The 144,179-nt window shown below is 41.2% G+C and overlaps 1 protein-coding gene across 3 annotated transcripts; it reads right to left on the bottom strand.

Moving 5' to 3' along the window:
* Positions 1–60,489: 60,489 nt before the first annotated feature.
* Positions 60,490–116,581, bottom strand: PCGF3 (polycomb group ring finger 3). 3 transcript variants are annotated; one of them, XM_075726428.1, is made up of 10 exons: positions 96,668–96,704; positions 84,740–84,782; positions 77,473–77,590; positions 71,514–71,610; positions 68,329–68,384; positions 67,247–67,357; positions 66,674–66,762; positions 65,279–65,416; positions 63,160–63,240; positions 60,490–61,355 (listed from the first exon to the last, which is right to left on the bottom strand). In XM_075726428.1, exons 3-10 carry the CDS (start codon positions 77,579–77,581, stop codon positions 61,308–61,310), a joined length of 729 nt encoding a protein of 242 aa, XP_075582543.1. In that variant the 5' UTR covers positions 77,582–77,590; positions 84,740–84,782; positions 96,668–96,704; the 3' UTR covers positions 60,490–61,307. The 3 variants fall into 3 exon arrangements, with proteins under 3 accessions (XP_075582543.1, XP_075582544.1, XP_009480845.2); XM_075726429.1 differs by lacking the exons at positions 84,740–84,782; positions 96,668–96,704 and adding an exon at positions 116,550–116,581; XM_009482570.2 differs by lacking the exons at positions 84,740–84,782; positions 96,668–96,704 and having other exon boundaries at positions 77,473–77,605.
* Positions 116,582–144,179: the final 27,598 nt, after the last annotated feature.

Raw genomic sequence — 144,179 nt, 5'->3', positions numbered from 1 at the left:
CAACAGAGAAGTTCTCCAGAGAACACAACACAGCACTTCTGTTATTATTGTACCAGCTGCATATTCCCAGAAGAAGTGGATCAGATCAAACTGTGAGTGAATGCACTCCATCTTGAACTGTTATTATGCAGAAGAACATTAAGAGGCAAGAGAGTAAATTGGAAACACCATTATAAATCTATTTCAATCAGCAAGGCCTGCCTTATCTCCTATACCAGAACAGCCTTGCTCAGATTTCAAACCTTCCTGAGCTCCTTCAACAATTCAATCATATCATATCCTAGTCAAGCAATGATGATTTCAGGCCCCACCTGGCTGTTGCTGTGCTGAAGAGGATAAATTTTGGTTTACACATAGCTTCTACAAGTACAGCCTCACAGATGGTTAATATTTCATTATGTTGTTTTATAAGGGTTACATATTAACCATTCATTATAACATGTATCAATATTTTAAAAATGTCTGAGAAACAATTTATTAACAGAATTTAAATAGAATGTCCAGAAGACCCAAGAAATGCTCACCTATTTAAATATATATAAAATACATATGCATATCTTATTCCCCATGGCTGAGTACATGTTAAGTTTTGTATAGAGATGCCTGGGAGCTGAACTGCTGGCATTCATTAAGCTTATTTATCATGGAGAACAGAGTTTGAGAAACTGTCTCAAAAACCAAACCAACAACATAGAATCGTAGAAGCACAGAATAATTTACATTGGAAAAGACCCTTAAGATCATTGAGTCCAACTGTTAAACTAACGTCATGGAATCCTCGTTCAGGTTTCCTACAGTACTGCCATTTTTTATCTGCATTAAGATACAAATATCCAAGCTTCTGTGGGAAATCTGAGAAGAGCAGTTTGTCTGATAGGTGAATGCACCACAGAAGAGAAAGGACTGTGACTGACAGAAATAACATAAATAAAGGTAGGAACACCGGCTGGCTAACATAAACCACCTTGAAAAGGAGACTGTTCATTTGTTAGCATCAACAAACACCAGGGTGTCACTATGGCTGGTGTGCACAGTCTTCATACCAGAGCACCTGCACTCTGGAGCAGGGACACAAAACAGCAGCAGATGGCACAAGCTCAGCTGAAGCTGGAGTTACACAAAAGTCTGTGGCAGAACCAAAATCTCTGAAGCCCCGTTCCAGTGTTCTGGTCAGCTGTGGTGCTGTTTGAAACTGACTGGCGTATTCCCCATCTCCAGGTGTCCTCTGGTTCATATCAGCTCAGGCCCTCAGCAACTAGTAAAGACAAAACACAAATGTTGTGATACAAGACTGCAAATATAGGACCAACCTCCTAGTATTTCATACATGGCTGAAGCACCAGAACAGATGCAGAAACTGACTCGACCCATGTAGGTTTAACTACAGTTATGTTCATCTGACCTAATGATTATTCTAATTCAGACACAGTCATTCATAGTTCCTCTCATGGAGAGAACTGATTCTTTTTAAAGACCAAATCATATAGTCAGTTCTTAGACATCCACTTTAGGATGGTAACAATTCTGTCCTTACAGTGCCTGTTTCTCACTGCCCACTAGAAGTCTGGGTGGAGACACATATATCCAGTCAAACAAGTTCCAGCCAGGATCTCTCACACTACCAGGTCTGTGGGAATTGGTAGTTTGCATCACCCACTATGGCACTGGAAGGAACCTGCTTTAACTGGGGACAGTAAAGCTCTCTGAGAATTACGTAATCTATTTCTGACAAGATGCTGTTTGTATTTGGCAGTAATGACTCACCTGTTCTCCTGCATTTGGGAGCAATGGCATGGCTGCTTTCAGGGTTGAGAAGGGAAATGAAGAGAAGGATCTGGGCTGTTCTCAAGCCTGTTTGTATTTTTCAGTAGTCATACGGATGGAAACAGCTGAAGTGGGATGATGCAGAAATATAACACTAATGCACAAGTTAATCAGCTTTATTAATGAGGAATAATGATAATAAAAAAGTGAAATTAACAAAATCTGCACACTGTATGGGAGAGCTTCAGGTGCAGATGAATGCATCAACAACTCAGATGAGTTCAGGAAAAAACATGCTACAGAAATACATCACTTCAAATGGAGGTTGGCTGTCAATTCATGTAACTACCAAAACTTCTTTAAGAAAGAAACATCTCCAGAATGGAGACTTTTGACACAAACTGTGAAGGCATCTTGGAGGAAGGATCTTCCCATACTTCTGTTTCTTTGTCTAAGTGTCTGCAGCCACTGTTTGGAAGAAGATAACCAACAGACCTCCAAAATCTTTATCAGAACCCTTGCTTTCCAGGTGCAGTGTTTTTTCAGGTTTTTTTCAGGGTGTTGTGTCTGATGACGGACAGATATCTGCTGCATCCTTTCCAGGCTTCTGAAAGAACCTTTTTTATAAACCTACCAAATCAGGAGCTCTATTGAAAGACTGGAGTACAGCAAGTTCAACACTGCATGCAGGAAATGGAAAATACCCAGGCTATCATCTTGCCCATGCTCAAGCCAATAGTAAACAAGACTTCGAGCACAGTGAAGACAAGAGCACTTCTAAAGTGGAAGAAGGAACAATGCACAGTTTGTGCTTTTATCATAGATACTTCATGTCTATCTGAATTGGTGTCTTTTCTTCATCACTTATTTTCTAGAAAAAGAAAATGTGCTAGTGTTCCTTTGTCTGGATTTCTATGATGCACTGATCAGCTGCCACATATGAAACTTTTACTTAGAATGGAGAGAACAAGAATTACAAAAAGAAGCTAGAGTTCAGGAGACAACTGGCAAAAATAAAGATAAGAGCAAACAGCACCGAAAGAGTTGATGTTGAGTGATACTAAAGACCTGAAGCAATTTCAGGGAAATTTACATCCACCACACTGATGCTGCTGTGCAACACAAAGTTTCCAGAATAAACAAGTTTGTTCCATGGCTGGGAAAAGACAGTGAGGGGAGGATAAGTTTCTTGAGTGGGTTTCTGGTCTTCTAATCAAGGGTTGAGCATAAAATTTTCTTTTTTGTATTGGTAGTGACTCAAATTTTAGTCTCTTGCCTTCATCTAACTGAGACAGACATTTTGTTAAAACTTTAAAGGAATCTTTCCTTGAGACCTCTGCCCTTTTATAAACATGGCTGAAATCAGCTGTTTTATAAATTTGGCTGAAATTGGCTGACAGATTCAAAATTTTGGAAGGTAACAGAAAAACTGGTATAGTTTTTCTGCACACCCACACACATTATTCTATAGCCTTTTCCCTCTAGAAAGCCTGGTTTTAAATATTCATCTATATATAAATAATGTATTAAATTATTTATAATGTAGCACACTTATTTATAATTAAATATTAATTATAATACTAAAAAGCAGACTAAAAAGAGCATCTGAAGCACTGAAACTGTAAAGAATTAAATAAGGTTGTCACAAAGTGATGTTCTGCATTGCCACTAGATGTTCAGAGCTCCCATATATTAACACCCTCAGCCTGCAAGCCTTTTGTTTGATAGTAAATTTGGGAACTGCCTTCTCTGGAGGACAGTGCAAAAGAAGACCAGGTGAGCTGGCCTGGAGATGTTGTCTGTTGTTGTTGCTTACAACGTTGAATCTGTCTTCCTTGAAGACAGAACAAGACAAACAAATGAAGGAAAGAGGAATGCCTAAGTACAATAGAAAATACATCTTCCATGGCTTAGCACCACGTGTCCAACTTTGCAGATCCCCTGTGCTGGTGGAGGGCACAATCAGCACCTGTGCAAAGTCTCTTTGGCAGACCTGGCAAAAATTTTGCCAGTGTTGGACTACTTAATGTATTTCTCTGAAGGCATCTTTGGTCACTGACTCATGGCATCACTGCAGGAGAAACAACATAGGCCAGCTCAATCAGACTATGCTTAAACATTGGGTGAAAAGTAAGGCTGAAAAGGAAAATTGTCACATACAGGGCCAGGGGGACAGCAGGACAACGATTCTCCTGCTCCCAGGGGTGTGTAGTATCTTGTGGACTCCAGTGGAGATAAGCATGTTCTCTGGATCCTGTCCCTTTCTTTGGCTTGTTAGAAGACTTGAAGTGTCAAAATATGAGCCAGGAAATGAAGGTTTTATATAACAGTATGCAATTAATGTCCATAGTGTTTGTTTGGGGGACTTCCAACTGGAGATGGAACATCTCACATTCTTTGTAAGTTGTAAACAAAGTAAGCCTAATTTTCATGGAAATTAATTTTGTTTCCTGCTTTCCAGGACATAACTTTTCTCTCTCTCTCTTTTTCTTCACCAGCCGTTTTCTCTGCACAGTCCTCAGATGTTATCAGCGTGCATTTCTGGGATTAAATTACTCTATAGTTCGTTTTTGCTCACTTTTATAAGCAACTTTGTGTAAGACATTCAGCCTGGCTTTTGCTGCTCTGATTTATTTCAAGCATGTAAGACTGCACACTTTGGTGAAAATTAGACTCAGAACTGGTCTGAAAGAAACTAAGCCATTCCACTGGTAGAAAGCTGCATTGTTCCCTCTTTTTGTTTTCTGTGGGGTACATAATCTCACAGCAAACTTTTAATATGACCCCTTCAATACTGCAGCTGCAGTAAGAAAGAACAAAGTTATTTTAACAAACAAACTTTACATGACCACATAGGTATATCTTCGGCAATTACAGACTTTAATAACACACTATTACATAAAGGCTACTGGTTTTCTTACACTTCTGCACTCGTAAACTCTTTATCTTTTTAGCAAATATCCTGATTATACCTGGATTTGTATATGACAACATCTCCTCTGTGCTTTTCCAATAATACATATTTTTCTCTTCCAAATTCTGCACTTTTTCGTTTCAGTTATCATCACAATTGTGTGACATGTAGCGTTTTTGTATGTGACCAAGAGCCACACGTACACTCAGAAATGGTGCACAAATGAAACGATTTGGGAAATCAGTTTGAGCTGTGCCTACACATCTGAGATCACCAAGGTTGTGGGTAGCAAGCATGAAGTCTAGGGTCAAAATTCTCAATGACACAGACACAGAGACCACAATATTCATTAATTCGGAGTCTTACTTGACAGAAAGAAAATACAGGAACACAAATGTACAAGCATACTATTTAGGGTTACTTAAAAATAGTTGCTGGTAAAACAAGGTTTCTAATATGAGGCAAGAATCATCTCTTTAGTCAGTCCTTTGTTAATTTAGCAGGTCTCAGTATGATCAAACTGGCTTCATCCCCAGGAATTCCTCTGACAAAAGGGTCCTCCAGAATCTGGAAGTTTATACAGGTGCAATTTAAAGAAACTCACAGCAAGGATGGCTGACTAGAGATAGAAGTCCCTGAGATTACTGGGGGGCACAGGGTTGGGAGCAGCGGGGAGAGCGAGCTGTCAATTTTTGGATCCCCAGTGTCGGTTTTGGCCCCATTTGCTTTCCTTCCTTTCTTCTTTTCTTCTGCTTCTCTCTCTCTCTCTTTTTTCCTGTGTGCAGACCCCATATGTATATTAAAAACTTGTATTGGTTCTGATGGAGGCTTTTTAGATTTACATGAATTTTAAAAAAGGGGCTCAACTTAAAAGCTCTGTTTGGACCTGTAGGACAGAGAATTAAAGGTTGCTGTTAATCCTGGGTTGTGTCAAGGAAGTGGTAGATGGTGGCTTTGCCTGGGAGCACAAGGGAGCTTGCAGAGACTCATGACCTTGGAAATCCCATCCAGGGTAGGATCATCAAGAGCTAACTGCTCTTTCCAGCTCTCTCTAGGTACTGGGAGATGTCCACAGGAGATTGTATTGTCATATCTAGAAGGAGAAGTGAATGATCACCCTTCTGTCCTATGAGTTTCAGCCCTTGAGCTTGCACTGGGAAGTGTTGAATTGATTCAGAAGCATCTGAGAGTGACTGCCTATCAAGCCCCTTCACTCTTCTTTGTTGTTAACAGCTCCTGCCCGACTTACCCTTTAAGCAAGGCTGGGCAAACCTTACAGTTTAACCCTTGCAGCTTTGGACCTGATGTGCTGTTTCAGCCAGCATGGCTCTGAGTCAGTGGATTTCCTGGGCACAACCATAAACTCTGCATAAGATTGCTATCCTCACATGCAGTCCTAAAGATAATTAAATTAACTACAAACTTAGCTAGACACAAGCTGTGTTGATTGCACAGCCTCTGTCAAGCAGAGGACAGATATTAAACAGCATTTTGCTAGCAGATGCAAGCCCTCTGTATCTGTAGTCTGTGGGAGACGCAGAACAGCTTTTATCCAAGAGGTGTCTAATCACATGGCTGCAACCCTATGCCCAAATCAACATGATCTACAGCAGGGTACCTCATCTACAGCTTGGGTACCATTGGGAGTAAAGAGGGAAAATGGAGGTGGAGAGAAAGGTAGTGAAGCCAAGCAGCCCAAAGTAATTTCTCACATTCCCAGGTTACTAGTCCAGGGTATCTTCTCTACTGCATCCTCTGTAGTCAGAAATTATTATTTTAGTGCAAGGAAAAAAAAAGGAGAGGAAAAAAGAGAAAACCCTGATTGTCTTTCTTCTGCTGAAAGATCAGGCTCCTAAAACCAAATTCTGTAACCTTGGAGATTCAGCAGTTGCCCTGGTTCAGTAAGATAACCAGAGGACCTCATTGTCCAGGTGAGGAGAAGGGTACTCTACTCAACTAAAATGTTTCATCAGTTTGGTAAAATATTTTGGCAAGGTTGAAACTGCCTGTATCATGGAAATCAAATGGTGCAAGAAGTACCTGTATTGTTTTTCGAACAACTGACAACATGCTCAGATACAGAGGAAGCAGACGTCTAGGAAGAAGGCTTTCAGCTTCACCTAGAAACTTAATTTCTCTTCCTGGTCTACTCTTCTACTCTCTTGGTGTAGTATTCTCTCTCATCTCACAATCCCTCTCCTGTCCTGTTCCTTTTCAGAAGTGGAACCAGTTTTTAATCCAGCTCAATGGAATCTTCTTCTTAATAGGAACTCTTAGGAACTTGCAAAAAGCCAATAATTAATAAATAATGATTATGCACACAGCACAGAACCATGGTGGCAAGGTTCACATTAGCATTTCCTGTCTTTCAAGTGCCCACCGATACAACATTTATACCCTTTTTAACACAGGTTTTCTGGGGGACTTTGAAATTCTTTGTGAAGCACTTTGCACATGAAAAGCCTCTGTTTAAATGACACGTATTTATTATTAATAGTAATAATGCAGGTGCAGCAGCAGGCAAGTGCAATTGCCTTTTTGAGGATCACAAATGCTTCCCACCAATAAGAACAAAAAAAGCATTTCAAGTTCTAGCTCCAACAGAAATATACATAACCCCTCTGGTATCAAATTCTTGACTCAACACTAAATAAAGCATGAGGAAGCTGGAGTGGCATGGGGAACAGTTGGAGGGGAAGATGTTGGCTAATGTCCTGTACATTTGGGATACTCAGTGACCCATGATAAAGAAAGATTCCTAGCACTTAAATGGGAAGAAGAGTTTCTAGGTCCCCGTGCACTGTGAAATAAAAGAGACACTAGGATGTATGTTATTTCAGCTGGCACAAGTAAAAGCAGCAAAAAAGCAGCAGCAAAAGAGTCTGTATCACAAGCTAACAAGCAGCATGTGAGTCCCCTGCCTGCTAATCCAGTCAACATTGCCACTTCTTCCCTTCATCCCAGGAAGCAATACGTGAGAAGCACCTATATTAGAGACATGTCCACCAGGTCTCCCTCCTCTTATCCTGCTGAAGAGGGAAAATTGTGTAATCTCCTACACCTTTGTCCTGTCTTTCCCCACAGCCCCTACCAGCTGCTGACAAGCAGACAGAGAAGAGCCCAGGTATCTATACACCTCTTCACCCCATGCTGGTCCAGTGAAGGGCAAGATTGGCTTCTGCTCCCCTTCCCAGTCTTTATAACACACCTGAGCCGCCTCAGGAAAAATAACACAAAGACAGCAGATGTCCTCAGTACTTGATGGCTAGTGACATAAATCCCTCCTCTGAAGAGTCTGAAGGGAAACAAGCAGGGGCCACCATGTGCCACACAGCTGCTGCAGTGGCAGGCCAGCTGAGAGGTTATGGCTCAGGGCTAGGACTGGACCATGGGATTGCTCAGCTAGCCATATTACTGGTCAGCTGGCAGCTGATAGCCTCCTCCCCTTCCACAGGGCTAGAGATGAAATCTTTGACTTAATGGGTTCATTTAGCAAGCCACTGCTAGACAAGCTCTGAGAGACTAGAGGAGAGTTTGTTTTATCAAGTCTCATTTTAGTTTCAAGCCCTGTTCTGTCCTGGCACACTACCCTCCTTCAGAAATTGCTCCCACAAAAGCTCTTATTCCACACTCCAGTCACAGAGAGCATGTGGGTAGTTTGTGAAGACAATGGAATGAAAATTAAACAGTGTTTGTCCCCAGGTTACTGATTAGTTTCCTACACCTGTGCTTGTCTAAATTAGTCTTCAAATTAGAAGCAGATATTCACACTTTCCTGCCTTTCCCTCCCCTGGATATCTAAATTCAGACTCATGGGCAGATCCCTCCTCCTCTCTGCATGGGTAAAGGTGCCAGTGTGACCACTGGCTGATTGATGGCAACTTGCATAGTGCATCCACACCTGCCTGAAGCCAAAAATTACCAGCAGTATTTGCTATGGCTCCAGACTGTTCTGGGGCTGCCAAGTTAAAAAATGAGGCTGCCAAGTTAAAAAAAGACTGGCATCTGTAAAAAAATGCACGACAAAACTCCTTCCAGGACTTTGGATAACAACTTCTGTTGGTGCGCTGGCAAGAAAAGCAAGCCAACAACCACACTTGAGGAGAGTGGCACTCAGAGAAGGAATGTAGACTGAGTTGTGCATCATCTCCCACCTGCTCCCCACTCTGAAGCTCCGTGGGGATGCAAGGGAGTAAAAAAACTTCAGGTCCAACACTGTTCCCACAACCAGATGGGTACAGGAGGTGCTGGCAAAGCTACAGCACTGTTCACTTACTCCTACTTTACCAAAGACTAACAGAAAGCTGTGACTGGAAAAAATGAGAAAGAACAGCTCTCCTCCCATTTCAAGAAGGCCACATCTCCACCTCACCCTAGAGAGCCTGAACATGCTCTGTCTGAAGAGTGAAACATCTTTGCCAATTGATCACATCCCCATTTAACACCAGTCATGATTTTGTAAAGACGAGGTATGGTTTGAACAGCACATAACCTGTTCTGACAGATACCTCAGAACAAATCACAGATAACAACATCCATCCTCAAAGACAAACAAACCTTGCAAACTTGCTCATGTTACATCTCTACTATATAATGCACCATTGAAAAAAATACCTGACCTTTCCTCTCACAAACCATCTCCAGAATTTTGATCAGCTGAGCAGCACCAGGCTAGTCTCACCAAACCCCAAAGTATATAGTTGTACTATTTTTAGTGCCAAGGCTCTAACGGAAAGATACAAGGATATCCCTGCCCAGATTAGAGCTAGCACAGGTAGCTCAAGGTAATCCTTGTCCCTCTCTTGTGAGGGATAGGGATAAGTATCCTTTATCTGTGAAGGAGATGGGACATTCAGACAAACCTGCACATGGCTCCTCACTCATGTAAGTAAAAATCAGGACTCTGCAGAAATATTGGAATAAGATCATTCTTCCCCAATCTTGAGTGCCCTCAGAGACTTCTTGTTGATATCCACTATTACCTACTGAAAAGCCAGTAGGATGGGATGCTTTTGCCTGCTTAAGCAGTTTTATACAAATACCTGCGCTATTTGCTATCTATTCCTGTTTCATTATCTCTGCAATCATTACAGTTGAGTGGGAGAAAACATACTCTCTAATTCACAGTAACCCTCTCCAGTTGCAACAGCCATACACAGGATCCATTCTACCATAGTGGCCTTACATTCTACCACATTAGCCATAAACACAAATGGTAGCTGTTTGGCAGCTAGATTGTAAGCTGCTCATAAAGATTTACATTTACCAAGGTGCATAAAACTTCACAGGCATGTGAAACAATGACACTGAACACGGACATGGGAAATAAAGTCACTATGAAGCCTGTAAAGCTCTAATAATGTTTAAAGAGAGCAAAACAGATTTGATGGGGGAAATCAGACAGGAACAATTCTGATATTTGGAATGGTGAAAGACCATCAGGCCACTGACACTTTCCCTATGAGGCAACCTGTCTGGAATCTCATCTCCAAGTTGTACCCAAAGAGACCACAGACTTTACCAAAAGTTGCTTAGGTTTGTTCATACAACTGAGTTTGAGCCCATGAAACCCTACCTCTCTCCTATTAGCAGTCTAGTGTCTGGCTGCAGAACAGATCTTCAAGCATACACAAAGAAACCCTCAGCATCAGTCTTCCACCCTTAGTGAAATCCAGCCTAGTCTTTGCAAAGTAAATCCCAACCCACTAGAGTCAAAAGCTGTTGTCAGTTCAGTTTGAGCCAAATAAGCTGGCAGAAGATACATGAACACTTACAGGCCTGTATTGATTACTTGTGTAGGATCCAGAGCCTCACTGGGGAACAATCATTGATCACCGCAACCATTAATGACAGAAAAGCATTAGAGGTCTGAACCACAAAGACTCCAACCCCAAACCTGTAGAAGTCAGACAGACTTTTTCTAATGACTGTCACACACTCTGAAATTTGAAACAATAAACCATTCTGATCACTGTTTTGCTAACAGAGTTAGCTAGTGCTAACTATGTAACAGCTATATAGGTAAATACAAATAGCTAACCCAGTAATAGCTATATAGCTACTATTTGAATCTATACCAGCTGTTAGTTACAAGCCCCAATGTATTCTCTGTATAGGTGGACTTAAGAGATGAAGCTTCTTCCTGGTTTTGGAACCAAAATCTGTAATTATCGTACTCAAGAATGCTAATGATCATCTTAATTGTGAACACTGTTGCATGAATTTCAGCAGTATGAAGGGATTTAGCATACAAAGGATGGTGTTAAACAGCAGTGAATTAAGTCAGGTGGCAATATTTGTCAAAAGAACCAGGCTGTAGGTCAGACATCTTCCAGCATTTTATTAATGAGCTAGGAGATGAAAGCCAACAGCGTGCTAGTTAAATTCACAGAACCACTAAATTTGGAAGTGCTATTACCATTATTGGGGTCTCAGAAGTGGTATGAAGCACAGACAGGAAAAAGAAATGCATGGTTCACTTGGAAAATACCACATTCCTGCACGTGAGAAAAAGATTCAGCTCTTCTGTGGGGAGAGGACCTTTCCTTGGGGGCACACAACTAATACGTAATAGTTTGTCTTCTTCACAAATGGAGCTTTGGTGGGGTTTGAACATAATTACTGTGGTTAATTTGCACCTTGAGAAACAGGGGGTTTATGTCTTTGGTTTGGGGTTTTTTGTTTTTGGGTTTTTTTTTTAAATTTTACTTTGTTTTGCTTTTAAAGCTGTAACTAACCTTTCTTACAACAGCCAAAATCCAGGTCACATTCCTTGTTAGTGGGAGAACAATCCAGAGCTTGGTGAATTCTGCCTCACACTGAAAAAAAGAGCAGACACAAAGATGAAAAAAACAATTTTAAAATTAAAATTTTGAATTTTGTGTCATTATAAACATTTGGCCTTCCTGTCATCCCTGTGGTAACTTTTGTGACACATCCTGCTTACTAAACAAGAAGTTGGAAGTATTGTAAGGCTCTTCTTTCACAAAAAATCTGAAAATCAAGATCAAGTGAGCTTTTGCCCTTCTGCTCCACTGGAGATTTCCATCTTCCCTGGACTCACCCTGAGAGACTGCATTTTGGTTTGACAAGTATACTGCTCTAGTGTGACTCCCCACCTGACACTGTCCCCTGGCATTTGGAGCCATAAGTCCTGTACTACTGTGGGTCATACATTCATGTAAGTTGAGTGGCCTGGCAGGGAACAAGCTAGAGCAATCATTGCTTGTGTTGTCAATAGTTATCTGGGCCATTCTTTAAAGTATAAGCAAACTAAAACAGAGGTGACAGAGAAGCTCGGTTACCTTTTGGAGTCCTATCTTCCCTGGCCTGCTCTCCTGGAATTATTTGGGGAATTGCTGCAGAGCAGATCTGCCAGTACATCATGCAAAATGACATCCCTCAAAGGTCTGGTGTCACATCACAGCAGAGCCATTATGGACAAAATAGACCAGGGTAGCCTTCTCCCATCTTTCGTGAACTCTCAGGAGGTCAGCCCAGCATGCACAGCTAATGGTAACCTTTGGCAGAAGACACAGTAAAGACTTTTCCTTTGCTTTCCAAGACTGCTGCAAGCATTCTTGGATGGACAGCCAGGACCTTGCTAGCCCCTTCCACCAGAGATTTGCCTTCAGGGTCTTCAGACCTGTTACCCTGCAGGAGAATTCCTCATATGTCTCTGCCATGCTGCAGTCTCCACAGGCCTCTTTGACCTTCAGCCATAGCTTCCCAAGAGCAGGGCATGGAAACAGACAATGTCCATATGCCCTGCACAGCTCTTTCTCTCAGCAAAACCCTTCTTGCTGCAGCAGCCCCATTCTCTCACTCTGCTTTCATTTCTTCTTCTACTCACTGCATCAAAAATGGTTTTCTCTTCCTCCTTTGGCACTCAGACATGTTCTCCAGTCCTAGACACAGTTCACTCTGTTCCACAGGACTCTCCCAGTGCTCCTCATTCACATTTTCCTAGTATCAGGCTCCTCCACAACTTGGCTTGCCCTCCAGTACTCTCATACAATTTAGTTCCTACCAGATAGGCTTTGCCTCCAGGCAGTTTTCATGAAGTCTCCATCAACCTCTTCCTTTTCCAGCCTAGGGATCTCCTCTCATACCCTGTCTCCTGGTTCCTCCAACTGCCTTCACTTCTCTGCATTCTTCCTCCAGGTTCTTTTTTCTGCAAGTGTCTGTCTGTTCCTAGTCCTCCTCCTGACACTGAAGAACTCCTTCACACATCCTGATCCCACCTCCCTTATGTCACTCCTGCCTAGGCAGAAAGTTCACTCTGGTGTTGCACATCCTGCATCAGAAACATGCCGTGCGCTCAACAGCATGCACGTATGTACCATATGAAACAAGTCACTTGTATAAATGGGCCACAACGCTAAAGGTGTGCTGCCAAAAGGAAAGGGAATTGAGGCCAGGTGGAAAAGAGACAGCATTATCTGCTGCTGGTATGCAAAGCAGGAATTTACAAGTCCAAGGCTGAGAGGGTAGAAAAGAGGCACTCCATAGTAAGATGAAAAACATAGCAGCAGAATATGTAGATGTTGGTGGACACGGTTTTCAAAAAGCCAGTCCAGGAAGCAGACAGTTCTCCCAATCTACCTGTTACAACTGCCCTAAGCAGAGCTCAGCAAAATGGGCCTGACTGAAAACCAGGACAGAGACAAAAAGACATTGTGCAGGCATCAGACATCTGAGGCAATGCTCTCTGCAAAAACCTGTGCTAGATTCTGTCCACTTCCTTCTATCAGAAGAGGATCCACTTGCAGAACTCTCTGCAGACAGAGATCTTGCTTGGTCCCTTTGGAGAAATAAATTCACCACTCGGAGTGAGCCAGCTCTCTTTTCTGAGAGCAAAAAAGCTAAATGCAGATTTTCATTACTCAGTTCAGCCCTGAGCTATCTTCAGGCTCAGAACAGATTTCAGAAAAAAGACAGAGTTCATCTGTTCCCCAGCTCTTGCTTATCTCTTCTCCTCTGTTCAAAACTGTCTCTTCTCTTTGTTACCCAAACCAGGGACCTGTCATTTTCAAGGCTTGGGTACCCCTTATGGTCTAGGTACAGAACTGTCACTTGCCCTCAGCGTTGTCTATTGAGTGACTTGCTCAGTAGCTGTTCGTGCCTGTCATCTTCCTGAGCAGATTGAACACTGCACACCCATTCCAACTTGTCTACTGTCACAATTTCCCACTTTCTTTAAATGTAGGATGAAGAATAGATACGTTAAGAGAAAGGGCTCGCCCAGGTCAGCACTAAGTCAGAAGAAAGCCTTGAGTCCTGACTCCCAGCCCCTCTCTCAGCTGCTTGCATCCGAAGTGCTCATATTACAGGTGCAAAGTGAATACAGAGTTCAATTAGCGTGCATTAAATAGTTTCATGCAGATCACCTCCCTTTGGATTCATAACGTACAGAGTTGTTCTGTGTTCTTGTCATGGTTTAACCCCAGTTGGCAACTAAGCACCACACAGCCGCTTGCTCATACCCTCCTCACCTCCGGTGGGATGCGGGAGAGAATTGGGAAAAAAAAAGTAAAACTCAAGGGTTTAGACAAAGGCAGTTTAATAGGACAGCAGACAAACAGAAAATAATAATAATAATAATAATAATAATAATAATAATAATAATAATAATAATAATAATGATGATGATGATGATGATAAAAGAATATACAAAACAAGTGATGCACAATGCAATTGCTCACCACCCACTCATTGATGCCCAGCCAGTCCCCATGCCCCCTAACCAACTCCCCCCATTTTATATACTGACCATGACGTCACGTGGTATGGAATAGCCCTTTGGTCAGTTTGGAATAGCTGTCTTGGCTGTGCCTCCTCCCGGCTTCTTGTGCACCTGGCAGAGCATGAGAAGCTGAAAAAGTCCTTGACTAATGGAAGCACTACTTAGTAACAACTGAAACATCAGTGTGTTATCGGCATTCTTCTCATCCTAAATCCAAAACACAGCACTATACCAGCTACTAGAAAGAAAATTAACTCTATCCCAGCTGAAACCAGGACAGTTCTTTAAAGTTTTGTTTGTTTTCCCATCAATGTCTTAAAAGCATTCAGAAATTTTCACCTGCCCTCTCATTTTTCACTCTGTTCCTTATTTTTCAGTTCATCCAGAGCCTTTGCTCTTGCATACCTGTTTGCAATCATGACCACTTCACTGTCACATTTCCACTTCAGTGTAATATCCACATCATTATTGAAACCACCTACAGCTCACTGAGACATTGTACCATTTATTCCAGGAAAGGAAATGATCAGCACAAGAGTATTATTAGTCCCTCTGTATTTTCAGTCATAGCAGATTTATGATTTATGATGGCCTCTTTATAGTTTTGTGTGCTGTTTGTTCCGCAGCATGGTCAACCTGAAGTCAGCAAAGGGAAATATGAGTAAAGATTTAGAAAAGCAGAATTGTTCAATGGAATCTACACTTCAATCAAAATAAACTGGTTTTGTAGAGCACTGAATTAAACAAAGGAAGTATAATCTGATTCTTATCTCATCTCCTCTCTCTGCAATAAGTTTATTGGGTTTACCTTTTTCCATTCTCATTAGTTTCCTAAGAAGTAACATTTATAGTGGAGATTAGTGGGTCTGAAAGGGAGTTGATATCAAAATGAATTGAAGCAAGTCAAGCTACTAAAATTCTGATCAGGACTGGTCCCTGGCTACTCAAACTTGTCTGCACTAGAGTCATTAAAATGGGATAATTAGAACACTCTCCATCCATGTGTAAGAAATGTCCTGTGTTCTAGGAGAGGTTTCTCCCACAAGCAGTTACACCTGATAATTCTGGTTTGGATAGAAAAACTTTTTACTAAGGTCACCCAAGCCACCCTGGGTGTACTGTCAGGCTTGAAATTTCTCCCAACATGCCCATGTTACAGGACTGCAGCTGCAAATATAAAAGATGAGTACCCAAAGGGGAAATAAGAATGACTGTAGGCAAGAGTACCAAACCAAACAATGCTGATCTGCATGTTTGTGTCCAGAAGGTGGTAAAGAAGATCTGCTCTCCAGGATCAGCTAAAGTTTCATCACTTAGCATTTGCTTTTGGCTTCTCACAAGTGAAATTAATGCAAATCTTGGGAACACAAGTCCTTTGACAGCATAGCATCTTGCCTAGACTGCAAATGGTCACCACCAGGGAGTCATACTTTAAAACTAATGATGCCCTCCCTTTCTAAAGGCTGGCTGTAGTTTCTTTACTGGGATACACTCACCCACTGCAGATAAACCCTTGTCTCCCCCAGGCATGCCCTGACCTAGAAGCTACATCTCCATGATCTCTATTCCACTTTGGTCCATTGAAACTGTGGTCCTCCCTGCCATCCCTTCTCCACCCAGAATGCCCTGAAGGCAGAGAGACAGCGCATACACCAGAAATAGAAGCTTCCTCTCCAGTCCTTACAGGCATAAGGCTTGATGAGGGTGTGGGCAAAGTGGGGATCCTGAAGAAAGATGCAAACCTAGACAATATTTCTGGAAGAAAAGGAGGAAGAGGAAAGGAAAACGGAGAAAATAATTAAAAGAAAAGGACCAAAGGCAGCAGCAGAGACCTTATCCTTCACTGAGCCAAGTGCACAACAGGTTACTCTGCATGCTCAAGAAACACATCCACCCTAACACATCAGGGAAACCATCTCCCAAGGCAAACCACAGTCATGGCATGCTGGTGACACCTTTAAGTCCTCCAGAAGTCCTACTGAATTCTGGAGTAAATAGCTGTTGGCAGCTCCAAACTTTAGAGAGATAAGCTGCCGATGATAAGCACAAGTCTTTCCCTGTATGTGAGCTCTGGCACAAGAATAAGTGCGACAAGCACTTTATAGCAGTCAAATAGCTCAAAGTGGGAATAGGAAATGAGTTTAAGTCACTGCTTACTTTAATGTATTTCTGCAGTCTGTCAGTGAAATTTCAAGTTCTCTGGATCTTTTTCTATTAAAAATCATGGTTTTGTTATCAACACTCAGTGAGCAAAAGATAGGATTTTTCAATCCCTCACTATAAAACACAAAGAAAATTTAAAGGTGTTTGAAAGTAAATTATTGGGAGAAGTAGGTCTGCACTGCCTGCCACTTTTCAGACTAGCTTCTCAAATCAACAACGTAGCCTAGAGAACTGTATTTCATCTCATTATTATTCAAAAGAGTTCAAATCAAATGACACTATCAGAAATTACAGTGGGTTCCCCATATTAAAATTATCAGTCAAGTGTTAAATTTTAGTGCTTGATTACATTGTATAATCATTTCACATTGCCCAACTGATGCAATACAAAGTGACAGAATTGGTGAAATGCCAAGAATAACACATTACCTGAGAACAGGTTCCAGGCTCTGAATGCAAACTAGCTGTAACCAAGAGCTGCAGCTGTGGATCTGTCATTTGGTGGAGAGGTTTCCACAGGTCACACAGTAATTTGAATCAAATCTCTTTCAACAACAAATACAAATGCAAATTCCCTCAAATCCTACTAATTCTTCATCTGATTTTAAGCCAAGAGATTTGAGGCCTGGTCTGATTTTCTCTGGTGTGCTTTTTCCACTGATTTATTTATATACTACTTCTCCTCAGGTCTTCAGATTGGCAGTTCAACAAATCAGGCAGCGCCTGCTGATAACAAGATGATTTAGATACATCAGTCAACCAGGTGGTAAAGTGAAAACAAATGCCTACTTTCTTCTTATTCCCAAATATGCAGCTTTTCCAGACAGTCTTACACACCAGTTGTTCTCTGAATTTACTGGTGATTTCATAAATATGAAAGTATTTATTTTATTAACCCAAGAGAGCAGATGTACAATGTATCAACACTTGATTAACATTCAAAAACAAAGTTGGTCACTGTAGAGGTCTATTTTCCCCTTTCCAGCCCAATTTGTTTTTCACAGCTCTGCCAGTGGCATTGCCCCAGCTATAAACTGAGAAAGTTTTATGTATGAAGAAAACTTCCTGATGCAGTACTGTAACAAGACCATAATGATGAAGGCACACATAATGTGTACTCTGAAACTAATTAGGACAATGGGATAATTATATTCTGAAAGAAAAGGCACTGCTTCCACAACACACAGCTAAAACCAATGGCAGAGACTTCCCAGACAGCAGGCAGTGATGCAAGGTGTGCTGTATAGCATGGAGAATACTGGACTTCATGCAGAGAGAGAAGACGACTGATGTGGTCTTGGGAATCTATCCTTCCTTCCAGTCTATCTCAGCTAAGTGCATCACTTTTCCCCATTCAACAATGAGGTATCAGGTAGTATCTGGGGTACCAGTTACTCCTACAGCCTTCCCTGACTGTACACTCCTGTAGGACCAGATATAGGCTGGAGATTATTTGGTCCTGGCCTGGCAGAATCAGCTCTTAAGAGTCACATTTCCTCCTGTCTCGCTGTCCTCTCTCATCTGTTACAAAGCCAAAGCTTGGGGTTTCCTCCTATTTCCAGTGGCTCAGATCCAGAACTACCTCCTTTTAATTTACCATCTCCACCTCCTGTCTAAGGCATTTCTTACACTTTTTACATACCCTTATCAGGCTAGAGTTAAGCTAGAAGCCATAATGTACATGCAGAGGAGAAATCCCTGTACTAAAATCTCGGTCCCTGAAATTGGATATGGGCCTCAGGGCCCAGATATGTCTGAAGAAGCTGTGGTAAAATGCAGGTGCAGGCCACAGTAAGGTCCAGGGCCAGCATGCCTTGAGGTGCTTTTTGAAAAGAAAAGAGTTGGCAGTGCTGAGCTGCCCTGCACTTCACAACTCCAGACAGAGTCCTTCAATCTTTGTCACCCCCACAACAGTTCTTCCTATTCACTCCCCAGTCAGCCAGCAACATTGGTAAGAGGGGACTGCTCCAAATGACACTGCAGAAACTTTGGCACCTTTAAAGGCTCCAAATCATATTGTCTAGTCAAGAGAGATCCGGAACTATATTAAACCTCTAGAGGACTTCACACACAGGGCAAAAGCTAGGAGGTGTCCTGCCATGCTCCTCCTGTCCAGTCCCTTCCTGGGGACTCTGCTCAGTGTTCAAGACAGTTTCTGGAGGTCAGTGGCTATGACTTTGTCTCTGCTGTCTGGAGAAGACAACCACCGCAATAACCTGGTGCCTCAGTGCCAGATGACCCCACCATGGTGCACAATCAGAAAGCCAAGGAATATCAGTATGAAACTCTCACTGGGGCTGGGACCCTGATTCACTTTGAGAATCATAACATAAGGTCATCTAGCAGGTCAGACACACAGACCTGTAATATTTCTGACTGCAGTGCCTTGCTTGAGTTACTTTACATGCAAAACATTCTTATCTGAGAACAGTAATAAATTTCCCTTTGCTAGGATGCTGCAGGGAAATAAGAAAGTCCATTTATTCCATGAAAATCTTCTCTGCTGGACCTTTTAAATTCAAGTTGTCCAAGTCTAAACTGGGAATAATTCCACAGCTCACCATTTCTCTGATGTACTGTGACAACTGTGTACTCCAAGACAAGTCCAAAAAGTCTGCTGCATTGACGGTAAAGATTGCCATCTGTACAGTATGTTCACTGCCAGCAAAATAAGAATGACCAGTCAGTGGCATCATCTGAGATTCTAAAATGAATTATTATTAGAGACATTTCCAATTACCATTTTTATTAATTATGTAGAAGAAAGGCATCAACTTTTTCTTACATTCACAGATGATATTTCTGACCACCAGGTGAACGGACTTTCCTCTCCAGGCTGGCAGGACCAAGGCAAGGATGAACACACAGTGCAGGGGGAACAGCCTGCCAAGGAGCAGAGGAGCTCTTTCTCTGAAAGAGGGGGAGGCAGAGGGAGACGGTGACTTCCAGAAGCATCAGGAGTACCAACATGCAGCCGTTAGCCACTAACAACTGGGGCCCACAAAGCCCAAAACAAACCAACCTGTGGTTAGGAGACTACTCTAAATTTTCATACAATGGAGCACAGTGCACAGTCAGTGCACCTCTGGGCAGATGACAGTGGTAACCACGGAACATCTCTACACTGCTCCCATAGGACACCCCCAAAAGCACACACTCCATTTTCTCTCATTGCTGGCAGTCAGTGACAGAAAATCCAGAAGGATCCATTTAGAGTTTAAAGTAATGAACTGTGACAAGGTTATAGCACAAGTGAACAAGGACTACGGTGCTCTACAACACATATCTAAAGTACTAATTACCTCTTAGGAAGGGGAAAGTATTCAGAGCAGCACAAAGAAATGGAAAAAAAAAAAGGAAAGAAATGGTCCAGGGAAAGATTCAGGGTATTATTAGGAACTTAACCTTGTTAGTACTAAGTCTGAGATTCAATTTTAATTACAAGTGGGAAAGACTGCACAGAGACATCAGACACACCAATAAATTGGACCCTGGAAATTCAGCACAATTAACTGTTATGCCTTAAGCAAGCAGAGAAATAGAAGATTAACTCCTCACATCTTACATGTACAGTCCTTGTCATGCTTGAGCCTTTGCTGTCTGTTAGATCACCAAGAGAAATCCACCGACCTTTGGCAGGTAGTAGCCATGCTTCCTTTAGCAGGAAGCTACTCAATGCAGCAAATGCTTCCCCCAAAAAAACTCTTGTTCCAACTTTTTTGAGAGCTTTTGCAAGGAAGGGTGAGCTGACCTCTTAGATAATAGTACTTGCTGGATCTTGCAGGGAGTTTCTCATCAAACTTTTTTTTGGATGCAATTCAAGCACAAACACAGCAGGAACTTGACTCACAAGGCATTGCCAAGACCACCTCAGAATGAGAAGACCAGATCACATAAGTCCTTCAATAACCTTCTTTTTCACTTTGGCATCAGCAAGAAAAAGACACTTTAAAATAAAATAATAAGAAACCTAAATACCTAAAAGGTTTATTATAAGAAATAAGTAAAGAAACAAATACATATCAAATTGTTTTAATAACAAGAAATGCCTAAATACCTAAATACCTCTGAAGGCAAACTGAAATTAGAATCTCAGCCCATTAGACATTGCCTACTTGTAACTCTTAATTCAGCACCCCAGAGCAGAAAGTGGGGCTCTCCATCTCTCCCATACACCATCTAACCTGTAGTGCTTGTATCATACAACTGAGTTGGCTGCTGTCTCCAGGTGACCTAAGGGTGTGGGACCAAAACTACTATAGTACACACAGGAATGCAAAGCAAGTTTCTGATAACCTGAAAAAGCAGTCACCTACTCCATGATGTGAATTTGCCAGAAGCCTCCTTTAATTGATGTATTGCACATAACAGGCATTTGACCCCATACACTGGCAGGTGTAAGGAAATCCTATAGACAGACATGACTGGAATTGCTAAACTGCAGCCACAGCAACTAGCATGTTCCCACTGAAACACAACAGGCTTGGGACTGGCCCCAGTGGGAGAGGGTGGCTTTCTCCAAGAAACTTGCCTCATCCTTTGGCTGGCAGCCACATGAGCACTTCTGAGACATACTCAGCTTTATTTAAAAGGCAAAGACATGTTTCTGACCAATTGGGACTTTTTTTTTTTTCCTCGGCATGGTCGGCAGGTCTCAGAGGATCTTCTCTTCAAGAGAGAGACACCTCCTCTGAATGACATCTACACAATAAGTAAAAAAACACCAAAACCCTCTGATAAGGATCCCTTTGTCTTAACCCTGGTAGCTTAGCAAAGGAGGGAGGCCTGTGAGTTGATTGCTACCTCCCAACTCATTAGAAAAGATCCTTAACTCAGGCAGGAGAGAATCCTGGTCTGGGACCACAGCACACTCTGTCCCAAATGTGCCAGGACTCCCATTACAAGACTTTATCCACATGCTAGGAAGGGCTCACAGACCTGCACCAGAAAAAATCTGTGCTGCAGAACATGCTGGGGGGCTCCAGGTCATTCACAAGGTGGAGGAAGAGCATACAGCTACCTTGGCTCTGTCAGTCAGAGTGAGGGCGCTGGAGGGAGAAGACCAGACCCACAACAGGACTAGAAAAACCACAGTAGCCTCCCACCATGAGGACTAACAGCTTGGGGTCTACCTCTAGCTTAGCATTTCCATCACCCCATCCTCCTGAGAGAAACTATCTGATTGGGTGACCCTAAAAGGCTCAGCAATATCCCTGAAGCTAGATGAACCAGAGAAAAAAATGTCATCTTTGGAAAAGAGTTTTCTTCTTTCCCTGCTCCCCCTGCCCCTGTCTACTTAGAAATCTGCTTTGTAATTTCAGCCAGACAAAGTGCTATGAATCACCACTTGTTGCCAACTAATTTCTGAGGTGTGGAAAACGGACACTTCCTGTGAGCTGAGCAATTAGGAAATCCTCAGTCCCTTTGCCAGTCAAAGCACAGAGCTCTTGACTCAGGATGTAGTGAACAGTGTTCCTTAAGTGCACTTTGTATTTTCAGAAGCTAAGGAAAAAAGCAAAGGTTGGAACTAGAATGCATTATGGCTGCCCTCAGTATTTTTATTTAGATCATGATCCAAACACAAAGGGAAAGACTTGTCCTTAATGCAAACTGTCCCCTGAACAGACAGATGAGTTCTTTCCTCTTCCTAAGCTTTTCAAAGACTGTGGTTTTGTTTGACCCAACCAGCAACAAGAGAATAGCACCACCAGAACCCATTTTGTAAATCCCAAGGCTACAACAGAGGCATCCTTCTCTTGGCATAGGATGGTGATTAAGATAGCACAAGGGAAAGTTATAAAAGAACTGTATTAAAATAACAATTAAAAAGTACGCAATATCTCTGGCAAGTGATATCACAATGAACAAGACCACTGGCAAAAGCAGAATACCTCAGTCCCTGGGAACAAAGGACTCAAGTGTTAGCACTTTTCTTGTTTCTGCTTTCAATGCCATTCCATGCATAAACACACAAGCTTAAAAGCACTCAAATAGGCATAACCTGATGCTCAGTGAAATAACAAAGTTATATAGAACGCCACTGCTGGAGGGGATGTTTTGGTGGTTCTGACAATAGATTAACTTCCACCTAAGAATCAACAATCATTTCTCTGGCTGCTGTGCAGGCCTTTGGACAAGCGCTTCTCTTCCATTCAGAGGAGAAGTATTCTTCTCCTCCTCTTACAGAGCTGATATGATAAGGCCCACTGGGCTTGTTAGTTATTTCTTTGCATTTAAGAAAAAACTGTCTTTCATCTGCTTCCAAACACAGCTAAGTTTCTACATCTTTCAAAGAAAACATGCATGTTCTTTATCAAAACCTCTTGCAACTACCAACCACAGGGCAAAGGGAATCTTTCAGGGTATTCTTCTCCCAAAATGAAACTGTTTCCCAAACACATGCTGAAGAAACTGTCTCACAGAGCAGGTGCAGAGGAGACCAAAGACATCTTGGTACACCAGCACATAAACTGTGGATCAGGCTACTTGAGAATCAAGGACTGAGTTAATCAGTGAATCACAGAACAATTAAAGTTGGAAGACACCTCTGGAGGTCTATAATCCACCTCTCTTTCCAAATCAGGCTCAATTTCAAAGCTAGATCAAGTTGCCCAAGGGCTTTATCTAGATGAAGGTTGATCTCCCCTGCCTCTCCAGACCCTGTCCCATTACTGCACCATTCTTATGGGGAAGCAGTTTTTACTTACACCCAAACAGAATTTATCTTTTTGCAACTTGTGCTTTTTGCCTCTTTTCCTTTCACTGCAAAGAGTTAGACTCTGTCATCTCTGTAGGTCACTGTTGGTAGTGGAAGACACAGTTAGATCCTCTTGTGCTTTCTCTTCTTCAGGCTAAATAAACACCTTTCCCTCAGTTTCTTCTTGAACATCAAGTGCTCAAGCTCTGTAGCCATTTGATGACAGATGGTACTGGTCTCATTCTATTTTTCCAATAAGAGAGCCCAAACCTGGACACATTGCTCCAAATGCAGCCTCACAAGTGCTTAATAGAGGGAAATATTCATCTGCCTCAATCACCTGCTTATACTTCACTAATGCAGCCCACCACAGGATGGGCCTTCATTGCAGTAAGGATATACTGCTGACTTGTGCACTGTCAGTAACTGGAGCTCCAAAGAAGACTCACAGGTAAGACCTGCGCAGCTGAGCAAAAGGAAAACACATTTTTTGTGAACAGGAAACCTGGGACTTAGGTTAAAAGCAGGCTGGAGTTTTTCCACCCTCAGAAACACATATTTTGTGAATCACTCAGACAAAGTGCTTTATTGCATTATAAAAGCACTTGCTGCCCACGTATGGGAGGACCACCAGCAAACATCTCATGGCAGCTATATTTCAGCAAGATTTCCTGCTAGGTTTATTCTTACTGAAGTCCACAAGACCTATGCAGCCTGTGCCTGTAGACCAGACACAGGTAAACCTGTGCTGCTGCTTCTCCAAAAGCAAAAAAAAAAAAAGCCACTTTCTTTACAGTCACTTCACCTAAGAATCAGGTGCAGGAGAAGAAGGAGGAGGCACATTGAGACCTCACCTCTGCTGCATGGTGATGCACAGCCTACAACAGGCTCAGAATAACCATTTCCATGTGACTTTCCGTTCTGAACTAGGAAAAGAATGAATTCCAACACCAGACCAGACCAAATGAGCAAAGGTTCTCAATTCTTGATCATCAAGGGAGAACCAAACATGTTTCACAAGCAGAGGAAATCAAACTAGCCAAAGAGAAATCTTCTTGGAGCCAAATACAAAACATTCCCCATGTTTATACTCATCATTGGGCAAATAGCCATTCTTGGAGAAGAGAGAGCATCTGTCCTAATGCCAGAGAGGGACCTCAAAATAAAGACTACCTTACAAAGGAATATTCTTTAAGGGTCCACTTCTCCAGTCTGCTGTTGTTATCTGTGACCTCAAGAAAACAAAAACTTATTCTGCTCACCACTGATACACATAACACCAACTGGATGGCCACTCTGAACAGGTTTCTTCATTTGGCCAGGCAGGAATAATCTGTGTTACTGATCTAACACCTGAGTAGCGAGTATAATGACCACATGTATGTCCCTCACATATCTGCAAAGGTGTAAGAAGCCAAAAGAAAACCCCAGAAAACACTAGGGTTTTGTCTCATTGACTGTGATGCATCCAGGAAAGGTTAGCAAGACCACATGCATGGAGAAAAAGTAGAGAAAGATTCCCACACAATTCCATAGTCCCCTTAAGACACAAGGGTCTTATGTGCAAACATAGTAAGTTTGCACAGTTCCACAAGCCCACTCAAACATCTCATAATAAATTTACTTATTCCCAGGAGACACAAGATAAGTCTTGTTTCCCCCTTTTTCATTAATTGGAAAGTTCTAGTTAAAGGTCTCTGAGGCTATGCTTGGTTCCTGCAAAGACCTGCCCTTCATTGACCTAACAGCTCTGGCCAACTTATTAAGACTCGTGTATCCTTCTGTTTATTACTTTTCCTACCTCTTGAATTTGTCTCTTATGCTGAATAGCCCCTAAACAGATATCACTCTAAACCAGATATCCTTATGTTCCACACATGTTATTTAGAGTGCTGTGAGCCGATAATGCTGTTGTAACGCTGTGAATCATGCAGATAATCCTGCAAACCTTTGGAAGGTGGAAATCTTTTTACTTTAAGGTAAATGTCTGGATGACAAAACTGTACCTAATATTCTGGTTTTCAGCTTATATAGCTTAATCTATAAACAGAAAAATCCTGTTCTGAGTCAACCACCCAGCCTTCTTTGGCTGGGGGGAGGTGAGGAGAGTGTAAGTTTGATTTATTGTGTAGGTTTTATTTCTTGTTTATGTGACCATGTGTTTTAGAACAGCATTTCATTTCCATGGTGAATTAGATAAAATAGGAAGAATAAGATAAAATCGGAAGGATATATATTTATGAGGGCATTAAAAATAACAAAGACATTTTACCAGATGAAAATAATATTTTGCAAATTGGCAGGCCCACCTCCTGCTCTTCATGTTAATGGATTTAATTACACAATGCAAGGCTTGATCCTGCGTAGAAAAATCAAGAAAAAGCAGAACTGATGCACCAGAACTGCTGAATAAGATACAGTTTCAGTTATGTAAAGCCAATGACAAATAGGTGCAGCAAGCTGGTAGGGTGACACAGATATAAATGTCTAATCCACAGCCTGGAGCTTTGGTCAGCTGGCCGTGGAAAGACTGCCATCACCCAGCTTGCTGAACTTCTTCATATGAGTATCTGGACTCACAGAGAGCCACAGAAAATAATGACTGATGGATGTGCTCCATCCCAAGTCAATGCAGAGACATATATTTTTTGACAGCATATTTCCTAACTAAGGATTCAGCTTTCTGCTGCCCATACTAACAATATCTAGGATGCTGTCCTGCAGTGAGCCAGACGTACCATCCAAATGCTCATGTTTCCAAATGGCTCCCATCATTGATTACTTCCCACAAATTGCTGCAAATTACGGCAAAGCAACTTTACCTGACCTACCACAAAGATGGTTTTGACATTAAGTTGGGTAGGTTGTGTAGGTTGTCCATAGTTCATAGTTGTAGGTGGGTTATCTCAGATGTTCCTGTAGGACCCTTCTCTCCATTCATCAACTCCCAATCCCCAAAGCATATCTTGTACCCATGGCAAGAAGCAAAATTCTGTCAACTGAGGTTGGCAGTTCACTTGAGGATAACAGATACAATAGCATGGCAACTGGCTTCTATTCATGAGCATTTCCCCAGGATCACTGCTATGAAAACAGCCCAAACTGCCAGAAGGCTTCTGAAGACAAAGCTTTTTGCTAGTAACAGCTCTGTATTGATGCAGAGCCAGATTTTCTCTGCTTCTTCCATCTTAATTCATAATTTCATTATACAAAGTTACAAAAAATTAAATACATCCAATTACAGAATTTCAAAATGCATCCAGAAATAGGAAAGGAGCAAGCCCACAATTAGCACAGTCCTTAATGCAGTTTCATAAAGCCTATAGCAATTAATTTGCACAATACCATAATTTACATAAACAAACAAAAATGTGGGTGGGTATAGAAATGTTTGCTTCAGAAACAAAATAGATGTCACAAACAGCTCTAATGCAAGACTACAAAAAGTTACAGCATGGATAACATTGCTCAGTGATTCTGGCTGCTGCCTGCACAGAGTCAACTTCCTTCCAGATGGGACAGCATTTGAGAAAGAGAGGCTGGAAAAGGATGGACTGTTTCTTGATAGAAACAGGAGGTTCCCACTCCAGGCACAACAGCTAAAATATGCCAAGAGCTATGGGACAGCTAAGAAAAATCTCTTCCACATCAGTGTCTGGCCCCAGAAATAGCACCAAAGAAACCAGATGCAAAATGGGAACACCACCCCCACATTTTAAGTGACAACCTGTGACTACACCCCTGAAACTTCAGCAGAAATGTTAAAAATCACAGCATTTACACACTTTTCTGGACAGCAAATGACTACAATGAAAGGGTGCTCATAGGAGTCCTACAAATGCCAGCCCTCCCCACTACCCACCACCATGGTAAGAGGTGTCTGGGCCCCATAAGAAGAGAGAAGCATTACTCTTCACTCTTTGAAGCCCTCTTTGAGGAATAACAGGCCTTAACTTCATTGGGAAAAGCTACTCTGCACCCTCATCAAATATCCTGTCAGCAACCCGATCAGTTTTGTGGCTGCTCAAGACAATAGGACTAGTTAGTCTCAAAGCTCCCTCACAGCCTTTGGGTTATGTTGTCTAATTTGAGTGCGCAGGGGTCAGTCCTGGTCCCAATGGACAAAGTTTTCCTATGAACGACTGGTCTTTCAGGAGCTAGAAAGAATATGCCAGTCCTCCAGGCTGTTTTTGCAGCTAACTGGCTGACAGGCAGGGGCTCTGAGGCTTCCAGCTTACTTCAGGCAGGCTGCTGAAAACTAGGAGAAACTTGCCTCAAAAGTATATTCATAGGCTGCAAGAGAAACGTGTCATTTCCCCTTTGCTTAAGAGTGAAAAATACGTGGAAATGTCACAATATCCCCACAGGAGAGAAATCCCAGTTTTCACCAGCTCACGGCTGAAATTTGTCAGCATTCTGGTGCACTTGCTGACACTCCAGACAAAACAAGCACAGCTCATCTTTCCCATCTGTGCACGCAAGCCACAACTGCTAAGGCTGGAGAGAGACATTCCAAAGTGATTCCATCTCCTATCTCTTCAGCCTCCTCTCATTAAAGCTTTAGCAGATCACAGAAAGAGTACAATATCATCTATGACAAGGAAGGTTTTTACTGGTGAAAAGTGTGAATATTGGCATTTAATAGTAAATGGCCTTTAGAAGAATTAAATTCCCCAACAATTTCACAGCTTAAAAACTGGAACAAATTCAGTTCTTTTAAAGTTCTGTAAATGTCACATCAGCAATTTCAAAAATGTTTTCCAGCTGTTTTCCTCACAGAACTGCAAATATGCTACATTTTCAGTAATATCAAGGCCCGAAACACTTGCAGATGTCATGCTTCCCCAGAAGAGTCAACATATTCCAGGGAAATGGTTTAATTATTTTTAAGTCCTGTATAACCTCTCAACAGTTTTCAAAAACATGCATTGTGAATGGGGAATGACACAAGACGTGCCTGACCAGCTTCCCTATTCTGCTGGTGCCATCATTGCATCCTCAACCAAACCAAAGACAAAACAACTTTCTCCCCACTTCAGGTAACAGCTAGTTGTGCAGTTCAGCTGCTATTACATGCCAGAGGACCATCCAAGGAGACCTTAGCCAGTAAATCTCTACACAGGCAAAACTTCCCCTACCTGGGATCACCACAGCATGTTCAATATGTTCCCATTTGCTCTGTATTTGTTAGCCATGGTCACTGTCCAGGGAGACAGCATAGGTGTTGTCTCTATGCTCTGAGTTGTCAGGCTAAGGGTCTGAGTGGTGCCTGTCCTCCAGGGGTGTATCTGGCCATCACTGTCCTGACTGCATGGCTCCCACAGCAGCCTTTGCATTCCCTGGGAGGTGTCCACCACAGTGCATTCACAACTCATTCCTCTTAAGTCTGAGGAGCAACATGGGGGTCCCACTGCCAAATCTTATTGGGAATACCCGAGAGCTGGTCCCAAAGCAGAGTTTTCCTGGTAGCTCACTTCTCTGGAAGACAGCTGGCACTAAGAAAGTTAGAAGCCATTAGGGATCTGGCTGCAGCTGGCTCCCTCTCTCTTCACACATCGACACCTGCATAGATCCTCTCAGAGAAGCAGTTGGGTCCTGGCTGACATTAACAGGCACAAATTTCCATCCTGTTCCTGGCACTGCCATCTGCTAAGTAGAAGTACCACGCCAGCACATACCAACCCACCTCAACCAAAACCAGAGTGCCTCTATGGGTCTTATAAATCCTTTGAATTGTTTTCTTCTCTTCCCCCTGTGCACTGGATGGAAGTTATTGTAAAAATTTAATGCTCTGAAATGCTAGGGAAGGTCAAAATAATTTAAAAGTAATTAACAGACTTGGAAGAATACAAAGCCCCTCTGCTCATGGGATGACACCTCTGGCAGGAAGCAGTTATGGAACTCACAGTTGTACTGGCCATGGCAACAAGTGATGACTAAAACAAGTATTTGGGACCTTTATCTTCAAAACACTTCACTAGCATTAAAACAGTCAGAAAAGCAGGCCTGTATCTCCTTACTGCATAGTCACTGCAAATCCAGTGGCAGAAGAACTGACCTCCTCCCTGATAGCAGGCTCCTCATGAGAGGTAGAATTCCAGCCAACTTAAGCGGTGGATGGATATTGCTGTAGGATTTGATTTGCCACTGGCATGGATTGAGTAAATTTTCTTATCCACTACAATGTTTAAGCAGTTCTACTGAGGCAGTTATATTTGAGCCTGTATCTCCCTCCTGCACGATTTCACACATTTGCTGAGTGTGGCAGCTTGAAAGACATCCCACAGCACCTCCTATCAACAAATCAGCTGGATTCACACTAGATGCCTATGGACCTTCCCTCGTCAGTGTGGATTAGAAATTTTTCACCTAGACTTACTAGGCTTGAGAAGATTCATGGCCCTCAAAGGACTGAGTATCTACAATTTCAAATCTGGCCTCCTTGGCATTGCAGTAATTTCAGGTAGTTACCTACCTGCTAGTAAGCTTCCTATTTATGGAAAATTTTCTTGGGCATAAATTACGTAAGAGGCTACTCAGCCTTTCACAATCTTTAAAAGCATGGTTACAGATGAATGTAGGAGTTCATACAGTCTAGCCCTCCTACTGTAGTGGTTAATTTGAGTTATTTGGGAATTTTGTTTTTCATTTAACCACAGGACTTGGGATTGTACAATGTTGTATTTCAACTGCTAGTACCACATGCTGGTTTGATTGGATTTTTTAAACTTCTCAGATTTATGTATTTCATTTTGGGCTGAAATTTTCTGTGACTCATTTCATTCTCAAGGTGGTCTGAGAAAACAAATTTGATCGTGGCTGTTTCAGAATTCTGCTTCCATATAAGCTATATCATTTCTTCACATCTCAACTGTAAACTGGTAACTCAATAGCTAAAACATTGCACGCTGTTTACTTTTTAGTTCTTGCTGAGGACCAAGCTGAGAGCACTCCACTAAACATTGGAGATTATACAAAGGGAATTCATATAATGAATATGCTTTTCACTATTTGTGATTGGCTGAACAGAAAGTTTGCTAAAGTGCCCTGCTGTCACCTACATACAGTGTCTGGCTCCAGTAACACCACCTCCCTATGAAAACGCTGAGGTCTGTGTTGCTTTTTAACCCCCAGCTCCCTCTGACTGCAGATTTGATGGTCCTTAGGATACACTGGAAAGTTTGTAACAGCTCAAATGGGAGAAGCTGGGGACTTAGAGCTCCATGGGTATGAGAAGCCGTGGCTATGAACACTTATGCTTCACCAGCTGAGGAAGCAGAGACTTTACAGGCTCCTGTTTCTATTCCTTTTAGGGAATTTCTATCCAAACCTCTTCTCTGAATTACTTTGTTAAATCCAGAGTTAAAAATCAGGAAATACATCATTAGATGAGAAAGATTTGGATTAAATCAACACATCTACAACTGTCTTTATTCACTGCCTCAAAATTTGACAAAAGCCTTCAGAAAACAGACACAGAGAAGGATTCACAGCCCTGAGGCTGGTGGGTTAAACAAAAAATCTCTTCTGATGTCTTTGAAACAGAAACTGTGCCTTCACGCATAATAAAAGACCAATGAAGAGCAAAGCCACAAGCCAAAGCTTTTTTTTTCCACTCCAGTGTACTTTTGGATAAAATGAAATCAATAGTAGCTGTGAGATTCACATCAGAAATATCAGCTTATTTAGGTATGAGCACAGCTATCCAACACCCTGAGGATGTCTGTGCTGTCCCTAGCAGCAGGTCAGCCCAGCCCAAGGGCAATAAACCCCACCATAGAGTACTCAGCAGTGACACAAGGCTTTGATCTCTGATAAATTGAAGACTTGGTGGAAGCAGGGGAAAGGGATGCAGATAGTTTTGCTATTCGCTATAGCTGAGGAACCTGTTTTCAAATTCCTTTCCATGCAGCAAAACTCAGAGAAGATTTCCTTTTTTTCTAGCTTTCTTTGTTCTGCAAAATTAATTTTTCTGCTCAAGAGACTTTTCCTCCTCACAGTAGAATGAGGATATCTTCCTTAGGAACAATGTCTCGGTGTATTTATATACACCAAGCAATATACAGTATAATTATATTTACCAAGGTACTCTAACTTGCTGAATGACACATATTTGGATTTCTGTCCCTCACTAGAAGTCCCAAAGCAGAGGCCAGACCTTTGCAACAAACACAGGCAGCTTTAGCATTGTTCTGCAAGGCACCTGCTGACATGTGGATCTCACTGTTGGCCTGCTACCACAGCACCTACAGAGAAGCCCACAGATAAACTCTCAGGCTGAGGCTGGGAACCAGGAGAGGACATGAGCTACCAGACTTTGAGAAGATACCCTGTTCTTCACAAGACTGCACTAAATTGCAGAGAGGTAAGGAAGTGGGGGACAGCTTGCTCAACTGTTCATGAGAGAGAGAGACACAAATACTGGTCATATAATGCATACAAACTAGGACCATCCTTTCTCAAAGATCTGACTGCTTTAGAAGAATGTTTTACATTATAGAGCCAGACTCTCATCTTCACTCACTTTACTGGTGCAAGCATTGGCAAGTGCTAGCAGCTCTTCCTTGTCATATTTCTGGATTAGGAAAAATGCCAATTCACTTCAAAAATCTATTTTCAGATCCAAACTTATTATGAATCTAAGCTCAACTCCATCTCTGATCCACAGATATCAAATGCTGTCTAAGATACTTGGCACACAAAACGAGAAGACTGAACTGGAGGAGAACTGAGAGATCTTCCTGTCTTCCAGACTGCCTGAATTTTCTTTCAGAAAAGGAAATAATTCCATGTTTATAATGGAATCACTCATGACAGAGACTGTGAAACAGAAACACGTGGGCAGGCCTTTGAACAGACTACACAGAGCCACTAATATTAGTTACTTTTTCCTCCCTTCAGTTTCCAGAGTTCTCTCCCTGAATGAATGGTGCACATCCCCGAAGATGCTCTCTCCATGACCACTTTAGCTGTGACAGCAGTGTTGTTTCTGACATGCTTTGCTACGTTTTATTTGGAAATTTATGGGCTGCATCTCACAGACTGTAAAGTTATGACCACAATCACTGACACAAATTTTGTTGTATTATAAAACAGATTGAGTAAGAAGTGAACAGAAGTTTAAATACCAGATAGTACTGAGACACTCACACCAGCATTAAAGCACACTAGCTGCATTGGTAAACACTGTAATAAGCAATAAACAGTATAATTATGTTTACCAAGGTACTCTAAATTGCTGAAGTCTTCCCTGGCTGTCCATAAAATGTTGCAGCCTTTGCTTCAGGTTGTAGCAAATCTCATCTAAAAGGAACCAACTGAGACCATTCAGTTTCATAAACCACCTGTGGCAAAGCAGGCAGAACACCATTTTTCCATTCCCTTATTTCTAGGAATCAAAGATGACTATTTGCAGAAGCACAGGTTTTTTTCAAATGTTCCTTAACAGAAAAATTGCAAGACAAGAGAAACATCCCTTACCAAGTAGATAACAAATGGATTTAGAAAATCACATGTTGTTCACCTGCTCCTGTATAAAATTTGACCTGCTGGGGTGCCAGAAAAGTCCTCAGTCCTAAGTGTATGTCTACACTTAGATATCTATACAATAGATATTCTCTGCCAAATACCAAACTCCAGAACAAACTCCAGAACAACTGAATGGGAATGGGACAACTTTACACATGTTATAACCTCCCTCTAATGCCTTAAAATCCTGGAGGCTCTGGAGAAAACATTACCAGAATGATACACAAATTCCCTGGGGAAATCTCTGTACAACCCCTTACAGGTCTTCTATGCTTTTTTTGAATGTTGTATGTGATGAAAGACAGACCAGGTGTTCACAGGTGCTGTCTTCTCTCAGCATATATCTAACAGGTAAAATGAAATATTTTTAAAAATAAAGTGAGAGAAGAACGTACAATTTAGGGTTAGGAAGGACCACTTGCTGGCAGAGATCTTAGTCCTTTGATAAGTTGTAAGGGAGTTAAGCCAGGAGGGACAGAGTTTATTGGTGAAGGTTTTACTGGTAAAGGCAGGAATTGCTTCACCAGTGTAAGGTGACTCAAAAATCTAAATGTGGAAACAGGGACCATATAACTGAATGTAATGCCTCTCTCAGAGCTTCGTACCTCAAGGTCATCTGCTCGTTTAAGGGGGCACCGCAGAGGAAACCTATTATACGGATCCTCTGCTAACAGTAGTGGAAAACTGTCACAGAGCTTCCTGAAGACGATGCCTCACTGTGGTGTGAACAGCCGATGTGGAGGCTCGACTCCACTCAGCAAGAGGCAGTCAGCTGGAAAACTTAACACAAAGGGGCATGCACCTCACCTATGCAACTTACATCCAGTCTCTCACAACAGTCTCAACACCTTTGAAATTCTCATTTGGGAATCACCACTGGGCCAGTGCAATGAGAAATGAGGAGAGTCCTGGTGATGCTGCAAGCTCTCTAGGAAAAGGAACTTGGATAAGAAAAGCAGACAAATGAAAATAAAACAGGTTGTGTGTCCCCAGGAAAACAGCATGGAAGAGACGGCTGGGAAAGGCGGTAGTGCCTGCCCCTGTCTGCACACACACATGGCAGACCCTTCCAAAACATAAAATTCAGGGAAAAAGTAAAAAACAAATGATTGCCAGTGATGAGGGTGAGGGGGAATCTCCTCAGATCCTGATGAGGAAATTGGTGCAAGTCTCAAGGAAGACCATGTACAATTGCATCACAAGCCAAAGGGTAAGTACTAAAGAACTAGTCCCATGGGATCAGTCAGCTAAACACAAGGGTTGGAATGAACAATGGATCCCAGAGAAGGAAAAATGCACCCAAAAAAAGTCATCAGCCTGCAGCCTGTAGTAAAAGCTCCATTTCTGCCAGTGGTCCCCATAAAAACTTTTTAAGATAACAGGAGGTTTATCATTTTCTTTGTTTTAAAAATGTATGTAACTCAATTTTGGTACCAAATTCACTTCTCCTTTTGACATGTGTGTGTGCATAGGCTGATGGTTTCTTTTTTTCTATTTTCTGTCCACAGTTTATTTTTTAGACCTAACCTTTTGTTCTGAGCCAGGAGGGAAAAAAAATAAAGCAGTGAAAATTCCCACAAGGCAGGAAAAAAAAAAAGAGGCGTTGCAGAACACCAGTTCTCGAGGAAGACCCACAGTGACCTCAGCCCTTCCTCAAGCCCCCATAAGATGATCTCTCAAACTTTGCCTGTGCCATTATTTCAACACCCTCTCCTTCCCCACAGACTGCTATAGCCCTGCCCTTTAGAAGCCTTCCTCCCTGACCACATCATACGCTATTTCTATCTGTTCCCAAGATCACTGCATGTTGTTGCAATGTGCAAAAGCCCCATAGCAGACATGCCAGCTCAAACTTTGCCTATCTAAAATCACCACCATTGCATAGATCAGTGGAGACTGACACAGTACATTAGAAAATTTGATTGTTTAGAAAACACTGTAATCTTGAAACATCCCTTAGTGACATAGAGAAAGGGGGAAATATTTCACAGAAAGAACACCAAATAAAGAAATCTGCTTTACACAAAACCCACTTAAGCACTTCTGTGCACAACTGATGTCAGTGCTGACAAGTTAAGCTATTTATATTACAAGGGCAAAAAAAGAGAACAGGTTTTCATTTGCAGCTGGAGTTTAGCTTGATTCCAGGATAATATCAGGGACACAAGAAGTTTCTCATTTTTGCTTCCTTAGTCTCTAATTTCAAAAAACATTTTTCACAAGGAGACTGATCCCGCTTCGTTTACAGTGCAACAGGCACTTACAAATTTTGCGGGACAACAGATGCTGGAATTAGAAAGCTAGACGTTGGGTTGTGTCAAAATCTGAATATGCATAACTGCTCTAAATCACAACCTGCTTTGGCCTTCCAGGTTCTCTTCAAACCCAGAAACTGCATCAAGAGCCACTTATTGCCACATGGTTAAGAAACTCAATTGTCTCTGAAGTGCTTACCCAGCATGGTTTGAAAGCAGCAACATTGGCTAGGGATGGACAAGAGCTCGCACCACACGTGGACTGTATTACCCAAGTCCTTCCACTTGGACTAATAGGAACTTTCACAGTCTCAGCTGTTTCACAAAGATACTGCCCAGATAATAAGGTCAGCCAACTCATTTGCTGCTTTGCACATGCTGACTTAAAGCCTTTATAACTACAGGGGTTTGGCAGTGCAGTAAATGCTGGTTGCTAAGCTGCATGTGTTCCCTCTAACACACTAACTGGAAACAGTTGCATATGCAGAGCAACCCATTGCTCTCCCTCCTCTCCAAAAGATCACACACAGTCCTCGCAGGCAACCAGCATGGGAAGCTACCCTCTCAAGGGCAGCTCCCATGGAATGCAGTATTGCAGGCCATAATGCAATCCTAAAAGAGCAAAAACCTGAAGAGAAGCAGCATTCTTTTGCTTGCTAGTGAGCACCCTAAGATGCCAAGTTGCACTGCTGTGCTACCAGAACGGAAAAACAATCAACTAAGTCATCTTCTAACTGAGGAAAATTCTGCCAGCGGAGAAAGACTGCAGAAAAGTATTTGCAAACATTGTTTTTCTATAGCAGAGGGACATCTATTTCTCCAGCCATATTCCCAACCACTTTCAGTGGCTTCCCAACCTGAAAGAGTTCCACAGGGTCTCCAGAAAAGTCTGTCTTTGTCCCTCACCTTCTTAAGGTTGTCCAGTTTCCTCTATCTGATGCACACTGGAAATCGGCAGTCAAGTGGAGCCAATGGAAGAGGCTAGAAGCATTTTTTTTCCTGAGTATTAGATGGTGCATCTTTGAAAGGACTTCATAATCCTCTTCTTCCATTGCTGGTGCATACACCAGAGCAGTTTTTCTTTATAATCTCTTTTCACCTCCGCAGCATTTGCCCTTTTCTTTGTGGCACAACAACGCACAGACACTGCTCTATGCTGCTCATGTGAGCACGGCAAGAAGAAGAGCAATAAGGCCATTCTGAATTACATGTCTGCTAATTCAAACCAACACTAGAGCACACTACAACACAGTTCTTAAAACAAGGGAGATGAAGAGGCGTGCCAAATCAAGTGCACTTCTACATCTGTTTCCAGGATGTCACAGGGCCTTGTCATGAGGGAATAATGGAAACTGTGAATCTGACTACCATCGTAGAGGTGCCTATGAAGAACTGTCGTTAGCTTATTAATTCTCAGAGGCTTTGGAATCGCAAAAGAGCAGATGCTGTCACAAAAAGACTATGACTGTGAAGTCATCATAGCAGCACCACTACCCATCCAACATCTTTAGAGAAAGCCAACTCTACAGAGAAAGAACAAATTTTTGGTACCTATATTGGTATTCCTATGTTGAGCCCTAAGTATGACTTTTGGAGGAGAGGGAGAAATCTTAATATACATGTACAAGTGCACTGGTCATTCAATGAATATACAGATGAAAGATTTATGGTACTGTTACAGCTCTTTTTCAGTCACCTAAAGGAAAATGCCTTTGTTACTATTAGACCAGTGCTGCTGAAAACTGAGCAGAAAATTATGGAATCAGTGCAACAGCTTTGGAGGGGGGCAGAATTCACAGCATTACATTTTAGAACTTTGGAAACCTTTATGATCTGGAGACAAGGTTACCATTTTGCTATTATATCAACACAGAAATGATCACAAGGTGTTGAACAGTAAATGCATCTCTAGGCCATAAGCTTTTCAAAGTAGCAATCATTAAGTTTTCCTGTCTGTATAGCCTCCAGTATAATGAAGCCTTCACTCTATTAGTCACACCTAAAATGGTAACTTTCTGCTATTACTACTAATGATTGCACTAGGCTTTTGGCCAAGTTCTGTACTATGAGAGAAGTTTAATGTCTTATTCTTGGTGCAAGAATGGAAGGTTTCACACAAGATGTTTCCTGAGCAGCAGCTGCTGGAAGCAGCCCAGGAGGGCAAGAACAACTGAGGCAGTCTTAGGGCAGATGGGATGAGCAGTCATGATGGGCAAAGGTGAATGTAAAAACTACTCTTGATGCAACTCTGTAATTAACAGCCAAGTCACATCTCCCAAGTTTGCTCATGCACAGGGAGAGAATTAGCTACAAAAACACAAGCTTGCACCGCCATGGGTCATTTTTTCTATCTGCCAGAGTAGTTTTGCACCTATCAAACACCACCACAACTGGGGATAAATATCCTTACCACTATGAGTCTATCACCAATTTTCCTCTGCCGAAGCAACTGACTTTGATTTGAGACTTTACAAACATAACCTGGCTGCTTACTTTCATGCTCCTGCTTTTCTTATTTATGAATCATTAACAAGGAGGTGGAAATTCTCTTAATTTCTCCACTTTCTGCATTAGTTTAGCCAAGTGTTAGACTAGGGGTACCTGTGTGCCCTTCCCAAAAAGCAGCATTCTGTCACTAGTTCTCCCATTATCTCTAAACATCTTTTTGTTCCTCACCTAAGTCCCTCCATGCAACCTTTGTCTTTACTCTTCTGCCACTCATAGCAGAGAGCTGAAAGCTCCTCTGTTCCTTTTTACCCAAAGCTCTAAAGGACAATGAAGAGCCTATGTGGCTGCTTCTCCCTCTGTTTTTTCTTTCCAGCATGTGCCCAGATAAATCTATATTTATCTGACCTGGTTAACATGTCCAGACTCTGCTGCTGACTGGGAACCTCTCTAGAGACCACTAGGTCACCAACAGCCAGAGCCATGAGACTGGGGAGCCACAGCATCCTGTCTGTATCAGGCAAATTAGCAGAAAGTCTTCTAGTGATCAGAGCTGGTAGGCACAGGGATAAATCAGAGCTATTGAGGATGGGTCATAGTGGTGTTTGTGACGGAAAGCTGTGCCTTACAAACCTATTGATGTTCTTGAGGTGGTTAGGCAAACATGCCAGCTTGAAACAGTTTTGATGGCTTTCAACACAGCCCTCAAGAGACAATCTACCATGGGATAACAGGCTAAAGTCCTCATACAGACTTAAACAAATGGTAAAAAGAGAAGAGATAAAGAGTAGAAGAAAGGACTAGTTTTTACCAACAGACGCAAATCTCCAGAGGAATGTGCATTAGTGACATTTACTGTACGACACAATCTCAAATAAGATGTAAAAGGTCAGGAGAGAAGTAGGGAGGCCAGAGACTTCAATGGCCTTATCACAGTCATCCAGAGAAGAGCCAGCTTTGCATAAGTATCTGGTAATACTGAGTGATTAGGCAATAAAACAGCAGATTAAATTGCATGTAGGTAAGCATATAGTGATGCACATGGGTGGGAAAAAATGACATTGATTTCATGTATAAAGTGATGGTGCCTGAGCTAATCATAACCACACAGAAATGAGATCTTAGGTGATGATAACATCAAAAACACCAGCTCTGTGCTCAGCAGTAGTGAGAAACAACACATTCAGAATTACTACAAAAGGGCCATAAGACACAAGAGTACATCATCATTATCTTCCTGCATAAGTGAATAAAACTTGAATGCTCTGTACAATTTTTTTTTCTGACACCCCATAAAGTATATAATGAATTTACAAAAGGTGCCAAGATGGCAAGAGGGATGATCAGATGTCTGAGACAGCTTCTGCCTAAGGAATATCCCCCCAAAATGGTCGGAACAGAGGGAGGGGCTTATGACATTGGCTGCAGAGTGTTATGATACAGAACCAAGAAAGGGAGAGCTACATGAAATGACAAGATGCTCAGAGAGAGTGACCAGGAAACACTCGTTCAGTTGTCTCCTTTGGTAAAAATCCGGGGACATCAGATGAATCTATCTGTCATAAGTTCAAAACAAATGAAAGGAAGTGACTTTTGAAACAACATGTAGTTCATCTATGTGACTCCCCACTAGAGGATGCTAGAGGTTTACACAAGTTTGAAAGGAAACCTGGAGAAATTCACTAATAAAAGTCAGTCCAGGGCAGGTAACTTAGATCTGCCGTCTGCAAGAGTACAGGAGAGAGTGCAGGGAAAGAATCATGCTTGACCCATTCTTACACATGTCTCTTGCCATCAGCTGCTGACCAGGATACTGGGCCGGGGCCAGATCTTTAGTCTAATTTAGGTCAGTTGAACTTACCTTCTTAGGCTCTTACGCTGACAAAACTGTAAAGCTATGAGGAGGAAAGCACTACCATCCTAAGCAACAGATTGAGGGTATTGGACCTGCCAGAGGCTGTTAGCAAGTTCCAAATGATTCTCTCTCTTCTTATGTCTTATCTGAAGCTGAAGTTGAAATTGTTTTAACTGGTGGATAAGCACAAGATATGGTTGGACTCGAAGATCTTAAAGGTCTTTTCCAACCTAAACAATTCTATGGTTCTATGATTCTATGTTGCAGTGATAACTCACTACAGCTACAGACCTATAGTTAGATAAGTATATAACTATATAACCATAGTCTAACTATAGACTCTAATTTGTTTCCCTGTCCTGTTAAATGTTGTCATTGCATTTATTCCTTATGCATCAGCATAGCACAGTATATTAGAGAAGGGGTTATGGAACATGAAAGGAGTAGAGCAAATAGCTGGAGGAAGGAGGAGATTACAGGGTTAAATAACCTCAGTAACACTGATGTCATTCTTTGCAGCATGTTTTCTAGGCCGTGTGCAAACCTACCTAATTATAGATTATAATTATAAAGCCTATCATGCAGGAATACTAGCACCTGCCAAAATCAATAACGTCAAAAGGTGGACATAATTAAAAACAATATAATTGTAATCCTGCCAAGAATCAGCTCTGTAACAAACAACTTGGAACAGAGCTGTTCCAGTGGGTTCATCAACATCCTAACTAAGCTACGTGCATTTTCTAAGGTTTGTAATTACTGCAATCAAGTAATGCCATTTTCTTCTTATTCGCTCTTTCCTCTAAAGAAAAAGGTGCTCAATTCCATTTAACTTCAAAGTGCACAGGTTTCATGTCTTATGAATAATTTCTGGCTGTAGTCTGACCACAAGTCAAACTGTCTTCTCCCTTGCTATGCACTCCATTCCTACTATAAGTTTCAAAGTCTTCCACTTCGATTGTTTCAGCTTGTGTCAGAGACAGGCTTAAAGTAGAAGTGGATGCTGTGAGCAGCTGAGGTCTTTAGCAGTCTCTCCATATCTTGTATTTCTATTTTCAGGTTTATGTTAGTAGTGATGGAGTGATCATAGCATATGTTATCATGAGGGATACGTCTTCTAGCTTATCCTGGTTTCAGCTGGGATAGAGTTAATTTTCTTCCTAGTAGCTGGTATAGTGCTCTGTTTTGGATTTAGGACGAGAATAATGTTGATAACACACTGATGTTTTAGTTGTTGCTGAGCAGTGCTTACACTAAGTCAAGGACTGTTCAGCTTCTCATACTGCCTTGCTAGCGAGGAAGCTGGAGGTGCACAAGAAGCTGGGGGGAACGCAGCCAGGAAAGCTGACCCACACTGGCCAAAGGCATATTCTATACTATATGACATGTTGAACAAAAAAACTGGGGGGTGTTGGCCGGGGGGGTGGGGCTGCCGCTCAGGAACTGGCTGGGCAGCGGTGAGCAATTGCATTGTACATCACTTGTTTTGTATATTTTTTTACCATTATTACTATTTTCCCTTCCTTTTCTGTTCTATTAAATTGTCTTTATCTCAGCCCATGAGTTTTACCTTTTTTCTGATTCTCTCCCCAATCCCACTGCGGGGGGAGTGAGCATACAGCTCTGTGGTGGTGTTTAGCTGCCTGCCGGGTTAAACCACAACATAGCTGAATCAGGACAATTTCCTTTTCTCCCTCCCAGAGTTTCTACCTTCCAGAGATGGGAGGGAAGCACATTCAAGCAGATCTCATCAGCATGGTGAGAAATGAAATTCACTTACCAGACAGAAGAATCACAAACCTGCACAGGCCAAATGATGAGATCTCTTCTGAAGACCCCCTGCAGAGTTAGCAGTGAAATGTGTAGTTATTTGCCCTCATCCATAATGCTGCCCTGCACACATACATTTTGCCATTAATCTGAGGGATCAGACTGCTACATTGGGATCCTTGTCAGGGAGGGGAAAATGTTTGCTTCATTTTGCTTATTAAAGTTCTTCCCTGTTGATATGGCTATCATGATTTCCAAGTAGCCTTCTGTCTGCCTCCCTTTGTCCAGTTCCAGGAGAGCCATCCCAGACAGCCCTCTCCAACTTCTTGGTCTCAGGAGCCTTACACATGCAGAACAGAGCTGCCGGTGACTAACCAAAATGTTTGCAATAGGGAGCATACAGCTTGTGGCTCCAACTCTTAGGCTGCATACCAAGCATCATCCCAGGTTACATTGCTATGAACTCTTCTTTTGGGCTGCCATGTAAACCATTGCCCATTGAGGCAGAGAAGCCGGCAGGCAGGGCCTTGCGACAGCTTCCTCAGAAACCTGTTCCTGGCCTCTGGATCCAAGGCTGGACCTGCAGACCTGAAGAACACCAATGGCAACCATGTCTCCATAAGGTGGAAAGGGCTGCTTTTGTAGAATATGTTAATTAACATCTTACAACATCATCAGCATGGCAGGCAGAGGGAGTGGAGGGGAAAGTGAAATTTAAAGCCAGTCAGAGCTTAGTGAAGTGTTATTGTCCGACCCTTTGTCCTCCAGCCTGGAGACCTTGGAAGGATTTCATTCTGTACTAGCCCAAAGGGTCACAGTTTGCTTACTGTGTGTGACAAAGCTTCTGTGGATTCAGAGCAAAGAAGCAACTTGTGTTTTAGCACAGCTGGACTCAAAGGATATTCTTCCCCAGCCCTCCCCAAGTCTTTTCCATCCCCACTGGAGTCAACTTCCCTAGCCAGAGCTTGTGATACCGAGCCATTCCTGCAGCAAGGCTTCTCTGTAATGTGAAAACAACCTTGCTGTCTTTCTGGAGATGTAATAAGAGGATGATGGCATGCCCCACTGCAGAGTGCTGCAGGTTTGGTCACGCTGCTCAGCCAAGATTGACATCACTGAATTGCTCTTTTAGCCAAAAGCCATGTCAGGATTTCAGATGCTCCAAGTCAAGGATCCATCTAGCAACAGCCAAAGAAGTGTGAAATACAGTATTTCACTCAGAGCCAGCCCACACGATTAGACCCATCTGTAAAATTCATGCTCTGTTCAAGGGAACTCACATGCAGATGTGTGACAGGGATATCACTTCCCCATAACTTTTAAATTTAGTCTGTCATAATGGTGCTCTCTCTCTCTCTCTTTCTTCCCCCAGCAGAGAGCTGTCAACAGCTCAAACACTTGTCCTCCATTAATCCTCACTGTGACCAATCTTTCTACTCATTTCGCTGGTGAGGAAACAGGGGTCCAAGCAAAAGCATTCAAAACTCTTCACCAATACTTACTGAGTTTGAAAGCTTAATGGTTATTTCAGCCACAAATCAGTCTGATGGTCAAAGTCAGAAAAGACTTGTCCTTCCCACTGTGAGCTTCTTTCTTTGCCTCATGTCCAGGCTGAGATGCAGACAAGCTCCACAGACAACATGAGGATCCTCATACACTCTCCTGCAAATTCCATACAAGAACATAGAACAGAAGACAAACACTATTCCTAGCCAGAGAAAAACATTTTATTGGTAAGTCTACAAACAGTATACTTTAGTTCAAAGTCTAGTCTAACTTTTCATAAAAAACGGGTATTTCTGTTCATTTTCTATAGCTTGGCAGTACATTAAAAATTATCTATTCTGACACTCAATTTTTCTAAGGCATATAACAGTAATAAATCATAGAGAAATAGGAAAATTAAAATATGTAGTGGTACTTCCCCCTGTACAAAATCATCTGCATGACTTCCTTGGTCTCAATAGGCTAAAAAGGTTAATTAAAGAAGAACACACTTATCAGACCACTTCCAGAAAACTCATTTTAGCATGAGTTTCCAGGTAGAATCTGGCTCTCATGCGGCAACTGTAATTCACTTTTTTGACCTGACTTCTGGAAGCAGACTAGGCAAAGCAAAGGTATAAAGGAGCTACCCTAAAGAAGACAGCTGGGAAATGTGCAGTGACGTTCTCTGCATTAATAAAGCAATGAGACAAGGACTTGCACTCTCAAAAAAGGTAAATACACAAGTTTTCAGGAAAATAAATTAAATCTAGAGTACTAAACTGCATTGAATTAACAGGTATTTTAGTACATTCCATAACATTACACAGAACAGACGTTTTCTGAATATTTATAAGGGATTTTGGGTTGGGGTTTTTTTGTGTTTTTTTTTTATTATCCACCCAAATGACATTACTGCAGTTTGACTTTAAGGCTGTGGTCTGCAAAATTAAGTAATTAAATTTAAGTGAGGAATAAAATCACTGATCGATGCTGAGGTAGTTTCACTAATGTACTTTGGGTAATTTTGCCAGCTCGACTGGTTCTTAGTATAAATCAAAGGTAACCGAAGGCAGCTTGCTGCCCTCGCAGAAGGCACGCGAATAAAGCCCTGCGAAAGAAGAATCAAAGGCTTACAGCGTAAGCAGATTATCGGCGGGCAGGCTTGCTGACTTGGGCCGCTGACGCCGCCAGCCGCGCACTGTGCCGTCACGCCGGGCAGCGCGGCGGCGGGCAGCGCGCGAGCGCCCCCGGGCGGCGCGAGAGGCCGGCGGCACCGCCCACCCCGCGGCCGCCCCCCGCGGCAAGGTCGGGGAAGCAGGCGGCGGGAGGAGGGGGTCTCCTGCGTTTCCCTTTCAAAAAGCGTTCGCTTCCCCTTTCTCGGTCGGAAGGGGCTGGTTTGGGGTGTTAGAACGCAAAGGAAGCACCGCGATTTTGTCAAAGGTGAATTTTACGGCCAGCCGGTGTGGTTGCTTAGGGCGGGGGCCGTAACGCAGATGGATAAGGAGGAGTCCTGTGAGCAAGTCTGAGGGGGAAGCCCGAGACTGCAGGGCTTCCCCAGAAATGGATAAGGTAGTTCCTGTATAACAACATTGCCAGGATCTTAAATGCTTTGTGCGCTGAAAATGCACCATCCAAAGTACATTGTATGGGAGTGAAAAGTTGTGTGAGTCACTGCACTACCATTATACACGTATTTAATCGAATTCACTACTCTCCCAAGAGGAGGTATGAGGATTCTCATGAGAACTATAAGGGATGGATATGTAGTAAGATTTTGAAGTAACCAAACGCTAAATAAATAATGAAAAGCTAAATGATTAACTTTCTTTTTTGGATCAGCTTTTTGGTTAACAAAATGTGTTTTATTTAATAAAGAGAAGGATCATTTTTTGAAGACTCAATACATCACTCAGAAATGCTTATATCATTTGCTTTGTCTTAATTTAAAAAACAGCTATAGGCTGCCAGAAGAAATACATGTTTACTACTGCAGCTGAGCTAGGAAATTCCCAGTAGCAGTTAATATTAGCAGGTCAGGGAATGCAGGAGAAATACTAACACTGAAACTGTTTGGGCGGTGAGCTATCAGTTTCAGCTGCCTTTCTAAAAGCAATCTAACACAAATTTTTTGTTTAAATAATGTTCAAATATTTTGACACATACTACAGCAGATCTGAATGAATGAAATGGCCTAGAAACCAAGATCAGAAAAGATGCTTATTCCAATGATACACCAGAGTCATTAGGACTCATTTACCTGTCTACCTCGACGCACTTTGGAGAGCAATGCTAACCAGTGTGCATGAGGACATGGGAGACATCTATCAGCAATGCCAGTACACATACAAACCTGCTGGGTTACCTCTGTTAGAGACTCTGACTGAGGCACCTTAAGTCTCTGCAGCCACAGTCTGAAAAACACAGACAGTCTGTGTGGAATGAAGAAGATGCAAATCTGTAATGACAGAGGAGGAGTTTTACTCAGCCTTCCAACCAGCCTGCATCTGCCTGCTGGCCAGGCCCGGGAGCTCTCTGCACAGGGGCTGATGGCACCAAGCTGCAGGGCAACTGCACAGACACTCAAGTCAAAGGCCTGTTTTCTTCTGAAAATCTAAAGTAGCCACATGTCAGTCGGTTTATCAAAGCACAGCATTGCCTAGGTCATAGTTGTTTAAAAGACAAGGCAAAGGGAGGAAAGGAAAAAAGGACAGCTCCTTCTGCAATTTAGCAAACTTTGGTTACTTCAAAAAAATGCTGCTCTAAGTGGCTTCAGAGTCACTAAGAAATACAGCAGGTGACTCCACAGTTCAAAAGCTATGCTATGGCCAACATACTGGTGCCTTCCCTCTAGCAGGCACCTATTGTCTGATGCCTTGCAGACTTTGCAGTGCTGTGTTGCGCCTCATGTGTAGTAGTACTGGACACCACCATCAGATCACTGTGCAAAGCATGAGACACATCTTAATTTTGCAGGTGTCAGTCCCTCATGAGCATTCCTGGCAGTTCTGATTTTTTTTCAAAGATGAGAAGGCTTTCTAGAAGATCTGAGGCCTTAAGAGAAAAACCTGGGATGTTCATATGCCATCTCTGTGTTATGGCTTCTGAAACAGGAAGAGCCTTTCAAAGGCACTGCAGGAAGGAACCTGCTGAATTTTCTGTACTCTGGGGGAGGTTCTGAAGGGCAAGAAGTGGAAGAAACCAGTGATTCTTTCTTTCTGCCATTACATGCCTTTTGCTAAAGCTTGAACAGAAGTGACACCCCCAGAGCATTCTGGTTCAGAATTCATGTAGTGACACATAAAGGTAACTCACAGCAGTGGCGATTAGGACATATGCTTCACCCCACTGTCCCATCAGATTATCTGTCTGTTTGTGAATTTGCCTTTATGGGGGCTGCACAGCAGACTTGACTTCTCATTGCTTTCAAACAGTGCCACTTCCTGGTTTAATTGAACCACTGCACTTCTTCAACTACTGATTTGTAAGAGAAGCTGGGATGTGGACTAGACATGTTGTCCTAGGCAGGAATCAGTCCAGGAACCCAGCTTGCACTACTGTAAGGGGCTAAAGTCCTAGGTCTGAAAGTGCCGGTGCTTGAACCAGGACAAAGTCTGATATTCTCATTTCAAAGTTTGTTCATATCCTGAGGAAAGTTTCAGTAACTGTTTTGGAAGCACCCCAACCAGTCCCAAATCCTCCATTTACTCTTCCTGACTAAATCTGCTAAACAGCCACCAAGCTACCACATGCTTCAAATGCCCCCAGCTAGCTCCCCAGGACAGATGGGAAAATCTCTACTCATTACAAAGCTAATGTATTACTAGGTTAGCCTCCTGAATTTTCCACACTTCTACTATCTTCTCATGACTTAAAATATTCCTCCGGAACGTTAAATAAAATTCACAACTATGAAATACCCAGGAATTGCTGCTGGCTTCCCATAGCTGAGTGCATTGCAGACATCTAAACTGAATGTTTCCTAGGGCCAACAGTTAATTTACTGCAGATATTAGCTGTGAAATCTCACAGAACCCTGCAGTCCTCCAGTGTCTCTCTAAGGTAGGCAATGGTCAGCTGCAGGCTTAAAAAAGAAATAGTTGAATGTGAAGGAACACCATGATTATTTAATCACTTGCATGCATTACTTCTTAGGGTACTACAAATATTTGGACAACACCATCTCTGTCTTTCTCCAAATGTAAGATAGACAGTGGTAATGAAACTGCAGTGAGTGGGTATTAAAAATACCTTCCTGCCGAGATTTTTAGATGCAGTTTATGTGACTTCCACGCAGTTTCCTTTAGTACTGTTTATCACCAGCTCAGCCATCTGAGGTGCCCTTGAAATATTTCACTACATCGGCATGTAGCATTCTGCATACACTGCTGGTTCCCTCAGGCACAAAGCAGTTAAAAGACGTCCTCCTGCAAAGACTGCATATTTTTCAGCTTTAGGTTATGTTCCAGAAAGCCCATGAAAGCCTGGAAGGAGCTCCAAAATGATCCAGAGCTCCAGGACTAACCTGACTTAGACCCACAATCAGTTTCTATTGCAGAGTTGGAAAAGCTCAGTTTCACTTAACTACCTCCAAGCCTACTGCCAAGCAGCAGATCATGAGAGCTGTGCTTGTTCTGTCCTCAGCCTCATTCATTCTGTCCAATACTGTAATCAGTGAGCCAAGCCTGTTGAAGTACCTTCATGCCCACAGGCTGCACAAAAAGAGCATGGCTGGATGAGGGAAGTTTTACAAATTGATAAGAATAATGCAAGAGTGACCAGGTTGAAGGGAAGACATCAAACATCACATTAAACTGAGCTCAGCTTTTGTTGCACTCCCTGGACTAGGATGTGTTCCACTGAACCCACAATTAGCTCAAGAAAATTCGCTTTTGAGAGTATTAATAGGGACAGCCCCAGAACGGAAACCAGGAGGAGGTATAGCATAAAACCAGCCATTAGTTTGAGTGCTCTGCAAATGACAACCCTCCCTTCTGCCACACAACACAAACAGTCTACCCCTGACTGTGACCCCACTTCCAGGCTGTCTAAAAAGCCTGTCACTGTGAAAAGCCATCAGGTAGCTTCCACACTGCTGTTAGTGCACTCAGAACCTGTGGGCAGCTCAGCATGTACTTACTTTGTCAGCTATAATTCATTATTCTTGCCCTAGAGAAATAGATTCCATCCCCAGCAAAGCTGAACGCATGAGGAGAGGAATCTGTGCAAAGCATTTATCAAACCTCAGGATGATCATCTATAGAGGCTTTCCAGAAAATATTGCTCTTCCAGCAGAGGTGAGCACCACCACCACATTACAGAGAATTCAGCCAGCACAGTATATGACGCTGGTGCACCTGTATCACCCGACTTTACCATATATCCTCCCAGCAAGGGACTTGCCACCACCCCACTTATCTTCATAGTGAATTCCTTTCTAAGTCCTTCCTGGGTGAGGGGCTCTGTTCTGTGTGCAGGTGTGTCTGTGGGGGCCTGAGTGCCAGTAACTGCAGTCAGACCATGGGTTGGAGGGCCTGGGCTGCCAGCAGCGGCAGCGAGTGTGGCTGTGTGAGTGACTGTGTGAGCACTATAGTGAAGGTCAAGCTGGACAAGACAATGAATAGGTGATGTGGCCTGGGAACAAGGGGTTGAGTGGGCCTGCAAGGGCCAGCTTTGGGTGTAAGAGTGCCTGTGTGGCTCTAGGAGCAAGAGCACAGGGGTGTCATCTATGGGACCAGGGGAGTCCTGGCCAGCTGTATGTGTGTGATGGTTTGTACCAGCAACTGGAGTAGACCTGTGGCCTCGAAGGCATGTATGTCCAAGTGACAGCAACTGGGGAGACTGGGATCCAGGGGCCAGCTAGTGGGCAGACTAAGGGTCTGAGTCCCACTGCTGGAGGGATCCACCTTTTACCAATTAAATTTTTCCTGTGAATGACTACATGTGAAGTTTAGAGGCCCAAGCACACACAGACATACACAGGCATGTGCAGTCTGCACGTTTTGTTACTGATGCCATTTCCGAGCTTTTGTTTCATCTTTAGCTTCTAGATAGAAGAGCCCATGTTTCTCAAAATTTTGCTCTTCCCTAGATCCCTAAAGACCAAGACCATCAATCTGTTCTTTGATTAGAAAATAAACTAAAATCTGTTATTTCATCCACTTTGTGCTCTGTCAAGCATATACATCTCACTTCATGCTGTCAGAGCACAACCTCTTCCACTTGGCACCAAGCTCTAGGATTTGAGCACAGCTTTGTATGCTGGACTGCACTGATCAATTTAGGGGCAGATTAAAAAAGATGAGGATAAACAGTAACTAACCCCAACAGCAGGACTGCATAAGTTAAAGAACTGCAGCTAAAGAGAGCTTTTCTCCAGTATTAACAGACAGAGGACGCTGACAGTATTCAACAAGCTTTGCTGAGCCTGAAATCTGGCTGTGCTACATGGAAGCAACACTGAAAACAAACACACTTTTGTGAACAGAGTGCTGTTCAGCACCTGGTTCTTCTACTGCATAGCATGGATGTCTTGCTGTTCTAAAGCAAGCTGCAGATGGATCACTAGCTGGCAAGGAACACAGTTTTGGAATAGAAACCCTTTGCACAGTAAGACAAAAAACAGATGCATGAACCTCAAGGAAAGACAAGAGCTCATATAGCTCAGCCTTCACTCCCATTAAGCAAGAAGCTAGGCTTAAGCAAGGTGGAGGACAAAATCAAGAGGCTTCCTGAATTACAGTTCTTAACGGTGCAAAAGATGTGTTAGCATAAAATCCAGTATACATGTGATAAAATTAACTGTCACTAGTGTGCATCGGATTATGTGCAGCCACCACCTACCCAATCCACTTCTCTGCAGATGTCTGGACCCTGTAGTTATAAGGAAATTTTTAATTGCTTCTGTGCTGCAGTTCAGAGTATGGATCCACCATGCCTTGGCCCAACTGCTTGTACGCAGGGTGGGCTTTTTTTTTGTCAGCTGAGCAGTTCAACACTGTCCTGTTAGCATCAATAATCCCTGAATGAACCAGACAAAAAAAAACTTGGAAAGGAGCTGCCATTGTGTGACACAAGATTCCCTGAAGCAAAACAGAAGGAGATAAGGGAAAGCCAACCAAAGTGTTCTTTGATAGATAAAGAAAAAAAAAGTGCAGCTAAGTCTTGAAAATCCAGTTCTAAAATAAGCAGATCCATTTCTGGAGTTGAAGACCAAGAAGACTTGCAAAAGGTGGAAGGAGCAAGGAACCTGAACATGGTATAAATCTATGAGCACTTTGAGTGCAGGAGCTGAGCCTGCTTTCATGTTGAAATCTGGCAGCCCTGTGCTCCCAGGAGTCCCATGAGTCCCTGCCAGCAGAAGGGTAGGATCTAGCTAACAGTGGCTCTGGATCAGTGCTAAGTGTAGAATAGTTGCATGCATCTCTAATAAAACTGATCTGTCAGAGGGCAGATGAATAGATGGACCGTTGACTTCTCAGTTACTGACTGCACCCTATCTGTCACTTTGTTGATGTGGCATGCCCATTCTCTGAAAGATAAGGCCTCTCTGCCCTGATGCTGTCTGGCCAGTGGCCATCCATCAAGCTATGAGTTGTCCCCGTCACTGGATGCCCTTCTTGTAGCTTCCAGGGCTTGCCTCTCCCACTGTTTTTTTTCATCACTGCAGAGGTGCTCCAATGATCCTGAACACCCCAGGACACAGGTTCTTCCCCACCAGCTGTGATTTGCCACCTCAGTTTCTAACCAAGGATCTGACTCCCTCACAGCCACATGATTCAATACTGGACTTCTTGCACTAGCTTCTTCATTAGGGCAGTTGGGTCACCAGAATATTTGCAGTTACGCACACTCAGCACCCAGCAAGGTGCAAGGGAAAACTCCTCATGGGAGGGAACTCCTCATGTACTGCAACAGGCATTTCCCTACTAGTCTCTCTCTTCTATTGTGCCCTTTTCCAATTAGCTAATTAATTTACACACATACAATGCACAGACTTCTCGGTCATCCCAAGCACCCCCTGTGAACCCTGTGCTTTTTATGTTGCCCAAGCACAGCCTTCAATGTTTCCCAGTAACTTAACCAAGGCACTGTTAAACACTGAGCAGTCAAACTCAGCTTTTTCAGCAGCTGCTGTTGTTTCCTTGGCTGTGCCATTTTGCCTAGCATGACAAAGTTTGAAAGAGCCTGCCCTGCTCCCAGTTGATGCTCCTGTATGTGCCCAAGTTCAATGGTAAGCCAGGAACACACAGCAGCTTTGCTAACAGTTGCAACCTGTTTTCCTGAACACAGAAAGACTTTGTTCACCGCTGTGCCTGCCTTCAGACCATGCCAGTTCCAGGGCAAAGCACAGCTCTTAATGCTCCAAAGACAATGCAGAGAGCATACCAGTCAGAGATTTCCAGATACAGTCACCAACTGTAAGAAAGATCAAGCACATGTGCAAAACATGCTGCAGGACTCATGTTCACCTCGTCTGTTAGCCTTATTAGTAATTTCAGTTTCATTCATTTAACCAGGTAACTAGCTCCTTTTACTCTCACCCTGTCTCCTCCCTTCCCCTCTTCTTATTTCATGGTTGTATCATCACAACAGATCTCCAGCCAGGCCTGCTTTGCATCCATCTCTCACATGCTGTGTGCTCAATGCCATCCTGTGAATCATAACCACCAAGGAGGTGAATCTGTATTTGCAAAACTACATCACCATGCCCAGTGTGGGGGAGCACTGGAGTAGCAACTCGTACAGCTTTCCTCACCCCAACGCAGCATCAAGAGCTCTGGCACACATTTGGTTTGGTCTGGCAGAGGAGCTTGCTGGTCTCAACCCCTAACCCTACCACTCCTTTGACAAAGAGGAGGACAAATTCAGGTATGGTTGGCATCTTGCCTCCTTCCAAACCTCACCAGGATGCACAGGTCAGATGCTCACACAGCTTGTGGGATGCTTGTGTATACACTTAGAGCTGGACTTGTCTTCTCCCAGGAGCAGGAAGCAGATAGCATAAGAACAGTTTCCTTTCCCCTTCCTCTAGGTGAAGTGAGTGAAGCAGCAGGAAGTCAGGTATAGGACCAGTTACGGCTCACTAGAGCTTCCTGCACAAGGCAGCCTTGAAGGCAAGAGCCCGGTGAGAGGGAAGACCCTGCAGAAGCAGGAAGTGGGTCATGCTTTTCTGTCTCCCTGGCTGCAGCTTGGGTCTACGATACTGCCAAGGTGATGAGCTGAAGCTCAGCAGGTGCCTCAGCTGGCACTAAGAGGCATAGGGGCAGGTGGAACCAGCACAGAAAGAGGTTTCCCTACAGTTGTAGTGAATTTTTCACACTCAGAGCCTGAACAAGCAGCTGCCTGAGGAAAAGAGCAGAAGGGCACATTGCTGTTGCACCCCACAATGAGGGAGAGAGACTCCAGTCCCAAGACCCCCAACCCAAATGGGCTGCTTATAAGAGCTTCTCATGTGCTGTGACATTCAAGAAGCCTGAAAAAGTCAGATAGATGAATTCACTTGGCAGTACGCAGCAGAAATGCTGGTCAGTCTGTGATTGGAGCCAGAACAGCTCCACCAGAAGAGTGTCACCTCTGAATAAATATGCATGTGCTGAGACTGCAACATCAAAGAGACTATGGATCAGGGTAAGTGACCAGGCAAAGAAGAAGAAAGTTGATGAGCCTCCTCATATCCAGCAAGAAATGCTCCTGCACTACAGAGACAAAGCCAGTCAACCCATCAAAGGTTGCCTCAAGGCAAGCTGAAAGCACACTTTGCTAAGGAGGACCCCCAGAGATCAGACGCATGATACCGAGATGCCAGTCAGCTATGGAAAATACAGAAATTGCTTGTTTCCTAGGGAAAGGAAAGAGGACACTGCTTCTCCAGAATGAGAAGCGAGTTGTCTCTCAAGTCAGGACACACAAGACCTACTGAAGGTGCCAATGGTAGAGGGTCCAGAAACAACTACTCAATATCTTTGTTTCAAATCAGCATTATCACCATTTTCAAGCAATGCCCACTGCTGCAATAAAATCCAGAGACAGCCTCAAAGCTGAGCAGAGGAAACAGCTGAAATCATCAGGTCTCAGATATTGCAGCTGTAGACTGTAAGACTGAAATGAAATAGAGAAAGGAATCTTTTCCAGAGGATGTGAAACAGGACCAGAGGATACATTCTGTTTGACATCCAGGTTCACCACTATACCATCAGTCTCCTTCCAGGCACTCTCAGAAATCAGCAAAACACATTTAAAACAATAATCCAAATAATGATGTCACAATCCATTGCAGCTGGTTACAAAGACATTGCTTAGGTGGGAAAACAAAGCATTTAGAGAATATATTGTATTATGAAATAAACCAAAGCACAAACTTTGCTCTGCAGCCTGCTGAGAACTAGCAGAACAGCCCAGAAGCAGAGACACTATTTGCTGCATCAGCAGTCAGCATTTTTCACAACAGCAATGACGACCTTCACATGGTGCAGCCTTAGAGCATCCAGAAGCAAAGGCTTTGTGTTCTCTTGAAGTCAAAATTCAGGCAAGCTTTACTTCAAATGAGGGGGGAAAAAAACCCCCAAGACTTCCGTGAAAATGAAGCTTCCCTTCCCTCAGGTGTGCGAAGGAACGATTACATGCTACATGCAGAGGCAGAAAACAAGAGGCAAGGCTGTAAGGGTAAGGGTAGCACCCCCTTATGGAAACCACCCAGTCAGCATTCCTATTGAAGCCAGTGGATTTTTGTTCTGTTCTTATTTTCATGGATATGGTATATATTATTGATATGTTAACATACAATCCTTACACACAACATATGAAGCACTGGCATATCTAATTCAAACCCATCAATGCAATGTCTCTGTGTAGTGACAGTGCAAGTCCAAGAATATTGTCATGTAAAAGACTAGACATGTTTAGATAGATGTGGCCCACATCTTGCTCTTGGTAGGGGAATCTCTCAGAGTACTCTCTCCTCTTTAAGGCCAGGGCACTGCTTGGATTTCTCACAGAAAAGCTAATCAAAAGGAAGCTTAAAAAAAAAAAAAAAACAAGAAAAGAAAAAGCTGAATGAGGTCCATGTTAGAAGCTAAAGACATGCAGGGACTTTTTACATAAAGGTGCATAGAGAGTTGCATTGCATTATACCTCTATTCAGACACTTACTCAGATGTGGTACTGGATTAACCTTAACTGAGCTGAGATCAATTTAATCCTGAGTGACTATGTCTACACCAGGGTTTAAACAGCTAAATTAATCGGTCTTAAGTTCACATATTCAATTAATATGGATTATTTTTTCTGACTGCTCCAATCTCAAGGAAACCTCGAGGAAGTTATTGCACAGAGATATTCCACTTGTAAGTACTGATTTTTATAGCAGAATATTCAATCAGTGGAATAAGAAAATATCAGTTATATATATAAAATAAGAAATACCAGTTAGAGCTTTCTCACTTTGAATTACCTCTGGGGAAAAAAATCCAGTTGCCTGCTATTGGCTGCAGTGAAAGTTTATGCTTTCAGGGCTGGCTAACATGACTATTAACACAATTTCTTGTTGTGATGTTTGGGAATTTCAACCAAACTGGAATTGTTTTTACTCTTACTTACTAGATTAGCACCATGTTCAGATAATGAGGGGAGTTTGTTCGGTTCCATCATGTATTGCTGTTGTTTACGTTTTCCACAATGTTTTGCAGTCAGTTTTAAGTGACTCATTTCAAACCAACACAAAGTAATGGTAATAAAAGATAAAACATCAAAGTTGTTATTTGATTTCTGTCCAAATCAAAGCCAGAGAACAGTCTGAATTTCTGCAAGTGTATTTTACATAGGACAATACAAAACATTGACTTAGAAAAGTATTTTCACCACAACCATTTCAAAGATCACATTCACAATAGATGCTGATGGTGGTGCTTTAACCATTCCCGAAGTGAGGTATACCTGTAAGTCATTCCTCCTGCAAACCTGAGCAATTTCTTCACTACATATGTGCCAATTAAAGAGACCACAACTTGTGTACAGCACTAAGTGACTATGTACTTCTGCTTGCATAGAAGAAACCTGTCATCTCTTAACTACTCCAGCATTTACAGAGGTCAGAAAATCTGTAATCACAGTCCCACAAAACAGAACCCCTCTGTTTGAGCACATCTTCTCTAGACTCCTGTAATAGTTGCTGAAAATGCAAGAAGGAAAGAAGCAGGCCTATCGCTAGTTACTTCACAGATAGATGGAAGCAACCAGTAGCACAAAGTTCCTGGAAGTGTTAGAACCACTAATAATGACAGCATGCAAGATTTACAAAATGTAACACTTGCTCAATTAGTGCTAACATTTATTCACTTTTAAGTCCCTGTAGACAGGCCAAGGGACCTTTCTGCAGTAAGTCTCTCATGCTGATATTTAAATGAAGCTAGTAAGTGGCAGCAAGTGCCTAATTTCCTCAGGACAGTTATATACTGGTACTACCACTGCAAATAAGAAATATGTGCATGAATAAACCCCTGACTTCAAACCAGCCCATAGTTGTTGGCAGACTCCTAACAAGCCAACAGCAGGAATAGAAGCCCTTCCTGCCACGTCAGTATGTATAGCGCAGTTCACAAAGCTATAAATTTGCATTACTGCATGTAGATACTGCAAGAAATTCAACTAGTGTAGCATCTGCTTTGCAGCTTTACTGTATTATCTTGACTATTCAATTAATTTTACCTAAAAATTCCCCCATACCTTCTATCTGTTCAGGTATTAAAATAAATGTCAAGGATCTTGACAGAAAACAGCTCTTGAAGTTACAGAAAGGGCAAGCACCAATGTTTGCCAAATACCACAACAGACCAATTTTTTCAAAGGCAAAACATACTCAGTTCATTAATCAAAGCTTCCTATAAGTAAGAGAGCTTTTTTACCCCTAGCAGCTCACCAAAGTAAAATAAAATAAAATCAGAATGTGTGTGGATATGCTTTTCAATTTGGCATGTGTGTAAGAACATCTGTGTTCCAGAACACTGCAGTTGGCCCTGGCGCATCAGCATCACCAGGTAAGGGTAAGATTGAAAGCAACACATGCATGTCAGGTAAGTACCTTTCTATCCACAGGTACATAAAGACATCCAGGCAACTGTGTTTCTCCTCTTTGTAGCTGAAACCATTTTGTTTCCTAACTGGCAATTTCTTGCCACACACTTGTCACAGACATACTGCTATTCTGTGCAGTAAAGTAATACTTTGGGCCTTTTGCGTAAAAGGCTGACTATGGCAATGCAATGCCACATGACCATTGTTTCAGTCATGCTGTCTTTGTTTAGTGCTATGATATTATGACAGCTAGTTCCTTATGTTCTTGGGGAACAATGGGACAATAACTTCCAGCCTGACAGTATTTCAGTTAGTTTCTCTGCTTTTATTAACAAGCATATAATATTAATTGGCAAAACACTGGATACAAGCTTCACTATCATAAAATCAAAACATTAAGCAATAATCCCAAAAGGCTTATTCAGACAAAACTAGCCACCAATAGTACAAAAATTACACAGCAACACAAAGCATAAAAAATTGTAAACTTTCAAATGAAGCTAAGCCAAAAATATGGTTTTACACCGTGACAGTTCTAGAATCTTTATTATGCCACATATGAGGATAAAGGCTTAGTGGTTGCACTGGCTTATTGTCCCTTAACTGTAAAATAATCTTGTTGCAGAATGAAATCACAAACTTTCCCTTTGTCCAGATAAGCCACTTGGATTCAAGATTCCATTAAACCAATGCTTTGAGTTTCAAATAAAAATTAAAAAAAAAAAAAGAAAAAAGGAACATCAGTATTCAAAAATCAGGGATCCTTCCTTCAGCCACGCCTAACCATTCGCATGAATGATCCCACTGGGTTTTGTGGAACCATTCAGGTTATTAGCAAAGTTACCAATATAAGTGTTCATAGAATTGGACATTTAGTTCCTGCCCTACTACTAGGATGTGGACAGGTCATTGTGGCTTTGACAGATTTCCAAGAAGCCCTAAGGATGATCAAACATGGATCAAATGGCAGGCCCAGAGCTTTAATTTGTATATAAATAAACCAAAACTCCACAGTAAAACATTCCTGTTGACTTGCCACAAGATGCAAGTTCCTAGAAAGTATTTGTACTGATCGCAAGATTTGATTAAAGCAGAGACTGAAGCATTGTTCCATGTTCCTTAATGTTCTCTCTGCAACTTTTTACTTCAACAACAGCTCTCAAGACCTTAGTTACAGTTAATTATATCTTATGTAGAGATTCTAGTGTATGGGACAATTTTTTGCCCTGTTATCAACCTTAGGCAGACTAACTGAACTGTAGGTTGCATTGACATTTCCAATGAAACATCCAAACTGAAGTGACTACCTGAGGAAATACAGAAACTTTATTTTTCTGTACAGTCAAGCATTCTGTACAAAATGCATTTTAAGTACTTATTAAGATTCATCTCGCTGATGTACAGACTGGTTGGCTTTTTCCTATTATATGTAGCTCAATGCTAAGATACATAATGCTGTAAAATAGGCTAGTTGTATGGTTATATTTATCATCCAGTAGAAAAAAACTCAATGAATCTCCTAGGACTAACTATGTTGTTATAAAGACAGTAAGAGCCAGATAAGCATTCAAAGGCTCATAGCCTATTGGAAAAAAATAGCACCATCATAGTTGTAGTCTGATATTTGTTTATGGTCCCATATCCCCAGAGGTGATAGTGTTGTGTATACTATTGCACAACCAATAAAAACAAATATTCCCAGGTTTGATGGTACACAAATATACCAGACATAAAAATGGCACAAAACATTTTCAGATAGGCTGCAAGTCTTGCCAATTGCTTCCACAATTCACATTAAGGTTTCTTGCAAGATCATTTATTTTAAAATATTGCTGACAGACAGTTCTTGTACTTACACAAATTTAAATCCCACACTTCACTCTTAAAATAAAAAAGAACAAATCAAAAAACAATGCCCCCAAGTAATAGCCCCAAAATAAAACCCCATTTGAACAAGTGAGAAAAGCCATCTACATTCCTTTTAAATTTAATGGTAAGTAGATGCTACATTTACAATTTAAACATATGCCTAATAAATGCGTGTTTCAAGCCTATTGCACAAAAGCATAAGTAATGCTCTTTATCCATACAAAACAAAAACATACAAATAAAAGCTACTCAAACTCAATGTAAAAGGAAGAAGCTTGTAAAAACATCTTACAATTTCATTTTATATGCCCGTAAATAAAGCTGGACCACTGAAACTAAAAATACTTGATGGTAAAATAAGACAGAAGGCTTAAAATAGAATAAATAATTTTATAAAGTTAAAATTTAAAACCCCAAATCTTATTTAAATTCAATATTATATATTCTATCTGAATTTCCTATTTTTCATGAAACTATATTTAATGAGACTCTGAGCCTGGGTAAGTCATCAGTCTCATTGGTGGTGAGGATAATGCAACAAGGTACTTCTTTACTGCAATTATTTACCAGCGTAAGCAATTGTGAAAACTACTTCACAGTAATGGCATCTTCACAAAAGCCAAAATAAACTAACACAATCTCACTAGGACTAAGAGATATCTACGCTGAGTCCAACTTTTAGTCCAACTTTGAACAGTATCAGGGTTACTTTACTGAGTATAATCTTGATATAAATTAACTATTTCTTAAGCTTCACAGAAGTGAGCAGACCTCCCTCTGACCTCAATTCAATTGCATTGTAGTCTTTTAGTAAGGCTAAAGGAAATAAACATATGGTCCTGACAGAGCCACACCCCGCCTGAGGGAAAGAGTTTCTGTAGCGAGTATGTTGTGACGTGATTTAGAAAAATAACTGGGTGGTTTTGTATGTGTTTTTGTTTTCTTTTTACTGGTGAGGTTTTATCAGATTAAACGCATTGCAAAAGCAGTTACACACAATCATGAGAAAAAAACCCCAGCTGTAGGTATTAATATTGGCTTGAATTTATGTATCCATCTAGGTAAAAACAGAGTTTTCAATATATTGATAGCACCATAACATATGCAAGTGATTCTAAAGATGGTAATAAACTTCTATGTTCTGTACTGTAGATTGTTATAGCAAGAGAAAGATTTGAAAGGCTTCTGAATTTGTGTGTTTGTAACTAATTTCTCAGTTGCACAAGTACACAGGGAAATACTAAAATCCCAATGTACTTTAACAGCACTGCATCAATATCTAGTCGTACAAAAAGTTTCTGCAGTACACACATTCTGAGGTAGGCAGATCTCACACATACATATATGTATTTGTTTTTATGTATATATACATCCTGATTAAGGTGGTTAGTCAGAATGCTTTCTGGCAGCTTTCATTCTATTTCTACATCAGGTACAGCCAGTGCCTGTATACTCAGGATGCACAGAGGGTGGACACTCACAGCCCTGTTCGTACTCTCAGTGCCTCACCGGCTAAAGCCAGTCCCTTATTTACACTAGGACAGTAACAACCGCATAAACAGCTCCAGAAAGGCCCAGTATGTCAGTTTGTGTACACATCCATACCACCTGCATTCACTGTTTCATGAAAACATTATAAAAATGGTAGACACATGATCTCATTTGTTCTCTTCTGCCAGTTCAAGACAGAAAAAAAAAGCTAAAATACATATATCTAAGTCCACAAACAGTAAGATAAAAACCAGAGCCAAGTTTGATTCCATTGCTCATATGCATACACACGCACAGCCCACACACAAACCCAGCCACCCAGCCCGGATGTGGAGCTCTGCCTAGCCCATTCAAATGCAGCTATCCTATACCCTCATCTGCAAGGACAGCAGCACTTTTCGGCCTTTGTGTGGCTCTCCTTTCCATCTCCACAGTTCAGTAGGCTCCCTTTCACTCTCTGCTCACATACTTTTTGATTTCCTTCCCATTTACATCTGTGACTAATTAAAAATGAGGAATCCTGTTTTCAAAGGTAAACACAAGTTGGAGCATCCCTTCCACAGCAGCAGAGCTGAGAAAAGAGGACTGAAGACTCGAAAGAAGGAAATTACGGGACACATGCTGAGGAACGTAGTGCTTTTAAAACTGAAGAAGAGGAAGAGGATTTAAAATGCTTGGATAAACCTCTCGCAGTGTCAGCTTCCTGTTATCGAGTAACAAGTACTACTTTCTAGCAGAAGAGGGAAAGGAGCACAGCTAGAGGAAGCAGGGCAGTTACAGGCAAACCTGTTTTCTTATCTAAAGACAATTTATCAAAAAATAATAGAGTTTAATAATAGGAATAGCAAATAGCATTTTCAGCTGACTGGAAAACTCTTCCAAAAATTAGAAGGTTAACTATTTCCAGCTGCCAATAATATGGCATAGCCTGTTTTCAGTGACTTGATACCTGTGCCAGACAAATACTCTCACAATCATACTATATATACTATACTGTACACAGCTTGCAGAAATCATGTTCAACTATTGTTTGTGAAAAGCCAACTATTTCAAAAAGCCTTACAAACAGTGCAGTGAACCCTGCTAAGTGCTATTGAGGGTGCATTCTACAGCATAGTTATACGTGTGTATAGATGCATGAACACATATATACATGCATGTATATTACCTTGCATCCATTAGGGCTGATGCAAGCAAAATTACCAGTTAAGGCCAGAAGGTGCTAAAATAATCTTGTCTGACACCACCCCCCAAGACAGCTCGGAATTGTGCTAAAGAAAATGCTATGGTTTCACAAGAAAACAAGTAAAGGAAATATAAAGCTGCTTATAATGATCTGAGGAATTTTTAATCAGTCAAGTGAAAGCTGTGCAGTATCATTCAAAGCTGCCCAAGAGCCAGTGTTTCAACAGCTAGTGAGAGCAAATTCTCTCTAAATTAAAAACTGATTTCTGCAAGCCACAACTACATAAGAAATGTTTATTTTTTAAAATGTTCACAAATCTAGCACTTTTGAGTATTTGTCATTATGTGGTGCAATGTATGCCACAGCAAAATATCAGGGCACATTAAAATCAACTGAAATGGTTTCTATTAATCTTACCAAATCAACATGCATGGGGGAGTATCAAAACTTTACTAAAAGTGAGGGAGAGCAATAACTGGGCAAAAATTACAAACTTATTCATTCCCCAGATTTTCAGAGGTTTTCAATGCAGCATAATAAATTATCACCAGTCACTACATCATTCGGCAGGTTCAATGCTCTATGGAACAACTTGAATGAAGCCAATGCAATCAGGCATACTATATAAGACAGTAACACTTTGCAAAAATATAGTTTTTAAAGATTCAGAATGTGAAAAGTAACTAAATACAACTTGGTGTTAAAAGCAACATTTTTAAAATCACCCCACAACATTCTAACTTATTTCTGTGTAACTGTAAGAGATAAATCAGGCTGAGCTACATGGGACTGTGAAGTGTTTTCAGTATCTGTAAACTTAGTGCTGGTAGTGTCTTGTTGAGTTGCAACTTCTTTCTTCCGTACAAAAAAAAGTATAAATATTTTCTGTCCAGAAATCTAGGTTAACACATCCCTAGAAGAAATATTCAGAAGGACAGTCCGCTATGAAAGCACTACAGTCTTCCAAAATTATTCAGCTGGTTTGTGTCATGTGATTAGTGATGCACTAAGAAGGTGCCAGATGATCGTCTCTGCAAAAAACTCTGTCCAGAAGGACAATAAAGTTCTCTTACAGCAAGTCCATTTTGGGTCTGTAATGTAGCAGTAGAGGTGCTTTCTGCAAGACAGAAATACCAGGTAAGTTAAGAAACAAAACCAGAACTAATCTGTTCAGTAGGCAAAACTTTTGCTTCATAAACTAAAGCTTAAATGAACTATCAGAGTAGATGCCTGACCTGTCAAAATTTCACCAAGACAAAGACAAGATGCAATTTCATCTGCTGAAGCTCAAACAAGAGATGAAGAATCCTTCCCCTTTTGTCTCAGGAGCTGATCACCTTAAGATCAGTTCTACCAGGTCTAACTTGTTTAACTTGGAAAACCCTTCACAGTAAGGGAAAAATGCAGATGTCCAGAAAGCAACATAAGAGCATGTGGTACTTCATATTTAACAGCTCTCACTTCATTCCTCTTCTGTGAATGTATCCATTGCTTTTTTACAAAGAGGTAAACTTCTAACATCCACAACATCCTACACCAAGGAGTTCTGTGTCTCATGTAAAGAACTGCTGCTTCTTGTTTGTTCTGGACCTCCCACCTCCCAGTTTCATTTTAAATCCCCCACCTTTTTCACCTGAGAAGGCAGATTACAGTTCCCTTTTCCACATGACTCACAATTGCACAGACTTCCATGATAAAAGTGAACAGTAGATTTGTACAGATGCACATCAATTTGATGTTCTTGTTTGGTTCCCTCCTCCACCTCCGAAATCCCTAGCATTTGCTTTGTATCCTTTCAGATTTACCTACATTGAACTTAAGGTGCTCATTAATCACCTGTCACTCAGAACTATAAAGGCTTGCTTCAATCCTTTGTCATCAACCTGTCTTCACTATCCTAAATAACCACAATGTTGTCAGTGCACTGTTACTGCACTACACATATCCCTTTCCAGGTCATTCAGGAATATCACACAAAACAGAGTCCAGTAGGATTCCACTCGTGACCTCTCTACATTTCAAAGACTGACCATTGACTTCTGTCCTCTGACTCTTATGCAAGTCAATTATTTTTCTATACAAAGACAGAAAAATGCTTCCTTACTCCCACCTGCACATCTTCTAGATAGAACCACTTGATGGCTTTGGATTCGTATCTCAGCATACACTGTGTAGGTTGTCCATTATGAATACTAACTCCTAGTTCAAATATCCCCAAATACACACACACTGATTCTGTAGGTGTGACTTGCCTCCTAAGTGTTCAATTTTGCAATTCATTCTTACACTCATTTCACTTGAGTTGCCATTATTAATGTGATAATTAATACTCAGAATGAATGCCCCACTATTTACTATTCAGTTTCAAGGAAGTTGTTTAAAGAAACCACAATAAGCAAGCCAAAGATGTACTCAGACATTTTTAGCTAGCCTTGTTTATGCCTAAACGCTGCTAGAAGTTTCCATAACTAAGGCAATCTGCAATTGCCAAGTATTGCAATTACTGCCTCTCCTTTAGAAGTAAAACAGCCTTCTTGAGCTACAGAAAAGAAATGTGTTGAAAATTTCTGCCTTTTCTGCATCACAATCAATTTCCCCACCTACATGGATTAAAACCAGTTTTAGATGAAATAGGTAAAAATAATACTTTCTTGTGGATTCCACTTCCTTTGCCAGACTTGGTAACAGTTTGACAGTTGATGCAGTGTTGTCTTTTCCCTTACAATTGATACTTAATTCCCCTTTCCTTCATTTTTTGGAAACAAAATTAATACTTGGTGTTTGAGGATGCTGCATTAGATATTTATTAAAGTATCTTTTTATCGAGTTTGCAGTTACTGGAGTACAGTTCCAAATGATGCCTATTTTATAAACATTTTATTTGGCCACTTCATGATTTACTTGGAATCACTGTGTCATACCTTAAATCTCCATCTAGTAACAACTACAAACTTGAGTGTGTGGTCCTTGCCAAGAATCTCTTCATTGCATAATATGTCCAGCTGACAAAACAAAGATGACAGTTAATTCATTGGGACACAGTACATGAAGCAACATATTTCAGATAACACTACAAATGTTTGACAAGAATTTTTTTCTCTGAAGACACTGGAATTGTTCATCTTGCAACTGTTCTGCAGACAAAAATAGTACCAGGAAAGAAAACAGAACATCTTTTCTCAACAAAAAGTGCTGAAAGACTATGTCTGTGCCTACCTAGGAAATACTACGTGAACTGGACTTGACTATTTGATTTAGCTTCCCAAGCAGTACTAATGCCCTTTCCTGAAAGCTTTACATGCTCTTAAAAAGGCCAAATAAAATGATCAAGGAGACAGAAGTCACAAGTCTCAAAGACAGCTCTGTTGTTTAACATACTATAAAAATTTTTTACCTAACACCAGCCAGGTGGCTTTCTGCTACAAGGATACATTAAAAAAAAAACCAACAAAACCAACTGTCTGCCACCCCCCTCATATACTGTATTTATAGGGTTTCTGCAGATACTCCATAGCTATTTTTACTTTTCTATCTCAGTGTTGAAAGTTCCTGATATTAGAAACACTGAGGGTATAAACATAAAAACGTGAGGATCATATGACTACTAATCAGCTGAACTACAATAGCTGAACACGAACTAAAACAGGAACATGCATGAAAACAGTAAGTTCCACCAAGGTGGCTTACGTTAACACCACTTTACCACACAATCCAGAAAGGGATGAACGTGCATGCAGTCCACTGAAATGGCTTATGTAATTGGCAATAACTCAAACCTGCAATAGTCTACAGCAATCAACCAAGTACCCACAAGCTTAAATCCTTCTACTATGTACCCATTACTTGGTACTGGTACACTGATTACACCACAATTTATGTACTCTTTAAGAAGGTAGGGAGAGATGGCAAAGGAATAAACAGTACTCCTGAAAGTTTATTCCTTCAGTAAAAGCCAAGCAGGTTGTTAAACCACAGACTGGCACAGTGGAATGGAGGGCTTAAAAACACACACACACACACAAAAAATCCCCTTTTGAACAGTGATGGTAGCTATGTCGCTGCTGGGCTACAGCCAGGAGTCAACCACTTCCAAGCCAGCTGAGGACAAGATAGGAGATACAGTTTTGTTTCAGGAAGACTAGCAGAGTTTGGGGACATACTCCACCCATAAGACAGTGTTGGTTTGAAGCATACAGAAGCTAGGAAGGAATAGTGATACAGATGCAAAATTGACTGTTGAAAAGTTTGAGCAGAAAGGTGTTGACACATTGGACTGGAAAGCAGATGATTTGATTTGAATGGTAAGTCTTAATGAAATTCAGTGAATCAGTGACATTACGCGGCGTTGTGAGATGTCAAGCTGAGATCAATTGAGATGTCTAGAGACTGTGACCAAGACCCAGCAAAGTGGTAAACAGAGGCTGTATTCATGTTTGCCACTGTTAATTTCAAATCTGAACTAGGAGAAGTGCAAAGTTCCTTTCTTTCTGTACCTTTCACCATAAGTTCTTCCCATGATTCTAAGTATTCCCTGCAAAGGAAGGGAAAATAGGTATCTGATAACACTCTGCTCGTGGGAGGCAGCAACTTTGGGCTTCACTGAGAGCACAGAAAAGAACAAAATATTTGTGCTGCTTTCTCTTAAGCTGGACTTCAGTAGTGTTGAAGTGTTTGTTAATCTCTGTCCCCTGCACTGAGTGTGAAATATGTGAAAGGTGTGGTGTGCCTGACTACAAGCTGTCAAACAAAGCATGTTGCCAGAGTCCATTTCAACACATGGAAGCACATAACCAAGCTCTTTAGCTCAACTATTTATACATTGACGTGAAAAGACACACTGCAAACTAAGTGGCAAGACCTGCATAGACCCAAGAAAAGACAAGAAAATGGCTACATAACATATAATTCAAGAAATGGTGTATGCTTCTGTTTTCTGAAAATAAAATCAGACTAAAAGACATTCCTTTGGAAAGGAACAATCCCACAGTTTTCATAAGGTTTTTATATCTGCAAAATAATTTTAAAAAATTAAAATATTACCTCATTAAAAGAAGAAAGGTTAAGTTTTTTGGCAATGAACTTCTTTAGATGCAAGACTGTTGCTTGTGCTGAGCAGCGAATCCATTTCCGTTTCAATCCACGCAATTTGCTGCTATTGCATTCCAAGCAGATGCTTACCTTCAGGAAAAAGCAAACAGTCAGGGTTGTCTGGAACAATTTTCTGCAGTCCTCATTATGTATGCCATATGCAGTTTTTATTAATACAACAAAGTGAAAAAGTACGGTACTAGTTTTCCTTAAACTGAAATGCTTTTAGTTGTATTAAAGAAAACATTTTCTAACATCTTGTCAGTTTACTGATGAGCACTACTGCAACCAAAATGAATCAAGACAAAAAAGTTCAAGAAAGAATTTTTGATGTTGGAACAGGGCTGCTCCAGTCCAAATTCATTGGCAGCCAATAGCTCAAGAGGACCCTATGTCAAAAGTGACAGTAAGATAAAGAGTAAGAACACCCCTGCCAATTTTTAATGATTGCTTCTAATGTAACTTTTTGCTTTTAATGCAACTGCTAAATCCAGTTTAAAACGGAATTTTAACATGTTTAAAAGAGAATTTAAAGTTTAAAAAGAATGGATAAAAATGACATAACAAATTTTTAAAATTCTAAAGATTATCCCCCCAGAAAGTCTCTCTATCTTCTATGTTTCAGTTCTCACTTCTTTTCTCATCCAGCTATTCATTATTTAGTCGAAGCTTTTTGTGATGATTTACTTTATGGACTAAGAGGATCTAGTACTAGGTGCAATCCCTTTGAAATTCCCTTACATTATAATTGAAAACAAAATTAATCCAAATTTAATTTACTCTGGACACACATAACAGGAAAACACGAAAGGCATGGCTTGATTATCCCAAACAGAGATATCACTTTCAGACATGTTTTGTGTTTAAAACTTAAGGTGAACTTCCCATCTTTCATACTATTTTTATCGTACAGGGCTAACACTGTCTCAGTATTAGAGGTTTAAAACAAAGTAAATAGTAAGTTAGTAAAAGTGCAAAAGGTTTTATTCATAATTATTGGTACATGTTCAGCCTACTGTGTCACAATAATACTGGGATACACTGCTTCAGGAAGGGGACCCAAATAACCTGAATTTGTTTTGAAAACAAATAAATACTTTGGAAACTCATCAACAAACAGTCAGAACTATCAAATCTTAATGCAAATGTCTTTAACATATTTTCCATTCCTGCTAAAAGCCCAAGATGAAAGTCATGCTTACACAAAAGCATTGGGCAACACTGCATCTTGTTTGTATCAGAGGACAGAAAATCTAGCTTGAAATAGTTCCTTTTCTTCTCTGTTAGCTTACCAAAGTACTAAAGCTAAAATACAAGGTAAAACTAAAACATGCCCTATGAGCTCACCTGTTCGTCACTTCGGTGGTAGTCGTTATCTTCTTCCTGTTTTTCCTCAGAAGTTTCTTTGTTTGAATTTTCATCTGCTTTAGTTTCACCTTGGATAAGAAACCAGATATATGGGATAACACTCAGCACCAACTTGTAATGCTAATGTGATTAAAACAGCACAGCTCGGGACTGCAATATAGAATAAAGTTTGCTTTCCCCCAATTGTGCTTATCTGCTTAGGCAACACTAGCTGCCAACAGCCCCACGCACGAAAAAGGAATACATACAGAGCACAACCTTTGGTTCAACTGTTAGCAGTGCAGAAGCTGGGCAATTTCAGAGAGTCCCCATGTAGGCACTACAATGGAGATCTCCTTCACCAAGAGTAATATGCTATGACCAGCTAAAAAAAAAAAAAGATTCTGTGCACAAATAAGGCACAAAGCAACAATCCTACACTCACTGTATTGTGCAGTGTTATGAAACAATTGTGACTGTAATAAGCCAACAAGGCACATACCTCCAACAGGTCTGTTCATCAATTTACTAGCCGTCACCCGCCCAAGACAGAATAAATAAAGGACCATTTACCATTTCGATGGGAATCTAGGTGCTGTTTTGTAGAACATGTCTCCCCTTTGATGTCCCCTGGAACTTCCATGCCCAGTTTGTGATAAAACTCCCTTTGCTTTTTCATTTCCGCTGTTTAAAATTGTAAATATTAATCCCTGTAATAAAGTTCTAATGCAATATTTATGAAGTTATTCCAAATCCCTTCCCTCTGAAGTGAAACAGCCTTGCCAACAAGTAATGGTATTGCCAATATTTACTACTTTTTTTATCTTAGGTATTGCATCAAGTCATGCCTGTAGTATTCTAACTCTGAAAAATACAAAGTCATCTGTATAGATACTATTATAGCATTCCTATTACAATGAGATAGTATTTAAAATACTATACCTTATTTTAAATCCCCTCCACAATATTTCAGTCAAACCATTGTTTTTGAATATTTATTTATAGTTCTGAGTTTCAATATGCTAGAAGTAATTTTAAAATAATCTATTTAATCTTACTGATGTTTGAGAATGTTCTGGTTTTGCAGCTTATATGGATTAAAATTATGTATTTAAATGAAAGTTGTAACATACATTAAGACAAAAAACTACTGAGCAGTTACTATAAAGTACTTCTTTAGTTGAACAGATTCAGTCTCAAAGAAGATTATGAAAACACAAATTGAAAGTTACCTGCTAGGAAAGGACTCATACAGTAGCAGAAACTTCACTGAAACTAAAAGCTGTTCTGCATTACATTCTACCTCTGAGAATTCTAGAAAGCTGGCACAACAGGTTTAAGTACACAGTTTAACAAGAACAAATGAGAGTTACAGTGTGCCAACATTCAAAAGCTGAACCACTATCCTGCTTTACATAATACTACTTTTTGAAGAAATATCCCATTTTTCCTCCCACCACCACCTCCCCCAATTGCTGCTCCTACATGTATAAAATTAAATTAATCACTAGAAATGACACAAATGAAGGAATACAGTTTTCCATTGTATTTTTCCTCAGTTCCTGCCCCTGCATTTTCATCACCTGAAACTTTTTTTTAAGTGTTAAAGAAATATGCCCAAAACAACCTCTAAAAAAGGTCTTACCACAACTTACCTTCTTGGAGGCCTGGCACAAGTTTATAAACAATGTCTTGCATTGTTCTGTCATGACTAGCAAGAAAAAAAACAAAATCAAAAGTTTAAGTTAACCATCTTGATTCAAAACATTTAGCTTAAAAAAGTTCCAGTACTAAATTGATGTAAAATCTCTAAATTCACCTAAGAAGAATTTCAATCCTTGAACCAGCATTTGTATCGAACAAGAGAGGATAGTAACATGAAACAAATTATGAAAAAGTACAGGCTGAGACAGAAACCCAACAGAAGTTTGAGGAAAAATAGTCTTTGACACGTGGAAGATGACACCCCATGGAACAGGGCCTCTTGCATCAAGGCAAGTATGTCACTAATAAACTCAAAATTCTTTGCCAACTTTGAGATAAACTCATTTTTAATACAAAAGAATCAAGGATAGTCTGTTTCCTACCCCTACAGACTCATCTTTAACATTTCTAGATTACTTAGTTATCTTTACTAGGCTTTTCCAAAAATGCAAGAAAACAGCTCAGAGAAAAAGACCACAACAATAAAATTTTACTTTGCTCTTAAAAGCCAATATTTTAACTGTGGGCAATATTATGTAGCTCAGAACCCTGTATAGATAGTGTGGCTCAAATAAGAGAAAGGTAATAATCCCACTGGAACTGGAAGCCAGCAGGACTGGTTAAGATTCTAAAATTTAATTCCCAGCTCACCTAGACAAAATTCTGTTTTAGCCTAAAGTAAGTCACTGTCTGAAAGAAATAAAATATTACCCTAAATTCCAATTGCTAAATAAAATCAGAAACATTTCAAATGTCTGTCTCAGCCGCTGGAAGGTCATTACCCCAATAGAACTTGGAATAACAAATCCTGTATCTAACTTAAATTTAAGAGGCTTATAAGAGTAGTCTCAAGCTTCTCATCACCCGATGTGAGCACTTCACAGCAGTGGAGACCAGTGAACAAGTACAGAAATGGTGACAAAACAAGAGATTTACAATTGACCATTACAATCTTTTAAGTGGCTGTCCTGGTTTTGGCTGGGATAGAGTTAATTTTCTTCCTAGTAGCTGGCATAGTGCTGTGTTTTGGATTTAGCATGAGAATAGCATGGATAACACACTGATGTTTTAGTTGTTGGTAAGCAGGCTTCCATTAGTCAAGGACTTTTCAGATTCTCATGCCCTGCCAGCTGGCAGGGGGCACAGCCAGGACAGCTGACCCAAACTGGCCAAAGGGATATTCCATACCATATGATTTCATGCTCAGTATATAAACTGTGGAGAGTTGGCCAGGGGGGAACCATTGCTTGGCAGGTGGTGAGCAATTGCATCATGCATCACTTGCTTTGTATATTACTATGACTACTATTACTATTTTACTTTATTTCAATTATTAAACTGTTCTTATGTCAACCCACAGGTTTTCTCACTTCTACTCTTCTGATTCCCCCATCCCACGGCAGGGGGAGGGAGTGAGAAAGTGGCTGTGTGGTGCTTAGTTGCTGGCTAAGGTTAAACCACAACAGTAGCACTACAAGAAGAGTCAAAATATCATTAATTCAAAAATTAATGTCATTTCAACCAGTAGCAATCCCATTTGCATGGGCTGGGATTTTCAAGTGTCACATATGGATTGCAGGAACATCTCCAAAAATATTCCAACATGAATGATGAGTAAATCATCCATCACTATTAGATCAGAGGTGAGGATTTAACAGCATTCAGAAATGTGAAACAGGAGACAAATTTTAGTTTACCTATTTTCCAGATAAAGGGAGATGAACAGGAGTGCCAATCTACATTCTAAGACATATTGTGAAACTCCTTAGTGTCAATTCTTTATTAAAAAAAAAATATATATATCTCTCTCCAAAAGTAGGCTGGGCAAAGGCTGTTTCAGTCTTGAAGGGGCAGTATTTTATACCTAGTTCAGGCAAAATACTTCCTTTGAAGTGTATTCAATGACCAAAACCAAGTAGGACATTTCTAGCTGTTCTCAGTTTGATGCTGTTACCTGGCCCCTTTTGACACAGAAAACAAGTTTCTGAACCAAGCCACTGGCGTATTCCTGTAGCTTTACAGAAGACAAACATGCTGTCTTGAGTGTCATTTATTTGTTCTTGCCTATTGGCATCTACTTGTCCCTTCAAAGCAAACACTCATAAAGGGTATTACCAGTGTATGATATGACATATTATCAGTGTACACTATTATTCTTCAAATGGAGAAATGGCATAACTAGTTTCAGGCTCCTGAATCAGGATCAGCTTGAGAAATGTAAGTATGTATAAAACATCAACAGTTTTCTTTAAAAGTGAAGAGAAATCAGACTATTTTTTTTATAAGCATTGCTTCAGAAGTTGTTATAGAACTGAGAAAGGCACATTGAAAACTGCCACAAACTAAACCAAACTCCTTATAAAAGTAGGCAAAACACTACTTGATATGCAACAGCTAGTGCAAACACACTGTCACAACAGATTTTCATCAGCAAAAGTTACTACAGTTCAGTAAAATGAAAGGGAAGCACTGAAGGAAAAGAAAGCGAATGTCTTTTCTGAAAACAAAAGAAAAAAACCTGAAAATACTTAGTAAAAAGAGGAAACCAATGAACAATACCACATTTGTTTTAGGTCAGAAAGTGAGAGCACTCTGTGTAGGGATCAAAACAGAACGAAGGGCAAATTGTTCCATTCCAGAGATTAAAGCCACCGGTCTAATATTTTTGCTGCCATATTCTTACCTGTTCCTATGAACGAAACAGACCTTTGAAAGATTAACTGAACAATAAAGCTGACAATTATTTCTCTCATTACTCTATCAGGCACTGAAAAGCACTGTTCAAATGAGACTAATTATTTTGAGTATTTTGTAAAAGTATAATTTCTACAACTGTTTCATTTATGTAATTTTTACTACACAAGCATACAAAATGAAGAATGATTAAATCCCATTAAAACTCACCAGAAATTAAACAGTAAAGTGCATATTTTGCTTGCTTTTAAGTCTGGAAGAAGCTAACAGATGTCAAGGAGTTGCAAATTCATAGCATCACATACCTCCTCAAACACCTTCAACCTTCCTTTGTTTAACATGCCGATAAGCAAGTAAGAAAATTTAGGAAAAAGCTGTGCTGTATTGAAGAGGCTGAAACAGCCTAGAGTGAAGCTAGTTGCACTTTTGCTTTCATACTTACCCAATATACTGTAACGGGTGGCTCTGATGTATAACAATTCTACAGGTTGGACAGGTGTTGTTTTCCTCCAAATATTTCACTAGGCAGCTTCTACAGACTGATAACGAGGACATTCATAATTAAAAAGAAATTAAAAGAAGCATAATGAAAAAAAAAAGGTTGTTTTCATACAGTCACAGAAATGCACCTTACTGAAATTTACACAAAATTCATTTTTTATGTCATGTAAGCATGATGTCTAATCATGCAGAATACAGTTTCCAATAACTTTCATTAATGTTCTTGATACAAGGAAGTGATGCACTGGAATTAAAGCATCTGTACCTAGCCAGTCTTCCTAATAAAGCATGCAACACACAGTCCCACTCCAGAATTTACTAGAGCAGCAGTTTCTAGCAGGTCAACATCATACCATTTGCACCATTCAGTTGCACAGATGATATTACAGGAATTGTATGCCAATAAGATACTAAACCTATTTGCTTTAACCATGGCCACATACAGAAATGAAGCATACAGTGGCAATCAACCCAACACAAAAAAATTATTCCAAAGTTGGATATTTTTTAAAAGAACAGACAACTTTCAAAAAGTGGATATCCAGGTGCTATTTTAATTCTAACTTTCAGAGGGTACACTACAGTTAAACTTCCACCAGAAAAAAAATTACATGAAATGTAGGGAAAAAAAGGCGGGGGGGGGTGGGGAGGGAGGCGGCAGGGGAAAGCTTTTTCTTAAACAGCAGCAGTTCATTTAATCTTGGTATTAACGCACTAGTTCTTAACACATAAAAGAATTTCTGTAACTACCATCTACCAATTTCTGTCATCTACCTCTCAGACAACATGATAGTACAATTAAATAAACACGTGTTAACACCAAAAAAATTACGCAGCAGCAAATGAAGCGTAGGAAGTTTGCATTCTGTGTTGTATTTACACAGTTAGGGTGACAGTACTGTTGCTGGTAGAGGTTATGGTTAGAACAAGCCTCATAGTTTTGCACACCAAGCACAGATCTTGCACAGCAGTCTGTTCCAGTGGAACACCAGAGCAGTAGATCCATTTGCAAAAGTGAAGCCAAACCCCAGTCTTACCGAGTCAATGAAAGAAGAACCTGACAGTGGAAGCAGGGACTGGTATCCTGGGAAGAATAAGGGACATTGCCTGGTTGTGTAGGGTTGGTGTCAGGAAGGCCAAGGCGCAGCTGGAGCTGAACTTAGCAGGGGATGCATAGAATAATAAGGGCTTCTATAGGTACGTCAGCCAGAAAAGGTCAAAGAAAGCGTACACCCCCAATGAACAAAACTGGCAAACTGGTAACAACAGACAAAGAAAAGGTTGAGGTACTCAACAACTTTTTTGCCTCAGTCTTCACTGAAAATCTCTCTTCCCACACCTCTTGAGTGGATGAACCTCAAGGCAGGGACTGGGGGAGCAAAGTCTCTCCCACTGTAACAGAAGATCGGGTTCATGAACACCTGAGGAACCTGAACATATGTAAGTCTATGGGACCTGATGAGATGCATCACAGAGTCCTGAGGGAACTGGCTGACATAGTTGCCAAGCCACTCTCCACAATAGTCATGGCAGTCAGGTGAAGTCCCTGGTGACTGGAAAACGGGAAACATTGCACCCATTTTTATAAAGAATAGAAAGGAGGACCCTGGGAACTACCAACCTGTCAGGCTCACCTCTGTGCCTGGGAAGATCAGAGAATAGATCCTCATAGAAGCTATGCTAAGGCACATGGAGGACAGGGAAGTGATTCAAGACAGCCAGCATGGATTCACCAAGGGCAAATCTTGCCTCACCAGCCAAGTGGCCTTCTACGATGGAGCGACTGCATCAGTGGACAAGGGAAGAGCTACTGATGTCATCTGTCTGGACTTCTGTAAGGCCTTTGACATGGCCCCCCAGAACATCCTTCTCTCTAAATTGGAGAGATATGGATTTGATGGACGGACTATTCAGTGGATAAGGAATTGGCTGGATGGTCACAGCCAGAGAATAGTGGTCAACAGCTCAATGTCTGGATGGAGATCAGTGACAAGTGGTGTCCCTCAGGGGTCCATACTGGGACCAGTACTGTTTAGTACCTTCATCAGTGACATAGACAGTGGGATCACGTGCACCCTCAGCAAGTTTGCAGGTGACACCAAGCTGTCTGGTGCAGTTGTCACCAAGCTGTCTGGTGCAGTTGTCATGCCTGAGGGACAGGATGCCATCCAGAGGGACCTGGACAAGCTCAAGAAGTGGGCCTGTGTGAAATCTCATGAGGTTCAACAAGGCCAAGTGCAAGGTCCTACACCTGGGTTGGGGCAACCCCCAGTATCAATACAGGCTGGGGGATGAAGGGATTGAGAACAGCCCTGCAGAAAAGGACTTGGGGGTACTGGTGGATGAAAAGTTGGACATGAGCCAACAATGTGCACCTGCAATCTAGAAAGCCAACCATATCCTGGGCTGCATAAAAGGAAACGTAGACAGCAGATCAAGGGAAGTGATTCTGCCCTTCTATTCTGCTCTGGTCAGACCCCCTGAAGTACTGCATTCAGTTCTGGCGTCCTCAGTACAAGAAAGACATGGACCAGTTAGAGCAGGTCCAGAGGAGGGCCACAAAAATGATCAGAGGGATGGAACACCTCTCCTGTGAAGAAGGGCTGAAAGAGTTGGGGTTCTTTGGCCTGGAGAAGAGACATCTCTGGTAGTCCCCATTGTGGCGTTTCAATACTGAAATGGGGCTTATAAGAAAGATGGGGACAGACTTTTTAACAGGCCCTGTAGCGACAGGACAAGGGGTAATGGTCTTAAACTAAGAGAGGGTAGATTCAGACTAGATAGAAGGAAGAAACCTTTCACAATGAGGGTGGTGAAACACTGGTACCTTCCAACCCAAACCATTCTATGATACCTTCTAAAACAATCTCCTATTTCAGTACAACTTCCAGTTTGGACTAAGTATACATGAACTCCTCCTAAACTGAACTCATCACAAGGTGGCTCAGGTTCTGGCAGGTTTATTAGTCTAAGCACAGCATCCAATTAAATGTAACTAGATAGCTTATGGAGGGTGCTGCATTATTCTAGATTGGTTCTTTTTTCACAGGGTCAGGTTGGGATTAGTAAACTCTCCTAAAACTGTAAGTCCTAGGAATATGGGGCAGCCAATATGGGAACCATTCTAGGGTCTGAAACAATAGCATTACTAGAGTTTTCCCATTAGCTGGGATTTCCAAAGTCTCTAATCTCCATTTATCCAGATACTTGGGCACTGACTGTATGTCTGAACTGAGCTGTACATTTTCCAGTTACTTTTACAGTACACTTAAACCATATCAGAGAACTTTCATTAGAGAAAGAATAAGCAAGATTAATCCTCACTCACTTCCCTCCTTTCCTCCCCCCCCCAGTTTCATGCCTCTTGACTTTTTAATTTCCATGTCTAGTTCTGGAAATACAGTTGCCCTTTCATTGTCCTCATGAACCCACAAAATAATACCTTTCATAACATATGAGGCTTTCCCTTTCATAACATACGAGGACAGCTTTCACACATAAACACTAATGAAAATCAAATTACGAATGTAAAGGTTTAACAAGACCTGCATGTATCTGCTAACCTAGAATTCTAATCAAGAAACAGATGTAAACTAAGAAAGACTTAACACTGAGTTACTACTAATCAAGTTTTTATCTATAGGCCTGACTGTCACCAACAAACTAAAGATATGGCAGAGAAACAAGTAGGAAAGGGAGAAAAATGCTTGTTTTTTTGAATTCCGTTTTACAAATGAAGTTGGCCCTATCCCTCCAAAGGACTGGCCTTGGTCCTCCAAATGTCCCTCACCGAAGGACTCAAGAATTACATTTACTACTGAAGTGAAGAGTCTCCAAGTGTCTGAAGGACAGGAAATTAGAGAAAAATGAAAAAGATATGAAAACTGTGCAGTTCTGAGTAGAAACAGAAAGAACATTTCAAGATGGTGTAATTCAGCAGAGAATTCTCTATCTCAGACAGGGCACTTTCAGGATAGATTTTGCAAGGATGCTTTTCCAGGAATGTATATTATTAGCATTAACATATAGAATACAAATAATGCCAACATGCATAAAGTTTTTTAAAAAGAAAGGACTATGTGCTTCTTGTCAGAAAACTAATTCTACAGGACACACATTGAAGTAGTATTCTGAAAATATAAAACAGCCAAAATAAGGGAGGGACAAGCCACAAGGGGCAGGCGGAGGGGAGCTTCTGAAGCACGCACTGAAGCACTGTGGATTAATCTAAACATTTCCTCCATACACAAATGTAAGAAATGGTGGACATGATGTCTGCTGAAGGGTTTTTGTGGGTATGAGGTTTGGTTTGTTTTTTTTTTTAAGAACAAAAAAAATGACGCCCTAGTTCTATGTCAGCCACGTTAACTCGTTATAATACTGTTTTGTATATAATCTTGTTTAATAGCAGCAGTAAAGAATTTGGGGCAAAACTAGGTAGAAGCCTAGCTTAAGGATCTCTACACTTCAGAAAGAACACTGTGGAAATTAAAATGTGAAACAGATGCAGAAGGGACATGAGAATAACCAAAGTGACATGGAAGCATGACAAGAACAACAAACTCATTAAAGCTGATGAACAGAACTTCTAAGTGAAATACAATGGAAAATGTAATCTCTGATAAATCATGAGCATTGTATTTCCCCTTCATAAGACATTTTAGGTGACGAATAAATCTGCTGAAACTTTCATTTTGTGGAGATGAAGCCACTGCCACCAAGAAATTACCCTCCAACAAAGTTCAGGACTGTGGGTCATTAAGCTATTCAAACAACATAGTAGCTTTATCAGAAAAAGAGTAAATACTGTGACAAAAGCATTTGAAAACATCAAATGTTTGAAGTTGCATGGCAAATACTATTTAATAGATTAATACAGGTGCATATAAAGAAAACAAATTATATTCTAAGCTCTGAACAGATAAAACTGGACAAATGGAAACTCCTGGATGACAAGGACGTGTTGGTAAATTGTAGGGATTCTGAAGACACAGCTAGAAAAAAGTACTTTTGGTAAAACCCTGTAATGTAAGGTGTAAAGCCATCAACGCGGCTGCTACAGAGGCTATTTAAACGTCGCCACAGCAGGCCTTCGGGACTGAAGGTTAATTCCTCAGCTTATACCTACCTTGGCAAAGGAAACTGAGGATCAGAACAGACTCAAGACAGAGAATAGTTTTGGAGTTACCACTTTGTACTATAAGGGTGCTCCTCCTCAGAAGGAATCTTTCCAGATCTTTAGTTGGAACCATGCTAATATGCAAGGTTTCATCAGAATATTGCAAAACCTAGCACTCCTATATCCCATGATGTCAACAACAAAGATGCTGGGGTGGACTTACACCTTGAGCTTTCTTGAAACCTAAGGCTTTGCAAGGTACTAGGGCATACTTCAAATTTAGAAGTACTTAGAAATTCACAAAGTAACATAACAACAAACAACTGCCTCATCACAATATTTTGGAACAAAAGCTTATTTCTAGGGTGCGATACAATATACTTATTTTTTATCAATAAACTATGGCTGCTTTCTGCAGCAGAAGAGAGCAAGAGACATTTGGAAGGCTCCAGGTGGAGAGCATATGCTCTGTCAGCTGTCACAGAAGAGAGAACTAGGCATTCCACATTCCTTTAGCAGGAAGACAGACTGCATTCTTGAATGCATATGTTACCACTAATTGTATATGGCTTCAAGTTTGTGCAGTACAGCTTTAATGTTCTCTTCATTTGCTTTGTTAAAAAGCAAATCATCTGTTAAAAAAAGCAGTGTCTAGTGAAGCATGCATTATTTTGGCTGATGCCAAATTTCAACTAAAAACCATTAAAACATGCTGTACATCAAGTTAAAGAAAAAAACAAAACAAAAAGGATTTCTTTAACTTAATTATACTTCTACTTACAAGTATGTAAGCATTCTGTTACAGTAGTAGCATCAATCAGGTATCCATTGCACAGACGACAGGTTATATGGGCATTAATGTCCCAAAGCTTAATCTTTCTCGTTAGCATCTTTGGCGTCTGCAGAAAAGACATATCATAAAGTAACACAGCTGTAGTGATCAGATAAAAGTCATTTGGGAATAAATGATTAACTAGAATTAACTCTAAAGACATGTTTATACAGCTTTAGGCTCTCATATATTTATATGTATAAATACATACTCTCATGCTGTATATGTATGTGCACACATAGACACACAATGATAGTGCTAACTTTTAAGGGACTTCACAGAAGTGAAACAATGTAAACCCCACCTATCTTGCAAGTCAAAATTTCAACAGAACAGCAGTCTTTCTAGCATGCTACTAGTAAGTTCCTTTACCAACCAAGGGACTTGGATTTAAGGTAAAACCCTACTACTCTACTGATCTGTCATCACATTCAGTCTAATAATGGGGAAAAACTCACAAAAATTTGGAGAGAGAAAATCCTTAAAGCAATTTGAGAATTGAAAGCATTTTGATAATTGAACAGTCAAAATAACAGGGTCTGATTTGGCACAGTGTGGTTTAACCACACTTTTAAGTGTTTGCCTTGTGCCAGTATGGTTAAAGTATAATTTTGAAGCTGTGTCTCAATAATGGAGCTGAAAAGTAAACCTTCTGAAATCCCATTTTATTTAAACTCAGGTTAATTAAAGAACACATTACAAACTCAAATAGTCTCATTGGCAGAGCTGAAGTTTGTTGTACTGAGAAACGTGAACTAGAAAGTTTTTCTCTCTTCAGAGCATGGGATAGCATAACCACCATTAAAAGGAAGACAAATCATAAATTAAAAATGAAATTCATTTAACTTTTTCTGCAGCAGTCCCAATTGCTTTTACAGAAAACATCACACAAAGCCCATGCCTGAACTGTTACATTTTAAATATAGCTATATTTTATTTTTCAAAATATATTGAAAAAGAAAATTGTACTGTTCCCATAAGTTGACAGCATTAGAGTTAATTAACAGAGAAGACTAAACTGGCTTACAACGTATTGGATTTGGTTCCACACTGCAGAAGTCACTGAATTACACTGTTTTCCATTGAAGTGACTTCACTGTCCCTGGTTCACAAATACTAGTTTTCATCTAGCTTAGTTTGGAATACATTTCAGAATTTGAATGGTGACATATGTTCCCCAAATTTCACACAGAAATATCGTTACAAGGTTGTCTGATCCTTAATTTAATTTGTCATATTCTTTTTCTATGTTTAATGAACTGCCACTAAGCAAAAACAACTATCAAAAGGCAAACTTTCACACTAATCTGAACTATACCAGCACTGAGTAAGTACTTTATACCCATTATAACCTATGGAAAAGCACATCCAACACCTAACCATTAAAATCTGCATTGTCATATATAAAAACAGCTAGGAAGACTTCCAGTTTTCATAGCTAAGAAGTAAACGACACAAAAATCAAACGTATTTTATTGTATCCGGGATTTCTTATTTAAGCTAGTGACTAGCCATTACAGAAGAATGAAAGCACAACTGGGTTTTGCAGTACGCAAGATAGGTCAGAATCTATGCTAGGAAACTGAATTACTTTTCTAAGTTGTATTTGACACATTTATTTCTAACCAACTGAAAACCAGCCACATACTAAATCCTTGGAAGTTAGAGCATAACACCTCCAGTTAAAGAAGCTACTGTATGAAGTAAGTACATTTCTATGGCACAGGGGAAGAACTATTCAACATCACTTTTTAAGAAGAGTTCAGGAGATGACTTAAAACCACCAGTTAAGTAGAAAGCCAGCACGTTGGAAAAAATAATTCATGACAGACAAAAAAGAAATTAAGCTACAAGGACACTTTGAAAGGCATTATCAATACAACTCTAGTTACTTGCCTAGGCAGGAATTCAGAAAAAGGTGTTCAGGATCACCACAGACTGAATGCAAGCACTAAAGAGGCAGAAGAGCCAAAGATATTATGGTGAAAACTGAAGCAAAGAAATTACTTATTTTCTAGGAAAAGCATGACAATTTTTCCCCACTACAGTAGAGACAAGCACTGCCACTAGAACAAAAACCTGCAACAAACAAAAAACAGTTCAGATAGGGTATAATATTACGAGAACAATGAATGAACCATACAACGAAGAAGGTAAAAATACTACAAAATGGTAATAAAGGCCATCGTGCCAGAAAAAGAGGACAGCAAACATAATACATACTTCACTGACTGAATGGGAAACAAAATCATACACTTTTTGGCAATGGAAAAATACATGTCTTTTAGAATACCCAGAGCAAGTCTGGCAAATCAACCATATGAAAATTTTATAGATCTTTCAAGAATGGTGCAAAAACGCTCTCATTAGACATTTAAAGAACAGAAACCAGGAACTATTGGAAGCAGCAGAATGGGTACAGGTTTTTCCAGGGTATTAGACACCTCAGTTTCAAAACAAGACGAAACCTGCAGTAGAAGATTTCTCCAGAATGCCTGGCCCACACTGCTGTCTTGCAGCTGCTAAAACAAGAGAATGATCTCTTCTCTGCCTATGAAGAGGCCCACACGTGGTAGCTTCAACACAGCTCACATCTCCAATAAGCAATGCAACTTTTAACATCTGTAAGCAAGCTGTCAGTGTCAGACTCCACTTTAGACTGCATCTTGTGCAATTGAGACCTGCGTCCTTTAGTCTCAGGGAAAACAAGAAAATTGGAATGCTTCTCCTATTTTTCAAAAAGTTAATGTGAAACAATAGGAAGCCTTATTAAAAAGAAAAAAAAAAAAAAAAGAAAAAAAAAAAAGAAAAAAAAAAAAAGGCCAGACCAGGACATACCTATTTAGAAAGAAAAGGAGGAGCTAGCAGCCAAATGGTGTATTACCAAGATGCCAGTTCAGTTAGACAACATATTTAAAAACTAAGACTTTGAAGACAACTGGAATTGCTACCCAGAAGGAAAGAGGGGAAAAAAAAAGAAAAAAAATTACCAAAACTACTGACATATATATAGAAGAAACAGAAGGACTAATGTTACAGCTTCATATAAGAAATTAAATTAATTAACAGCAGCAACAAATTAAAAATGTAAAGTAATTGCACATTCATCACCTGTCTGTTCTGTTTCACATCAGAGGAAAGTAAATAACATAATTGCAAATTTCACCATCAACTACATTTTTATCATTAATGTATTTGAAAAGGATACACAGACATAATACAAAATACTAAGCTAAGCTACCGTTCACAATACTTAGGAAGAAACTCTCCATGTGGGTAGATGGCTAACATAGGATGTCTTCCATGTTCCTATCTGCTGTATGTTAACAACTATCAACTCAGAAGAGGTATTAGTCTATCTGAACCATACATCTGCTCTTGGGAAGGACTCCCAAGATTCCCATGTTCCTACAGCCTACTGCCAACAAAAGTTAAAAGTCACTTTCATCATATAAGACAGCCAAGTTCTTACCACCCCACCAAAAAAACCTGCACCAAGCATACTTTTCAAGTAACCATATATACACTGAAGTACCCTGCTGTAAGGAAAAAAACGTGGATTAGATCTGAAGATTAGAAGCAAACAGAAGGTACAAAAAATCTCCAAGACATTAATGCTGACAAGCATATAATAAATAAATCCCCAAGCCCTATTTCTACATCATCTGAACTCCACCTTAATTATTATAAAGACTACCCGTTATTCCAACATTACAAGTACAGTAATGAACTAAAAATCTATTAAAAATATAAGATTTTGCATCACTCTAATCAGCTTGCAAATTTCAGATGAAATATTATTTGAGTTTACCAACCAGGCAACTGAAAACCTAGTTAATTTTTTTTAACTGCTGGGCTGCCATGAAAGCAAGATGACGTCTATCTTGAGAAAATCTCAGTATCCTTCAGAATTCTCAGCATCTATTTTTGCTATTTACGTAGCACTTCCAAAGAGCTACGTTTACCATATTAACATGTCGTAACATAAAGGAAGGAGGAAAAGCATGTTTACCAGCTGCTGGATTTCTCCAAACAATCCTGAATGAAGTGACATCCTTCTGCTTAGACTACTGACACTTTCTGCACATACAATTAGTCCATGTTAGTAATCTCATACAAACTGGAACTAAACAGCAAGACTACCCAATGTCCAAAAACATTAAGTTTCACTAAGAACCACCAAGATTAGCCAGCTGGCTTTAACCAACCTATTTTTCTATTTTCTAGGCAAATCCAGGTTTCCCTTTAATACCTTCCCTTTGAAAAAGGGAATGAGATTTTTCCAAATCTGAACTCTAGATGGTATCTTCCACAAATCTCATCTTCCCATCTCTCAGACAGCGATATGTTGAAAAGAAAGCTAAAAGTGAATTCAGAAACTTCCAAAACAAGTAATTTAACCTTAAAAAGAAAACCAACAAAAGTCCAAAACCATCTCCAAATACACATTCCCAAACAAGCTTGCAGCTTAAGAGCGTGGAAATGTTCAGACAACTGGATAAAGCACTGAGCAACCTGGTCTGACCTCATAGCCTACTCTGCTTAGAGCAGTTGGATTACATGATCTCTTGGTGTCTTTTCCAACCTGAATTATCCTATGATCCTATGAATTTACCACACTATTACACTACCTTTGCCTATCCATGCAAGCTGAATTTCTTACTGTTTTGACTGCTTTCAGGCTGCTCATTGAGTACTTCAAGCAACTGTTATCCAGTCATAATCACACAGACATCAACTCAATGAAGTTAGCATGAGCTCAGCTTCTAAAATTGGCTGCCTTATAAAGAAAACTGGCAGAATCAGGTTGAGGTTAAAGTCACACATGCCAGCTTGAAGTAATAATAAGATGGGATGATAAGTTTACCTTTCCAAAGCACCACCTAGGCTGATACCTTCTTGCATAAAATTTTAAAAATCAAAACAAAATTAAAACACATCTCTAAATTGAGATGTCTTTGTTACAGAGACTTTATAAACTCACTAGACTGTGCAGGAGTTATTAAGAAAAGTAAACCTCTACAATAAATTGAAACGACTTGAATTGGCCTTATTTTGTAATTTACCAATCAGTCACTGCATAGAAGATGCATGCTCAAGAGCTTCTGAATCTTTCACAGGACCGCAGCCACATTCAGAAGCAGAAGTCTCAAAAAAGGTTATCCTATATAAAAGCAGGCAATTTCACAGGACAGACCAGAATCTGAACATTTACATGTCATTTTCAAAACCTAGTAGCCCCTTTTTCACAGTTGAACACTGCAAACCTTACTCTCCCATCAAATCTCTATGGCAGTTAGCAGCTGACAACAGAAATATCATACCTTAATTTAGTCTTTAGAAAGCCAAAGCCAAGCAAGACAAATCTGTAGGACACAGAGGTTCATTAGTTATCCTACAAAGAGTTACCTGCTTAAATAGTAACCTATGACAGCACGTAATCTCAAAAAAACTGTAAGAACTGTACATAACTTTCCAAGACTCTCAATCCACTGACTGAACATTTGATAAAAACTCGAACTTTTTCACTCTTTAGCTAGCCAAAAAGTGAACACTAGAGCCAAAGCATGATCATTCTCCCTCAAAACCATGTTGCTGGAATACGAGCAAATTACCCTAACTCCTCAGTTCTGTAATCACAAAACACTTCTCCAAAAAGATGCTTCTTTTTTTTTTTAAAAAAAAACACCAAACCAACCAAAAAAAAACCCCACAAGACAAGACACCAACCCCAGCCTCACTGTTTTTACTGGAAATGTAAAGTGCAAAAAAAGTGACCCCTCAGCAGGTTATTATATAGATTCATAGGGTAACACAGATTGGAAGTAACCTCCACACTGCTCTAATCCAACCCTGCACTAGAAGTAGGCCCACTTAAATTGAGTTGCTGTGGGCCTATTCCTGCTGCATTCAGAAAACCTTCAAGAATGGAGATTCCATAGCCTCTCTAGGCAACCTGTTCCAGGGTCTGACCACCTTCACTGGCAAAAAGTGCTCCTACTGTCTCATCGGAATGTCCTGTGTTGCAACTTCTGTGCAATGCCTCTCATCCTACAAGTGTGCACCTCCAAGGATAGTGCAGCATCATCTACTTGATTTCTGTCCACAGGTGTGCTGAAAGTAGCAATAATGTATCCCCTTATTCTTAGTACAATTTTCTTTAGGACCTTTGTAACCACAGCATAAAAACCAGCAACATTAGAATCTCAGTCAATAGCTGAAGAGCCACTTCTAACCCAAGTTGTTAGTACTTTACACTGGGAATTATTTTTGAGTCAGAACAAAACAAATCAGCCCTGTACTGCATTAGAGAAATAGGAAACCTTCTAAAGTTTCAGAGACCTGAATCATGCCTAAAAAAGAATTAAGAGGTCCTGTTTTAAAAAAATTAAAACGAGAGCTCTGAAAAGACTGGGTTAGGCCAATCTTTTTCTTGGAAAGACAAACAAAGCCTACTTTTCTGCTACTTTTCTGTCACTAATGAATCCTGAAATAGCTGGAAGACAAACAGAAGAGCTATCCAACTCAATTTTGAAGAGATTGCTTTCCTAACAGCTGTAAAGCAACTACTCAGAAACAACTAACAACAATAGAGAGAGAAGAGGCAGTCTCCTTCAGTGCTGGAACATGAAACTCCAAACAAACACACAAAATGTTCCAAACATCCATGTAATATGCAAAAATGATCACTTGCACAAAGGTTAGTATTCCTTCATCTTGTTTCCAACTGACATTATTTTATACCACACTGCTGGCATGGTGTCAGCCTCTTACTGTCTGGTAAGTCTTACATCACACCAGGAGGAAATGAGTGAGGACAACTACAAAGTCATCTGGACTATATTCCCCAATTAAAAAACAAGCAAACAAAACGCTCCACACACAGTCAGGAGAGGCTGGCAGGGAATATGCACGTCAGACAGTCACTGGTTTTGTCCATGCTATACTTCATCCACTAAGGCAGTGTTCTGTTAAGATGATCACGCAGAAAGGTAAGTAGTGTATTACACATCTCTCTACTAAAACTATGTCACCAATAAGACAAGCCTAAATGTCTCTGTAGAAGCTTTCACCTGTCAGAGATATTTCAGCACTGAAAACTATTATTCATGCAAGCTTACAGAAAGGATCAGCAGAGGGACTCCTTAGTTAGAAGTATGGCCTTATCATTTATACATACACTAGTCAGGAATATTTTGGCCTACTTGAGGCATACCTCTTAAAACAGCATTTCTTTTCAGAGTCTGCCATCCAGAGACCTGAAAAGACAGAAAAATAGCCTGAAAGTTAACATCCAAAAGTCCTCAAAATCCAGCTGCTACAAAGAAATACTTAGCTCACTAAATTCACCTAAAAGCATCCAAGTATCTATATTCATTTCAGATAACAGCAGGGCGGAAGCACTTCTGAGTAAGAAAAAGAAAGGGGGAAAAGACTGTCAGAATTAGATCCTCAGGGGAAAAAAAATAAGAAAAAAAAAAAGATGTAATACAGCCTCCTATGAAAGGACACACACAGGCTAGGAAAATTACTCAAAAATCCAAGTAGTCCTGTCACCACGTGATGGAGAAACGAATTTAATTATCTTCACAAATATCAGCAAAAATAACCAAATAAATAAGCAGAAACCTTGAACCGCAACCTGTGGAGTAGATAGTGATCAGTCTGTAAGAAAAGAAAAGATTTTGGATTGAAGATCCACAGATGAGTATTATTCTCAGTTTTCAAGCTGTATTTGCTAGTAAGCTGCAGTTTGTGTTTTAAGTTTCCAAAAATACTTTTGAGGAAATAATTCATATTTCCAGAATCTCTAGATATTTTCCAAAATAAAATTATATTAAAAAAAAAAAAAAGACCTTGCATCGCCTTTAGCCAGAGGATAATCTCACATGAACAGATTAGCTTGACAGAAGGTGGCAATTTTTCTTACTGATTCCCACAGAAAATACTCAGATGTTTCAGGGACAGGTGAAGAGTATCACTACTTCTGCCTTCCTGCTCAAAAAAAATCAATGGCATAGCCTGTAGTTACTGATTTTACTGTTCTATTGTGAAGGTAATTATAAATACAGTGATACAAGAAGATATTAATGATAGCACAAGGTGAGAACTTCAGCACAATGCAAATAAAAATCTCTTAGCAATTCCACTGCAAACTTCTTTGACTGCATTCAGAGAAAAAAATTACTATTAACTGAAACCATGCAGAGTTGCATGAGATGCTCTTTTGTCGGAACCCACAAAAAAAAGTCCTCACCAAGGATGGAAAGCCCCTCATATTGACAGGAAAAGAAACTCCAGGAGGCATTTGCCACAAATCTATTTCTGCAGCAAAATGTGGAGAACAGAGCAGTCAATGACACTGCTTCTGAAGAAAACGAGTCAGAAGCTTATCACCATTCCAAGAGCACACCACAACATAAACTTCTGAGTAACAGTCTTTCAGAAGGAATTGTCATGCAACTTCCCTCACTGCTACCGGAAGAGAACCAGGTAACACTTTGGTTCAGCTGGAAGAAGAAAGTGGCACTCAACTTGTGAGGAAAAAGCCAACAACCAAGTCAGTCCATATTCTTCATGTTCTGGTTACAGGAAGATAGTGATGCACTATAAAAGCTAAAGACAGGGAAATTCAGTTCATGTTTATATATCCAGACAGTTGTTGGAGACTGGGCAAGCGGATCGCTCTACTGATCCTGCACACTAAGTCAGAAGCGAGTGCTACTATTCCAGAACAGATTTTCTTTAAAGGACTGTTCAACTGCTGTGACTACTCTTGATAACTTGACAGATTATCAAACTGTAATTCTCATTTGTACCACCTAGATTGGTAAAGCAAAACAGGAAGTTACTTTTGCCAGGTACAAATCCAGAACTGAATTGAATGCCTGAAGGATTTACAAACCATTACAACTTTGCTCTATTTTAAAAGGATAAACACATATATTTTTCTTTTGTTGAAATACAGCATAACAATGTTACTTCATTAAAAAGTAGAAGTGCTTACAGTGGAGACATCCTGAGGAAAAAAGCTGTATGTGGCAGATGCTAGTAATTTTGCTGAATAACTACTGAAAGATACTAAGGTTATACAGCACTGAAAGCTGAATGACATTAATAGAAGCAGGAGGTATACCTCAATTCACAAGAACAGTGTCATTAAAGTGAAAGTCACAGCTCTAAGAACAAAACATACAACAATGAAACTTTACTCAGACCCAAATCTTAGTGTGGGAAAGAAAATTTTCAAATCTGATGCTTGTAACTGCTTGGATTATGCCAGGCATAAGCCTCGCACACTTTTGTTAGTAGCTACCATGCAGATGAAACCCAGTAGACAAACCTAGGTCTACAATGAGCTGAATTAAACTGTAGAAAAAAAAACCAGTCCTTGCTATGGCAGCCAGTTTAATTACTCTCAAAGACATCCAATAAATATTGTTTAATTAACTAATTAAATATTAATTTAAATATTAATATTAAATCCATAAATGCTATTAAATATTTTCAATTTTAACAGCTGTTTCCGTCTAATTCCACAATCTACAGTAGCTAGGCAGGCCTGCAGGTTCCAAAAAAGTCTCCTGACACTGTGTACCTAAACCTGTAACTAGAGTACTAATGCCTCATTAAAAGGAAGTCTAATTCACACTTTCAGCACAATGCAACTGAAGGCAGTGTTGTGCGGTCATGAAGTCAGAGATTATGACGAAATACAAGTACAGAATTTGTGCCTCTTCAACTAGCTGGATTAAAACATAAAACATACCCTGTTATTGTAACTATTTGCAACAGAAGATTGCAAGTTGTTAATGGCTGAACCGACAGACCTCTGTTCCATGAGGAAATTTATTTAGCAATAACTAAAATAACATCATGCTGACCTGCAACAGATCAAAAGAATTATGGCTAAATGAAATGAATTTAAAAAACCCACCAGCTTAATATAAAGTACCTTGCACTTCTGCAGATCTTTCCATCACAGGACAAGATACTTACGAGTCAGAAATTTATTTCAAGAGAACTGGAGAAGCAGTCATAGTCCTACTTTCATTGCTAACAAGGTCAATACAAGCTATACATTACTCTAGTCAATGATGAGGCTATTACCTCAGGTAAACAACTTAAGATGCAGGACACTTTTTTTAAGAGATGGAATGATAAAGAAAACGGAATATTTGTGGTTGCTTTGGCTTCAGATATCGAAGTTGTTTATTTCAACTGCTGTCAGGTTTATGCTGTTGAATTTTTACTTTCAAACTTAAGGTATCAGTCACAAAAAAAAAAAAAAAAGAGAACAGTAGCTTCAAACATACTAGCAGTGAGAAAGTTGTGCTGGTTTAGCAAAATGCAGAAGAAAATTTTTCTTCCAAATTGAGTTTTAAAATATTGTAAAACAAAACATTGCTTCTTCTGCTAGAAGCTTCCTCTATGTCCAAAAGAGCCAATGCCAGCAAATTTGCAGTTTAATAGAAGAAGCTACTAGAAACAAATCTTTTTGTTGAGCAGAAAAAAAATAGTTAAAGATTTAAATTTGCTTTAGCAAGACAAATTACAATTAACAGCCCTTTCACGACTTATTTCATCCACATAATTACATGTTAAAGCAGCAAATGTATCCATGTACCTTTTTTACTACCATGCCAGCATTTTCTCACATCTCAGTGGAACTCCTTACAAGTCGTTTTTCCGATTTCTGGGAATGTATTACCACCACCAGATGGCACCAGTGCCCTAACGTCAATAAAGCATGTATACTGCTTAAACTCAACACAGAAAAAGGAGGACCCCCGCCAAACAGAAAACAAATTAAAAACAACCTTTATGCGTTTGTTATCTCTGTCTTCTTAAAACAAAGATCTACTAAGCACAAACGCAGCATGCAGTTAATTTGAAACAGTACATAGTATTTTGACATTATTGTGAAACCAGCACTACCTCCAGAATACAGACAGCAGCATGGTTTCCTGATGCATTTGTTCAGGCCAGTTTGTTATTTTAAGTTTACCTTCTGTTGAGTGGAATACTGCATTTCAGTCTGTACCCATTTCATGGGTGGGCTGAACAATTTGCAGAGATCACATCACAGGCAAACTAACTGACAGGTCAGGTTTCTCCAGTTCCAGTGGAAATTAAGGTATTAATCTTTAATATCTCAGAAAAAATAGAGATGGCCTGCAAGAATAGTACACTACTTTTTTCTGCGTATTTGCCTCACTATTACATTGCTAAAACACTACTAAAAACTGATATGAATTGGTCCCAAAGAAGGATTTAAAATCATTTAATATTACTTGGAGAAATGAGTGCCATACTCTATTACATACTCTTGCAAGGAAAGCCACTTGCCTTCCAGCCTAGTTATAGTAGTTGTTGTTCTCCTCTGAAAAGACTGAAGAGTGATAATCAATTTCTCCACTGGTGAAACGCGCAGTGCCAAAGGAGACTTAAGGAAAAATCAGGCTGCACCTGGCAGCCCAAAAGAGGCAATCCTGCATCAGCTCCAAGCCCCCAGATACAACTTGTAGTGAGGCTGAGCACATATTCCCAATAGGCACATGCACACAAGAGAGCACATGTACACAACACATATCCACAACAGCCAGTGACAGCAGATCAACCAAGACATACACACACAGCATGCACATGAACACAAACAGCACCAACAGCCTCACCCTGCTCCCCTCTCCACCTGAGCAGAATGGAGGTCCACTACTAAGAACATATACACATACGTGCAAGGTGGACCTCCCCAGCAGTCGGACTCAGACCCCTGGTCTTCCCAGTAGCTGTCCCCTGGATCCCAGTCTCCAGAGTTGCTGTCACCTTAGACATAAATGTCTTTGAGGCCACTGCCCCACTCCAGTTGCTGGTACAGACCATCTGGGGTCTGGTTGCTAGTACACACACACACACATGCAACGCACACACAGAGGTCACCAGGACTTTCCTGCTCCCCCAGTAGTTCATCCCTCCACTCCCCACCACGGTCTCACACCCCCAAAGCCACAGAGGCACATATACACACAGATGGCTAAGACTCCACTGGTCTCCCAGCAGCCAACCCCCTGTGGTCTTGCCCTTAAAGACACACATTCACCAGCAGTCTCACCCTTACAGATCCCCAGATCCTAGGGTCTCCCTGGCAGCCAGCCGGACTCACTTGGTCACGCCAACAGCCAGCTCATCCTCCTCTGTTCTCCACCTCAGAGACACACACGCCTGGCCACTTCACTCACACACAGGCTAACCTGGCTTGCTCTTCACTCATGCTCGCTCACTCACTGTAATTGCTGGTACTATAATCACATGCTTTTCTGACCTCTGGTCCCACCCCAGCATCTGGCACTTGGTTTCACTCACTCCAGTCTCTCCAGCCGCTGGCACTCAGGCACACAGTCCCTCTGGCCTGCAGTCCCACTCCAGCTGCGGTGCCCAGACCCTCACTTACTCCTGTTCCTAGCACCATGGACGCACAGGCCCCAGTGGCCTTGAGGTCCCACACCTGTCGCTGGCACTTACGTCCACTCACACCAGTCTCTCCAGCTGCTGGCACCCTGGGCCCTCCAGCCCATGGCTTGACTGCAGTTGCTGGCACGCAGGCCCCCACAGACACACCTGCACACAGAACAGAGCCCCTCACCCAGGAAGGAGTCAGAAAGGAATTTAAGAAGGCAAGACAGACTGTACTGATCACACACAGGGCATGGCGTGACACATGTACTGACCTGCCAACAATTTACACATGCCTGGCTTTCTAAATCCCATTGCCCCTCTTTTCCTATGTTTGTTCCTCACCAAATCACCTAAATGACTCCCTTCCCCGGCCTTTGGCTCCTCCCCAAAACATCCCGTAAATCCTTTGCAATCCCAAAATGCTCTTCCCCTGCACCCTACATGTCCCATACCCTTTGCAGTAACACCTCCAGCCCCCAGTCCAAAAGGTGCCCTAGCATTGACTCACGGTCATGCATGGCATGTCTGGACAATGGGGCTCATGGCTGTTCAGGGACAGGCCTGGTTAGGTTACACACCTGAAGGGGTGTGCCCTCTTCCGAGTCCTTAGTTCAGGTTCCCTGCCTGCCATTGTGCCCCTGTGCTCCTCTGGGCTTGAGAAGATGTGCCTTTGACAAGCTGATGGCTCTTGTGATGGGCCTGGAAGTAGTCAGGCAGGGTACAAGTATCCCATCTACCCTGCCATGTCTTTGTGCTCCTTTGTGGGTGTGCAGATGAGCTTTACCATGTAACCTAATACATCTCTCTAAACATGTTTACAGAAGCACATTCCAACTAAATTGGAGTTAGATGGGTTTGACGGATGGACTGTTAGATGGATAAGGAATTGGCTGGATGGCCATATCTGAAGAGTTACAGTCAATGGCTCAATGTCCAAGTGCAAACCACTAATGAGTGGTGTCCCTCAAGGGTCTGTATTGGGACCAGTACTCTTTACTATCTTCACCACTGACATAGTGGGGTTGAGTGCACTCTCAGCAAGTTTATGGATGACACCAAGATGAGTGGTGTAGTTGATACACTTGAGGGAAGGGATGTCATCCAGAGGGACCCTGACACGTTTGAGGAGTGGGCCAATGTGAACCATGTCAATTTCAACAAGGCCAAGTGCAAGGTCCTGAACCTGGGTCAGGGCAACCCCCAGTATCAATAGAGGCTGGGGGATGAAGGGATTGAAAGCAGCACTGCAGAGAGGGACTTGGGGGTACTGGTGGATGAAAAACTGAACATGAGCTGGCAATGTGCACTTGCAGCCCAGAAAGTCAACTGTATCCTGGGCTGCATAAAAAGAAGTGTGGACAACAGATCAAGGGAGGTGTTCTCCCCCTCTACTCTCTACTTACTACTACTCTCATGACACCCCACCTGGAGTACTGCGTACAAATCACAGAGTACAGCTCTGTGTACCACAGTACAAGAAAGACATGGGCCTGTGTTGTGGTTTAACCCCAGCCAGCAACTACACACAACACAGCCGCTCGCTCAGTCCCCCTGCCCTGGTGAGATGGGGGAGAGAATCCGAGGAGTAAGAGTGAGAAAACTCCTCGGTTGAGATAAGAACAGTTTAATAATTGAAATAAAATAAAGTAAAACAGTAGTGATAATAATATCAATATAATAATAGACAAAGCAAGTGATGCACAATGCAATTGCTCACGACCTGCCGACCGACACCCAGACAGTTCCTGAGCAGCGACTGCTGCCCCCTGGCCAACTCCCCGCAGCTTATATACTGAGCATGACATCATATGGCATGGAATAGCCCTTTGGTCAGTTTGGATCAACTATCCTGGCTGTGCCCCACCTCCTCACCCCCAGTTTCTTGTGCATCGGGTAGAGCATGGGAAGCTGAAAAGTCCTTGACTAATGGAAGCGCTACTTAGCAACAACTAAAACATCAGCGTGTTATCAGCATTATTCTCATACTAAATCCAAAACACAGCACTATGCCTGCTACTAGGAAGAAAATTAACTCTCTCCCAGCCAAAACCAGGACAACCTGTTAGAGCAGGTCCAGAGGAGGGCCACAAAAATGATCAGAGGGATGGAACACCTCTCCTATGAAGAAGGGCTGAAAGAGTTGGGGTTGTTTAGCCTGGAGAAGAGACATCTCTGGGGAGATCTCATTGTGGCCTTTCAATACTGAAATGGGGCTTGTGAGAAAGATGGAGAGAGATTTATTACCAGGGCCTGTAGTGACAGGACATGGGCCAACTGTTTTAAACTGAACGATGGTAGCTTTATATTGGATATAGGGAAGAAAGTTTTTATGACAAGGGGGGGTGAGACACTGGAACAGGTTGTCCAGAGAAGCTTTGGATGCCCCATCCCTGGAAGTGTTCAGGGTCAGGGGCTTTGAGCAACCAGATCTAGTGAAAGATGCCCCTGCCCATGGCAGAGTGGTTGGTGTAGATTACCTTTGAAGATCCCTTCCAACCGAAACCACTCTACAGTTCTATGATTCTAAGCAAAGGTAAATGTAAGCTGTGCTTCAGTCCTGCAAAAGGGAAATACTTAAACAGAGTGTGCAGAACACAGGATGGATTCTCACAAAGCACAGTTCTTCCAAGAAGTTGTTTCTCAGCTGGCCAACGAGCAAGTATTATTTTCTCTGTACCAGACCTATCAGAATAGGGCATTCTGCTGTGTGCTTAGAAATAGTTATTCCTCTTTAGTCTCTCACACCAATGCTTGTGGAGCATATGAATGCCAAACCAGAGTAAGCTGCTGACTATTAGATAGATACTGCAGCTGCAGCTCAGAAAAGGAGACAGACACACATGCATGAGCAAGTAGTGTGACTTTACTTTCATGTGCTCAGGTCTAAGATAGTGCAGATGGTCCCTTAAGGAAATCCACTGGAAAATCTGCTAAATGAACATTTTGTGAAGTCCCCTTTATATTTACAGTTTATCCCAATTAGAAAACCACAATAGTCATCAAGCCTGGAAGTCATCACGTATGGTTTTGAAATCCAGTTAAAGCTAGACCAAAGACTATTTCCCTCCTCTTCCAAATCCAGGATCGTCTACCAAATCTACTTAAGCATAGGGCGAACCTCCAGGGACTTTAACTCAGACATGACATCTTTTACTCTGTGCATGGGAAACTGGAAACATGTAGGAAGAATACAGCCTCACAAAGTTCATGTTATCTTAAAATATGACATATAGACTAAAGAGCCTTAGTTTAGTATTACATCTAAAATACTAGCTGCCTTTACCACTAGAAAAATGGGCTTAACCACCTAACCATTCCAATTACACAGCACAGAGTGCAGATAATTATTCAGATAAGCCTCTACCCCAATGTTTCTTTTAGGGACTTGCCTGCCTACCACAACTAAGTGTAGGTTAACAGCCTGAGTCTTACAACCAACATAACATTCTCCACTATTTGAGCTTCTAGCCAATTACAACCCAATCTCAGTTTCTTCATAATCGCTATTTCAAAACACAGGTTTTGAAACAGTTAATTTCACTAAAGATAAAAACTAGGATACTACAAGGCCTGTATAAAAGATGTGTTATCAGAATGTACTTACCTTTCATGAAGGAATTAGAAAGTCACCATGCCTTCCTAACGCAAGCGTCAATACCTATTTTGTTTTTACATATTCCAATACTTTGGATTTTTTGAGGGGGAGAAGGAAGGGAGGTGTGGGGGGTGGGAGTGCTGAGACATTTCATTGTTCCCTAATGAATAGGAGCTTTCTTTAGAAGGTGTAATTTTATAAGCTGCAGGCAAGTTATTGATTTCTTCACAGTATCTTGAGTTATCAGAGGTTTGTGTCAGAGGTGCTGCCTCCTGGCATCAAGAATACCTTGCCTACAAAAGACATTCACAAAGCCAGAGTCACACAACTAAGAGAAAGGGAAGGTGAAAAGAGAAAGACAAGTGGAACAGTACCTAAAGCTCTAGACTGCTATCACATTTTTCTCTCTAAAATATTCCCTAAGTCTAAGTCTATTTGTTTTAAGCACTGTTTTGAATAACTAGCAAAAAAGAACAACAAAAAACCCTCACCTTATTTTGTGGAAAACAAGTAAAAGCCCCTTCAAGACAGGTGTCTAAAATTTTTTTAATTAATAAAAGAGTATTACTGTCCCCACAAGAATACTGGAGAAAGTTTTAAAAAAAACCCACAAAGCTTATGATCCCAGTTTTAAACGGACTATGTGAGTTTGTAACTGAAATGGTTGTTTCGGGATTTGGTTTGTTTTTTTTTTTTAATCACCAGTCTTGTTTCCGTACCTAGACAAATGAGTGAGATGTTTTTTCTCTCCCTCCCTGCAACCACCTGGCAACCAAAATAAGCTCTGCCTGAATACTTCTGTAGTAAAATTGTCTCTACATAGTAAGTATAACTCAATCTTCAATATTACTCCCCAAGAGACTGCTTCAGTGACGGGTTTTACACTAGTCAGGTTTTTAAGTCAGAAATTCTTACTATTCATTAGTCACTACACATTACTCTTTAAGTTTTTAACAATTTATTTGTGATCAAAAGTCAAAGAGTAATAGATGACTAGACAAGCAAAGTATGAATAATGTGATCTTTAGCCAACTTAGTTGAAGTGAAGTCTGTCATGTTATTTTAGAGAGTTTAGATCATGATTAATGGTAACATCAGCCATCAGGTGATAAAAAACAATGAAGATACTCTAATATCACATCACTTTCATGAAAATGTCCTCTGAAAATGACCATGTACTACTCATTTCTTTGATCTATTATGCTCAACAGTCCTGTGGTCTTTTTTGAGAAGACTTGACTAACAGGTTAAAGAAAAACTACTTGGGGTGTAGTCACACCATTACTAATAGTTGCACTAGGGTGACTTAAAAAATGTCCACCCCAAAGCAAAACAGATTCACTTTTACACAGGTCTCACTTATTTCAATGCAAAGTAGAAGACACCACTGTTAATAAATGACATGTAAAAAGTGACACAAATGTTTGAGATAAAGTAGAAGTAATAGTCAGGACACACTGCATTAAATCTACCCATTTAATCTTTATTCACCCCACATACTTACCTTTTATGGCACAATAAGAGACTGAGCTATCTGATACTTTTCCATAAAACACCTGTTCCTGTCTACACAAAATAAATTATGCCCTGCAGTAAGGTGTCAAAACAGCAAAGATGACTGTTCAAAATTTCTGTCTTGCATGTTATTAGTAAAAGACATAATGAGGAAAAAAAGGACTTCAGTAAGGCAGGAGAAATAGCAATGCAGTTGAAGACAACCGAGTGACCCAAAACTGGGTCCTATGCCCCTTCACACAAATCTTGGTAACTTATTTTCCATAATTTCACTTTGCAGAGAGGAATGAGGAACAAACACCACCTCCTCCCAATTGTTACAGGAATTAACCTTCTTAGAAAAGTCACAAAATATATGTACTATCAAAATTTTAAATGTATTTCAAAAAAACCCAGAGCCATTCAGTCTCAGTTTGGCATCTAATCATAAAAAGCTCAAAGTTACTAGACACATGTTTAACACCAGGGCTGGACATCAAGACATCTTAATATAAGGTTGTATTTAAATATTTTCTCTTATACATTGCTTAGATTTGGAGTCTGTATTAAAACTGACTGCATTAGAGTCCTGAACAGCCAAATAACTACTACCTACTTACCAAATTTTAGCTAAAAATGGTCACATAACTGATCTCTCAAAGTGTCTGCATCCAAAGAGATAAACAAATACCCAAATTATGGAAGTTAGTTCTTTTCTTCAACTTCTCACCTGACAACAGATGCCAAATTAAACATCTAAAGCACTGAATTAGGGAAGACACTTTGAAAATCAAGTAAATAATTAACTGTTATTCCTTTAATAAAATGAACTAAATACAATAAATACCAGTTTGTCAGTAAAAAGCAAAAGACTAGAGAGTTGCTATACACAGCATTTTACTGCACCTTAAAAACTCATCTACAACTTTGTCTACCCATTAGCATAATGGAACACTGCAAAGAAGAATGACAACATCCCCGCATTGAGACTTGTATTTAATTTTTGGTAAATGTTGAGTTTTACTAAATTCATAGTAGATCTGAATTCACAGTCCCTGTGACTTAGTAATATAAAATCCTCCATATACAGTGCCTGTCATCCAAAACATGTGAAAGCACAAGTTTCAAACATTAGCAATATTTACTGCAGCCATAATCAGAGGTATATTAACCCAGAATGTCTCATAGGTCAATTTCAATAGCTACAGCCCGCTGTTAGTGCAATTTTGTAAGCTACTGGTGAAACACCTTCTGAAATAACATTCAATTCTAGTAGAACACATTAAGAAAAAATGGCATGAAACTGGACCAAGTACCAGGAAGGGTTATCACATTAGGAAAACAGAGTATGAACAAAAAAGACCTCTGTCTTTCCTATACTCACCTATCACATCCTGGTCTGAGAGGGCAGTATGACTGCTACTTTGAAGATAAGGAGAAAGCAGAAACAGTTAAGCTAAAAATGTATGATGGAAAGAAAACACATACATAAACTATCTAAGAGTTAAGTTTAGGAGGACTTTAGAAAAATGTTCCCAAATATCTGTAATAGTCTTACACTTCAGTTAATGTAGGGCATCAGGAACCTTGTTTACTTACCTAAAGACAATGGGAGATGATGGAGACATTAGCAAAGTTAACTAAATGATCCAGACAGTATTTCAGGCTTTTATTGTTTCTCTAAGATGGAGTCCCTGATAGAGCAAGGTCACAGCAAACTCAGGCAGATGACAATAAACATGTGTTTTTCCTTCTCAGCACGCCAGCTGCAGATCAACAAACACAAACTACATCATACCTTAACTCCTTTATTTGCAGTGCACCCATTATTAATCCCCTCTTGTAAAGACTACCTGTAACCTCTTTAAATCTTTCTTGTAGAAGCCCATTACAGAGTTTTGTTGCAGGAGTATATGTAAGGAAAGAAAATGAAAGTGCATTTAAAATGTACAAATGGGAATTCAAAAGAGCACAGAAATTAAGCAGCCTGCTTCTCTCAAGCTGGAGCCAGATTTTGGCATTAGATCCCTTCGGCTCTGAAGGTGAAAGCAAACACAGTGCAAAGAAACACAAGACTAAGGTTTTCCTGACTTCAAGCACTGATGATCGAAAATTGCCTTATATGAATATGCATAAAGCATTAATACTAAATCGGAGCTGGCATTTTAAAAGGTTCTGTTTAGGAAGGGGAGCAGTAAGAGTAAAAAGTAAGAGAACACCAGATTTTTAAAGTAAGCAAAATGTGTATACATACGAAATGCAACCTGGCCTACTTACTTGATTGCTTCCCACCTACCATCAAAACTGTCAGCCCCAGTGTGTTATTCCCCATATCCTTCCTCCTCCACTCTTTCCACTGCCTCAACTCTTCTTACAGAGTCAGGCAAGGGATAAATATGTATTACATCCACCCAGGACGCATTGGCAAGTGTAATTATGGAAGAGATCTAATTCTCATAATTCAGCAATAGGAGGCTTTTCAAGTGGCAACAGATGGCAGGCATCTCTTATCAGAAATAAAACAGGATCAGGAACATAAAAGAATACATGATAGGACAATTTTTTTATAGATACTTTCAATTTTCTTTCAATCAGAGTATTAACTTAAAAAGCTACCATAAGTGCAGTTACAGTGACCTACCTGGAGCTTATAGATTTCATGACAGATTTCATGGTAAAACGATGTGTTATCTTAAAATCAATACACAGAAGTCATTGGAACTAATCCAAAAGACTGCTGCTATATTAACAGAAGAAAGGGGGTGGGTGGGTGGTGCACGCATGTAAAATTTTATAAAAATGTTAAAAAAAACCACAACAGCTGACCACTGAAAAAAGCACTCATCCCAGAGAAAGAAACGTTAATTACAAAAATCATACATTCATGTAACTAGCCAAAAATTTACGAAACACAAAATTAATCCAATTCTGAGAATACTTGAAGAGTGGCTAAAAATAATTTTCTGTTCTTTTCTTGAAGTGTGTTAAGATATTACAGGGGTTTTTTTGTTTATACAGTGGTTTGGTTTTTTCCCTCAAATAAAGTAGCTATCTCAAAAGCAGCATACTACAATCAGGGTTCCTAAATTGTATTGGTCTCGTGTATTAATATCATAAAGCCAGCTTGTAAACCTCACAAAGAAAAAAAGTATTGATTAAACTTGGCTAGGTTTCTTGAATGGACATTTAAAATGACAGTGAACATCCTAAAAACAAAAATACAGGGACACTTAGTATTGTGAATTTCTAGAATTTAAGACAGGACAGAGTTACTTGACTTTTCCACACCAGTCTCTAGGAGGCACCTAGCTAGCCAGTCAAATTTCAGAGGTAAGTCACTAGCACCAGAATCCAACCACCGGGATCAGAACTCCAAACTTTAGAACCAGTACTGAAGTTCTTCATCTTTGGAGGAAAGGTGTCTTTGGCAAAAGATCTGCAATGAGGAGCAGTGTCTCTGGAGAATCGCACACTGAGAGCAGATGAGGTGGCCCTACTGCAACAGCATGAAAATTTCAAGTTTCATTGTACCTGCAGCACCAGCTGTTAAGGAAAACAGGATCCTCTCATCTTCAACCCCAGCCTTCCCAATCACTCACTCCTCTCAACCTCTGAGGCAAGTAACGTAGTGGGCAGAGTAGGAGCCAGCAGCAGAAAAGCAGAGGGAAGGGAAAGGGCAAGACAAAAAGGTTTTGGAAACACCAAAACTCTTTTAAAACTGTCTTGCATTGGTTTTGGTTGCTCTGCTTGTACTCGACATCACTGAACTTGGAGATGTAGTACTTAACTACAATGTCAGTTATTACAACAATATTAAGCCTATTTAGAGAAAGTTAGGATGAAACTTTATTACCAAGGATTTTATGCCCTCCATTTACACACCGCAATAGACTGAGTACCATCTCAGGAAAAAAAAAAGACATTAAACAGAAAGAATCATAGGACAAGTAAGTATCTTTCATAACTTTTGCACTCATCTGTTAATGGGGACGGCAGAATTTTTAAAACTCACTTGACTGTCATGTGCAAACCTCTACAGGTTTGTATTTAAGCTCAGCCAGTCCCTTACCCTCCACAGAAACCATTTTCACACAGTTGCCTTCTCTGGTTTTGAGAGTTGCAGAAGTATGCAACCAGTGAGTAGCAGCAAGCATTCAACATATCTATCAATACTTTAAAATTGTGTTATGGTGATGTAAGCCATTTTCACTTCATTCTGGAAATGGCGGCTGCAGCGTAAGCAGAGAATAAGTAAGATGGGAAAATGAGAAAATACACTGTCTCAAAGCGGATGTTTCATTTAATAGTAGATAACCTAAAGAAATCTTCCCATTTGTAATACAACCCAATCAGAAAAGGTGGTTTAGTGGTCTCAAAGCTCTAAATATCAACACAATTATTTCTACTTTTTTATTTCAATGGATCTTTTTTAGTCAGATGTAATCAGATGCTTACTACTGTATTTGTGTTTCTTGTACAATACTTGTATGTGCACAAAGTTTTTTCATGTAGACTGGTAAGGCATATGATTACAATAAAGTTTAGTTAATGAAACTTTTGTTTAGAAAAGCTTTTTATAGATTACATCATCAGTAAACTTTCTTGCAACAAAAAATTCTGTTGCCATTTTGAAGCAGAAAACATTTTTCCTTATCTGGCATCTAGCTGTCTTGATTAGTAGAATTTTAAAATTTCATCACTTGTTCAAAGCAGCTCTTAAATAGAGTCTCATTGAAACAGCATCTTCCATACAGGTAGTGCTGTTTCAAGGCTTACGGATGCTTTGGGAAAGACTCATAAATCTGTGGATAGTCTTCTGCTGGAGTGATAAATTCATTTATTCACAGAAGGGTTAAAGGAGAACTTGGGAATGCTCAAGGGAAGAGGATGCACTGCACAGTGAAAACTGAATTTTATTTGGCAGCAGCAAGCCATTCGGTGAAACCACATCCTTCAAAACTTCTAAGTAAGTGCATTCCAGACACCTCTTCCAATTAAAACATGCTTAGTTGTTCAGATCATGAGTTGTTCATGGTAGGGCCTTGACACAGTCCTAAAAGCAGAGAAATAAATATTGGGATGCAGAGTATCTATGCAATGAAAGTTAGAATTTTCTGCAGGATAGCCTGGATAAAAACAATGTCTGACTGGCCAGATTTGATCCCACTAAACCAATTTTCCATATCTGACAAAGAATCACTAGTTTTAATTACATTCAAATTACCTTTACATTCTGCTATTTCCTTTGTTGAGTGTACAAGATAATTTCTGATCAACATGGATTACAATCACTGCTAAAACTGGGAAGAAGTCGTAAAGTGTCCAAGTTTTTGAAGTCTTTAAAAATACTTTAAAAACACAGCATTATCTCAGAAGTGACCTTCATTTAATTAATGAATACCACTACAGTGTTCTCTAAATAAAATCTGGCTCATACCAGAAATCAAAATCACTGCTAGAGGCAGGAGGCTTTTGAAGAAAAGACTACTCTTAACCTGAGTACCATCCCAGATTAAGTCTTGACAAAATGTTAGACACATTTGTCATACACTGGAAGAATATGTTCCAACATCCTCCTCGTTGAGAATTTAGAGACAGAAACTACATTAAAAAGGCACTTTGTTTCAATTCAGTACACATAGATCAGAAGGAGACAAAGAGATTCTTGACTTTCAGTCAAGGTTAAAAGTCAGTGAAAACCAGCCTTGAATCTCATGAGGAACAAAGTCTTTTTAAATCCAAACCTTCAGTGAGATTCTACTATCTGAACCCACATCACTTTTTTGAATGTTTAATATCCATGCACTTCAAAGAAAGTAATTTAGGACTTAACTACAGCTGAAACAGATTGTAATCTTCATTGCTATGTCCTCTGCAGAACAGATGAGCAACTCAAAATACCAAGTGACTTTTGGTTGTCATTTGAACTAATGGTGTACATCTGCACTGATTGCCATATGACTCCATGCAAGATAACAAGGGCTTGGAAAGTTCACTATGGAGAAGCAAGAAGCCTTATGGATCTGTGCCATCAACTCCTAAAAAACTTTAGGTTTTGGTGATCTTTCCCTTCCTCCTTCCCCTTACACGCATATGTTTTAACTTCCATTACTGAAAAATCCTAATCCTAGGTACAATGAAAACATCTAGTTACATAAAATGTCATGTGTAATTCTACAACCCCAGAAACCAACCACTTATTAACAAAGACAAGGAAAAGATGTACCCCTAGTAATTATATGGTAACCCGAGTACTAGGATTTTTATACCTTTTATCTGAAGCGGTTACAGATCTCTATCAGAAATGACAATTTTACCACTCTCATGTAAATATTACCTATTTTTGAAAAAGAGAGGATAAAGAATCTTCATATAGGAACCAAAAGACAGTTCCTTTTGGTATTTAGCAAAAGGCCTTTAAAAATTCAGGTTTGCAATCACCTGACTCCACTTACTGTTCCAGCCACAGTGGCAGCCCAGTAAAACAGTAGCTGTCAAAATGCAAATCTGTAGCGAGAACACAGAAGCTACAGGCAGGTAAGAATTAGGAAGGTGCTACAATTCAACTGAATGCACATTTTACCAGGAATCACTTTTCCTTTTAACATCTCCACATAGTTTAAACCTAGATTACAGTACTTGATGGTTAATTAATCCAAACGAAACTTAAAGATTTGAAAGGATCTGAAAAATTACATATCCATACCTTTGGTTAAAAAATGTCAGTGATCAAAGCTTTCAACTTTAGTGATCCATCCAGCAATTGCCTCTGTGATGCTATCACAGAAGATGAGTAAATATTGCTAGAATTGCCCGATAGCTTGCAAATGGTTAGTAGGTATTCCATATTCCTTCTGGATTCAAATGTACACACAGTAACTTACATAAAGTTAGCTACCCATGAACCATATAATTCAAATGAAAAGGAGCCTTGCAAATTCTTTTTTCTTTTGTTCTGGAAACCCTAGGAGGGCTTTAAAATGCACTAGGCTCACACTCCTCCAATTGTTCTAATGTTCATTTCTTTCAGATATAAATTGAAGCAACTCTTGCTGCAGCAGCTTTCTTACCCCAGACACAATCCTAGTCTTTCAATTGACTGCAAATGTGAAAACAAAACTCATAGTTAGCACTGTTTATTTATTTTTAAATTATATAGCAGGATTTTAATCAATAGAGCAGAAAAGATCTTTTCTTTCCACCAAACACTGTTGAGTCCTTCATATCTTCCAGTATTTGTTTGCCTCAATTCTTACCTTGAAGTCTTGAAACTTCAGTTTTGAAAACATTTTCCCTCTTTTTTCCCTTTTTTCTCTCTCAAAACAAATATAATTGTTAAAGTGAAAACACTGAGAAAGGGACAGAAGAATGCAATACAAAATCTGGACCATCTGAGCTGGGACTTGCAGGTGTTAAAATAGAGCAAAAGCAACAGATGCTTGTATGTGTACTTCCAAAGACTACAAGATTTCTCCTTGTTAAAAATATGTAGAATGCACTATTAAAAGCTTCCTTTTTCTTAACAAGGAGACATACAAATCTTTTCAATAATACATCCACCCATTAACAGCTGGAATAAAGCTACACTTGTCAATCACCGCCAGCACGAAAAATACTCATAACCTCTGAAGTTTACTCCAATAGCTCGTAATTCTTTGTCAATATACCTGCAAAGGGCTGGATTCATCATCTAAAAATTTACTACTTTATTTATCTAGTGTGGCATGTTTTTCAAGTATCCAAGCAATCTCCCCTCATTATCTTTAAGAACATTTCACTTTGTTCAACATAAAGGAGTTTGCACTGCTAGACACTGTGAACTTAAGAGAAACAGTTAGCTTTGAGCCTTCACTAGTATAAATCCAACTGATTCTAAAAATAAAAACTGTACAGGTTTTAAGCACTGTATCAAATTTAGACACCACTGCTAATTTTACAGTAGACAGTATTCTGCGATTACTTTAGAAGATATAAAGTACAGTGAGTATAAACAGCACAGAACTCTGGCTTTTATTATGCAAGGCATAGAACAACTTTCTTTCAACTAGATGTTAATGCAAATGAAATAGAATCTGTTTTCAGTGACCATTTTCAAAGTTTTATAGGAAACACATGTTCCAACTACTCATCATTGCTTTAAGACCTCAAATACAATAGGAGAGCAGAGAGGGAGATCACCTGCACTGATGCCATTTATGACAAAGGCTGAGCAATACCAAATAGCACTGTAAAGCAGAACCAGTTTTCTTGACAAGTCCTCATTAACTTTTGGATTTCCAACATTGCTCAGCTCAGCATAATGTGAAGAATCTGATGGTGCCAAAACAAGTTGTGAAGTCTACTGTACCTACACCTTGAGCTCCACTAGCTTAACCAAGGACTCAGACAACGGGCTGTGACAATCCAGTTCTAGCCTCCTGTGTTTCTGTTCCGCAGTTCTCTCTCTGCTATGCGCATCTACCCCTTTCCTCGAACAAACACACCAGTCCGAGCACACACTCAGCCTGTTCAAAGAGCTGACTCAGTCCAAAACTAAGCTAAGATACAACTACATATTTGCCCAGATGCTCCAAAGTACAGAAAACCTCATCAGATGATAAAAACCCACACCAGTACACTTTTACTTCTCATTGATAAAACTGACTGTACAAGTCAAGACAACCTCATCAAATTCAACACCATTTTGCCTGCAAAAGCCTTGACTATTTTTTAACAAGCAGGAACACAACAGTCCTAATATTTAGAGACAACACAGTAACATCTGACTTTTCTGTTATAAGGACTTACTATTTTCTTCACTAAATACCTAGGACTATGGGGTTTTTTTTTCAAGTTTTGAGCGAGACAAGAATTCTCATTTCCACTTCTTTGACAAGTAGAATCTTTAGAATAAATGAAATACTAGGAACTTAAGTATTTTTAAAACAAAATGAATCTTTAGCTCAGTATGTTTATGACAGTAGAGAGTAGTATCTGAAGAAGGCAATTCTATCTTTTCAGATGCTTTTAGGATTCAGTTTTAATGCCTTACAAGATAAGCATATTGTGAAAAACTATTCTGATCACAACAGTAGCATGGAACTTTTCAAATCCTACCATGAAGCTCCTAGCCCAAATTATGTCCCCTAACTTTAAGTCAAGCTACACTGCCACTTGTTTGCTGTCTTCCTCTCCTCCTCCCCTTCCACCAGTGATAGCCATACTAAAATACCAGGAGAAAATCATCACTAGACAGGGTGTGCTTCTCATGAAGCAGCATCGTCTCCTGTTCTAGCAGACCCTTCTTTAGTGTCAGCCCTATAGGCCTCGTGCAGCACACGTATTTCTCCTGGCAAGTCTTTCATTCAAGTATCATCCGTTACACATGACAAACTTCCCTTGAAAGACAGTGGACAGCCAGCCACAACGCTGAAGGCCCAAAAGGCATTTCCAGCAACCAGCAACAGAGCAGCTGAATTGTCAAGACACCCTGAGGCCCTCTATTCCACAGCTGCGCAAAAACCCTCAGGGCCATTTGCCCTCTGCAGAGTCAAGGGCGATGAATAAGCACTTATCAATCCTACAAAGGCAGGGAAAAACCAGCAACCTGGACATAGCAAGCATGCCCAGCAGAACTCTCCTTTTCTCCTGTTGTACCCATGTAAATTCCACTCAAACCAACTGAGAAAGAGGCTTCAATATAAACAGCACTTAAAATGAAGACTGGCATTAGAGTGACAAAAGCACATATGCTTGTAGTAGAGAATTAAGAGTTGAGAGGAATTGGGAAAGAAATGGCAACATTCAACAGGTAATAGGGAAGTGAAAAACAGTAGTTTGAACAAAGGAGGAAGGAAAGGGAAGTTATTCTCCTGGAAGAAAGAGAAAATTAAACACTGAAATGTAATCTAGTTTACTGTGTGGGTTTTTTAATTCTTTCCCATTTATAATGAAATAAGACAGGGAAAAAACCTGCACTCGTGCAATAAGCACAACACCCATTCCTCCAATACCATATTCTAGCTTGTTCAGCTCTTGGCTTATTTTGACATGCTGACCATACCACCTTTACCACACTGAAACAGAACAAGAACATAAAGAGCAGCCGTAAACTACTGATATTCTAAGCCAGCCATTTTAACAGTTACCCTTACCGCTTTTCATCAATTAAGTGCAGTAACTTTATCCATTAGAAGCAGCAGACAACACAGAGGTTTGGAAGTATCTTTTACCAAACCACAGAAGGCATTCATAACTACATTTCATCAGCCATGTTTCTCATAGGCCGTATGTTCTGAACTCATCTTAAGATGTTTGTATTGGGGATCTGTCACATTGCATAAAGGCAAGATTCCACCTCATACTTTTGGCAGGCTTAATGAAATCCTTACAGCGACCTGAGCCTGATATCTCTGAAATTTCCCGAAATTGCTATGTCTGCTCATGTAAAACAAGTACTACATTTTCAAGTCAGAGTGCAGAAGCCAAGCATTCTCAAGTACCTATCTAACTGGTCACAGACATTTTTTTTAGAGGGTTTTTTTCTGGGGGGGTGGGGAGGACGTCTTTTAAAAACTAAACAACCCATCCTTTTCCAAACCTACCCCATTGCAAATGATTGAAAAATGCTCCAACTGTACAGTTCAAAAAGGTTCACAAAATTCTCAGTGGGATAAGTGTTTGAAAACTTACACTTACAGAAAGTATTATACCTTTAAAGCCCCCACATTCAATTTATTTTCCTTTCCTTATCATTATTAGATCTAGTGTTCTGCATGTGTGTAGGAAGGGAGGGAGGAAGTTAAATGTCTAGTGATACAAGAACATGCATTATCTTCCACAAAGACATGACACTTCACAGAGAAGATATCTGCAATTATCAAACCTTTTTTTATTTTGTTGGTGGTTTTTTTGTTTTGGGTTGGGTTGGGGTTTTTTTTGTTGAGTTTGTTGGGGTTTTTTTTTTATGTTTCACTGGCTATGTTGCAGTAAGGAAAGATTCCAAAATGTTACTGTTAAGACATTTTTTTACTGCATAATCTAATAATGTGTCACAGTTCAAGAAAACCTCATAGAACATATGGAATAACATTCAATCATTCTAAACTCTGCATCAAAGTCATTATTAACAGGTAGTTCTGCAAACTCTGACCAAAAACCAGAGCAACACCATTACAACATCACTCTCTTGTCTGTCAGTCCTGAAGCTGCAGCATGTCACTGGTTTGAGCAACAAGGACTCCTGACAGAAAAATCCAGTGGAAAACAATAGCATGAGAGGATTCAGCACTTATAAAACTGAATTCTTCACTGTGACCTGATCAATGCTGTGACCTGTGACCTGACGTTTGCTGTTTTATTTAAAACAGAGAAAATATGCTTGGCAGTAGGCAGGAGCGGAAAGGTCTAAATTATTAAGGCAACAAAATAATCTGACCATAAGACTAGTTTCACTTCTGTAAGGACTTTGACAGCCTCATTTCTGAGGTTTCAGAAATTACTGGCTACAAATGTCCACCCTGCCTTGCTGGAGAAGGCAGTCTTGAACGAAAAATTCCTTACACATCAGGTGCTAATCTTAACAGTATAGAATATTAGCACAAACCATTGAAGAAGGCAGCTTTATGCCAGTATAGGCTTAATGTAGCAGAAGAGCAAGGGGAAACTCTTCAGGAAAAAAGGCAGGTAGAATGAGAGCTAGATCCACCAACTTGCCTGTCAGCCATAACTCTCAAGCACTGTTCTTACAGTATACATTAGTAATATCTCCCAGAATGACAGCCTGTATTTCCCTTATGTTCAGCAAGATTTACACTTCAGTAAGGACTAGCCATGAAAACATTCTCTAAATTGCCAAATACCAACAGCTTAACCAGATCTCAGAGAAAGTAAGCAATTACCAGTCTTCGTTACTATAATTTACTCAGCGCCTGCTGTAGCACTAACACAAGCTTCATGTATTCCAGCTAGCAAGAGAAATTAACTACCTCCTGAGCAGAAGTTTCCCTTTCCAGCCCTGCATATAGTCATTTTGTCACACGCTCAAGTCTGTCTCTCTGAGTCAGAATTACAGAAAACACATCTTTGAACAGTACAAAAGTTAAATTGCTCTTCCTTACCCAGTCCTGGTAATGGTACTCTACAGCCTCTGGGATAGTTTAGTTCTAGTCCATAAATGATTTGAAGACACGCTCTGCATTTAGATCTTTGCACAAAACTCCTCAGAATCCCTTAAAACAAGGCACAGATGTCAGCTATAAAAGCTGACAAAGGTAAGGGAAGATTATTGGTGAAAATAAAGAAGTTGAAACAGAAAACCAACAGCTAGCTCTTTCCAACTTCAGGTATATAAAGGCAGCACTAACATCCAGATGAAACAAAGTAATACACAATAAAAAACAGTATCAGGAGAAGAATGGATCAGTAGACCAACTTTTTTTTTTTTTTTTTGTAAAAGAGACATCTATGTGGAAAACTAGTATGAAAGCAAATAACCATTAAATGGCTTTTATACCGTCAGGAGTCAGGCATTCACAACAGCATTTCACATGGACATGAATCTACAATATACTGCAGAAACTTTCTAATCCACAGCAGCAGGTCAGAAAGTAGCAAGTTACAAAGAAAGCAGCGGCAAGTCATCTGTGAGCTAAAGCTTTTTATATCAATCTTTTATTCATCCTATATGTAAAGGTATCCATCATTAAAAACGTCACTGAACTTACAGAATTACCACAGAATTTATAATTAGCAGTCAAATAGATGTCCTTTACTAACAGAGCTCTTCAGCTGCACATTGATACAAACTATTAAAAAACTGTAGGAAGAAAATATCCTCTGAAAAGGTTCACCCTAAACAGGGTCTGACAGTCCATGCAAGGAATAAACAACTACTTACCTTTGCTATGTATCATAATAATTGCATTCCAGGTATACCTTAAGTCTCCCCCCTTGGAATTTTTAAAAGCAAAATCACTTTCACAGACCCTTATTGCTTCCTAAAACAAATTTCAAACACTAGATGGATGTATGACATGTACAGTAAAAAGGAAAGAAACAGTCTTTCAGTGCAAGACATTTATTACTGCAGCCTGTTCACAGTTATCTATAGGCTTGAATTTGGTTCCTCTCTCCAATTCACCAAGAATTGCTTTTGGAGATTGAACTATGCCATATGGGACAATCAAAATAACTTAGAAACATTAACAAAAATGTAATAGTTCTTTAAATAGATGACATCTTCACTGACACTCTCCCCCTCCATTCTTTAGAACACAACTTAATAAAATACCTAACAAGAAACATCTATCATTCAAGGTTTGGCTCACAAGGACAGAAAGGACCCTGCCTTACAGCCATCTCCAGAAAGCAAATCCTGGGCATAGAATCATAGAATCATTTAGGTTAGAAAAGACTTTTAAGATCATCAAGTCCAACCATAAACCTGACGCTGCCAAGTCCAACACTAAACCATGTGCCTAAATGCCACATCTACACACACATCTAAGATGGGAGGGCTGAATTGCTGCCTCATCTGAAAGACTTTCTGTCTCAGGATATACCATGTGTAGATCTCTTCATACATTATGAGCATTTGAAAAAGTAATTTCAGGGAAAAAATGTTAATTCCTTTGCTTTTGGATTATAGCTGGGAGGAGAGAGATAGGAATTTTTTTTTTTTTTATTTGCGTGCTAAAAATTGTCAATGTCTGCAGATGGCGATAATGGATGACTAACTCGAAAAAAGGTTACTTATCATGGGAAGCAATAAGTGGCTAAGGAATCCGGGGGAGAAGCAAAAGCAGTTCATTTTTCCCTTGTCTTCACTCCTCCAGTGAATATATCTTACAGAAACATCAGGCCTAACAATTGAGGCCACAGAAGAAGAATCTGGAATCTCTTCACTTATAGTCTGTATTTCCACATTCTAAAGACAAAACAAATATCCATGACACTTTCCAATCACCTCCAGAAATTCAATTCCATGTCAACTCATGCTTGTGAATGGAGAATAAATACCCTGACAGAGCAGTGGCTTTGGAATTCTACCTCAAGTTCCACTAGGCAAGTCAGCTGATCCATTTGGTGGAGCAACAGAGGGAGGAACTGAAACATGGGGACAGAATGTACTTTCCCTTCCCAAAGAGAAGTAGCAAAAATACTTCATTTGAAGACCATAATCCATTTACACACTTGATCACAGAATGGCTTATATACAGAGTTAGTCCTACACTTACTTGTGTCCCATTGCATTGTTAATTTCAGTAAAAATGAAAAAAGGCCAGGGTAAAATACCTTTTTGTCCAAAAAAAATGAAGACAAACCAAGGTGTTATCCTCTCTGCATCTCTTAACACTTTGTTCAAATTCAGGGCATTTTTAGTCATAAAATCATAATCGCACAACCCACAAGCTATTATCATCTGGGCATGACAACCTTATGTAATTTGAATAACTGCTACAGATTAGAGCAAACACATTCCCAATAAACAACTTCTGGTACTATCATCTAAGATTATGCCTAAAAAGTTGCATTAAAAATTACTGCAAGTAGTACAGTACTTTTTACACCTACATATTTCAAAGATATTCATAAAACAAAACCTTCAAGTGTCAAGACTTACTTAACAACATGTGGATCAATATACACATCAATACATTCTGGTAACTTCTGTGAAATCTTGAAAGAATCTGACATGCAAGAAGGTGAACTGAAGAAAACTAGCTCCACTGCTATCCAGAAGCCTTTTTATCTGGTCTGGTGCCTTCTGTGCTATCTCAGATATAAGCCTATACAAATCTAGACTAGTTCTTTTGTGGACAACAGTCAAATAAGATATTTGAATGAACCATTTTATGAATATGAACATAAGTCTTCTCTCAAATTGTTACAGAATGACCTGATCTTGGGAGGGATTTCTACCTCATTCTAGCCAGTCAAGAAATAGAAATATAAGATTAGAAACACAAGATTAATAAATTGGTATGCAAATAAACTACTTACTCCACCAAGCCTTATGCCACCAAGCATAATGCTACTATTAACAAGGATGAATGTTATTAAAAAGCACCTTTCAATTAAACTGCTCCTGCTCAATAATAGTTAGATTGAAACTTTTGGTGAAATAAGGTATTAACACAGCATTTTGGTGAAATAAGGTATTAACACAGCATTTCAAATAGACTAGATTTTGTATTTCATTGCAGGAATAGACATATATTGTAGCAATGAACTTCCGAATTTAAAAGTACAGATTCAAGGTAAGGTAATGTCAATTTATCAAATCTAAACACAGTGGGAAAAGAAGGTTGGGAAGAAAAACACATATATGGATTTGCCAGGAAAAAAATACAAAAATATCAGGTATCTCTTCACAATTTGTCTGAGAACAGTATGAGTATAGATCAAAGAACTTTCTTTTACCAAGATTTTAACTAAACTCTTGCGAATGAATTATCATCTTCTGGCAACCCAACACAAAAAGCATGATCTTAAAGAACAAATTGATTTAAGATGCAAGGCTACTTTGCAATCAGTCTTAGGAAACTGCTACAGGAAAAGACAGTTTAGTTACTTATTTCATTCAAGAAATTAAATAAATCTATGCAACTGTTCCTAAAAATGGGTCAACCTTTATCTCTAAACCTGATGGATTTCACTTACAGAGTGTAATTTTTTTACTACACTGTTTCCATACCAACACAAAAGAACTTTTCTGCAAGTGCAAACTTTTGCACACGGCAAGATCAACTTGCACTTGTGGATAAGAAATTCTAAGTGAGCATTTAACAAGTGGTGGTGTTATGCTTGTTTTTCCCTGAAAAAGATTCAGTAAAACTTGAAAAACAGTCAGTAAACAACCAACTAGTGTAATGCGAAAGCAAGAAAGACTAAGGGAATCACTTGCTATAGCACCGCAACTGGTGGCTTTCGTAAGTGCAGAGAGAACCTACCGGGCAAACACCACAGACTGGTTTGGGGTCCACGCCTTAGAAGAAAGGAGTAATTCAAAGATGGAAAGAAAAGCATTTCAAGCATTAAGAGGACTGATTTAATTACAGTGTGTTAGCACTCTCTTAAAACGAGGAAATTGTATTAGAAGTATCTTTAACAGATATAGGGTTAACAAAAGTTGGGGTTTGAAATACAAATAATTTGATTTAGAACAGGGGCATATGTATTTTCAGCAGTTTGCATGATTAGGTACTTAAACAAGCACATAAAAAATTCCCTTACCTCCTGCCTATTTTAAATCCTCAAATCAAGATCAGAGTCCTTGTGTCTAGAACATCCTTTGTATTTTAGGAAAAAAAAAGTATCAATGCAGTTATTGTCACAATGGAACAGTATGAAACACAATCATCTGAAACACAGGAGTTAAGACAAGATCCCAGTCCATTTTGACGGTAGTCCCAGGACACAACTTTAACTTCCAAATGTCTCTATGTCCAAATACTTTCGGGAAAAGTCACTCTGACTGAACAAAGCATTACACTATGTTAAAAAAGTCCCATTCCTCAAATAAATTCTACTGATTGCCACTGCTCAGTACAGCAAATAAATTCATTATAATAAAAAAAAATTCATTTAGTTAATTAAAATAAATTTGGCAATGTCCTTCAACTAAATAATCAATTGACCCATGGCTTTCATTATGCCAACCTGTGTACTCAAACTAATAGTTCAGATACAACAAGAAATGTCAGAGACAACTATTCATAAATAAAGAATATGTAAGTTAGCCAGCTGTACTGTACCTTTCAGCTTGTCCTTTCAGGTGACAAATTAGAGAAAGCTGTACAGCACAACACATTACCTGAAAAATCAGCAAACACTGCACTGGCAATGCTCACATATTTTCATGAATAAGTTACATTTACGGTTACAAACATTATGTTAACATTTGCATGCACATTGCAAGAGAAGATAGCAGAGATGACCTGTTCCAGCATAATACCACACATAATTCACACAAGATTTGTATTATATCCAGCAACATCACAATGATTATATAATAATTGACTAAAGATAGTAACATACACTGACTGGTTATGCTGAGAGTGAAAATAAAGTTCTCAACTGAAACTGAAAAACTTGACAAGACGGCCATTTGCAAGTCAGCAAAAAACATGACACTCATTCTGGCAATCTGAAAAAATAACCTTCCTCTCTTAATTAAGCAAATACTGCATAGCACATTCTTGCCCACAAACAACAGACACAGAATGCTTCCTATCTTAAATCAAAATGAATTTATGCTATTCACAAAGCAAAGATATCCTCTGTTTCCAGCAATAACTATAGCCTCAGCTTCAAACAAGGATCCTTATTGCCGCCAAACATGAGCCCTTTAAATGTAGACAAAGTTCTCAGTTATTGCCAGTCACAAGGCCAGAACACAAAATAATTACCTGTTAATGTCAACCTAAATACGTGTCTAAAGGGATAATAGTAAGTCTCCTTCTTGCCACTTTGCAGAGAGATGTAAAATAATGTTGGAGCTAGTTTAAGTAAGTTCTTCCACCAGTAGCAAAACTACAAAAACCCCTGTTTTCTTCACACTTGCATATTTCTTCCTTACAATCTTACCCTGCACTGTAGCAATGCCAACACCGCCCCCCCCCCCCCCTCGATTATCTCCAGTTCTTCCCCTCACCCCCTCAACAATTTCCCTTACTGGCTCCGCCAACTTATAATTGTGATTCGAAAAAGAGGCAGTCATAACTGTGAGAGCAGTCATCTTTAGGCACAAAAAACAAGTAACTTGAGCTCACCATACTTTGTCATTCCTCCTACTTTTGAATGATCTCTACTACCCCCTACTTTTTAATAATATGTGCTGTGTTTGACAAAGAATAAAAAGACCCTTGGGTTCCTATGTATAGTATGAAGTTCGTAGTATAAAGTACTGTTTCTGATTAAGGGGAGGAAAAAAAAAAAAAAAGGAAAACAGTATCATTGATCAACTCACTGCTGGTTTATTCCTTCCTGCAATGCTGGCTCTGCAATATGATTGCATCTCTGCAGTACCAAACTTCAGTCAAACTTCCAATAGCAAATAAGGCTTTCAATCTTACTAATTCTCACCACACTGAGTATTTCACTTTCATAGTCTGCTTATACACGCACTTATTCAGTAAAATTAACTTGAGAAAATCTAATTCAGATAAGAGCAGCAAGTTTTTTCTTGGCTCTGTAGAGCAATTATAGAACAAACCACTGTTTAGAGTGTGTCTTCAGCTAGCAACGAAACTGTGTTACATACCACAATAGCAAAGATTGCTTTTAATGCAGAGTAACTTCTTTCTTCCTGTTTATTGCATTTATGACTTCCACATATTCGCTAAACTTACAGTCTCATACAGCAAGCTTGCATTTTAAAAAGGGAGGTGCAAGGAACACAAAACTTAAGTTTACTTCAAGACAGACCTTCAAAATTCATCTTGTATAAGCTAAAAGACATGGACAGCTTCTTCCTGGCTTTCAATCTACTCCAATGAAACTGCCTTGAGTAGGTCTTCTCTACATTTTCTTTAAATATGACAGCATACCTAACCTAGCAAATCAGAGTAGTTTCAACCATCATTAAACATCTTTACTAGCAATGACAAAAAAAGAACAGAGTTTAAACTACTAAACTCTCAGGAATGCCAACAGTCTTAAATCCATTGCATCTCCAAACACCATTGTCAATACAAGCTTCCCATTTAGTAACTCTACTTCCACATGTGTACCAATGGACAATAGTTCCAAAATAAAAAAAAGAGAAAATGTTTATTTCATATTTCATTTCATTTTATCTCATATACAAGATCTCACTACACTTTCTTGTAAACTAATACCATCTCTTGAGACAGTAGCTGAACAGTGAAACACTATGAACATTCACACTTTTCAAAACATCATGTGCACATCAACTTCATAGCTTGTATCTAGCTTAGAGTTTCAGTGGAAATGCTTCTACTACTTACAGAGTTTCCCAGAGAGTTCAGGAATTTAATCTGGAATTATTTCAGTCCTGGGAGATCATTACCTGACAAAAGTGAAAAAGGCCACCTAGATTAAACAGTCATATGGGAAAAAGGAAATGGAAGCTATTAAAGCAAATGTAGAACAGTTCTTGGCAAGAAAGCTATCTCAAATATCTCAAATATAAAGCACAGAGATGACCTCCTCTAAAACATGTAGGTAGTCAGGAGAAGTAAGAGTAGGTGGGGGAGCTGTAGCAACTAGAAGCTGTACTTTACAGTCTCTTAGTAGCAGAAGTCTTTCATAGCATGGTAATTAATATCTGCCATTCTAGGCATTAGTATTAGGCTGGCATAGCAACTCTAAGTTGACTTCAATACAACATTTACTAGTGTTCATCTTGTTCTTCTATGGTGACAGCAGAGTAACAAGATCAGCTGGCTAGATCAGCCCATATAAAGAAATTAAACAGATATTCCTCAAAAAGTAATTTGCAAAATGCTTTAAAATTTATTTCTTTCCAAGCTTTCTGTTGGAAGTACCTCTATGCATCTCTTCAGAAAACTGCCTGACCCTCTTCTAATGCATCCTACATGATCTCACCAAGTACCTTCAGTTCTGCACAGGGTCTGTATTCTCTTAAACACATTATAAAATACCTACAAGTACAATTTAAACTGAAATAGTAAAGCTGCTGGAAGGATACAAGGTTTCTATTTCTGTTCACCTTGTCACAAACCAAAGAATTTTATGAATTGCAGAGCACATTTATGAGTATCATGGTTCAGATTCTCATGTGACCTACCACTAAAAGAATGAACATAAAAGTCACAAGTATCCTACCCAATAATAATCAGTAATAATTTTTAAAAAGCACACTACCTCGTACTAAAAAGACTCAAAACAACATATTTAGCACATGCCTAATTGTTCACGCTGTATAAAGGAAACCAATTTACAATGGGAGATACATACAAGGGATGCTCTTTAAACATAAGGTTCATCTCAGCTTCTTTTTTTTTTTTCTTTTTTGAATTCAAACCTTTTCATCCACAAACTTAATTCTCCTGTGAAACTCTGGAAGACAATTATGTAGGATTATTTAAAAAAATACCAAACAAAGTATTTCCAGGAAGACATCCCAGAGCATATACAGATAACAAAACAGAATTTCTTGAACTGGTTTCTCAGAGGCACGCATTTCATACAGAAGGCAGGAAACGGCTAGACTGATTTGACACGAAGTGTACACAGTGACAGTTTTGTAACAATTAAAAAAAAAAAAGTGAAGTAACAAAAGAACATCCAAGTACTTCATAAACCATATGAAACCTCCTCTAAGCCTTATTAACTTCAGGACATGCTAAACTTTCCACACAGGACGCTCTGAAGTAATACCCACGACTTGCAGACTAAAAGAGACCAACTTAAACCAAATCTGACAGCACCACAACTCACTAAACTGTTGAGAAAACAATCAGAATTTTGTAATATCAAATATATGTATGTAGATGTGTGCATGTATATATATCACCAGACCTTAAAACAACTCAAACCACAAGCATTCTATGTTTTACCTATGAGTACCACTTCACTCCCTATTTCTCACAAGACTTAAAATCCCACATGACACTTAAATACACGGCATTGAAGCCACATACCTGCACAGCTGAGGTCGTACACACAAGGGGCACGTCCCCTCTGCTCTCTAGCTTACTGGAAACGGTATCTCCACCACTACCAACCTCCACCCCACCCCTCAAAGCGACCCTTCCTCCCGAAACCATGGGGTTTTGGAGCCCTGCAAACCCACCCCTGAAAGGGAGGAAGCATTCAGGGACAGCTCGGGACAGCTCCATCCACCCCGGCTGCCCACAGACAGCACCGCCTTGGCCGCAGCCGAGCTGCCCCAGGCCCCTCCACCCAACAGGCACCTCTGCTCGGGGGTCGGAAGGGGTGGAGCGGGGGGTGTCGGGGTTTCCTTTCCCCCGGAAGACAAGAGCCAGCTTCCCCTGGGGCGGGGGGAGCTGTCCAGACAGACAGAAGGACAGGGACAGACGCTCCCCTGGCCCGCAGAAGACTCCGTGCTCCGGCAGAGGTGTTTGGGGAGGGGAACCCCACACAACACCAAACCCTTCCTATTAACATCCCCCGTCCCCCGAGAATACAGTGTGCTCGCTGCGGCACGGAAAGTTCAAGCACAGTCCCCGTCCCCCTCGTCCCCCCAAACGCTGGACACCTGGGGGGCAGAAGGCCTGCTCCTCCGCAGACACCCACACCCTCGGGGTGCCGAGGACCCTCGCCCCGCACCCTCCCTACCCCACGCACACCCGTGCCAGCCGGACCCGCAGCCCCCCACCGCAAACACCTCGAGGAGGGAGGGGGGGACGGCAGGCCCGCCCCGCCCCCAAGACCCTCGCCTGGCCTCACACGGCCCGCGGCCCCCGCAGCGGGGTGGGGGAAGGCTGGGCCTCGGCCCCGCCACCGGCAGACCCCCGCGCCACCCCACGCCACGCCGCGGCCCCGCACTGACCTGACGGGGGAGGGGCCCGGTCGCCTCTCGGGGCTGGCGGGGGGGCTTCCTCCCCGCCACCGCCGCCGATCCTCCGCTCCCCGGCCCGTCCTTCCCCGGGCGCCACCACGCAGAGAAAGCGGAGGACGCGAGCGAGGTAACGCGAGACAAACACCGGCTCCTCGTCCCCTCCCTCGCCAAAAAATTAAAAAAAAAAACAAAAAAAAAACCGGGGGGGGGAGGGGGGATAAAATTAAAAGGCTCGGCCCGGAGTTTAAAACAAAGAGGCGGAAATAGCCGAGCGTGGCCCGAGCGGAGCCGAGTGGGGGCGCCGCGCGCTGGGCGCATGCGCGCGGGGCGCTCACCCGTGCACGGCTCCAGCCGCCCCTTCCCCCGAGGAACGGGGCTGGCCCGCGCGCGCTCCCCCGCCCCCCCCCCCGCCGCGCGCGCGTGCCGGGCGCGGGAGGGATCCGCCGACGGGGGCAGCGACCGCGGGGTCTCTGTGCCAGCCGCCGGCAGGCCCCGGCCGTCCCGGAGCCTGGCCTGAGGGGCAGAGGGAGGGTGTTCGGGTCCCCGGGGTGCCCAGCCTCGAAAAATCAGCTGAGCTTGTGAGCAGGATGAGGTTAATGAGGGTGATTTACCTTTCGGCAGAGTATGGCCCTTCGGGGCTCCAAGCTGCCTCACGTCGCCAGGTTTTCCTCAAAGGCCCATAGGTGTCTTTTTAAGTGGACACGGAAACTTGAATAGGAGCTGGGAGCACTGGTGACAAGACACACAACTTGGTGACAGACTGCAGGTGACTGAAACACTCCAACTGATGAAATGAAGAAGATTTTGGCTTCCTGAAAGTTGAAAGCTGGCAGGGCTTAGGTCAAGGAGCATGCATAAGGCTTGGGAAGCCCATGCCAAGTTCAACTTCACACCATGTGGCTGAATGCCAGGGTTGCAAAAACAAATACTTAGAAATTCACCTGTCCGAACTGTAAGACACCAGAGCAAGCTTTGTGTTCCCCATTATGCATGTATTTTGAATGTAATGCCTTAAAATACGTGCATATTTCCCTCTTTCTTTACTCCCTGCCAAGAATGAACCACAAGACAGTCTTCCACCTTGTCTAAGAATGCAACTGGAAATGGGCTGTCTGACATGGCACAGCCCTAGAAGATGTTTTCCTCATTGTCCAACAAACTACTGAGCCTTTATTGTCTACCAAGACTTCAGGGTCTGTGCTTGGCTGTAGGAGCTACATTATCCAGAAGCTAAGCCTATATTAAGAGAAAATATGCCAGCATTGTAGATTTGCTCTGTTTAACTTCAGGGGTTGTGTGGTTAAATGGATGCATCTTGTCTGTGAGAAATTTAAATTCTGTTTTCAGTTTAAGCACAAATGACTTTGCATGGGCCTTTGCTTACAGAGATATATTCTAGAAAATAATGGGGCCTCCTGCCTGACTTCTGGAATTGGGGTTCAAGTAGCCAGAAGCAAAAGTAACAAACTGTAAGAATGTGCATGAAATTACGAACTGGATGCCTGCTTGCTTTTTTTTTTTTTTTTTTTTTTTTGTGTTCCTAGTGTTTCCAGAGCCAAACACTGCAGATTGGGAAAACCATTAATAAGGCCAGAGTCTATGGGGTTTGGTTTTCTCTTACTATAGATATTTTTTAGAAGATGATACCTGAAGCAAGATGATATGGCCATGCCTACTCAAACAATCTACTTTAATATACCCCTTGTGACAAGACTGTTGTAACCCTCAGAGAGCCAAGGCAATGGTTTGCTCTCTTTTCAACCTCCTTACCCTAACATCAGTTCTAATGCCTTTGGCAAGGCCGTTAAAGAGTGTGTTAGCCTATAAGTGATATTTCTGAAATATAAGCTTAGCCAGTGACTACAGCATCTAAGATCATAACTGAGTAGATATGAGTGCCCTGTCTGAACTGCAGCACTTGGTATTAGAAGAGAAGTGAAACTTTTTGTCAGCACTGCAGTCAGTGAGCTGTGGTCAAACCACAGAAGTTCAGAGAATGACTCAGGGGGAACTAGAAATAGCATTTAAAGGATTCTTCCTGTTAGCTTTACATGTGTTAGTCCTTATAGTTTTCACACAAACAAAAGCATAACGTGAACACAGGTAAATTGAAGCTGTAGCTTCTGGGAGCATGTTGTTCTTAGCTAACACAATTCATGGAAGAATCTATGTGAGACCTCATGACCGGAAAAAGAACCCAAACATTTCAGGTAAAAGAAGTTCATTGTCTTCTTTAGGACTTCTACCAGTGACAAGGTATTAGTCAGCAAGAGCACATCAATGGTAATGGTATAAACAGGGAAGTGGCTAGAATCCCAACAAAACAGGATATTTTCATGAATCGCGGTAAAGCACAAAGTAGGCAAATATATGACAAAATTGTTCTAGTCTAAGACTGACCATAATACAGTGTTTACAAACAGCAAAGCTGAGAACTAATATTTCCAGTACTTGTTCAGTTCCTTTCCAGAGCAACAGAGCTATATCGATGCTGTGGGTCTGTGGACTAGACTGATTGCATCCAAGGGTACTGAGAGAGCCTGTTGATACCAATGCAAGGCTACTCCCTCTCTATTACCTTTACAAGATCCTGGTGACCAGGGGAGTCCCCCAGCACTGGAGAATGGTAAATATTTCACCCATCTTTCAAAACAGCAAGAAAGATAATTCAAGGAACTACAGCCTCACTTTGGTCCCTGAGAGAATCATAGACCAAGTCCACCCATGCCATTTCTGAACACATGAAGGAGAAGAACGTGTCTTACCAAAGGTAAATCAGGATGGACCAACTTGACGGTCTTCTATGATGAAATGATTGGTTTCATGGATGCAAGGAACATGGTGGATGTCATGTACTTAGACTTCAGCAAGGCTTTTGGTACAGTCTCTCACAATATTCTTGCTCCACATTAGGACATTATGGCCTGGATACGTGAACTACTGGATGGGTGAAATGTTGACCGGAATGTTGGTCTGAAAGAGTACTGGTTAATGGGTTGTATTGTGGCTGAAGGCTAGTGACAGCATGAAGTTCTTCAGTGGTTTTCCCTGGGACTTGTTTAATATCTTTGTGAATGACTTGGACACGCAGAAGTAAGTCTGTGGACAACACCAAACTGGGAGTGCAGTCTGTATGCCTGAGGGCAGAGTTGTCATTAGGAGGGACCTAAACAGGCTGTAGGAATAAAATTCAACAAATACAAAGTCCTGCACCTGGAACAGACTTAAGTTCCTGCAGCAGTACAGGCTGGGGTGCGATCGACTAGCTGGAAAGCAGGTCTGTTGAAAACACTTTGTGAATTCTTGGGGACAATAGGCTTAACATGAGCCACCAGTATGCCCTGGCACTGGTGAGAATTAACAGCATCTTGGGATGTATTAACAGGCCACTACATTGGGCGATGTGATTATTCCTCTTTATGTGGTACTTGTTAGAATGAGTCTGGCATAGTGTGTCCAGTTTTAGAATCATAGAATCATAGCATCATTTAGGTTGGACAAGACCTTTAAGATCATCCAGTCTAACCATTAACCTAACACTACCAAGTCCACCACTAAACCAATTAAGGGTAGAGTAATAATTTCATGTGTCCTGGCTTGGTGGCTGCATTATTTTTTAATAAAAGTAAAAACCAGGAATCATTAAGGTTGGAAAGGACCTCTAAGATCATCAGTCCAATCATCAACCCAACACCACTATGCCCAATAAACCATGTCCCAAAGTGCCACATCTACCTGTTTTTTGAACACTTCCAGGGATGGGGACTCCACCATCTCTCTGGGTAACCTGTTCCAATGCTTGACTACCCTTTCCATGAAGAAATTTTGCTAATATCCAATCTAAACCTCCCCTGGTGCAACTTGAGGATGTTTCCTCTCGTCCTATCACTTGTTACTTGGGAGAAGAGACCAATGCCCACCTCCCTACAACCTCCTTTCAGGTAGTTGTAGAGAGCCATAAGGTCTCCCCTCAGCCTCCTCTTCTCTAGGCTAAACAACCCCAGTTCCCTCAGCCACTCCTCATAAGGCCTGTGCTCCAGACCCTTCACCAGCTTCATTGCCCTTCTCTGGACACGCTCCAGCACCTCAATGTCCTTCTTGTAGTGAGGGGCCCAAAACTGGACACATTATTCCAGCTGTGGCCTCACCAGTGCCGAGTACAGGGGGACAATCACTTCCCTGCTCCTGCTGGCCACACTATTCCTGACACAAGCCAGGATGCTGTTGGCCTTCTTGGCCACCTGGGCACACTGCTGGCTCATGTTCAGCTGGCTGTCAACCAACACCCTCAGGTCCTTTTCATCCATTATGAGGGCTCCATTCTGCTCCCCGTCCCTGTCTTCCATCTCAGGGGGCTGAAAACCCTGGGGATAACTGGTCTGGCTATTAAAGACAGAGGCAAAGAAGGCATTAAGTACCTCAGCCTTTTCCTCATCCTTGATGGCAATGTTCCCCCCCCTGCATCCAATAAAGGATGGAGATTCTCCTTGGCTCTCTTTTTGCTGTTAATGTATTTGTAAAAACATTTTTTATTATCTCTTACAACAGTGGCCAGATTGAGTTGTAGCTGGGCTTTTGCCTTTCTAATTTCCTCTCTGCATGACCTAACAAGATCCCTGTACTCTTCTGGAGTTGCCTGCCCCTTTTTCCAAAAGTGGTAAACTCTCCCTTTTTTTCCTGAGTTCCACCAAAAGCTCCCTGTTGAGCCAGGTCGGTCATCTTCCCCACTGGTTCATCTTATGGCACATGGGGACAGGCTGCTCCTGTGCCTTTAACACTTCCTTCTTGAAGAACACCCAGCCTTCCTGGACCCCTTTGCCCTTCAGGACTGTCTTCCATGAGACTTTCCCACCCAGTGTCCTGAACAGGCCAAAGTCTGCCCTCTGGAAGTCCATGGTAGCGGTTTTGCTGGCCCTCCTCCTTACATCACCAAGAATTGAAAACTCTATCATATCATGGTTGCTAAGCCTAAGAGGACCTCCAACCATGACATCTCCCATGAGTCCTTCTCTGTTTGTAAACAGCAGGTCAAGCAAGGCACCTCCCCTGGTATGCTCACTTACCAGCTGTGTCAGGAAGTTATCTTCCACACACTCAGGAACCTCCTAGACTGTTTACTGTCTGCTGTGTTGTATTTCCAGAAGATGTCTGGCAAGTTGAAGTCCTCCACAAGAACAACGGCTAGCAATTGTGAGACTTCTGCCAGCTGCTTATAGAATGTTTCATCTATCTCTTCATCCTGGTTGGGTGGTCTATAACAGACTCCCAACAGGACATCTGCCTTGTTGGCCCTCCCCCTCATCCTTACCCATAAGCACTTGACCTTATCATCACAACTGTTGAGCTCTATACGATCAAAACACTCCCTAACATACAGAGCCAACCCAGCACCTCTCCTTCCATGCCTATTGCTTCTGATGAGCTTATAGCCATCCCGTGCAGCACTCTAGTCATGAGAGTCATCCCACCATGTTTCTGTGATGGCGACTAAGTCGTAGCTATCCTGCTGCACAATGGTTTCCAGCTCCTCCTGTTTGTTGCTCATGCTGCATGCATTGATGTAGATGCACTTGAGCCCCTGGGCTATCAATTTGGGTGCACCAATATGAGAAAGACAGTGATAAACTTGATCAAGACCAGCAGAGGCCACCAGGATGGCAGAGGGTCTGGAGAACATGTCCTGCAAGGAGAAGCTGAGGGAACTGGAATAGTTCAGCCTGGAGAAGAGATGGCTTCAGGGGGACCTAAGAGCAGCCTTTAACACTTACAAGGGGGCCACCTACAAAAAGCGGAGCCAGGGTCTTCAGTGAGGCAAATGGCAGAAGAATGAAAGCCAGTGGTCAGGAAGTGAATCAGGAGAGATTCTGATGGGACGGAAAGGAAAAAAGAAGATCACTATGAGGATAGTTAAATTTTAGAAGAGGTTTCCCAGAGAGGCTGTGCATTGTGTGTCTTGGAGGTTTTCAAGTCCAGGCTGGAGAAAGCCCTGCTTTAAGGAAGATGTTGTACTGGAGACCTCTGGATGTCCTTTCTCATCTAAATGTTTCTGTAATTCTGGGATTAACTGTCAAGCAGAGAAATCAAAATTGTCCAGGAAAATTTAGATTAACAGAAGAAAGAGTATCTAAAATTGCTGAATCATCCTGGGAAGGCAGAGCAACTTTCTCAAAGTGCTCAGGAACAACATTGCCTTTTAGATGATGTGTGAATAGGCTGATCTAGGTGACTAAACTTTGTCAGTGAACTGTTGGCTGCTTTTTCCATTAAGACCTTTCACCTTGGCTGCTATTAGCTCCCAACAGGCCCTCACCACTTACTGCCACTCTGAGTACAGATACTTATCTGTTAGTTGCAACTTTCTGATTTCTGATCACCACCTTTCACACTGAGTCTTTCCCGGTCATAAATCTTCAGTCAGCACTGGATTCACTTAGATTTCTTCATTCAGGTTAAAATGGCAGGCAGCAAGCAAAACACTGTAGTAGTAACCAAAGATCTCAGAGCTGGGCTCCAAACACCTTGCAGCCTAAAACTAAAGAACCCAAACATTCACCAGCTTTTGTCTTCTAGATGAATGTACCGTGCACTAATTATTTGACTAACCTATTCTTACAGGAATTATCTACAAGATTTGGGCATTAGCAGCACAAAATGATCACTTCAGAACACACACACTATACATACATTCATATAAGTGTACATATACATAGACACATGTGTAAAATCCTGTATTTTGACGTCTTTTTTACACCTTTTCCTTTTACACTGTCAGGTTTCTTTTGTGAATATCTGCACACACAGATGTACCACATTCCGCTCAAATGCATGTATGTTACAGGCCTGCATTGTGTTGCATTAGCCTGCACTGAACATTTCCATCAAGAGTATAAAACATTCCCCATCACCAACTTTTGCAAATTTAGCATGCATTTAATTTAAAGTTTCAGTTCCTGGAGATGCAAGACACAAGTTCCTGTTCATGCAAGAATATCCAGATTTATTTTACAAACTTAGAGATCATGTAGGTTTAGAGAAATGCTTAGACTGTGACTATGCTTCAAGTGTTGTAATAACAACAGGATTATATACAAGTGCTGTTCTAGTATTGTCAGTCATGATATTTTGGGAATGGAATCATGATTCGTAAAATCTTGGGAAGATACCACTGGCATTTGTTACTGACTTTGTGGTGTTTCCAGCCACATAAACCTCCATTCTCCTGCTAATGACCGGAGAAGTCTCTTAACAATAAAGAGATGGTGCAAAGCATTTTATGATAGTATTGCAGAATGGATGAGGTTGGAAGGGACCTTTGGAGATCGTCCAGGACAGCCTCCCTGCTCAAAGGATGGTCAGGTAGAGCAGGCTGTCTTGCTTCCTCTATTTATCACAAGATCAAACACTGCCATTCTTACATTGTAGGTTCTGCATTAACATCCTAATGACTGAATGTTAACTTCATTCTTGCTCAGGAACCACTGGGAACCAATATTCTGAATGTCATTTTTACCACAAGTAAATTCTGACTTCAGAGATGTAGTCTACTAATCCTCTCATTTAAAAACAAAGACCTAGAGGTCCTTTACAGGGGGAGGTATGATTTAGCATCCCCTCTGGACACAGCTGCATAGGTGACAGGCCAATCAACTGGAGAAATTGACTAAAGAGCATTTTTTGCTTCAGCAATGAAACAGCTGAAGCAGATGAAAGTTATGTTTTGTGTAGCCGGGGCACGCCATGTCATGCAGCTCCAGATGGCTCAGTATGAAGAACTGTTTGCTAAGTGGCCTTTCTGGTGCTACCATTAAGTCCCCTTCATGTGCTTTGCCAGCAATACTAGCCTTAGAAGCTCACTTCCTCCCCCTTTCTGCAAACATTTGCTAGGAGGAGAAGACCATGAAAGGTCATTTGATCTACCAAGTGATACAATCAATGGTATCTGTACTGTGTAAGTTTCTGACAGGTGGGTCGTGAAGACATACAGTATCCATCCTCTGAGGCTTTCAAATAGGTTTGACAACGTAGCCTTGCTTTATTGGTCTGATAGTTAGAAAGTATTTCCCAGTTTCTAACCTTGCTCTTCCTGCTATGATTTTAGTAGACAAAGCAGTTCATATCCTTTGTCTTCTGACATAACTGACATAACCTTCAGTCACTCTTCTCTTGACTAAGTAACCACTTTTTCCCTTGTTTTGCATCCTAGGTTTTGGGCTTGAAGACTTTTGTGTTTCTTTGCCACAACTTCCCCAGTTATCTGCCCCAATAGACTTTTCCTCCTCTTCAAAAGACCAGCCATTTCTTTCCAAGACAGACAAACACCATGCCTTCCCTCAGGAAAGCGCCTTTAGCAAGATCTGCTTTCACCATCCAGATGCTTTGTTCTAATATGTACAAACCCAGAGATGCAGTTTGTTGACACATATCTGACCTGGGACCCACACTCTCCCAGAAACACTGTGGCAAACAGGGAAGTATAGTCTGCCATACAAATCCTATGCTGGGGAGCTGTAAATCAGAGGCAACTTGGAGGTTCACTGCTGCACAAATTCAGACACATTCTGAAGTATTAATCAATGTTTTGTTATAGATTTACTTTAGTTTAAGCGTAATCCATAACAGTTGTTAACTCTGTAACTGTTATGCAACCTCCTTCACCTCTATTTCTTTCAATAATCTTCAATCCTTGGGGTTTGGGGAGTTGGTATCTTTCTCCCTTTTGTCCCTGCTATAGAATTGACAAGGCATGCTGTCTCAGCCTCTAGCTGACCAGTTTTATCCCTATTCTGATCTGCAGCATTTTTTTAAGATTAAAGGATACTATAAAACCCAGAGAGGTTTAAACCCAAGAGACAGATATTTAATTGTACCCTCAGTCATTTCAACCCACCTGAGCTCTTCAATCCTCACTGTTACTTGGCTTTCAAATTCCTCTATTTCTCATGGCAAAAAAAATTCCTGGTTTTCTCTCTAGTGTCAAACTCACGTAAATCAGGTTCATTAAGCCCTCTAGCCAAATCCACTCAACTGTACAAGACAAACTGATTCAGCAATCATTTGGAAAAGATGAAACACACTATTTTAGCAAATACCTGCCACTTAATGTAACTCTAGGCTTACAAATACTCCCACTGGTAAGTGAAAGATTAAGGCTTTTGGCAGAGCACGTCAGCAACTGTTAACTAGCAATTAGAAACTTCTGGTTATGTATTCTTCCTCACCAGAAAACCTTTTAGTGCTTCAAAGATGAACATTAGATAGAAAAGCTGAACTAGAGAGGGATTTAGTGACTCAGGAAATAAGTATGTTTGTTACCACTAAGTACTTATATAAACATGGCTTAGATCCCTTCAAGGATTTGTTTTTTAAACACAAAAAGCCTCAGCCAGATCCTTACTGTTAAATGATGAGATTTACACTGGGGGTAGGGGGCAGCAGGGAGAAGCAAAACAAAAACCCATGCTCAGTTCCCAGGAGTTCTGCATCTATGATGTTCCATTCTCAGAACTTGGAGCTTGCTCCAGTAAGAGGAAACCTGCCTGCAACCTGCTGCTTTGTGCAAGTCAATGTGTTGTCCCTTTGACTGTCAGCTGTACTTATGGCATTAAAGCTGAGAAGGAAGTTACCTTTCTGACTGGTGTGGTTCCTTATGACCATCAGTTACCATTTGGCTGCTAACATACCAGACTTCATATATACAGAATACTGGTGGGATTTTTGATTGCCTACACATGTAGAAACCACTAACATCACCACTTAAATTCCAGCAATTCAGTGTCAGATACACTCCAGACACCCTGTACAAAATCAAAAGCAGACATGGAAAAGCAGAAGTAAATACTGGGAAGAGGAGCAGGCTACAGGAGGAAAAGACAGGCATTTGGAAAAAGGGCTCAAAAAATTTCTTCTTGAATTACCAGCATGTGCTGCTACTAAATTGCAGGGGTAAGGGTTTCATAAGCAGATAGGCTCCAGACTATTAGAATGCAGTACATGATGTCCTTTCCCTTGGGGATTTTTTTGTTTTAATCTGAGTTGCAGCTTTGATATGAAACTGAAGTGCAAGATGCAGTGATACCACAATGAAACTTGGCAGATTGCTACCTATTCATTGTGATGAGCCCAAGGCATGGTTTGCACAAGGCGTGCTTGGCTCACATCTCTTCAGGTCCCTGACTTCTTTTTCCAATAGGTTGCTGTGATACCAGTGCATAAATCTGACAGGCTAAGAAATTATGTTAACCAAGTGGATGCAGCAGTATGTATCCACCCTGCTCACATTTATCTGCTGCTGTGTTGTCCCATACATACCTTCAACCCTCCACATGTTTTGCAAGTCTCAATACTGGTTATAGGACAGTATGTAATTCATGGTCCACCTACTATTCCAAGTAGTTTTCTGTATATGATCAGTTCTGGCTCTGGTTCCTCCAAACAGAGAGAAAGTAGCCACTCTGACTTGGGTATTGGCCATCCACTGCTGACCAAAACCAACCTATGATAGAGCTTTGCTGATTTCCAGTATTTGCATTTTTTTTTTCTGGGGTAAAAAAAATCTGGTTTTCAGCAGACAGATTTTATTTGTTAAGATTAACCAGGTGTCCTGGTTTCGGCTGGGATAGAGTTAATTTTCTTCCTAGCAGCAGGCATAGTGCTGTGTTTTGGATTTAGTAGGAGAAGAATGTTGATAACATGCTGATGTTTTTAGTTGTTGCTGAGTACTGCTTACGCTAGTCAAGGACTTTTTCAGCTTCCCATGCTCTGCCAGGCGCACAAGAAACTGGGAGGGGGCACAGCCAGAATAGTTGATCCAAACTGACCAAAGGGCTATTCCATACCATATGACGTCATGCTCAGTATAGAAACTGGGGGGGGGGTGGCCGGGGAGCAGCGATCGCTGCTCGGGAACTGTCTGGGTATCGGTCGGCGGGTGGTGAGCAATTGCATTGTGCATCACTTGCTTCGTGTATCATTATTATTATTATCATTATTATACTGTTACTATTAGCATTACTATTTAACTTTATTTCAATTATTAAACTGTTCTTATCTCAACCCAGGAGTGTTTCTCACTCTTACTCCTCCGATTCTCTCCCCCATCCCATCGGGGTAGGGGGAGTGAGCGAGCGGCTGCATGGTACTGAGTTGCTGGCTGGGGCTAAACCACGACAGTCCTTTTTGGCGCCCAACGTGGGGCACGAAGGGTTTGAGATAACAACAGATTAACCAGAGTGTATTAAGGAGTCTGTTAACAGTTGCCGGTCACGATATTAGTTCTTCTGATCTGCACCATGTTCTTTTTTTTGCAGCACGCGTTAAAGCTTGCTGTCAGTTTGTGTAGTGTGCTATGCTCTGCAGTGATTCATGATCTTTTGCTTGGGAGGCTCCTTATCAAAACCCTGACCTTGAGCATTCTTTGGTATTTGGGTTTCATACAGAAGTCACTACTGTACTTCGGGTACTACCTCATAGAGAGAGTTAGCAATTATACTTCTTACTCTGAGAGGCTTGTTGTGGAGGAAATACAGAATGGCACCTTTGCTGCTTTCTTCTATGATGTTTCCTCCTTCATTACAACAACTTTCCTGTATCTTGAACACCCCTGGGCAGTTAAGATACTTCTATTGATAATTCTTGGGAATGTTGTTTCCGTTTTGATAAAGGTCAGTAAGCAGTTTAAAAATACCATCCAGAGATCTACCCCAAGGCTGGATAGTTATGAGTGGCAGGGTGTGTGGGAACGTATGCGCAAGTACCTAGGGCAGTGGGGACCTCCAGTGTTTTGGAACTTCACCCCTGAACAAGTGCAGAATCCTGAAGAACTAGTAAAGTATTTGGAAGAAGTATGTTGTCACCCTGGTAGCTCCAGAGAGACACAAATCATTGCAACATGCTGGGGACTGGCCCATGCCTATCGAGCCGTGGTCAACACTAATCAGTACCCTCAAAAGAAAGAGAAGGTCTCTGGATCTGATGACAAAACAACAAGCACTGTGGCTACTCAAACCCCCACTACAGGCCCTGCGGCTACTCCAACCCCCACTACAGGCCTTGCAGCTACTCAAACCCCTGCCCCAGGCACTGTGGCTACTCCAGCCACAGCCATGAGCACTGCGGCTACTCAAACCCCAGTGACAGACACTGTGGCTAAACCAGAGAACCAACCTGCGCCGGTATCAGTTGCCCCTATACAGAAGAAAAAATACACGAGGAAATCAGTTCGTTTAGTAAGGGATGAAGATGAACCAGGGCCATCACGAGAACCAGAGGAGGAAGAACCCATAAATGAGATGGTGACCACCCGATCCCTATCCCTGAGTGAGCTGCGAGATATGCGAAAAGATTTCGGTCGTCATCCAGGCGAGCACATCATCACCTGGCTGCTCCGATGCTGGGATAACGGGGCCAGTAGCCTGGATTTAGAGGGTAGGGAAGCCAAGCAGCTGGGATCCCTTTCCAGGGAAGGGGGCATTGACAAAGCAATTGGAAAAGGGGCAAAACCGCTCAGCCTCTGGAGGCGACTTCTGTCAAGCGTGAAGGAAAGGTATCCCTTCAAGGAGGATGTTTTATACCGCCCAAGCAAATGGACCACCGTAGAGAAAGGTATCCAGTACCTGAGGGAATTAGGCGTGCTGGAGGTGATTTACAGTGACCTGAATGATGAGCGGTTAACCAAAGACCCAGATGAAGTCAGGTGCACACAATCCATGTGGCGGAAGGTGGTACGGAGCGCACCAGCATCGTATTCCAACTCGTTGGCAATACTAGCCTGGAAAGACGACGAGGCACCAACGGTGGATGAAGTGGCTAGACAACTCCGGGACTACGAAGAAAAGCTCTCTTCCTCCCTACAGGCCTGTGTCTCAGCTGTGGAAAAACTGTGCCAAGAGTTCCAACAACTCAGAGAGGATCTGTCCTACTCCCCACCTGCACGGACCAGTGTCTCAGCCATTAGGAGTCAACGTCCCTATGCTCAAGAGAGAGGATATGGAGGATACACACCACGGGGCACCCTGTGGTTTTACCTGCGTGATTATGGAGAGGACATGAGAAAGTGGGATGGAAAACCCACCTCAACCTTAGAGGCACGGGTGCGTGAGTTGCAAGGAAAAACTATTAGAAAAGGCGGTTCTCCCAGGAAAATTGCAGCTCCAGTTTCCAGTGAGCAGTTCCCCAGACAGAGTAAGAGGGCTAATTTTACTTCCGACCTTGATCAGGGGACTTTTGATTCACATTTACAGGAAGTGAACAGCGAATACTGTGACCAGTGTTAGAGGGGCCCTGCCTCCAGCCAGGTGGAGGAAAGGGACAACCGGGTTTACTGGACTGTGTGGATTCGATGGCCTGGAACGTCAGACCCACAGGAGTATAAGGCTCTAGTGGACACTGGTGCACAGTGCACGCTAATGCCATCAAACTATAGAGGGGCAGAACCCATCTGTATTTCTGGAGTGACAGGGGGATCCCAACAGCTAACTGTACTGGAAGCTGAAGTGAGCCTAACTGGGAATGAGTGGCAAAAGCACCCCATTGTGACTGGCCCCGACGCTCCGTGCATCCTTGGCATAGACTACCTCAGGAGAGGGTATTTCAAGGACCCAAAAGGGTACCGGTGGGCTTTTGGTATAGCTGCTTTGGAGACAGAGGAAATTAAACAGTTGTCCACCTTGCCCGGTCTCTCAGAGGACCCTTCGATTGTAGGGTTGCTGAAGGTTGAGGAACAACAGGTGCCGATTGCTACCACAACTGTGCACAGGCGGCAATATCGCACCAACCGAGACTCCCTGATTCCCATCCATAACCTGATTCGTCGACTGGAGAGCCAGGGAGTGATCAGCAAGACTCGCTCACCCTTTAACAGTCCCATATGGCCAGTGCGAAAGTCTAATGGGGAGTGGAGACTAACAGTGGACTATCGTGGCCTGAACGAAGTTACACCGCCGCTGAGTGCTGCCGTGCCAGACATGCTAGAACTTCAATATGAACTGGAGTCAAAGGCAGCTAAGTGGTATGCCACAATTGATATTGCTAATGCATTTTTCTCCATCCCTTTGGCAGCAGAGTGCAGACCCCAGTTTGCTTTTACCTGGAGGGGTGTTCAGTACACCTGGAACCGACTGCCCCAGGGGTGGAAGCACAGCCCCACCATTTGCCATGGACTGATCCAGACAGCACTGGAACAGGGTGAAGCTCCAGAACATCTGCAGTACATTGATGACATCATTGTGTGGGGCAACACAGCAGAAGACGTTTTTGAGAAGGGAAAGAAAATAGTCCAAATCCTTCTGAAGGCTGGTTTTGCCATAAAACAGAGTAAGGTCAAGGGGCCTGCACAGGAGATCCAGTTTTTAGGAATAAAATGGCAAGATGGACGTCGTCAGATCCCAATGGATGTGATCAACAAAATAACAGCTATGTCCCCACCAACTAGCAAAAAGGAAACACAAGCTTTCTTAGGCGTTGTGGGGTTTTGGAGAATGCATATTCCAAATTACAGCCAGATCGTAAGCCCTCTCTATCAAGTGACCCGGAAGAAGAATGAATTCAAATGGGGCCCTGAGCAACAACAAGCCTTTGAACAAATTAAACGTGAGATAGTTCATGCAGTAGCCCTTGGGCCAGTCCGGGCAGGGCAGGATATTAAAAATGTGCTCTACACTGCAGCCGGGGAGAATGGCCCTACCTGGAGCCTCTGGCAGAAAGCACCAGGGGAGACTCGAGGTCGACCCCTAGGGTTTTGGAGTCGGGGATACAGAGGATCCGAAGCCCGCTATACTCCAACTGAGAAGGAGATACTGGCAGCATATGAAGGGGTTCGAGCTGCTTCAGAAGTGGTTGGTACTGAAGCACAGCTCCTGCTGGCACCCCGACTGCCGGTGTTGGGCTGGATGTTCAAAGGGAGGGTCCCCTCTACACATCATGCAACTGATGCTACATGGAGTAAGTGGGTTGCATTGATCACACAACGGGCTCGAATAGGAAACCCCAGTCGCCCAGGAATCTTGGAAGTGATCATGGACTGGCCAGAAGGAAAAAACCTTAGAATATCACCAGAGGAGGGGGTGACACATGCTGAAGAGGCCCCACTGTATAATAAATTGCCAGAAAATGAAAAGCAATATGCCCTGTTCACTGATGGGTCCTGTCGTCTCGTGGGAAAGCATCGGAGGTGGAAAGCTGCTGTATGGAGTCCTATACGACAAGTCGCAGAAACTGCTGAAGGAGAAGGGGAGTCGAGTCAGTTTGCAGAGGTGAAAGCCATTCAGCTGGCTTTAGATATTGCTGAAAGAGAAAAGTGGCCAATCCTTTATCTCTATACTGACTCATGGATGGTGGCAAATGCCCTGTGGGGGTGGCTGCAGCAATGGAAGCAGAGCAACTGGCAGCGCAGAGGCAAACCAATCTGGGCTGCCGCATTGTGGCAAGATATTGCTGCCCGGATAGAGAACCTGGTTGTAAAAGTTCGTCATGTAGATGCTCATGTACCTAAGAGTCGGGCCACTGAAGAACATCAAAACAACCAGCAAGTAGATCAGGCTGCTAAGATTGAAGTGGCTCAGGTGGATTTGGACTGGCAACATAAGGGTGAATTATTTATAGCTCGGTGGGCCCATGACGCCTCAGGCCATCAAGGAAGGGATGCAACGTATAAATGGGCTCGTGATCGAGGGGTGGACTTAACTATGGACAGTATTGCACAGGTTATTCATGAGTGTGAAACATGCGCTGCAATCAAGCAAGCCAAGCAGTTCAAGCCCCTTGGGTATAGTGAACGATGGCTGAAATATAAATATGGGGAGGCCTGGCAGATTGATTACATCACGCTCCCACAGACCCGCCAAGGCAAGCGCTATGTGCTCACCATGGTGGAAGCAACCACTGGGTGGTTGGAAACATATCCCGTGCCCCATGCCACCGCCCGGAACACCATCCTGGGCCTTGAAAAGCAAGTCCTGTGGCGACATGGCACCCCAGAAAGAATTGAGTCAGACAACGGGACTCATTTCCGAAACAACCTCATAGACACCTGGGCCAAAGAGCACGGCATTGAGTGGGTGTATCACATCCCTTACCATGCACCAGCCTCCGGGAAAATTGAGCGATACAATGGATTGTTAAAGACTACCCTGAGAGCAATGGGTGGTGGGACGTTTAAACATTGGGATACGCATTTAGCAAAAGCCACCTGGTTAGTCAACACCAGGGGATCTGCCAATTGAGCTGGCCCTGCCCAATCAAAACTTTTACGTACTGTAGAAGGAGATAAAGTTCCTGTAGTGCACATGAAAAATATGCTGGGGAAGACAGTCTGGGTTACTTCCCCCTCTGGCAAAGGCAAACCCATTCGTGGGATTGCTTTTGCTCAAGGACCTGGGTGCACTTGGTGGGTGATGCGAAAGGATGGGGAAGCCCAATGTGTACCTCAAGGGAATTTGATTTTGGGTGAAAATAGCCAATGAACTGAATTGTATAATATTAATTGCTTTATAATACTGTATGTTATCTCTTAACTATATGTTATCTCTTAACTGCATGTTAATATAATAATATAGTAGGTTAATATTAAGTATATAATACTATATATTATGATTGCTATATGCCGCATCAATGGTATTGTAGTAAGAATTGCCCAGCTTAATGAAAATGAACTTTGATGAAACCATGTTGGAATGAGAACTGACTTCAGCATGCAACAGTCCAACACTGCACACCACCTCTCCTGCTCTAAAAGACTGTGATAACAGATGGAACCCAAAGTCATGGGCTAAATGAACTCAACGGACATTTTAGAGGGATGGGCCATAGACGAAGGGAATGATATCTGTGTGTATATCAAGATAGGGAAAGCGGTGGTGATTAATTGGAACACATTGGAAAGGGGAGGGCCTGTGCATGACGTAGATGGTATAGAATAAGGGGTGGATACTGTCCTGGTTTCGGCTGGGATAGAGTTAATTTTCTTCCTAGCAGCAGGCATAGTGCTGTGTTTTGGATTTAGTAGGAGAAGAATGTTGATAACATGCTGATGTTTTTAGTTGTTGCTGAGTACTGCTTATGCTAGTCAAGGACTTCTTCAGCTTCCCATGCTCTGCCAGGCGCACAAGAAACTGGGAGGGGGCACAGCCAGAATAGTTGATCCAAACTGACCAAAGGGCTATTCCATACCATATGACGTCATGCTCAGTATATAAACTGGGGGGGGGGGGTGGCCGGGGAGCAGCGATCGCTGCTCGGGAACTGTCTGGGTATCGGTCGGCGGGTGGTGAGCAATTGCATTGTGCATCACTTGCTTCGTGTATCATTATTATTATTATCATTATTATACTGTTACTATTAGCATTACTATTTTACTTTATTTCAATTATTAAACTGTTCTTATCTCAACCCAGGAGTGTTTCTCACTCTTACTCCTCCGATTCTCTCCCCCATCCCATCGGGGTAGGGGGAGTGAGCGAGCGGCTGCATGGTACTGAGTTGCTGGCTGGGGCTAAACCACGACACCAGGAAAAGAAGGTTCATTTGTCTTCCAGCTCGAGCATATCACCTTTATATATATTTAAGATTTGGATTTTTTTCCACTGTATACATACAGTGATAGACAAATATTCCTCTACACAAACTCTGCCATGTACACAATATATTTTTATAGAGTTAGGTACAGTGACCAGTCACTTCTTGTTCACTGATCACTAACATTTCTATAGATCCTGACAAATTTCAGGTGTCAGTTCTTAAAAGAGTTGCATTATCTAAGAAGGGTATGAGTTAAGAGATAAAAGGCATATTCAGATACATAGTTCTCCCCTTCAAAACACTTGTTTCACAGAACAGAATACCAGGAATCCTGATCCGGTCTCCCTTGAGAGAGCAGGTGGATTGCAAACAGTCATGCAGCATATAATATATACACCAGGGTCATGTAGACGAGAGGACACCTCAGACAGCACTCTTGAACTGGAATGAAGAGTTAGAAATGAAGGAGCAGGCAGAACATCAGCCATAATATCACCTGGGAATCTCCTGAGTGACTGAATATGCATCTTTTTTGGGTCAACAAAGTTCCTTCAGTTACATCAGAGAACAAGAGAAGGAGGGAGGGAGAGAAGGAGGGAAGGAGAACAGGTCCACACAAGTGACTAATATGGGAATGTTGATCCTGCCTGTTTGCATTTCAGCCTGGGCCTCCCCTCAGGAGCCCTGATGAGCCTCTGGAACTGTCTGTAAAGCAAATTAGTGTCTTGGCTGCATGCAGTGAAGAAGCAAGTACCACTGAAATACCTCAGTCAGTGAGAAGAGCCCTTAGTCCTGAGAGTGGAACTGATGCAGCGGGGTCAGCAGCAGAGTCTTATGGGGCTCAGGAAAGGGACACCGAAAGGATGACAGCTACAGCTAAGCATTTTATCTTGGTGGTGGCGATGCCATGTTATCCTGATGAAAAAAAAGAAAGTAAATGTGCCTTCACAAAGTGTAAAAGGGTATGACCTGTAAGTCAGTGATACAGCTTTTCCACATTGTTGGTACTACTGGTCAAGTATCATACTCAAAGAAAAAAATGAGGGAAAGGGCATGAGGATAAACAGGTGTGGAAAATATGACCCAGGAGGAAAGACTAGTGGAGCATGGGTTTAGTCTAAATGCATTTGAGGGAGACACATCAAAGATAGCTGAAAGTTTTGAGGTATTTGGGGGATATTTTTCAAGCATCCAACTGTGAAGATGCAAAGAAGGTGTGTAGTCTCTATCCTAGGAGGCTAAATAAGCATCTGCCAGGATGACAACAAACATGTCTGTAAATCTAGTTGATCTTACCTTGGGGTGGGGGGCCTATTTTTTACTTCTGGAAGTGTAGCTTCCAGCGCATCCTCCTCGAAATTGTCCTGTTTCAAAAGGGCCTTCATCAGGACTTCACCTGAAGTGAACTTAGTATAATCACCAGTTGCTTCTATGTAGATTCCCAAAACAGCAACAGTTCAGTAATCCTATGTGAATATAGTTCATATTTTGCAGGGTGACAAGAGCCCTCGCTTCTGGGATTAAAGTAATTTTAGTGAACAATTCAAACCTGTTATCCTACAGAGATCATCTCTGACAGCTCCCAATCAAGTTTCTATCTCTTCCTGCATATACAGCAGCTATGTTTGATTCTTGCATCCTGATTGACTTTTGCAAGTACCTGATTTTAGCTTCACGTTTACTGTAATCAGGTCTCACTGGAATTTTCCTTGCTCTAGGGTGAATCACAGCACTGTAGAAGGATTAAAGTGTACAGTGCCCCTCTACTTTTCGTCTACACTTTTTGTTTCTCTCTCAATTCCCCTGATTATATAATTCCAGTTACATCTTCTCAATACATTTTTGATCTGCTAGGTGGTTCTCCATTTCTAAAGACAAACTTACTTCAGATTTCTTATAGTGTCTTTTAAAACACAAATTTAAAATCAAAATAGCCACTTTTGTTACATTGGCTCAATCAGCACAAACCATTTTTGCTGCTTAATATAATAGTCTCACTAGTACAGGAGCTTTATCCCCAAATATTAGTTAATATTCTCCACAATAACTAGATATCTATATCACCTATTGTCTTGTGGGCTGAAGTGGCACATCCTTCCTTCTGTGGGAAGACACAAATAGCTCATGCTGTGATCTCCAGCATGGCTGGGGATTCCTGTGGCCTTTGATAGACTCCTTTTTAGGCTTTTCTTGAGCCTCCTTGCACTTTCCCCTCTAAGCTTTCCATTTCTCTGCAAGGTACCCCTATAGTATTTTGCACAATAGTATTAAAAGATTTAAAAATTGGCTTGGAAGTATCTGGACGATGTCCAGTATATTATTGGAAAGCCTTCTCACTGGTAAGTATACTCACCTGGTAACTCATCTGCATGGAGTTGGACATGTAGTCAGGAAAGACTACCACAAGATTTATAAATTTATGATCAGCTTTCTTATGGCAGAAAAAATACGGGGACATGCTGATGATATGCTATAGCGTGTCAGATCAATGTCAATAGCAGAGAAGTTTCTGCTGAGGTACTAGAAGGCAAATGTTTCAAGATACTGCTGCAGCCTTTGAGGTGAAGCATGCTGTTGATCCAGGAATCAGGAGAGAGACAGAGGGAGAAAAGAGAGTTCAGGGAGGCTCATTTACTACCATCAAGACCTCAGAAATTCATTTGTTCAACTTGTAATCATACCTATTTGTGAGACTGGCATATTCCTACTGCACCAGGCACAACAAACAGCCACCTCACTCTGAAGAAATACTCATAATACATTATGAAAAGAGCTATGTTATAATAAGCTGCATCAGGTGGCTGGACTTGAGTGTAGCAAGAAAAGGCTACATCTGCAGACATGGGGAACTGTGTCCTGAAATAGAGCAGCTCTAGATGGGGTGGACTGTGACTTCCCATTGTGACTGTGTCCAAAAGGGGTACAGGGATTCCACGTGAGACCTTTCATGCTAAGTGACACAGAGGATACCGTCTGAGCCATCCCATGCAATAGCTGGGTCTGCATCACATAGGTGATTCTCACAAGACTTTCTCAAAGCAGGAACTACTTACACCACCACTAATTATCACAAAGGTCCCCAGGAGTATGAGAGACACTCAACTTTAGGCAGAGGCTCTGTCGTGGTTTAGCCTCAGCCAGCAACTAAGCACCACTCAGCCGCTCGCTCACTCCCCCTACCCCGATGGGATGGGGGAGAGAATCGGAGGAGTAAGAGTGAGAAACACTCCTGGTTTGAGATAACAGTTTAATAATTGAAGTAAAGTAAAATAGTAATTATAATAATAACATAATAATGATAAAAATAATAATAATATACAAAGCAAGTGATGCACAATGCAATTGCTCACCACCCACTGACCAATGCCCAGACAGTTCCTGAGCAGCAATTGCTGCTCTCCAGCCAGCCATCCCCAGTTTATACACTGAGCATGACATCATATGGTATGGAATAGCCCTTTAGTCAGTTTGGATCAACTCTTCTGGCTGTGTCCCCTTCCAGTTTCTTGTGCACCTGGCAGAGCATGGGAAATGAAAAGTCCTTGACTAGCATAAGCAGTACTTAGCAACAACTAAAACATCAGTGTGTTATCAACATTCTTCTCATCCTAAATCCAAAAGACAGTACTATGCCCGCTACTAGGAAGAAAATTATCCCAGCCAAAACCAGGCCAGGCTCTTAGGACTGGAAAGGATTCAGATGTTTATATGTGAAGGGGAAACAGGATGTCTTAAACCAATTTGATAGTGACCTGGACTTATCAAGAGCTGTGCCCACACCTAGGAAGCACTTCTTATAATTTAACATCTAGTTGACTAATGTGGACCAGTGAAAAACAACTCCACCTTCCCCCAGTGAAGACAAGGCACTTCAGTTTATTGTGAGTCCATTTCTTTCTGGTTGATCTTTGTGATCCTGTCTCACAGGGGAACCAGTGTCCTGCTTTTATGGTGTTTACTTGGAATAGTTCATACTCACTACTTTACCCGGGAAGGAGGAAGAGATGTAGCCAGGAGACAACAAGAAATGTTTAATGGTGAGTATAACTCCCCAAAGTAGCTATTTCTTTGGGATGGGATATTGGTGTCTTGGAGCCAATACTTTTGTGGGATAATTGTCCAAGGCAGTCTTAGACATCTCAAGTCAAGACAAATCTCTTGTAGGTATTAACAATGGAATTGTTTGAACTGCAGTACTCTTCATTACCACAGAACATAGTCATAAATCTTTACCTTGTTCCTCCACCTCCCCATCATCTGCTACTGTGTAGTATTTCTCCTTTTTCTTTAAGAAAAATATTATCTGAAAACACAGGGACAAGTGAGAGGTAATTAAGAACAAGGTCCAGTCATCCCATGAATGTATTTGCAACATAAGGTCCTGCAGAGTTTGAGCCTTCCCTGAACCCTTGTGGGCTCCAGGGACTTGGCAGGGAAGGCAGGGAACAAGAGGAAATCTTCACCCCTAGCACAAGCAGGGAGAAATCTGCACTGGATTTTTTTTGCAGAGATGACACAGCTGTCATGCTTGGGAGCTTGCATTTAAGGTTCTCTGGTTGCTGAGTCAAGTAAAGTTCTGCTGCCATGTACCCAACAGGGAAAGGACAATCTCTCCCAAGGAAAGAAACAGTAGATCAGCAACTGAAGCACACCCAATTCAAAATCTCAGTGTTTCCAAAGATGTCCTCTATCATTCTGGCTCTACAACTTCTTTTGTGCCTCCACCTCTCAGCTAGATGAGGAGGAGAAAGAGTGACTGATCTTTTATTCAGCCTGTCTGAAGAGACCACATTGGTCTGATCAAAGGTTTCCAAGCTTTTCTGAGGTACTACTAAGCCAGCATGAGGGAGAAGGCTGCAGTCTGTTGGGGCAGAATACCACTCTGAAATGGTTTGCATGCTACTACTAGGACATATAATTTGGGAACGCCTGAACTACAGAAAGAGGGAGATAGAGGGATTCTGCATTCTTTTGTCGAACAATTAAAGGACAAATATATTGCCTCCACCTTGAATGCTACCAGTCAAATCAGCATCACTCTCTAGCATTCCATTTTTTCCTAGGAGATATTTTGAAAGTACTTAAATTTTTAGGACTCAGCAAGTTTAAAAAAGTACAGGCCACAGAGTCAGACCATCCTTGGAATTTTGCAGGGTTGGTGAGCAGGTAAGTAGGAGTTGGGATTCCAGCGATGCCTTCAAAACATTGCAATGAATAATTGCCCCTTCTAAGAGGAAGAATGGCTGGCCAGAGCATCAGAAATTATTTTTTTCTGAGCTCAGGCAAGAGGTAGAAATCACACCAGCTTAGCATTTCACAGACAAGAAAGTGGCTTCCAATTTTCCTGTAAGTCAGAAAATGCTTCATTCTATGAAGAATGAGGGGAAAACACAAAAGAGCTGACTACCAGAAGGGAAAACTATATATTGATGATCACATCTACCACCTAATCCACCAAGAAAACTAAACAAGAGTGGAGGATGAAAAGAGAATACAAGTTGCTTTTGAAACTATTACATACAGTTTAGTTACAGTAGTCTGATTTTCAAGCTGGTACCATTTTACCTCCTTTTTATATCTGCCCAGCTCTTTATTTAATAGTATTACTTCAGACATTTAAATACATAACAAAAAATAATAGTTCTGTCTGTATCTAGGAGACAAGGCTGGCTCAAGGTTGTACATAACCATACAAAGTTTTAAAAAGGTGGGTTTTTCCGAACAAAGAGCTTTAATTGTAGTTAACCTTGGTTCCTACTCACAACTTATTGGAACAGTACACATTGCCCACTTTCTGAACAGCTTCCTAGTTTAGGTCAGTTAGTTAGTAACTGGAGACCAGAAGCAAATATGCATGTCAGTCGGCATGTCAATTCCAAAGGGGGAAAGCATCTCTGGTGCAGAAGCAGAGTCAACAGCTGGAATGCAGGGGTGTCCACCATTTCATCTGCATGCACCCACAGCCAGATATGTCCATATATTTGCTGCCCCTTGCAGAATCTTGCCCTAGGCAGAACCATCTGTGCTGTCTGCTTGCTCGTGTCAGCCCTGCAGGGAGATATATTACTCAACACAACAAAAAACATTGTGGGTTTTATATTTAAATTATTAAGTAGTTGTACATTTTCTGTCTGCACCACTAGAAAAATAAGGTCCCACACCCAAGTCATGGACAGGTTTCCTACAATCCATTCCCTGAACTCAAATAGACAATATTATAAACCAGGCTAAGCACCTTGTTAAGTAATGCACACCTCAAAACCAATGCCACACTTACTCTTCCTCCAGAAGCTAATTTCAAACATTTCCCTTCTCCTTTCTTCCTGGCTCTTCCCTATTTTCCTCATGCTTAAATTCTGCTTTGGAGGAGGTTTGCACACCACTCTGTTTTCATCAGGATATGTACAATGACTTGAAACCATGGGAAATTTAGGTTTATTTCATAGAATCATAGAATCATAGAATTGTTTAGGTTGGAAAAGACCTTTAAGATCATCCAGTCCATCCATTAACCTACACTACCAAGTCTACACTAAACCAATCAAGGTAGACTAGAATACTTTGATACTAGGTACTTTGGTTGCAGCCAGAGCTTTGGTGAGTTCTGCTTGCCACTGCACCAACATGTAGTATATCCAACAGTTCCTCAAGGATGCTTCAGCTGCAGCCTCAAAAGCAGTTGTGCAGAGTCAGCACTTGCTGCTTTCTTTGAATGGGAGCACAATTGTCAGTGGACATGTTAGGTCGCAGGTCAGATGCTAGATAAGTTATCTGCTTCAACATAAAATGCTTTTGAAATATTCTTGGCCAGAATACAAGCTGAAGTTTTTCAGCCTATTGTCTTTTAAGGACAGCTCTGTTTCAATGAATACATTTCAGGTTGAAAGAACAGGTCTGCTTTTGTAAGTTTATGTGCTCCAAGACCCCAGATCAGGCTTTATAGTTGTGCAAACAGAAAAGGGTTTGAGGAGAAAAGGATTATCTTTGGAGGCTGTAGGTGGGCCTCCCTCAGTTTCCTAACATTTATTACCCTTAGGATAAGGAGACAAATTAAAATAATTTGTAAGGCCTGAGTGAGATTTTAGGTAATGTAGGAGAACAAAAAATGCTTCCCAAAACAGTACAGAGACTTAGGGCTGATCAGCAAGATGTGTACCTGCTAATGCATGTCTCCCCAGAACTTCAAGCTACTGAAGAAATTTAGCCAGAACTATCCACTGCACACCATAGGCAACATGGACAAGCTGCCACAACCACAAAACTTCCTGACAATTTATTACTGACTATGGAGACAAGCATCAGTGTTTCCATTGACAGCTGTGAGGAGTTCTCTGGGAAAATAACAAATCAGTAAGACTGCAAAGGGACAGACCTCGCTACAAGCCATGGGGGAAGATTGAAGTCCATCAGAACCAGCTGCTAAACCAAGCAGAAGGTTGGGAGGGAATAGAAACCATGTCCTAAAATGAGTTGTGAGCCACTGGCAGGCTCCGCTGACAAGTCCATGTCTCCAATGACAGATCTGAAAACTGGAGTTCTGGAAGCTTACATGGAAACTACAGCCTAAGAACAGACATTCAGTCTGCTTAATAAGGTGGAAGATAGTCATGTGGCCAAGAGATATGGGGAAAGCTGACAGCTTATTACGTATCAAGGGCTTGGCAACTGCCAAATAAAATGCAGAGGATTGTAGCAGAAACTTTTCATCTCTATGGGCTAGGAGAGATCACCAAGTGATGTCTTTTCCAAACAACACAATTTCCCAAATCTCCTCCACTTCATCAGCCTTCCCTCCCTCCTCCAAAACAGTCTCAGTTGCCACTTTTTCTGGTGTCAACATCATTTTGCCTGGAAAGATGCTATGAGAAATCCTCCTTCCTCCCAGCAGAGCAAGTTAGTTTATGCACTGTTTCATTCCAGCACAGATCAGTCTTGATGCATTGCCTTATTTATGTCCTGCTTTGGCCTGAAAGGACTAGCCAAGCTAACATGTTCGTAGTACTCACTAGGCAGGAGTTCAAAGCGGCAAGTTCATTTTGAGGGATAAGCAAACCAACTTTCTCTTTGTGTAGGAGAATTACTGCCCTTATGTCTAATGTGGATGTGCTATGATCACTCTTTGCCTAAGAGGATGAAGTAAAGTTATGTCTTTTGTTTCACTGATGTTAAAGAACTCCTGAATATATATGTGGTATGGGAAAGGAAGAAGGTGGTTAACACTTTTGTCCATTTCCCTAAAGTAATCCAGCCCAGTCATGAGACTGTCTTCAGAGAGTAGTGTCAACTTGCCCATAATTGCTTTCTCCAGACAGAGCAGTCAACATCAAGTAGGATTGCCCATAGATGTCACCCCCTGTAGTGGCCGGGAGAAGCTGCCTTTTCCTCTGTGCCTGGCTGTTAGTGTCTAAGGGCACAGTAAGGCAGCCACTGCCCCGGGGAGAAGGAGGAAGCTAAGCAGTAGGTGTGAGCATGGAATTATAGTGAGTGGGGATAGTGTAGGGGAAGTTTGTTACATCAAAGAAGGAAGTGTGGATGCCAAGGTGATATTCAAACCAGATTTCAGAAGGCAGCTGGTTCCTGGATGTGCTAGGGCATAAAACTAACAGTGAGAGAGAGGCTGAGCATGGATATACCCACATGGTTACAGTTGCAGTGCCATGTTAGAATGGGACAGGGATGGGGTCCCACAGCCAGCAGGCAAATCAGCAGTCAAGCAGTGAAGTACCAGAAAGTGCTGGGGACAAAGGAGAGAAGACTGCTGAGGAAAGTGTGGAGGACACCTGTGGTGAAGAAAAAAACAGGATTGCAGAGGGCTGACAGTCCAGTTAAAGGAACTGGGCAAGGGAAGATGTCCCATGAAGAGTGATGTGTAGGTTTGACCTCGGCTGGCTGCCAGGCTCCCACCCAGCTGCTCTCTTACTCCCCCTCAGCAACAGGACAGGGTGAGAATAAAAGATGGAAAAGCTCATGGGTCAAGGTAAGGGCAGGGAATTTGCTTTCCAGTTACTATCACAGGCAAAACAGACTCAGCTTGGTGAAAATTATATCCATTTATTGCCAGTTAGAAATAGAGTAGGATGGTGAGAAACAAAGACAAGAGTAAAATACTTTCCTCTCACCCTACCCCTTCTTCTCAGGCTCAGCCTCATTCCTTCACTCCCAACTCCTCTACCTCCTCTCACCCCACACATGCATGGGAGTGGGGAATGGGGGTTGTGGTCGGTCCGTAATGGTTCCTCTCTGCCAATCCTTCCTCCACACACTGTTCCCCTGCTCTAGTGTGGGTTTCCTCCCATGGATAAAGTCTTTCACAAACTTCTCCATCATGTGTCCTCTCCACAGGGTACAGTCCTTCAGGAACAGACTGCTCCAGTATGGGCCCCCCATGGGCCACAGCTTCTGCCAGAAAACCTGCTCCTGCGTGGGGTCCTCTCCACAGGCTACAGCTCCTGCTAGGAGCCTGCTCCGGCATGGGCTCTCCACAGGCTGCAGCAGGTTCCTTCAGGGTATCTCCACCTGCTGTGATGTGGGGTCCTCCACAGACTGCAGAGTGGATATCTGCTCCACTGTAGTCTTCCTTGGGCTGCTGGGGGACAACCTGCTCCACCATGGTCTTCTCTATGGGCTGCAGGGGAATCTCTGGTCTAGCGTCTGGAGCACCTCCTCCCCGTCTTTCACTGACCTTGGTGTCTGCAGGGCTGCTCCTCACACTTTTTTTTTCCTTTCCTTCTTTGCCTTTGTGGTGTTTTTGCCCTTTCTTAAGTGCTTCCTCCCCAGGGTGCCACCATCTTGTCTGAGGGGCTCAGCTGTGCCCTTCATGGGTCTAGCATGGAGCAGCCCTGGCCTCTCCTCACAAAGGCCCCCCTACTGAAACCTTGTCACATAAACCCCAGTACAAGTGAAAAGCTCTATAGGTTGGGTCTGGGTTTCTCCATGGGGAGGTAAGGAGCACTCCCTAAATAGAAGGAAGGGAAGAAAGCTGGAGAGAGGTCAGGAGTGCAAGGGAGCCTCAGCCACTGATGGTAAAAAAGACAGAAGGAAAGAATTGGGCAAAACCACAGAAGTCTAAGGAGGAACGGGAGAAGGAGCAAATGATAAGGACTGCAAAGA

Source organism: Pelecanus crispus, chromosome Z, assembly GCF_030463565.1.
Source record: "Pelecanus crispus isolate bPelCri1 chromosome Z, bPelCri1.pri, whole genome shotgun sequence".
Taxonomy (NCBI): Eukaryota; Metazoa; Chordata; class Aves; order Pelecaniformes; family Pelecanidae; genus Pelecanus; species Pelecanus crispus.
Note: the sequence above shows the minus strand (reverse complement) of the source record. Positions and strands in the feature narration are given on the sequence as shown.

Coding starts and splice junctions, on each gene's coding strand:
- PCGF3 (XM_009482570.2), bottom strand. CDS start 77,605: ATGTCTTTTCTGCAGACGCCAAAGATGCTAACGAGAAAGATTAAGCTT. Junction 68,385..71,513: donor CACCCGTTACAGTATATTGG/GTAAGTATGAAA, acceptor TTTTCTTGCTAG/TCATGACAGAACAATGCAAG. Junction 63,241..65,278: donor ACCTTTCTTCTTTTAATGAG/GTAATATTTTAA, acceptor TTGTTTTGTCAG/CTGGACATATTATGCAATGA.